This window comes from Engystomops pustulosus, chromosome 5 (assembly GCF_040894005.1).
Source record: "Engystomops pustulosus chromosome 5, aEngPut4.maternal, whole genome shotgun sequence".
Lineage (NCBI taxonomy): Eukaryota > Metazoa > Chordata > Amphibia > Anura > Leptodactylidae > Engystomops > Engystomops pustulosus.
Window position 1 is genome coordinate 75,790,642 of NC_092415.1, and position 144,179 is coordinate 75,934,820.

General features: G+C 41.4%; 2 protein-coding genes and 1 long non-coding RNA gene across 9 annotated transcripts in view; 2 read left to right on the plus strand and 1 right to left on the minus strand.

Annotated features, from left to right (window-relative positions):
- LOC140132938 (uncharacterized) overlaps positions 1-29,453 on the plus strand; it is a 38,704-nt gene extending 9,251 nt beyond the window's left edge. The window contains exons 1-5 of one of the 5 annotated variants that reach the window (XR_011855750.1): positions 2,131-2,199; positions 16,331-16,469; positions 17,966-18,024; positions 28,945-29,061; positions 29,168-29,453. This is a non-coding gene — a long non-coding RNA (uncharacterized lncRNA). Of the gene's footprint in view, positions 1-2,130; positions 2,200-16,330; positions 16,470-17,965; positions 18,025-19,069; positions 19,171-20,022; positions 20,099-28,944; positions 29,062-29,167 lie in introns of those variants that run through there. The other 4 variants (XR_011855749.1, XR_011855752.1, XR_011855753.1 and 1 more) reach the window with 4 other exon arrangements.
- Positions 29,454-34,652: 5,199 nt separating this feature from the next.
- Positions 34,653-114,689, minus strand: SLC66A2 (solute carrier family 66 member 2). 3 transcript variants are annotated; one of them, XM_072152392.1, is made up of 6 exons: positions 114,462-114,689; positions 103,472-103,811; positions 87,294-87,427; positions 82,347-82,400; positions 67,807-68,023; positions 34,653-42,075 (listed from the first exon to the last, which is right to left on the minus strand). In XM_072152392.1, the coding sequence occupies exons 2-6, from the start codon at positions 103,672-103,674 to the stop codon at positions 41,868-41,870; spliced, it is 816 nt and encodes a 271-aa protein (XP_072008493.1). In that variant the 5' UTR covers positions 103,675-103,811; positions 114,462-114,689; the 3' UTR covers positions 34,653-41,867. The 3 variants fall into 3 exon arrangements, with proteins under 3 accessions (XP_072008493.1, XP_072008494.1, XP_072008495.1); XM_072152394.1 differs by lacking the exon at positions 34,653-42,075 and adding an exon at positions 53,325-53,649; XM_072152393.1 differs by lacking the exon at positions 82,347-82,400 and having other exon boundaries at positions 114,462-114,686.
- A 16,867-nt stretch (positions 114,690-131,556) lies between these two features.
- On the plus strand, positions 131,557-138,997 carry HSBP1L1 (heat shock factor binding protein 1 like 1). Its single transcript, XM_072154713.1, has 4 exons — positions 131,557-131,717; positions 134,330-134,396; positions 137,437-137,528; positions 138,799-138,997. Exons 1-4 carry the CDS (start codon positions 131,673-131,675, stop codon positions 138,802-138,804), a joined length of 210 nt encoding a protein of 69 aa, XP_072010814.1. The 5' UTR covers positions 131,557-131,672; the 3' UTR covers positions 138,805-138,997.
- Positions 138,998-144,179: the final 5,182 nt, after the last annotated feature.

Sequence of the window (144,179 nt, forward strand, 5' to 3'; positions counted from 1 at the left end):
TATAATCCATCATTTTTGAATAACCCCTTTCAGTTAGGTTGGCCACCCACCAAGGATCAAAGACATGCCCCACTATTGGGAGTGGGACACCAACATCTGTTTCACTTGTGACTGCTGAGGAAATTATAACCCTGTCCTTGGTGCCTGTCCAAACAATATCTCATAGGGACTCCTTTCCACGAGGAGTTGTTCGTACAGAATACAAGGCCAAAAGGAGACACTCTACCCATGATTTCCCAGTTTCTCTTATTACTTTTTGAATTTTTAACTTGCTGGTCGCGTTAAGTCTTTCCACCTTCCCACTACTCTGTGGCCTGTAGGGAGTGTGGAAAGCCTGATCTATCCCCAGGGCTTTTAGGACCTCTTGTAGCACCTCTACTGTAAAGTGGGTACCTCTACCGCTCTCAATATTTTCTGGCACATCGTATCTGCAGACAACTTCTGAGAGGATTTTCTTTGCTGTATTTTTGGCAGTTGCCCTAGCAACTGGCAAAGCCTCTGGCCACACGGAAAAGAGATCTACAAAGACCAAGACATAACCATACTTACCCACCCTTCACCTTCTTAACCCCTTAGGGACGTGGCCCTTTTTCATTTTTGCATTTTCATTTTTCACTCCCCACCTTCAAAAATCTGTAACTTTTTTATTTTTCCCTGTTTGAGCTTGTTTTCTGCGTAAAAAATTTAACTTCATAGTGATGGTATTTATTATGAAGTGAAAATTATGAAAAAACGCATTTGCGCCGTTTTCTTGTGGGCTTGGATTTTGCAGCTTTTACTGAGCGCCCCAAATCACATGTCTATTTTATTCTTTGGCACGGTACAATCACGAGGCTACCAAGTTTGTACAGGTTTTATAATGTTTTCATACATTTAAAAAAATTAAAACCTTCTGTACAAAAAAAAATTCTTCATTTTGCCATGTTCTGGCACTAATAACTTTTTCATACTTCAGTGTGCGGAGCTTTGGGTGGTGTCATTTTTTTGCAACTTTTGATGACGTTTTTAATACTTTCATATTTAGGACTGTATGGGCTTTTGACCACTTTTTATAGAATTTTTTATATTTTTCAAAATGGCAGAAAAGTGGCATTTTAGACTTTGGGCGCCAATTTCCGTTACGGGGTTAAACGCTGGTAAAATCGCTAATATATTTTGATAGATCGGACATTTTGGGACGCGATGATACCTAATGTGTTTATGATTTTTACTGTTTATTTATATTTATATCAGTTCTAGGGAAAGGGGGTGATTTAAACTTTTACTTTTGTTTACTATTTTTTCATATTTTTTTAAAAAATTAAAAAAAATTTTTAACTATTATTTTAGATCCTCCAGGGTAATTTAACACTGCATGGTCCGATTGCAAATACTATATACTGCAATACTACTGTATTGCAGTATATAGCTATTTTACAATGATTTTTAATAGCCTAGAAATCATTGCACCTGGCAAGCCTACGAGTCTCAATGAGACTCTAGGCTGCCATAGCAACCGATCGCCGCCCTCCAATGACATTCCAGGGGGCATATCGGGTATCCAAGATGGCGGCGCACATGTAAAGGTAAGTTAGGTGTCACGGTCGGGTTCGACCGCAGCACTTAACAGGTTAACTGCCGCGATCGGTGCCAGCACCGACCACGGCAGTGGCAGGCGGGTGTTGGCTGTTTTATACAGCCATTACCCACTGTGTATGGAGAGAGCTCAGCTCGCGAGCTCTCTCCATACACCCCTTGCGGCACAAGGACAATATAGTTCGTCCTCAGTCGGCAAGGTGTTAAAGGAGCAAGGCATTTCCCAACTAGGCTGTCCCAGCCTATCACTGTGCACCACCAGCCATATACCCCAGCATGCCATGTTCCCCGTGCCTTAACAAAAGTTCCTAACTTGCTAGCTCTGCTGTATGGTGTTTGTTCCTGTCTGCTACCAGTGTGTGATCCCTGGCTTCTTCCTGACTCTGATTTTCTCTGCACTCCCTGGTATATGATCCCGGCTTGCTTCTTGAACCTGTGCTGCCTGCCACTGGATTCTGATTAAACCCTGCCTGCCTTGACTACAGACTGTTACTGACTACCCGCCTTGCCTGACAGCTTGGTACCTCTGTGCCTGCTGGGCCAGCTGCTATCTATACTGGGACCACCACAAGAGATAGCAGCGTTGCAAGCTCTCCACAGCAAAGTCCAAATTCCTGTATAGAGGTAAAAGGGTGAATACCAGAGAGGTACAGGGACAACGCCCTTAGTGTGTGGCCCTGAGTCAAACCAGTTAGATAGCACAGTGGGTTCACAACCCGCTGCTTGTTACACACAGAGGGATTTACTAAAGGGTGATTAGGGACACTAAACCACCAATGCATAAGTACCTGTGGATGGTTTAGTGTCTGGTTTCGGAGTTATGTTTTCTGAGCATTTGGGCTGGACATTGCAGCAAAAGGCCTTACTCTGATAAACACATCAACAAATAACTCTGATTTAAATTTTTAGTACTGGACTTGTGATGTGGGGTCAGACAGTGGGGCAGATTTACTTACCCGGTCCATTCGCGATCCAGCGGCGCGTTCTGTGCGCTGGATTCGGGTCCGGCCGGGATTTAATAAGGTAGTTCCTCCGCCGTCCACCAGGTGACGCTGCTGCGCTGAAAAGCATCTGAACGCGCTGGAGTTCACCGGCTCGGGCTGAGTGAAGGTAAGTGCGCCCCGAGCAACACATTTTCCGTTCTTAAATGCGGCGTTTTTTTCCGAATACGTCGGGTTTTCGTTCGGCCACGCGCCACAATCCGATCGCGTGCGCCAAAATCCCGGGGCAATTCAGGTACAATCGGCGCAAATCGGAAATATTCGGGTAACACGTCGGGAAAACGTGATTCGGGCCCTTAGTAAATGACCCCCAGTGTGTCAGTTAGATATGTTGTCTACATAGGAGGTGACTGGAAGCCAGCTTGGTACAGTAGTATGAGAGAGCAAAACATTATATATATCCATCATCATCTTATAGGGGCCTTATCTACTGTATGTTCATTTAGAATACTAAACTGCCTCCTTTCACGATGGCACCAGTTAGAGGCAAGAATCAGAGATCCTCAAAGCGTAACCAGCTGTTAACATTTTTTCCCCACAGCCACTTAGCGTTTTTACAGATTCCTGGAAAAAAAACACTTTTAACCCCTTATCACCGACACTAGTTTTCAGCTCAATGACCAGACTCGATTTTTCAAATCTGACATGTCTCACGATAATTGGTTATAACTTCGGAACGCTTTAACATATCCTGGTGATTTTGAGAATGTTTTCTCGTGACACATTGTACTTCATGTTAGTTATAAAATTTAAATGATAAGTTTTGCGTTTCGTTCTGAAAAAAAGTGAAAATTTGGCAAAAGTTTGTAAAAATTCTTCATTTTCCAAGTTTGAAATGTTCTGGTTTCCAGACAGGAAGTAAAACTACCCAAAAAGTTTGATAATTAACATTTACAGAATATCTGCTTTATGTTGGGATGATATTTTATGCTTCCGGTCATTTTTCTAGGATGTTATGAGGTGCAGAACTTTAGGTGCGATTTTTCTTATTTTCATGAAAATTGCCATAACTCACATTTTGAGGGACAACTCAGCTTTCAAGTGACTTTGAGAGGCCTAAATAATAGTAACACCCCATAAATTACCCCACTATAGAAACTTCACCCCTCAACGTATGTAAAACAACTTCTATTAAGTCCATTAACCCTTTAAGTGTTTCACATGGGTTAAAAAATATGGACCTGCGATTTAGAAACTATGGAAGTTTTTTGGAAATACATTCATTTAGGCCAAAACTGACATTTTCAGAATAAATTAAATGATGAAACGCACTGCAGCGCTTGATGCCCAATTCCTCCCGAGTGTACTGATACCCCATATGTGGTGGTAAATTGCTGTATGGGCGCACGGCCGAGTATAGAATGAATGGAGGTGCCATTCACAGCAGATTTGTATTGTCACATTGTACGACCTATAAATTTTTATTTTTTTTGGTAATGCGATCATATGAGGGCTTATTTTTTATGGGATGAGATACAATGTATAAATAATTTATTTTGGGAGTCTAAAGCTTATTCATCAGATTTTATTAACTATTTCAAGGGGGACACAAACAAAATCATCAATTTTTATTTTGGATTGTGAGCATTTCCCCCCCCCCCCCCCGCTCACCGTAACGTAAAAATAATATTTTATCTTTATTCTCTGGTTCACTACGATTGCAGTGATACCTCATTTATATAGTTTTTCTTATTTTGTTCAATTTTCCTGAGCAAAACCAATATTGGAGAAAATCGCATTGTTTTTACTATTGACAACTTTTCAGGGCCATAACTTCTGTATTTTTCTGTTGTCAGATCTGGTTGAGGGCTCATTTTTTGTGAAAACAGTTGTTCTTTTCAGTCGTATCATATTACGTACCGTAACTTTTTTTGATCACTTTTTAGAACATTTTTTGTGATGGTGTTTGATGAAAAATTGTATATTATGGGAAGTTTTTCGAGTTTTTTTTTTACGTAGTTCACCGAGCGGGTTCAATATTGATTTAGATTTATTGTACAGATTAATACGGACGCGGTGATACCAAATATGTACGTGTTTTGTGTTTTATATACTTTATTTGCATTTTATGTGTTACGCATGCTCAGTTACTTACAGCCGGGTCCTGCCAGGAAGGCAGGACCCGGTGAGAAGAGGAGCCGACAGCTCCGGGTCACTCGTCGGAACCCGGGGCAGCGGCAGGAGGGATCGGATCCCCCTCGGAGTTTTTCCGATCCCGGGTGTTAGTGCCGGGTCTGGGCTGTGATATCACAGCCCGACACCGGCACCAGCGAGACCCGGTGTCCCGAAAACTTCTTCTGATGCGCCGCCGTAGAAAGGCGTCGCATCAGAAGAAGTACCCTTAATGACCGCCGTAAAAACCCGATAGGGCGGTCATTAAGGGGTTAAGATAACTTAAAATTCCTAGAGTACAATGCTTATTTATAATGCTGGACGTCCCATTTCATAGTATCATACCATATAAGGCTGGCAAAAGACCATCAAGTCCAACCTAGGCATTGTGGATTCTTGATATATTTCATTGCATCATGTGACCAGGTTATGCAACCACACACACAGGCCCAAATAGAATATTAGTGAGGCAAACTGCTTAAAGGAAACCTACCACATGATATGGTAGGTGTAAGATGGAAATACCAAGCACCAGCTCAGGGTGAGCTGGTGCCGGAGCTTATTTTTGTTAGTGTCCTAAACCGCTGTATCGCGGTTTAAAACACTTTTTAAACTTTATAGCCGAAGCTGCTTTGGCGCACCATGCGCGCGACTGTGTCGAGCCTACATAGGAAGTAAAGGAGAGCCGCGCGCACAGTCACGCGCATGGTGCGCTGGGCATGTACCACCATGCGCCAAAGCAGCTTCGGCTGTAAAGTTTAAGAAGTGTTTTAAACCGCAATACAGCGGTTTAGGACACTAACAAAAATAAGCTCCGGCACCAGCTCACCCTGAGCTGGTGCTCGGTATTTCCATCTTACACCTACCATATCATGTGGTAGGTTTCCTTTAACGGAATGCTAAATTGCATATCAGAAGTGTATTTGTTCACAGGAATCAAATCAAACAAATAAATTAATTAATCTATTAATTTCCCATACCTTTTGTGCAAAACAGTTTAAAATTATAATACGAAGCATACAGATATAGTTCTCAAAATACAGCCCAAAAGTAGGCAGTGTAAGTAAAAAAAATTGTGCAAGTGGGCTATACCAGTGCTCAAATACTCTTCAAGTGAAGAGTAGGTCTCACCTATGCATCAATGGGGTTTCCAGGGCAATAGGCGTTTTATGTACCTATTAAGGTGCATTCATCAGGGCATCATATCCTCTCTAAATCGCCGCCAAGTGAAAGCTTCTATCGGGCTGACCCAGGGTAAATTGGTGTACAGATGAAGAGAGTGGCCCACATTTATTACAGCCCTTTTTAGTGAAAACTGCTTGCACGTGTATTTAAGAAGTGTCTGGCGGCTGCACTATTCCTGCCACAACAAAACAAATTCTGCACTGAAAGGGGCATTCTGGTGCACAGTCCGACCATGCGCCACATTTATCATGCGATGTCTGATAGAATTGTGTCACATGCCCCATGTTAAAGATGCACCAAAAAAAAGTTTGTGCACTCTTTTGAAGCGTTGCACGGTGTGCCAGATTAATGAAGAACGTGCGCCACAATTCATAAATCTGTCACACACTGCACCCTATAAAGGCAAATTGCACCTAGTGCAGTTTGCACCGTTTTTGATATATGTGGGCCAGTGACACCAAGTCTCACATTGCATGTTGATGCAGTGGAAAGCAGCTGATGGCGAGAAAGACCTCTTTAGGTGCACAGTGTGTTGCGGCAAGCATACTGTGCGGAAACACTTCATAAATATATGTGCAAGCAGTTTCACATGTATTTATGTGCAAACTATACCAGCATACTGGCACAAAATTATTAAACAATGAGGGCCACAGTCTTTTCGGAAATAGGCAAGGATTGTGAATGTCGACAGCAAGCATTTGGATGCTGGGAAATCATCTATATAGCATTACTGAAAGAAATAAAAAAGGTGCAGTTCAATTTGGATTCTATTTCTGGGTACAAACGTGACACGTCTGTATAGATATGTGTGTAGCAAAACTAAAAAATTGTTTGGAAATGTTTTGGTCAGCACCAAATAGATGCCACATTTTTGTGTTTCAAAAACATGTTCAAGTTCACTTATCTACCACCTGCGAAATAAAATTCTTTACTGTATAATAAACATGAGCACCCTGTAGCTAAACTGTGGAACTCCCTATCTTATTTCCACGCTGCTGCAAGTACGGTAATAGAAGTGCCGACCTGATGAGCACAGTGTGAAGATCTCAATATTGACGCAAAGTGAGACAGAATTATAATAATTACACATTGGTAAATGAGCTGAATAATTACATTTAAAAGCACAAGCTTAAAATCTGCAACTAGAAACGAAAGAGGTGATAGGACACTACCAAAGTCTTGCAAGCTATAAGATAATGGTGTAAAAATGTGTAGAATACTTTTTTTTGATACAGTAGACAGAACGAAGAAGTACATGTACTCTGACGTTATTGATACATTATATGGGTTTTCCGAGTCACCACTTAAAAAAGAACAAATTTAAAATAACTTTATGTCCACACATGTGTAGATACATTCTGGGAAATAAAATTGTTCTTCCAACACCCATCAGAACTGATCACACTGTGACCCCTTCAAAATGTCATGATATACACTATATCCTAATTATAATATTAATGACCTCTTCCCGATGTAATATTATGGCGCGGTGGGAAGGTACTTTATGACAATACTAGTACAGCGCGCATGGTGTCAGCTCATGAGCAGAGCCTATACCATAGTGTCAGCTGCAATATGCTGTAACACCCATGACTGTTGACCCAAATTCCATGAGGGGTGTAGCTGATAAACTAGGGGCACTTGTTGGTTTTTAGGTTTTCTATTTCCCCTAGGAGCCTCTAGATTTGTAATCCTGCCTCAAATACAAATGGTGCTTTATCATTGTGGAGTCCTGTAGTATTTTACATGTTAAGTCTTTCTCACATGGCTTCTTAATCAGAGAGCTGATATTTCACAGTGGGACAAACTGGGAGTTACATAATGGGCACCAAATAAGTTTTTTTCCAGAAATTATTGCAATTTCCATCTAAGGCATCTATTGCAGATCATATCTGAAAACCATCTGTATGTTCAAAATGCTTATTATACCACTTGATAATACACATATTACACCTCGCTAAATTCTCCAAGTGGTGTACAGGCGGTCCCCTACTTAAAGGGAACCTACCACCACAAATCTACCTATAAAGGTAGATTGGGTGGTAGGTGGATCAATGGGACGTGAGGATAGCCCTTTTAAGGGATAATCCTCACGTCCCTGCACTTTTTTGATAACTTTAATTTGATATTTATTCAAATTTACTTATGCGGCTACCGGGGCGTGGAGTAGCCGCATATGAGATTACACGAGGCGGCTACTCCACGCCCCGGTAGCCACTTTACCCCTCCTACTCACCCATCTTCGGCGCGCAGCTCCACGTAGCTGCGCGCCCCCGTCCGGCGATCCTGCCGTCTGCGCATGCGCAGAAGAGCAGGCCCGCGCCTGCGCGGTCACAACTCCGAAACAGGCGCGGGCCTGCTCTTCTGCGCATGCGCAGAGGGCAGGATCGCCGGACGTAGCTGCGCGTCGAAGATGGGTGAGTAGGAGGTGTAAAGTGGCTACCGGGGCGTGGAGTAGCCGCCTCGTGTAATCTCATATGCGGCTACTCCACGACCCAGTAGCCACATAAGTAAATTTGAATAAATATCAAATTAAAGTTATCAAAAAAGTGCAGGGACGTGAGGATTAGCCCTTAAAAGGGCTATCCTCACGTCCCATTGATCCACCTACCACCCAATCTACCTTTATAGGTAGATTTGTGGTGGTAGGTGCCCTTTAAGAACTCTCGACTTACAGACAACCCCTAGTTACAAACGGACCACTGGATATTGGTAATTTATTGTACTTTAGGCCTAGGCTACAATAATCAGCTGTAACAGTTATCACAGGTGTCTGTAATGAAGATGTATTGTTAATCTTGATTCTTATGACAATCCAACATTTTTAAAATCCAATTGTCACAGAGACCAAAAAAGTTCTGGCTGGAATTACAATGATAAAATATACAGTTCCGACTTACATACAAATTCAACTTAAGAACAAACCTACAGACCCTATCTTGTATGTGACCCGGGGACTGCCTGTACTTTCAAAAATTTTGGTCACTTTTCTGGTTCTCCTTTGTTTTGTTCCACTAGGGCTCTCCAAATGCATCCTGACACAAAGATGCAAGGATGTAAAGGATTTCTGTTAAATTTGGCTTTTAAAAGGCCAACATCCCTCTTATCCTCTACTGTGTGGCTATGCAACATTTATTATGCACATGTGGTGTACTAGAAATAGTTTACACATTTTTTAGGATTGCTGGGGTCTGTATATAGTGATCACTGGCGGCTGCTTACAACTACATAAAAAGGATCATTTTGGTAATAAATACCAGTACAGAAAGGCCAATGTTAGCAATATGATCACTATATAATATATAATGTACTAGGAGCAAATATAGTGATAAATACTGTATACAGTGATGAATGTTACTGTCATTTACTGAGTAACACTACCCCCATAGTGACAGCAGTCCTCAGTAGAGGCAGGGACCAGGGACTATGATAAGTTAGCCTGCTCATGGACCAAATATTGCCATGGTTTTTACAGCTTTAACTTTTTGCACCAAATGATATGACTTTCTTATTCTATGTGTCGGTACGATCACAAATTTATATAAGTTTATAATTAGAGATGAGCGAGAACTAAAATGCTCGAGTGCTCGTTATTCGAGACGAACTTTTCCCGATGCTCGAGTGCTCGTCTCGAATAACGAGCCCCATTGAAGTCAATGGGAGACTCGAACATTTTTCAAAGGGACCATGGTTCGAGAATAAAATGTGTTATTTAATTGAAAAAGAATGTCTTCTGATAAGTTAGCAGAGTATGCAAATATCTGCAATCTATTCTTCACTGTTCCGCGGGTATATTATCTCCCGACAAGTTAGCAGATGTGAAGAACAGTGAAGAATAGAATAAAAACAGTGAACACAGGATCATTTAAGTGAAAAACACAGTGAAAAACACAGTGAAGAATAGATTGCAGATGTTCTGCACATCTGCTTACTTGTCGGGAGATACGCGCCAAACGGTGCGAACAAAATAGCATGTGAAGAACACTATACATGTGTGTGAACAACAAATTGCAGATGTTTCCATACATCTGCAATGTGTTCTTCACACATATATATTGTTCTTCACATGCTATTTTGTTCGCACCGTTCCGTGCGTATCTCCCGACAAGTAAGCAGATGTGCAGAACATCTGCAATCTATTCTTCACTGTGTTTTTCACTTAAATGATCCCCGATTCCTCTGCGCTGCTGCCCGATGCCCCTGCGCTGCTGCCCGATGCCCCTGCGCTGCTGCCCGATGCCCCTGCGCTGCTGCCCGATGCCCCTGCGCTGCTGCCCGATGCCCCTGCGCTGCTGCCCGATGCCTCTGCGCTGCTGCCCGATGCCTTTGAGCTGCTGCCCGGTGCCTCTGCGCTGCTCCCCGGTGCCTCTGCGCTGCTCCCCGGTGTCTCTGTCCTGTTCCCCGATGTCTCTGTGCTGCTTACCGGGTTCTTCAATGTGTTCTTCACACATATATATTGTTCTTCACATACTATTTAGTTCGCACCGTTCCGCGCGTATCTCCCGACAAGCAGATGTGCCGAACATCTGTAATCTGTTCTTCACTGTGTTTTTCACTTAAATGATCCTGTGTTCACTGTTTTATTCTATTCTTCATTGTTCTTCACTGTGTTTTTTTTAATTAAATGCTCGATCTCGAGCAGGGGAAATACTCGTCCGAGCAACGAGCCGTTTCGAGTACCTTAATACTCTATTTATAATGTTTTCATACATTTACAAAAATTAAACCTCCTGTACAAAAAAAAAATCTTTATGGCCCTAATAACTTTCATGCTTCAGTGTTTATTATTTTAACTGTGGATTTATATTTATATCAATTATAGGGGGATGATAAGCATTTGTAAGGACCTCTTCAAGTATTTACAGCTTTAACACTGAACTGTTGCAGCCACAGCAGCTCCTGACCTCTTATGTATCTTATCTGCTGCTGTATCCTCCGTTCAGTGAAAAGGAGGATGGGGAGGGAGTAGAGGGACAGGCACTGATCTGCTGCTGCTGCTGCCTCACTAAGGTAAATTTAGTGTGAGCAGAGTAGATCAGTTTCAGGCTGCAATGGGACAGATCATTGGAGTACTCAGCATGCCACACTGTTTCCTGCCTGGCCAGAGCTCCAATGATGAACAAGTCTGGGGAGATGGTAAGCGTGCCTACAAAGAGGGTTCCGCATGACATAGATTTGCCACCACTGTGATATATAATAAATAAAGCAATCCCACTTGTATAATACAATTGTATAAAATACATAAACCACTGAAACTACACACTCAATAATTTATACATGGCAACCGCTTATTTATATACAGGAGCTCCTTTTAAAAGGAACCTGTCACAAAGGACCAAATTTTCACTAAAGACAGTTTGCCGGAGGTGCATAACAAATATGCCTTTCTGCTATCTCTAAGCATTTGCATTACAATATAATATAATTGTGTGTTATAACTTTCCTTGCACCCTGACAGAATCCTCTGTGTAGTCCCAGGGGTTGGACTTTGGTTTGGATGCATTTAAAAAAAACAACATGTGACTTGTCTGTGCTGCTGACTCCTCAGGTCTTGGCCCCCACTTTTAGTGCTCCTGTACAGCTTCTCCCTCCACCATTGTTGTCAGCTCACCATGCTGTGAGCTCTGTGAAGGAGAGGGAGGAAGGAGCTTTATATAAGCACAAAGGTGGAAGCAGTGGAGTTTGAAGCACAGAAACAGTCAAGTGTTTTTTTAGATGCATCCAAACCAAAGCCAAGCCCTGGGACTTAACAGAGGATTCTGACAGGCTGCAAGGTAAGTTAAAACACAAAATTATATTGTAATGCAAATGCATAGAGAAAGCAGAAAGGCATGATAAACCAGGGACACCTACTCATAGTTCCAGGCACTGTGATTGTGGCAATTTTCTTATATTTGTTATCTATGGCTTCCTACCATCTAAAATAATCTTTTAATACTATCCTCATGAAGCTGAAGTGCTTGCCTAGCCCCTCTGTGATTAGGCTCATCAAATTCTGCCCAAGTTCACACAACCTCAGGTTTTCTAATTGTTAATAAAAATCCACAAAGTGAACTCAAAGAAATCACACCAAGACAAAGTATGGTATACTATCTCAATCTCTGTGGAGAAGTGATGCCATGCAGGGCTAGGCAGATGAGAGATTCTTTATTTGCATCACAAAGGATTATACAGAAACTTTTAGTGGGGCAGGACCTGGGCTTGGATAGTTAAAGATAAAAAGGTAATGTCCATAGTTCATTGGTTAGTAAATTATCACATGGGCATCCCAGAAACAAAAGACATTTTTTCCCCTGGAATTGGTAGTATCGTAAATCAGCCCAGGAAGTCTTACATTCTTTCGCTGCACAGGAGTGTGTTATCACACTGTTATCAATCTTCATCGACAGTTGAGCATCCTCTTAATTTCAGCATTTAGCAAGCATATAAAAATAAAAGCATTTTCAGTAAACATATAACAATACTTCACAGGCTTTACATGCTGTTACACTGTCTCCCCCCCCCTTGCAAGAAGTTCTCACTGTTCAAGCGCTGAGGAAGCGGGCGAAAGGGTGAGACAGTAACAGCCTGTAAAGCTTGATCATAGAGGGACTAAAATAGCCCCTCAATCTCATTAGAATATTTTTAAAAGTTTTGGAAGGAGGGAGGCCATGGATGACACATAAGCAGATTACCACAGTTACAGTACATGGATCTACGAGTAAGTGGCCTTGGTTTATCCAGCTTGATTTGGACCCTTACCTCTACATCTATAAACTGCACAACACAAATGTATATTTGAGATCATATACAGCAACCTCCTCATAAATATATCTACACTACCGCTCAAAAATTTGGGGGCACCCAGACAATTTTGTGTTTTCCATAAAAACTCATACTTTTATTTTTCAAATGAGTTGCAAAATGAATAGAAAATATAGTCCACACATTGACAAGGTTTGAAATATTTTCATTTGAAACAATTATTTTCTCCTTCAAACTTTACCTCATCAAATAATGCTCCCTTTGCTGCCATTGCAGCATTACAGAGCTTTGGCTTCTAGCTGTTAATTTGTTGAGGTAATCTCACTCCATTCTTCCAGAAGCCCCTCCCACAAGTTGGATCGGCTTGATGGGAACTATTTGCGTACCATACGGTCAAGGTGCTTCCACAACAGCTCAATGAGGTTGAGATCTTGGGACTGGGCGGCCACTTCATTACTGATAGAATTCCAGCCCCCTGCTTCTTCCCTAAATAGTTCATGTATAATTTGGATGTGCTTTGTGTCATTGTTCTCTTGGATGAAATTGGCTCCTATCAAGTGCTGTCCACAGGGTATGGCATAATAATAATAATTCTTAATTCATATAGTGCCTACAGATTACACAGCACTGCACAAAGCTTGCCAAATTGATCCCTGTCCCCATGGGACTCACAATCTAAAAAAAAAACTACCAGTATGTTTTGGAGTGTGGGAGGAAACTGGAGGACCTTTAGGAAACCCACGCAAACACAGAGAGAACATACAAATTCTTTGCAGATATTGATCTGGATGAGACCCCAATGCTACCCACTCAGCCATTGTGCTTGCATGGCGTTGCAAAATGGAGTGATAGCCTTCCCTATTCAAAATCCCTTTGACCTTGTACAAATCTCCCACTTTACCAGCACCAAAGTAACCCAAGACCATCTCATGACTTCCACCACACTATTAGCCAGTCTCAGGTATGGCTATTTCTTTGCCAATCTGCCCTGAAGGCCAGCATCCTGGAGTTGCCGCTTCACTGTAGAGGTTGACACTAGCGTTTGGCAGGTATTATTTAATGAAGCAGCCAGTTGAGGACCAGAGAGGTGCTCCAACTATAGACTATTATGTACTAATCTTGTTGCTTAGTTGTGCAGCGGGCCCTCCCACTTCTCTTTCTATTCTGGTTAGAGCCTGTTTATGCTATCCTCCGAAGAGAGTAGTACGCACTGTTGTAGAAAATCTTCAGTTTGTTGCCAATTTGTTGCATAGAATGGCCTTTATTTCTAAGAACAAAAATAGACTGCCGAATTCCACATGAAAGTGATCCCAACAGCCCCCCTAAAAAAAACCCTCCTCCACTAGCCTTTTTACACAGTTAGCAAACTCAATGTACCATTAAATCAAGGTTATGGTGGCACTTATCAATCTCTGTTGTGCCGAGTCTGAGTGCATCCACAGTAGGTCTCAACACCGAATGAGACCAGGGAAAATAGAGCAATCTTTTTAAATGGGTGTGGGCACAATCAAAAACGGTTTCAGATGTACAGAAGTAAAACGTTTTTTTAATTTATAATAGTTTCTAAAATATGACAGACATTGAGTAAAATTAAAATGAATAATGTAAACACATCTGCATACAAATCAGGTAAAGATCTTAATATAGATATAGGAACTTAGTTCGACCTTAATTGTATGTGTATCTTGTTAACAGGATTCCTTTAGAGCTTTGTAAACAATTTTGTAAACAATTTTGTAAACAATTTCGCAAAAAATTTCTATTCCTTCTGATACTCAGAGACAATATAGCGGTTGATTCTCTAGATATTCTCTAGATATAGTAAACAATTTTGTAAACAATTTTGTAAACAATTTCGCAAACAATTTATATTCCTTCTGATACTCAGAGACAATATAGCGGTTGATTCTCTAGATATAGTAATAGTAGTCCCGTACACAGTGGGGAGTCCTATGTCCCAATAGAAAGATTCATAAAGATGAAAAAATTCGTAGAGCTGAAAAATTCATGGGGATGAAAAAATTCATAAAAAAGAAAATTGCATGCATTAAAAATAAAGATAAAAAATAAAAAATGAATAGTTAAAAACAAATTTGTTTAAGAGTAAATTGGTATCCAGGAGGTTTTTATGTTGCACAAAGTGTAGGGCCCTACACTTGTGTAGACTCTTACAGCTATTTGCCAAAAATATATAGGATGTTTAAAATCTAATCACTCACAGTTGGTTGATCATATGCGTCTTTCTCTCTGTTCGAACTGGAAACGTTCACTATTGTGGAGGTTTTGGTAGTCGTTTTTAATATGTGATGGCGTCCTCCACGTCTCTGAGTATCAGAAGGAATAGAAATTGTTTGCGAAATTGTTTACAAAATTGTTTACAAAATTGTTTACTATATCTAGAGAATATCTAGAGAATCAACCGCTATATTGTCTCTGAGTATCAGAAGGAATAGAAATTTTTTGCGAAATTGTTTACAAAATTGTTTACAAAATTGTTTACAAAGCTCTAAAGGAATCCTGTTAACAAGATACACATACAATTAAGGTCGAACTAAGTTCCTATATCTATATTAAGATCTTTACATGATTTGTACGCAGGTGTGTTTACATTATTCATTTTAATTTTACTCAATGTCTGTCATATTTTAGAAACTATTATAAATTAAAAAAACGTTTTACTTCTGTACATCTGAAACCGTTTTTGATTGTGCCCACACCCATTTAAAAAGATTGCTCAATGTACCATTAAACCACTGGAGTGGTGGTTGTTGGAAATGGGCCTATATATGTAGATATTGCATTAAAAACCAGTTGTTTGCAATTAGAATCATCATTTACCACAATAACAATGAGTGTATTCATTTAATGTTAGCTTCACTAAAAAAATGTGCTTTTCTTCCCTGCAGCTTTCAGTTGACAACATGTTTATTGATCATTCAACAGAAAACATAAGTTGATTCATATAGAACAACAATCTTATAATTAGTTACTACTTATTACAGCAAATCTTTCCGTTAGTTACTACTTATTCCAGTGTAGCGATGGATCGACATTATTTCTTAAACATGAAAATGTCAATAGATACATTGTGGAGGAAAAATCCTCCCTTCATCGTACTTCTCCTAATACTTAAATACTTAAATATGGCACATGTTTATCCGAGTCCCAGATACAGAGGAAAGAGAAAAAAAAAAAAAAAAAAAAAAAGAGAAAGGGAAAAAGGAAAGGGAGAAAGGGAAAAAAGAAAAAAAAAAAAAAAGGTTTCTTCTCATCGCTCCCATGTGGTGTATGACCCAATCACCACTGCCATTGCATAGTGCCTAGGATGGTGCCTAGGTCATAGAGCATCCACTCCTCTCCAGGTGCTGTCGCATAAGCAACGACAGTGGCGGCAGCAGCAGTGCCTGGGTTGCACAAAGAAGGCAGGCAGCAATAACAGTGTATCTTCAATTGATTCGCATTTTTTACTTTTTATGAAAGTTACAGGTCATTTTATGCTAGAATAAATATGCTTATAGTGAAAAAGTTATGTAAAAATGTTTTATTCATTATTTGTTTTAGATTTAGAATACACAACGTGGAAATGCTGATTTCCAAATATGAATTTTTGGAGTGGATTTGATGTAAAAATGCGGTGGATTTTTCAGACTTCACAGCAATGGGTCAATTCCACAATAAAAACAAGTCACAATACAATTCATTTTGTACTGTAGATGGGACTTCATTATTAACATAGAGCAGAAAGCACTGGAGATAGTTTAGTGTCGTGCCAAGTATGAGGCCAAGGAAAGCGTTTCAAGAGCTAAAGATAAATCTGCATCGGCCTTGAGAGTCTGTGTTCTAACTGGAAGGGTAAGTCTTGACTTATAGCTTTGCGAAAGTCCTGATAAAGTGTACAACTGCTCAAATTAATTATAGACATGATATATACAGGCGGTCCCCTACTTAAGGACACCCGACTTACAGACAACCCATAGTTACAGACGGACCCCTCTGCCCCATGTGACCTCTGGTGAAGCTCTCTGGATGCTTTACTATAGTCCCAGACTGCAATGATCAGCTGTAAGATGTCTGTAATGAAGCTTTATTGATAATTCTTGGTCCAATTACACCAAAAATTTTGAAACTCCAATTGTCACTGGGGCAAAAGAAAAAAAATTGTCTAGAACTTCCATTATAAAATATACAGTTTCGACTTACATACAAATTCAACTTAAGAACAAACCTCCAGACCCTATCTTGTATGTAACCCGGGGACTGCCTGTATATATATATTGGAGAAATAATAACAAGTGTATGTATGCATGCTCAGCAGCAGAGAGAAGATAAAGATTAATAATGATTAAAAAAAAGATTTACAAGCTACTAACCTGAATAAGGAGACATAGCTAGTAAACCAGAAGTGTAAATGGACTTTAATCTTGAAAATCACAATAAAAAAATAAAATAAAATAAATGAAATATTGAGTATAAATACATCCCAGTGGTTTATCAACAAGGTACAAAAACAAGTGTAGTGGACCAAAGCTTTTCCCGCTATAGAGCTCTTAATTTACTACCGGTCCTTCACAGAGCCAAAGAGTTATACATACTGTACATACATAAAATAAGGTCTTACTGCATTATTACCGTAGTTATTTATAATGAATTGGCTGGCCTGGGGTCTGATTGATTACTAATAGTCTGATTTTCGGTCTGCATTATTATTAACCACAACACTCTTGGGCACAGTTTAAGCCCTGGTACGACTAAAAAGTAGTTACAAAATAAAAGGCAGCAAAATCTTAAACTTTTTAGATATTCCAAATCCCAAAATGGCCAATCTATCAGAACATAAAAATGTATTCCATACAGTGAACTGTGTAACAGAATAAATTGCCCAACTGTCTGATATCTGTTTTTTTCTGCCACCCATAAAAAAAAAAAATTGTTAAAAAAGAAACACAATTTTACTGTCACTTTTAATGCATTTAAAAAAAAAAAAGTCGTGAAAGTTCTTGTGAGCAAGGCCCTCACTCCTATTGTTTCATATGACTTTTATTACTCTGTAATGTCTTATTTTATTTGTATATGTTCCCCAGAATCTGTAAAGCGCTGAGGAATTTGAAGGCGCTATATAAATAAAGATTATTATTATTATTATGCAACGAGTAAAAAAAAAAAAAAAAAAAAAAAAAAGAGAAATGAAGAGAAAAAAAAAGGTATCGCATGTACGCAATATTTCCACATTTCCTGCACTCCCTGGCACTGCCCAGGACAGGCATAAATTATATCTGTGGAGTCTAATGGTGCTCTGCAGACTAATTTGCTAAACTTATTAACCCCTTATTATTATTTTTTTTTTACAGAATTGCTGCCATGCAAAGATATAAGAAAGTAAGCTTATATATGGGGACGGGATGGGAAAGTAAGTATTAGTCATCTACCATCTGTTGTGAGACCCATTTAAACATTTAATAATTTTTTAATTGTCTGGGCCTGTATTATTTATTGTTTTTTGAAAAGAATAATCAGGGTCGTACTGGGGGACCTAGGGCCCAACAGTGAAATCCATACTGGTGGCCCACCTACTGCTACCCAATCTCCATTTTAAGGCCACACTGAAACAATACATTTGCAAATACATTATCAAATGCATTGCCAACGCATCATTAGTAATGATGGCAAAATTGCAGAATTCTGTGTTCAATGTTTTGAATTCCGTTTTTCCTGTTGCAATGCAAACACATAGGCCCACATTTACTAAGATACTTGAGCCAGTATTCTGTACATTGCACATTCTTTTCAGTGCAAACTCCTTGCACAGGTATGTAAGAAGTACCTTCGCCACATTTGTGTCGTGGCTGCACTATTTTTCACACAACACTAATTTGAAATTTGGCATGCAGGTGCTGAGTCATGCGGCACATTTATCATGCAAAGTCCAACAGAAGTGTCTTAAAGATGCACCAATAAAGATGCACCAATAGTGGTGCACTCTGTCGGAGCAGTGCAGGGGGCACCAGATTCATGAAGAAGGTGTGCCAGAAAGAGTGAATCTTGTGCCCCCTACAAGCTACACAAGCAAACTATGTGCAGATTTCACTGTTTTTACTAAATGTGGGTGCTGCTTAACATCATGTTCATTTTGAAATTTGAAACACACATCAAGTGCATTCGGAATATAAACTCCCTGATCACAGATGTGTCTAGCCCTAAATGCTTGTGTCTGGTAAGCAGAAACAAGTTGGCAAAATGTGTCGCTACTTACTGAATACAAGCGTTAAGGTAATTGATTTCAAGTCTGGACACAGATAGAGTTAAAGTCCCAAACAGATTAAGAAGGGTCGGAGTCATTGGGTGTCGTGGCCCACCAGTGGTTTCATCTGTACACCGGTGGACCGTTCGTGCAGTGATGACTTTGCTTCTCCTCATATGTGTAGACATTACCTGAAAGACATTGATGTCATAGACTGGTCCTCACATCGAAGCTCTGCAAGATTATGATCTACAATGTGTATAGTCTCTTGAATGAGAAGGTGTGGCCAACTTTTGGTCTGTACTGTATATTATGGTGAGTTTTTTTTTTTTTTTTTAGAGTTATTTGGAAACCAGCCCTCAGGTGGCTGATGATTTTGTTTTAAATAAATTAGACATTTTATATCAATTAAGATTTTCAGCTTGAATATGTTTATTAAGATCTGACCATGAAAAGTAAGTAATTTCCTTCTTAAAACATGGAATTGATGGAACCACAGCAATAAATCACTACTGGCTGTTCTCTTTTTGGTGGACTCTTTAGAATAGCACATGGTTCCAGCCAATGAGCAGGTTCAGCAATAATATAAAACTGTATTGTGGCTGCCTCTGATTCTTGAGCAGTCAATGCCTCGTATCTTATCCTAATATGTATAGGCAATGAATGACATGTCTCTCCAAAGCTTTCTGTACATTTTGCAAATAGACAAGGCAAACTAGAAAAATCCATTGTACCAGAAGACAAATAAATCTCTGTACGAGGTCTATGTGAATGGTGGGAACTGTTCTCTACAGTTCACCTTCAGAAAGCCAATAAATCAGGAATGCAGCTCTGGTGAAAAACATCATGTCAGATTATGTCATAAATCCAGGCAACATTACTTCCTAAAACACGGCTAGAACAACACAGAATTCCTTAAATACAATTTCCAAAATACATACATTTAAAATTCTGAGAACCTGCAGTTCAATATTAGTGTCAGACATAAGTGCAGTGCACATGAGTCAGACATGAAGTCTATTACTGCAGAATAATTCAGAATGATCAACAGTAACAAAAGTGTACAAGGTATATTTCACAGGCTGCGTTAAATCCATACACGGCAAGTGTCAGCTGTATAACACAGGTGACACCTGCCTCTAACTGCGGTGGTTGGTGCTGGCACCGATTGTGGCAGTTAACCTATTAAGTGCCTTGGTTGACATCATCAGAGGGTGCCTTTTGGTTGCCATGGCAGTCTCAGGTCTGAGTAGTATTGCAGTATATTGTATAAATTATCAGACCCCCAAGGGCTAAAGTAGAAATAATAATAAGAATAGTAAGAAAAAATGTCTCAGGTGGACATGAGGGCTTCCTCAGGGACGGATTATTCTCTATGGCGCCTCCCTGTAATTTCTCTCTCTTCTGGGGGCTACTGTAGAGGTTTGAGGAGGGCTGCACCGATGTTTGTGTCGGTCAGTGATGTGGACCTGTAGTTCCCCCAGGGCCAACCCGATACTGCTGTCTGGCAAGGTGGCCCTGGATGATGATGAGGTGCAGATGGGCCAGACAAAATGGAGACAAGTAGGGGAGGTGTAAAAATAACTCTTTTAGTGATAACTTCAAGACACTAGTATAGTCCAGTTACATCTAGATCATAAAGAGAACCCATCAGGCAAATGAACCCCCTAAACTACACATATTTTCATAAACTGTCATTAGAAAGCATTGCCTTTATCCCTTCATTGTCCCTCTACATGCCTGTACACTTAAGCAATGAGGTCCTAAAGCTATATGCAAATGACCTGTTCGATGTCCAATTGAGTCATTATCATATTCAAGCCGTCCCGCTTATTCATGAGTGGGAGGCCACACCACAAGTGCTTGACTGAGAGTGTGTATAATGGTGTAATGACTCCTACATGTGCTTCCTGGTGCTGGTGCCCCATGCAGCCTGTGTGTGTATAGGAGAGATTCAACAGCTCCAGGCAGCCATGTTATAGCAGAACATGTCAGGTACATGTGTAGCTGATGTCTGTGTCTCACACGTGTATTAGGAGGGAGAGCATGACACCAGGTAATACACAGACACCAGCAATGCTTTACTATGCATTATACACAGACATAAGTAGGGGAGGAGAGGGGAGGGGGAACAGGGATGACATCACTGCCTCTCAGGGGAGCACCTAGCCTTTCTGCTGCCTGAGGCGAGCTATAAAAAGACGCCCCCCCCCCCCGACTCCAGATATGTAATATATCATGGAGTGTCAGGACCAGACGCAATCATATTGGTTTAATGTGAAAATAAAGCAATGCAAAATACATAGAGCATCCCACTGTGTACTATATAATACACACGGCGAGCTACTACAAAGCACAAAACACATACAACAATCCACCATACAGTATAAAATTAATACAGCGTACTGCCACATACCACATAATACATACAGCGTGCCGCCATATACCATATAATACATACAGCGTGCCGCCATATACCATATAATACATACAGCGTGCCTCCATATACCATATAATACATACAGCGTGCCTCCATATACCATATAATACATACAGCGTGCCTCCATATACCATATAATACATACAGCGTGCCTCCATATACCATATAATACATACAGCGTGATGCCATATACCATATAATACATACAGCGTGCCGCCATATACCATATAATACATACAGCGTGCCTCCATATACCATATAATACATACAGCGTGCCTCCATATACCATATAAAACATACAGCGTGCCTCCATATACCATATAATACATACAGCGTGACGCCATATACTATATAATACATACAGCGTGACGCCATATACCATATAATACATACAGGGTTCTGCCATATAGTATATTTTACATGGTGGCATACTGAATGTACACACATACATACTGAGTATACATACAGCAAATACACATATATAAACAGTATATATAGCAAATATACACACACATTTACCACATACAGAATATTCATATATACAAACACACATCTATACATACGTTCATACAGAAATATATATACATACATACTTACTTATACAAACATACATAGAAGCTAACTTACCTATCTTCTTCTTTCATCATCGGCCATGTCCTCCAGGGGGGGTTTTGCCGGGGAGGTGGGAATCTTTGCGGGGGGGGGGGGGGGGAGAATCGGAGCCTGGGGGGAACCAGCGTGGACTTTGTGCTGGAGCAGGTACCTGTGCCGGCAGGTGGATGTGCCGGCGGGCGACTTTGGGCTGGGATAGGTGCCGGCGGGCAGGTGTATGTGATGGGCAGGCCGCGGGACGATGTGCGCGCGGGTGGACGTGTTGGGGGCGGGCCGCCGGGGGAAGTGCCGACATGTGGGGAGATGTGATGGGCGGGCCGCAGGGCAATGTGCTGGCGGATGTGTTGGGGGCGGGCCACGAAGGGGAAGTGCCGGCATGCGGGGAGATGTGATGGGCGGGCCGCAGGGGGAAGTGCCGGCATGCTGGTGGATGTGATGGGCGGGCCACGGGGCGATGTGCGGGCGGGTGAGATGGGCGGGGGAGTGTGTCGACCAGCGGGCGGGTTGATGCAATGGGCAGGTTCATGTGGCAGCCGCCCCCTCATCTAGCCTGAAGCGAGAATCTCAACTCGCCTCATGGCAGGTGCGCCCCTGCTGCCTCTGACCATGTGACCAGCCTCATTCACATAATAAAGAAAATATTATTTTATAATGATTAATTTGTGAATTGACTAGATAAAAGGCTGGGATGGAATCCCTGTGAGCTGCTCCAACAGGTAGAGGTGACAGAAATAGTGACACAGACCTGATGACAGGTGTCCTTTAATACTGGTGGTCTAAAATGAGTTACTATGTTTGGGTGTCAAGAGATAAGTTGGGGTTTCAAAAAACCATCGAACACTATGGGTGGGAGGCTGGTGGGCCCTGTGATCCAGTAATACAGGCTTTCCCAATGGTGCCCGAGTCAATGGTGGGAGCTTCATGCTTAAATATCTAGGCTGAGCCAAATTTTCTCTCACACTCTCTCAGTTATCCACCTTGGTCTCCATTTTCACCTGCCCAAAGTGGTTTCAACTGACCTACCAACTGAACAATCATTCCTTCCCATCAGGGACGGTTTGTTGGTTGTAGGCATGCCCCCCCCCCCATGAAGTTTCTAGGAAAACCTGGAAAGCACGAACACTACTATCCTACAAATTATCGATTTTATCAAATCATGCATGCTTAAGACACCAAGTAATTACCGGAGCAGCACAGCAGAGGTTCCTTGCTCTGCATACAATGGGACACATTTACTAAGGGTCCGCAGCCGCGAATCCGTCGGGTTTTTCCCGAATATTTCCGCTTTGCGCTGTATTTCATGGGATTGTGGCGCACGTGATTGTTTTTTGGCGCAATCGTGCCGACTTTCGCGCGACAGAAATCGGGGGGCGTGGCCACCGGATAACCCGAAGGATTCGGAAAAACCGCGGAATTTAAAAAGCCATTTGTGTCGCAAGATCAAGCACTCACATACACCAGAAAAAAGCAGGTGAACTTCGGCGGACCTCGGCGCAGCAGCGAAACATGGTGAATATCGGCGCACGGACCTTAGTGAATCCCGGCAGAACCCGAATCAGCGTCGGAGAACCCGCCGCTGGATCGCGACTGGACCGGGTAAGTAAATGTGCCCCAATGTCTCGCTCTATGGCACTGCTGCTGCAATGACAATGATGTCATCACGCCCTCAACGTCTTTACACAGAAACAGAGGTGGCTGAAGGTACAGCAGTATATGTGGCATGGGCTCATTGGAGGGAAATAATGCTTAGGATTTTAACCCCTTAAGGACGCAGCCTGGATTTGTTTGTTTTTGCATATTCTATGTACTTCAGAGCCGAAGGTTCAGTTGCTCACGAATTGTCACGTTGTTGCCTCATACATTCAGGTGAGCCCACTACATTTTTTTCTTTTTGGGATCATTTTAAAATTTGTAAGTACAGAGAACCCCCACATGTGGCTGTTACTTGTTTTATGGGGGCACAGCGAGGCGCAGAAGCGAAGGAGCGCCCTGCAGCTGCCAGTATTTTAGTTTTCTCATTGGCCTATTTTGTAGGATATACAATTTTTGCTTTTTCATTATTGGGGCCATGTGACGGCATTTTTTTGCGGGATGAGACGCTTTTTCCAGTGTTACCATCTCCCATTGTTGAGAATTTATGAACTTTTTTTTTTTTTAAGGTCAGGAGTAGAAACACATTAATTCTGTACTGGATTTTATCCTTTTTTTTTCCGTGTTCACCATATAGCCTAATAATCATGTTCTCTTTATTCTATGGGTCAATAAGATTACGGAGATACCATACATTTATATTTTTTCTTATGTTTTACTAAATTTGCAAAATAAAACCCTAATGTGGGGAAAAATCTATCATTTTTGCATCCCTGTCTTCCAAGTGGCGTTACATTTTTACTTTTTTGGACTCAGAGCTGGTTGATGGCTTGTTTTTTCTGTGGGACATGTTGTGCTTTGCAACAGTATCATTCTGGAGTACATATGTTTGTTGATCACTTTATTTCATTTTTTGTCGGATTAAATAAGTAAAAATCATAATTTTTGGCTGTTTTTTTAAATGTGTTTTTTTTACAGCGTTCATTGTACGGGTTCAATAATTATTTACTTTTATTCTACGGGTTGCTACGAACATGGTGATACTATATATGTGGGGTTTGTGTTGTGATTTATTGACTAGCTTTTTTTTACTTTTTTACTTTTTTATTAGTTCCACCATGGGGGGGTGAACAAGCAATCATCTGATTGCCTGTTCATGATAATACTCTGCAATGCTGATGTATTGCAGGGTATTAGCAGTGTCATAGGCTGACCCTGTGCCTTTAGGATGACGTCATAGACGCCAACTTAATGGCAGTGCCTGCAGGCAACCATTGGGTCCTGATCAGACCCCGGGGTTACCATAGCAACGATCGGGCCCGCCAAAGACAGCACGGGGCGCCAATCGTGGGGGAAAGACCCCCCAAAGGCAAGTTAAATGCTGTGGTCACGCTGACCGCGGCATTTAACGGGTTAAACACCCGCGATCGGAGCCCACTCAGTGGATGTCAGTGGTATATTTTATGAACTAATAAGGGTGGCACAGTAGTGGAAGTGTTGTATATAAACTGAAAAATTATAAAGGGGCGAGATAACTAGCTGATTGATGAGGGTCTGATGGCAGAGACTCCTCCTTTTTATGAGAACAAGGATCTCATTCTCACTGACGGGTGGAGTGGCAGCATGAGCATGCGTCCTGCTGCTCAATTCAGTTGTATAGGAAGGATGGAAATAGCCAAGCACAGCGCTCTGCTATCTTCGAACTCTCACAGAAATTGAATTGGGCACATACTTTTCCTGTTACTCTAGCCATCAGCAGATACAGGACCTGTTCTCCCGTGTGTGAATATTTACTTATCTTCAATAAATCCCCATTGAACCAATCTAATTTTTTTGAGGGGGAAATTTAAGAAAAGTAAGAAATTCAAATATAACTACAGTGGTAGCAGCCATTTCAGCTGCTATGGGGCCCACAGTGTCAGGGGGCCCCAGCAACCAAACTGACACATTAAGAAATGGAGGATGTGCACCATTATCTACATATTATACTGCGCATTGTACAGCATAATATGTATATAACAGTGCACATCTTTCACAGTACACAGCATGAAACAGCAGCTAGGATAAGAAATGTTGGGGGAGAGGACAGCAGAATGACAGGACTAGGTATCTCTCATCTCTAATTCTGACCATCTACTTCCCCCATATGGTCAGCAGCTACTGGAAAAGATATGTGAAAGTGTATACATGTGTATATTAGTGTATAAATGTGTGCATGATTGTATAAATGTGTATGCATATGTATATTTTCTGAGGGGGTTGGGGTGTCCCAATTAGAATTCCACTATGGGGCCCCGTCACTCCTTAGTTATGCTGCCTCTGTATGCACCAACACCAAACCTTATATGTCTCTGAAAGCAAACATGTGAATTGCATATGTTACTGTGAATTAATGTTTTTACATGAAGACATTGCTGTCAACAGTAAGACATTAAATTATACACTAACCAATATTAGGGTTATGGGGTCCTTCAATGGCTTATTTAGGCCCAGATAGATTTTGTCACCTCTTTTTCAGGTGAAGAGTATGCAACTATACTTTCTGATACCCTTCCTTTTTCACACTTTGTCAGCACATTAATATATAGAATTTTATTGGAAAATAACAGAACAGTTAATCCTTTTTACACCTTTTTGTAGAAAGTTAAATATAAAATGTCCAATATAAACATAAATCTATTATCATAAAGACAAAAGGCCATCAGCTTTCTTGTGACATATAAATGGTCCATTTTCCATTGGATGAGATCTAGATTTTATAGAAAGCATTTCATTTCACAAAGTTGCAGTTTGAGTCTTTGGGGAAATAAAATCTGGAGCAACAAGAATTTGTATCAAACTGCTGAATGGAAAATTCCATGAAATAAAACAATATTTAGAGCTCCAGTGATTAGCTTATCTGGGTTCTCATATTGGAAATAAGGTCTACTGAGCTTGTATTTCCAATTCATCTCCAATCCAATTTCATTTCTGGGTATGGGAATTCAAGAAATTCTATTCTTCTAACCAGGTTAGGTAATTTCCAATATTCTGCTCTCATTATTGGCAAGGTCAGTGAAACCTATTAGGTTTATTTTTGGGTATGAAATATAAATCTTTCTGAAGGCACAGTGACTTAGTAAAGGTAAAGCAGTAAATACTCTTGAGATTTTTACTGCTCAATTACTTGTGTGTTCATTGGATATTAATGCCTTTCAGTCTATAGGTAGTTAGCCTTTAATTTCCTGGATACACATAGGCAGATTGTTAAACATTTTAATTTTGCGTCTAAATAATCTTGCTCTATGTAAAAAAAAACAAAGGATAGACCAACCATGTGGCAATCTATACACGTAGACATCACTACTCGTTTTTAAGATGATGGTAAACACGGCCGGAATCCAGTGGTCAGACAGAGTAAACCAGGCACAAAGATGAACTGAGAAGTTTGTTATGACAGGGTAGTAGTGTAAGTCACAGCAGGGATAATACACATATGTAGTAACAGTCTGGGTAAGACAGTTCTGGGAGCAGGAAAAGTCACAAACAAAGTCACAATACTCAAGCAATGTTAGGATAGCGGTACAGTCCTCATGAAGACCCAAAAGGGAAACAAGATGGACAGTTTTATTAAATTTAAAAAGTACATTAAGTACCATTAAAACCAAAAGGTATTAAAAAGATAAGGAAGACATGTCCTATCTTTCTCCTGGTTACGGAACGGCACCGCACCATATCGCTCCCCTATGGCGCCGTGAGCCCACTGCTGTGTATGGGGGACATATATACGCCATATATATGTCCCCCATACATTTGTGTGAATGTAGCCTTAGTGGGTGTGGACGGCCTTAGTGATTATATAAGTAAATCTGTAGCATAATTGGAAGAGCAGCACTATAACATTTAATACACACAATTATACAATTCATAAATACTAACATAACTTATGTTATCAGTATAACAATTGATAATTGTATGTATTAAATGCCATACTGTTGCTTTTCCAATTATGGTATGGACCTTATTTACATACTATTCTATTATACAACAGAAATGATTACTTATATCATTTACTTGTGTTCTATAAATACTTGCCAAATAAATGTTATCTGTGGACCTGATGAAGCGTTCAAGGTTTGACAAAAAACTCGTTTGTGAAGGAAACTGTGACGTTTCGGACCCCTGAAAGGTATACAAGGTCACTTGGTTATCCTTTTGTAGACACTCCCAGAACGCACAGGTTACGAAAGGCGCAGGAAGTGATTTCAAATTGTCCACACAACTTCCTGATATGGCACAATAAATTACAACCCTGAACCCAAGGATCTGCCACCAGCTCTCCTTTAATATAAGCCGGTCCGTTACGGAATTATAGGGTGAAGAACCAACCTGGTAGCATTTATATAACCGAGAGACCTGGACGCGAGATACGTGAACCGAGATAAAAGAGCAGCACAGGTTAATATATATTTCATTGCCTTAAGGGCACACTAGACAATACAGAGCACACAATAGATATATACCGTAAACAGTGTACAAAATACAAAAAGGTAGCACAAGTCTCAGCAGTTCAGTGAGTTAGTTACCTAGTGTGTCGGCCTAAGGCCCGTTCCACACTTCCGAGTGTGATGCGATGAACTTGCATCACACTTGCAATGCAATAGCACGGCCCGAACGCTGCAAACCGGGACTTGCAGCGTTCGGGCCGTGCGATCCCAGCAGCATGCGTTGCGAGTGTGATTCGAGTTCATCGCATCACACTCACAAGTGTGGAATGGGCCTTATGGGGATGGATAGTCCACACTTTAAGATCCTCCCTGTGCTTGGTGGTTGTAAGATTTCCTCCAGGAGGTCATTGATCCCTCCTACCTGGTATTACATCCAGAACCCTGGAGAAATCAAAGCTTCTCAAGGGAAAGTCGTAGGGCCATGGTTCTGGTATCATTGGATCCAGGTGAATCCCCGAATCGCATTGATACCAATTTATATCTCTGGACCCAAGGATGTTAGAGCCCCAGGAATTGGACCACTGTGATTTCCTGACGATAAGAAATCCAAAATGATAGTTGCCCTTGGGCCGAGATGGACCATAACTCCATAACTGCCCCCAATGAACATATTGGTCCTATGAGTTATGGCTGATTTTTCCCTCCAATCTTCAGAGATGAAGCGGCTGGAGAAATTGAAACTCGGCACCCTACTGAGCCAGATAACACTCTGCTAGCTCCATCAGGCTAAATAAGGGGACGGCTGGGGGAAAGTGGGGAATTTGAGTAGGATAAGGCCCCCCCTCCCCCTGGTCAAATTTATCACAGTGTGATAACACCTTTGGTTTTAATGGAATGTAATGTACATTTTTTATGACTTCATAAAACTGGGTCCAAATGATAAAGCCTTTTGAGTCGGGATTACCTGCCTGCGCCAACTAACATCTGCTACTTTCTTTTCCCCTTGTGTGCTCCAACTAGAATTTACATCTTTGGATTATTTACGCTAAAAGGGATTTCATCTATTCGGCCAAGACGTGACAGTGGACGTGGCAGTGGAATATTACCCAAGTTATGCTAAAAACAGTAATTTAAAAGGTGAGCAGTTTTATTATGAATTTTATATTACTATACAATAAAAAGAATAATCTATGCACTATGGAACGCTGTTCCCCCTGTCATCTTTTTTTTTTTTACCTCCTAGTTCCAAGATGGCTCCATAACACACACAATCAGCCATTCTGGTAACAAGAATTGCAGCACAATACGTATGAGAGAAACAGCAGCCACTAGTGGTCAAGAATAAAGATACACCAGGATCCTGACAGCTGCTCACCTAAGTTGTATATCTACAATCATAAATGGCAAATATAAATGGGAAAGAATCTTTTGACATGGAGTAGAGTGTGGTTATTTTTCTCATGAGACTCCACTCCAATACAGAAGATTCTAAAACATTTGCTTGACATCTTTACATGACATCATGAACAGCAACAGATCAACAGATGTTGGATGATGTATTAGGTATTTTTGCTTAATTTTTTTTATCTTTGCTTAATTTTTCAATATGGAAAAAAAAAAAAAAAAAGAATTTCAGCCAGGAAGTGAAAGTTTTCTTAAATAGATTTTTTTTTATCCTTTCATCTTTTATGTGCTCAGGCATGTTTGTTTTCATGAAGGCCATCTGTGAAGAATCTATGCCACTGAATATCCATTTATATAACTACAAAGATCTTCAATTTTGCTCGGTATCTTACATCAGTATCATAAAAGAGAAAGTGTCCTATGTTATTCAGACATTTTTCCTTTCTTAGAGACACTGCTGTATTCAGCCCCGCTTTTCCAGACTATGAAATTGTGTAGAGAAAGGTGGGTGACATCTGAGTTTGGACACTCACTGATTATGGAAGGGCCTGTAATGACTTTATTGAAAGCTCTTCATAGAGAAACTCAATTTTTTTTCTTTATTAATTGCTTTGATCTTTTAAAAGCATGAAGCTTTATGACCTGCAGAAAATAACTGAGGCATCGTGCTTTTACACAGCCCCGAAACACCTCCCAGCCTTCTAATAGTCGTGTAATTAACAGTTTGGATACATCATTTTAGCTTGTAAATTATGAGCTCTTTGTAAACTGAGAGCTACATTACACTTCTTAGGAACCAGCAGTACAATATTTTCAGGGCTGTGATCAGAAATGTGTTGTTGAGACAATTTCTTTACATAAAGCATAACCCTTCACTACAGATGACAACATATAGAATATAAAAAAAGATTGCTGGCATGAGTGAAAAAATAGAAATATTTGTCTGCAAGAAATGATTGCACATCTATAGAAAGTCTAGTGCTCTTCATTTATTATTAGCCAAGGTCACCGCTGTACTTTTTCACTATGGTTTCAGCATTTAGAACCTTCTGACTTGAAGTTTTCATGGTTGTCTGCAGGGGCGTTGCTAGGGTGGTAAAAGATCCGGGGCAAAGGCCCCAATGCATGTGTATTGCACTTTCAGTAATACCCCTCCCGTACACAACCTTCTCACATTTGGTTGTGCCAATAACAACAATACTGAGGGTGTATACAGATAGAGACATCACAGGAGAAATCCCTACGTGTTACATCCAGTGACATGTCCTTCCTGTGGAGTTCACCACACAGACATCTTATGTCCTTCATTGTCACAATATCTTGGTTCTATGAAGGCGCATTCACATGTTGCAGTTAAAATTGCATTGCAAATCAGTTTTGAGGTGGTTTTAGGTGCAGTTTTGTTATTTTAAGTGAACACCATTTGTGGAACAGGTTTCTCTTCAAACTCAAATTCACCCGTTCAGATCAGATCTTTCACCTGTTAAATTAACAAAACTGCACATCAATCCACCTCAAAGCTGATTGTAACTGCAACGTGTGAACATATCCTCACAGTGTTATACTGCTGCTGCCCTAACACTCTCCCAAAATACTGTAAGGCTGCGCTCACACGTTTGCATCTTAACAAATACAAGAGACCAGGCGCTCGTTATCCATCACATAACCATCACTGGAAACTCATGTGTGAGCAAACCGAGGCCCCATCCTACTGCCAGTGTGAACATCCCCCAAGAAAAGACCCCACAGCCCCCCTGTAATGTCCCCCACACAGCCCCCCGGTAATGTTCCCAGTAATGTCCCCACAGACAGCACCCCTGTAAAGTCCCCCACACAGAGTCCCCAGTAATGTCCCCACAAACAGCCCCCCTGTAATGTCCCCAAGTAATGTCCCCACACATAGCACCCCTGTAATGTCCACCTGTAATGTCCCTACACACAGTCCCCCTGTAATGTCCCCGTGCACAGCCCTCCTGTAATGTCCCCTACACACAGTCCCCATTAATGTCCCCATACACAGACCCCCTGTAATGTCCTCCTGTAATGTCCCCCACACAGTCCCCACACACAGCACCCCTGTAATGTCCCCCAGTAATGTCCCCACACATAGCACCCCTGTAATGTCCCCCAGTAAGGTCCCCACACATAGCACCCCTGTAATGTCCACCTGTAATGTCCCTACACACAGTCCCCCTGTAATGTCCCCGTGCACAGCCCTCCTGTAATGTCCCCCACACACAGTCCCCATTAATGTCCCCATACACAGACCCCCTGTAATGTCCTCCTGTAATGTCCCCACACACAGCACCCCTGTAATGTCCCCCAGTAATGTCCCCACACATAGCACCCCTGTAATGTCCACCTGTAATGTCCCTACACACAGTCCCCCTGTAATGTCCCCATACACAGCCCCCCTGTAATGTCCTCCTGTAATGTCCTCCTGTAATGTCCCCCACACAGTCCCCCTGTAATGTTCCTAGTAATGTCCCCACACACAGCCCCCCTGTAATGTCCCCACACACAGCACCCCTGTAATGTCCACCTTTAATGTCCCCAAACACAGCACCCTTTAGTGTCATCCTGTAATGTCCCCACACACAGCCCTCCTGTAATGTGCCCATACAGATCTCCCTATGTTCTCCCGCTCACCTCACTCGTGCAGCTCTGTGCACTACTTCCCCCTATGATTATGTCATGATCACATGACCTGCAGAACATGATGAGAGAGGGGAGGATGCCCGGCAACAGTACAAATGATCCAGGGAGATCCGGGAAACCAGCAAAAAGATCTTTTGACCTAGCGACGCCCCTGGTTGTCGGACAGATTGTTTCTAAAAAAAGGGTTGGCCACTACCTCATGTTTTTGTAACATGTGTAAGTGCAGGGAAAGGCGATTCAGTAATTTACCAATATACATAGAAGTGCTAAACCTGGAAGAAATAATACAGTGATTAGAACTGCACATTTCTTTAACTTTAATAGCAAGTAACAAAAATAGTTTTGATTTATTTTAAAGTGTAGCACTTGGAAGCAACATTTTCCATTACTTTTATATTTATGAAACATGCATTTTGTTCAATGTTACAGTGTTCCAAAGAATTAATTTATATAGAAAAAAAAGAGCTCTGTTTATAAGCAATAAGGACTTCAGTCTTTATAACTTTATTTCTTTAATAACATCGGTTTATTTTATTTTGAAAGGTGTTCTGGCAGGCAATAGTAATTTATAAACAGATGGACAGTTGCCCAGTAACATATTAGAGACTTAAAAGCAATGAACATACTAAAAAGATTTGCTAAACTACAACAGTATTTTCCATCTTTAGAACCCAGAGCAATAATCCAGTATCCACAGACACAGTGGATGCAGTTGAAGTCATGGACAATTAAGCTCTAATAATTCTGTAAGTGTGGCAAGTTCCTAATTAGCACCTAATTAGCAAAATGTTGGTATTGAAACTTCAAAGAAAGTCCTTGCAGGTTAGGACAATACCGATCGGTATTAAGCAAATCTGAAAAATAATTGGCCCAAGACTTAATCAGCTACCTCCTTATTAATAAAGCCTTTATCAACCCTGAATGCTAAATACAAGGGATCAGCAAAATAAAATCTGTAGCAATGTCATTTTCACCTTGTAATTTAGCATATGCAGGCATGTTGCCACAATACATTTTTTTGGAAGGCACATTTTATAAAGAGTTTTTATTATATTTTTTGTTAATAGAAATGTAATTATATACATAACTAGTTAAAGTGGTTAGCAATGGCAAAACTTTCAGAAGCAAAAATAAGGAAACATTTATTTCAACTGTATATGGCGACTAACGGTTGGTAGTTTGAGAACTCACCACATCACAAGACAATGACCTGATGTGAATTGTATTATACTCCAGGAAATGCAGGGAACACATGGAACATGATTTCTGGCCACAATACAGCTTCAGCCTTTACGTTAACAAAAAACTGAGGTTCCACACTAGCTGTGTGAAGCAGAATAATGTGACATGGTTTAAAGGAAATCTACCACTCTCAAAAATGTAAAAAAAAACTACACATACTTACCTGTCCTCCTCTTCATTTTGATCCTGGCGCTTGTCTTCTCTAATCTTAACATGTCGGGATCACCTAGAGAAAAAGACATTTTAAAAAGCAGGCCAGAGCACGAGGACGTAATGTCCGGCGCTCTGGGCTGCTAATTATTCACGCCCCCGTGTGATGTCACCTCCCTCTCCAACATAGTAGAGGGAGGTGCGAGATGAGTGAATAATTAGCAGCACGGAGCACCAGACAACCTCCCCGCACTCTGGCCTGCTTTTTAGAGGTCTTTTTATAAGGAGGACAGGGTTTGTATAGATTTCTTTTAAGAGGTTGGACCAATATGGACATTTATTGCCCATCCACATGGTAGGTAATATTTCTGACCACTGGCACCAATGCTGGGCCCCTGCCCAAAAGGTTGGTACCCTGGTGCATCATCAGACCCCCGATGCACCAGTTTGCTGCTTACTTCACCACCTACCACTTCCTAGAAGCATCCCTTCACGCAATTATCAACATCCCTTATAGAAAGAAGACTAAGAAGAAAACGGGGCTAGTAGCAGGCACCTCCACATCTGATGCACCAAAAAGCCATTTCCAGTCACTTAGGGTCCCATAGTCATAATATTATATTATATATACACACATACACACACATACACACATACTGTGTGTATTAAATCTAACACATTTAATCATCAGCAATTAGTGCGATTCATCATAGATGTATGTTACAATGTACGTGTATGTGTAATGCAACTTTTTAACTGCGGAGGAATGAGTGGCAGGTAACAGATTCATATAAGATCCATGAATTCCTCTACTCTCATAGCATGTCTGCCACTAAAAGCTGTTCAGCAGCAACTGAGTGGACATTCCTGTGCTGGAGAAAACAGCCTGCCACTGCCCACAAACAAGCTAGAGAGGATGTGCATTTATATTTTCCAGGTACATACTTCATTTGTGTTTTTTTTGTTAATGCAAATTATTTTTACATTTTTGTGTAAAAAGAGCAGCTAGACCATAAATCCAATTATTATTGTAAGAAACTACCCTCCTAGTAACCTCAAGCAGCTTTCAAAGGAAAGGTACAATAATTATTCAGAAAATGGTCAGTATATGGTCATATTGCGATTTGAGAAAAAAAAAAAAAAAAACTTTGCCACAAATGTTTTCTTTCTGCTTCAGACAAGGGGGTTTAGGGCAAGATGTTGTAAAGATAGTCTCTATTATATTAAACATTTATAATAAAAAAAATTAAATAAAATGACAACACTAAGTAAAATAATTTTTTAAAATAAATTTTAAGGTCACTTTGGCTAAAAGATGGACAACAAAACATCGGAGCTTGATATTATACAAAGCACAACAGATGAATAGAACAAGGCATATTTGGTAGTATATATACACTGTATTTTTGCAGAATATTCAGCAGATATACACAAAAGCGTAGAAAGCATAAACAAAATAAAGACAAATTAACATTCATTAAATGAACATTTAATCGATGGTCATATTTTGTACAACATTCCCCCTAAAAACAATAGGCTGCTTAAACATTTGCTTTAGTCAAAAGCCAAGTTAAAAAAGAAAATATTGTGGAAGCTATACCAGAATTCTGTGGCCTAGAACTTACTTACGTTATACCCTAGCTCAGTGGTGGCGAACCTATGGCACGGGTGCCAGAGGGGGCACTCAGAGCCCTTTTGGCGGGCCATCACCCCCAGCACACCAGACAGGACTCAAATGATCTTCCTGCAGTTCAAAGCAACTTAAAAGATGCTGCTTTCAGGCATATATTAAAGTGATACTTACTTCGCTACTTGGGAATGTAGGAAGTGGGACAAGGGACGAATTATCTTTGGAGGACCTCCTGCTGGCCCCGCGATTCTCTTTTTTTATAGGACCTCCTGCTGGCCCCACGATTCTCTGTGTACAGAGGGACACTGGAAAGCTAAAATGATGAAAATTTTCCAACTTGTCCTCAGGAGGCCAATATGATTGAATGTTGTTGAGGAACAGGAAGCAATAAGTTACTGCTTTCATTTTTGGTTGGCACCCCGCAATAAATAATGGGGCTTTTGGCTTGCAGTTTGGGCACTCGGCCGGTAAAAGGTTTGCCATCCCTGCCCTAGCTAAATTACTATTCATTTTGTCCTACATCACGACTACAGCCTAGAAAATAAAAATATATGTCCCTCCATAGAAAGACCTCCTTCATTTCCTACCTTCCAATTTTTGAGCTGGTGGGAAAACAAAGATCTAAAATTCTTGCCCAGATGTGACTGCTTTACATTTAATGAATTATGGCCATTTCCACAGCTAACATCACAGGGACCAGAATAAATTTTAAAAAATGCAGAAATAAATGCATAATAAATTGGTGTATCCAAATTATGTAATTGTAACATTTGTTTGACAATGTGTCGCATTAAAAAAAAACGAATGTATTGTAGATATATACTGTTATTACACTAGCTAGTAGGTATTCTTCTAGAGAAGTGTATCATCCAATCTAATAATGGTAGACTTAAAGGCCACAAACCTTCATCCACCTATTATCCAGAATGTTGGCAGGAATACAAAGATGTCTTTCTGTAGAATACTTAATCTTAGTCTACGAGAAAATAGAAAAAGAACTTTAAATGCTGCATTTAAATGACTGTGAATGTGCAGTGCAAATGGCCAGTGGAACGGTTCTCCACCCCTACGACTCCTTTAAAGTTCTTTTTTGCATAATGCTAAATCTACCATAAGAAATAAAAAATATTGAGGACCGGTGACTTGAAAAATTCTCAACCCAAGTGGTACCATCTCACCACCAGTGGTACCGTTTGAAAGAAACACAACACTGGATGTTCTCTATTAGGCCCTAACAGTGTATAGGAGTCAATCATCCAAACTCCTACAAATGTATAAACGGATTCGGTACTGAAAATCTAAACTTGCTATAGACATAAAACAATCTACCTTGTTCTAAAACCATAGGACATGTCTAATATGTGTAGTGTACTGTGGTATGTAGGTCACACTTAGTTTCCCTATGAATGGACATTACTGAAGCTAGGACATGTACCATTTACAGACAACTCAGTCCTTTTCCTTATACTATTAATCACATTTCATTATCCGTTCTCTTTAGTTACCGTTTCTCACTTACTTATCCATTTCATCTTCTTTCTCAGCAATTTCTGCTGCTGCCTTTCATTTACTTTTACTTTATATCACCATCTGAACAACTTTCATTATCTTTATACTCTCTATCTCCCAACCTCTGACATGTCTCCAATTTTTCTGCCATCAGATCCCGGGGCTGTGTAAAAACCTAAAAAGGCAAAAAAAAAAAAAAAATCTACAAAGGCTGCAGCTAGATTGGATTCTGCTCAGCAGATCACCATCGTTCTGATATGAAAGTGTTATCTTCTGCTGTAGACAGTTGGCACGTTGTGACTTTTCTTACACAGTATTCGACACATTCATTAAGAAAGAAAATCCACACAATCTAAAAAATGTAAACCAAGTGGCAGATTTCACAAGAGAATATTCGAAACAAATATGACAGCCTTGTGTTGCTGAAATAGTAAATTATTACTTCCTAGAAATTGTGTGTTTAAAATATTTATACAATACTTGTTGGGTCATCCCTAGTCAACCCTTCATAATATATCTAAGGTCTATACCCTTTGACCCCACTGATCATATCCTGACATTTTAGAAAACTGTCCCTTTCAGATTATATGCAACTTCATCCTTGACCTCAACATCAATAATGCTGCAGGCAACAATGTGTCATCGATTTAGAAGTTCACTGAAAGAACACTGAAAATATAGCTCAAAATAAAACTACAAAGATATTCAGGTCACATGCATGGGTTCATGTGTTCTTAAATGTGTGGATTTAGTTGTGTGGTGTACTTATATAAATGAAATAAAGTTTTATATATATTTGCCATAACACACTCTTTTGTTTTCTTTGAAACCATCTATAAACCAAGATATGTCATACAGAATTGTAAGCAAGGGTTATAAATTCTTTATCAAAATGTTTTCAAAATCCCTAGTAATTCCAAAGGGGTATGAGAACGCCGTCAACTGCATACCAGTAATGGTCAGGAAGAACAAAACAAAAAACCCAAACAATGTGAAGTACTCATATATATTCGAGTATAAGCCTAGTTTTTCAGCACAAAAAATGTGCTGAAAACCCAAACTCGGCTTATACTCGAGTAAAAAAAATATAGGTTTTACCATGTTTTTGTGGTAAAATTAGGGGCCTCGGCTTATACTTGGGTCGGCTTATACTCGAGTATATACAGTACCTATGAAACATCAAAAGATTATTTTGGCTGGATTGCACCTTTAAACCAAGGAGAAGTTACTATAACTGTACCATTATTCATTTTATCAATACTTCTAAGCACTATGGGAAATGCTGAGACTGGATACTATAGCTAATAGACTCTAGTTGTAAGAGATTTTAACACAAAAAGAACACAAATGTTTCACTGCATGATGTTTATAATTGTTTGTTATATACTGTATATACATGCCATCCCCAACTTAAGGACACCTGATGTGCACACGGCCCCTAGTTACAGACAGATCTGTCTTCCCACTGTGACCTCTGGTGAAGCTCTCTGGATGTTACTATAGTCCCAGGCTGCAATGATCAGCTGAAGGTTTACTGATAATCCTTGTTCCCATGACAGCACAAAATTTTGAAAATCCAAAAAAAATGTCTGTAGTTACAATTATAAATTATACCAGTTTTGAGTTAGATACAAATTCAACCAAAGTCCAAATTGGGTTTCTATTGTTATGCCTCATAACAAGTCAGCAAATTTCCATTAGCATGCTACTTTACATGCACTACTAACATGCAATTTTGAACAACCTTCCAAAACTTACTGGACATAACCAAAAAAAGGCTATATTGATATCAGTCTTGTAGGCTTCTTGAAGACATTAAACAGGGTTTATATGCCACAAGTCCTGAACTAATTGCAATCCCTTGCATTCCGCCAAGAAATGTGCCCAGTTTCCCCTTTATGCCACCTCCATGACAAGGGGGGCATAGAGAGGTGTGAAGGGGACATCCTGTCAGCATAGCCTGTGCAAGCCTCATACTAATTATATACCAGTGGCCGGAGCATCGTGATGCATCCCACGTGGTAGAGGGACGGGGCTTACATCATTTGCCGAAACATGATGATAAACGTCTCTCAACGGGTAGATCATTTTTGTCTGCTAAAAAAACACCGAAAATAGAGCTTTTTTTTATTAAAACAAAGGACACAACGAAGGAACCTTATGGTCCCCACCACAGCTAAAGGGAGTGGCACAACCAGTGTCCAGTAAATAGGACAATCAGACATTAAACTAAGCTTTTCATTTATGATAGAAAACATGATACAGTGAACTGTGCAAAACTAGTGAATTTTTAAGCTTAATCATAAAATTCCAAAATGTACAATCATCTGACATGGTCACGGCTGGCTGCAAGTTGTTTACATAGAATATCACTGCGTAGGCTTTATAGATTTGGCGCTGTAAAACCTTCTTTACTGCTGTCAGGGAGAATATAAAGAGAAAAAGATTTAACACATAATTATATAAGCAATGTTCAGAACTGGAAAATGAAAATAATATAACATGTCCAGTCTAAAGCTTGCTAGAGCAAAATGGTTTTTATCAAGTATAGTTGTAAAGATGTTACAATGTAACATTCAGGTATTCCACCGGTGGCAATTGGCGAATCTGTAACACTGTGAATGGCACAAAACTAACTGATATACTAAAACACCTACGATGATTATAGAATCTGGATTAATACATATGGCAAATGTCCTGGTTCCTGTCTATGCACCAGCAGTGTATAACTTCTCATAATTATGCTAGAGAAGTATGATAAAGTCAAAATAATTAAGAATAACACAGATTCTCTCCAACACAGAAGCCAAGATGGTATTGGGGAGTGGTTCTCTAATGGTCAAACTATTTGTCCTCAAAATACACCTCTTCAGCAATGTATTGGCACACAAGAAAAAAAAGGTACATTTTCAGCTATTTTGGACCTGTGTGTCATAATAGATTGTATGAATGGGCAAATAAAGTTGTATCTTCTCCCTGTACTGGAAACCTACAACTACAAATACTCAGAACAATGGTTAATGTATTTCCATGACCACAAGGTAAAATAACTATTTGTACAGAGACTGGTGACAAAGCCTTCCTAATGTGAAGTCATAATTTGGAGACGGGCTGTAGAAAATGTACCGTGTAGAAAGTGCTGTAAAACCCACACACTGCTGTAGGCGAGACAGAACAACTATAATGGCTTCATCCCAAAATAAAATTATAGAGCCACTTACAAAAAAATGTTCATAACTAATGGTGGAATTAAACTCCAGGAAACAAAAGTATAAGCCTTAATAGAGCAAAATGCTCAAAGGAGGCGTATGGATCTTAAAATTCTGGTATTCTACAAACATTAAGGACGCAGCAGATAAAACAAATGGGAACCCATCACCAGATTTTACCCCAAATGTGAAATATCATCTCTTTACCTATAAAATTCTCCTCCAGACAGACATGTGACAATTAGCAGAGAAGAGTCATATTTGCCTGAGATGAAGGTCCTTGTTATTCAGAACCACACAATCTTCTAAAATTTTATAAATAAAAACTGGGATGTGTACCGACAGGTTACTGTAACTCCATTTTTAGGTACACTTCCAGTAAAAATAACACAAAACAGCAGAAAATATGTTATTCTGTGAAGAAACCAATTATTTAAGTGGAGAAAGGTCCTCTATAAATAGAAATATCAAAGTGAACCAAACTTCTTCTGCAAAGCAGAGGCTGGAAACCAACCAAATTACTGTATATACAGAACGTATTGCAAACATAAAAGTTTTTTGCCATTTAAGCACAGTAATTCCAAAATGTTTCCATAAAACATTAATATTCTGTTAGCATCTGGATGCCACAAATCTTACACCATGTGTTCTTTCAAGCTTCCTCTGCTGCCTACAGCCAGAACAGCTTAGCCATTGTAAGTCAATAGCTTATAGTAGGATGTGTGAACCAACAGCAATGACAAGAGCACCTTGCAGCCAAACCAGCTTCATTCATTATTACATTATACAAGTTAATACCCCATTAAAATGTTTCAATTGTTGAGGAAGAAACCATCAAAATTCATAAAGGAAATAAAACAAAAACAATAAAAAGATCCTGTACCCTGTAAGAAAAAGGCAGAATATTGAACAATCTTTTTGGTCTGGCAAGGCAATGTAACTGATTATAGTGAAAAATCCAGGATATAATAAGTAGCATTTTACAAGTAGATACGGTAACATATATGTGAAGGTCTTGACCATAGGCAAGGGTAGACATACCACCCAAAACTGCAATGTGTGCAGCTATCAATAAGACACATAAAACTGTACTGTGAATCCAGAAATCTCTATTTATAAATGTATAAACGAACTTGGATCTTTGATCCGCTGCTGGACCAAGAACAATGCTTCTAGTTCCATTCACTGTTTGATCTTTGGGGGTGCTGGGTGTTGAACCCCATCAAACTAATACTAAGGACCTATGCTTAAGATAGGTTGTCGATATATTTAACCATAATGGTGCAAAATTAGCACAAATACATCCATGTACTTATAATTTGAAGCCACATGAAACATTCTAGCATGCAATGGGAAAAGCACAGCCGTATATAGTTGTGGGGAAACTGTGATCCGAGTTTAAGAAGGAGCTACAGCCTGTAAAATACATTGCATAGCACAGCGCTCCAGGTTACCAGGACAAGAGGACCAAGTGTTTGTCCTTGGGTTATACAGACAGCGCAATTTGCTTGGTCATCCTATAAGCAAGACTATAGTAAGTATCTCAGATATTATGCAATTGGATGCGTTGGCTTCTATCACATGGCCCCCTTTTCAAATGATGTGTATCCAATGCTTGCTCACTAAACAGGTCATTCATCGTTTGAAGATCAAGGGGTGCTGTCAATTTTCCATTGCCAGTTGCCCATGTGTTTCCTAAATGGTGGCAGCTTGGTAAGTTTAATGGTTCTGGTGGTCTTTCAAATCAAAAATGTACAGACTTTTGAATGACAGTAACACTGTATGTAATCTGTATGTAGCCCTAGTCTGACACCAGTAATACAAAACTGGGTCAGAATGAAATATATACTGGCTTAATGTCAATGCAGCCACACTCAACAAATATGCATTCAAATGTATACACATGCATACAACGGGGGATCTTTTTAGATGTCATATCAGAGGGGACACTTTTACCAAGCCCGGTGCAGACAGTGGAAGAGCGTAACAGCACTGTGGAAAATCTTTGGATACAAAGGAACATTGAAAGTCTAGAAGGGTTGAGAGCTTCTGAGATACAAAAACAGACGTGCATTATTGGTGCAGAAGCAGAGCTGGAATTGGGAAGCACGTGATCAGACAAAATGTTTTTTTTTTCTTCATCACAGAGCTTTGGCACTGGTGACATGTGTAGTGTGTGGTACTGGCTTCTTAGGGTATACGCTGTATACGTATACTTGCAGCAAAATGGTAATGTCTACAAGAACTTGCAGGAGGCCACAGATTGTAAACTGAAAAGGAGCCTGGTTAAGAATAAAGTAGGCAGTCTTAAAGGTGTCTCCACTTGTCCACATCAGTACCATTTTGATGCTGAAAAAAAGAAAAACATACAATCAGTAAATAAAGTTGCAAATATTATCAAATGATTTATGTTAATCTATAGAAGATGGAGATATACCGTATATACTCGAGTATAAGCCGACCCGAGTATAAGCCGAGGCCCCTAATTTTACCACAAAATACTGAGAAAACCTATTGACTCGAGTATAAGCCGAGGGTGGGAAATGCATTGGTCACAGCCTCCCCAGTGTATATAGCCTGCCAGCCCCTGCCCCAGTGTATATAGCCTGCCAGCCCCTGCCCCAGTGTATATAGCCTGCCAGCCCCTGCCCCAGTGTATATAGCCTGCCAGCCCCTGCCCCAGTGTATATAGCCTGCCAGCCCCTGCCCCAGTGTATATAGCCTGCCAGCCCCTGCCCCAGTGTATATAGCCTGCCAGCCCCTGCCCCAGTGTATATAGCCTGCCAGCCCCTGCCAGACAGATCGCACAGAAGATATACAGGGGTCGCCGGAAAGGTGAGTTTAGATATTTTGACTCGAGTATAAGCCGAGTTTGGGTTTTTCAGCACATTTTTTGTGCTGAAAAACTAGGCTTATACTCGAGTATATAAGGTATTCCCTTTCTTCTTATTGTCTGTAGGTCCCCGCTTCTGTCCGCTCACATAGGTTTGCACGACAGATATCTCCCTACATGCAGAGTATGCTGCTCATGAAAAAGAAAGAAAACAGAAAGGATGGAAATATAAGCGCACTCACTGGAGGAAAGGATCAGGATTATGAAGAAGAAAATGGGAGAAAATAGATAGGACAGAAAGTAGATATAGCATGATCAATAGAAACCAATAATCTGAACAAGGATAAGAGTAAACAATCATTTTCATTGCCATTACATGCAAACTGGACTTTATGGTAGCAAAGCCAGGCACCCAGCACCTAGTCAGACCAGTGGAACTGGGATTCTACCTAAAAATAATCTAAACGTTTTAAATAAACTCTATTTCTGATTACACATACTGACAAAAAGAGAAAAGTACACTACTAAACTGGAAAAAAAAAACTGAAAATTAACGAAAATTTTAGACATTTCACAAACACATGAAGAGTGGAAGAATTGTCTTGGGCTATATGGTTTCTCCCAGACATTGTCCGCTCAACATTTTAAATCTTTCTTTCCAATAAAAAAAAAAATATACAAAACACCACAAGCCAAAATCGTTATTATCTTCCGTTACTAAAATGAAAATAAAAGAAGTGTAATGGATCTGGTGTCCATTTCAATGGACTTTTAAATGCCTCTGTTAATGTCCGTTGTGCTACCTAAAAATAAAAATTATACAAACTTGGATTTTTTTCCCTCCACTGGGCATCATTTCCCCTCCTTGGAATCCTTACATAAAAACATGAAATGAGAGCCAGGCCCTTCAGTCATTCCTCCACAAGAAAAGCATTTCATACAGTGCTCAGGTTCCTACTTTGTAACCTACTGTACATGAGCTTTCTGTATGCTTACAAGAATTATGTTGTTGCCATGTCCCACTAGTACAGTTTAATACAGCCTAGTGTTATCTTTTATGGCATCAATCATTTGGGATATTAGAAAGAGCTTTATGGGATCCATAAAAGAGATATACTATAGTAATACACCGGTAGTCTGTGAACTGTGCAAAGCCTCTAAGCCTATTGCTATATATGTGTAATACAGCAGGCGCACTGAGGGGTTATCGATGGAACAGAATTGTTAAGGAGATATTCTCGTCTTGGCATTCACATTAAATTTCATTAATCTGCCATATTTTATAATATAATATATTATATATATATTACACATTTCTTCAATTAGATGTTGCTTTGATACGGCCACCTCTGCTGGAGGGATTGCACAAACAAATAAAAGGTTTTTATATATGAAATGTCCGGGAGTTACTACATGTTGCACAGCTGTCCTGTGGTAATGATCACTGAATCCAGGTGGTCAGGCAGGACTCAATAGTCCTGTCTGGCCACTCCTGCCAAAATGTCAGGTGGTCATATCAAAGGAAGCTATCTCATTTCTATGGGACAATATGGCTACATTTATGAGAAATTATCTTCACACAGAAACATTTTTTTAATAACATCCATTGAAGAAATGTTTACATATGGCAAATGAATTAAATTAAATGTGAATGTCCAGATGGGAATACCCCTTTAAGGTGTAAGTGAGAAATAGAAGTCTGAAAATTGTGCCTATTCACATTTGATCCATTCCTAGACAGAATTTTCCCCTAAAAAGTCCATGAACTGTGAATAATATTTGGATAGTAATATGCAGCTTTTGCTTTGTTTAGTTCTAACCGATCACATTTTTACAAGGTGATGAAATGTAATTACAGTGCCCTTGAAGATATCCATTGGCTTGTAAAGATCTTCAATGACATAAATATGCAGTGACACACATACACTCTCACTTCTTACATGAGTATTCCCATCCCACACAGATCCACAGGATATGCCTCAAATGTTCTGTAGATGGATGTACACACATGGTTCTATCCAGAGATCAATACTGAGTTAAAAAGGTGCCTTGCAATTAAGAAAATCTAAATGAAAGCCTGCAATATAAAAGCACTTTCAGAAAATATTTTCCTAAAAAAAAAAACTTGGACAGGAAGTTTCTCGAAATGGAGAAAATGCTCCCCCTCCCTTCTGCCTGAGACAGTCACCATCTCAAAGTCTAAAGTCTCTATCTTCAGACAACTTTTATAATATGCACATAAACGTTCTCTGCAAGCCGTATCAACTTAAAAGCTCTTCACATTTATTTTCAAAGCTCGATAAAACAAGGAATTTATTCATCACCACATTTCTGTTACTTCAAATGTCCATGGTAACGTATTTAGAGTATAGCGTCCTGCAGTCCATGAGGTTACACAGAGAGAACAGGTGTGGACCGCATAGCTTCGGAGGTGGCTCCTGCCTGAGGAAGGAAAATGTCGCGGTTCACATCTGTTCTCTCTGTGTAACCTCATGGACTGCAGGACGCTATACTCTAAATATGTTACCATGGACATTTGAAGTAACAGAAATGTGGGGATGTATGAATTCCTTGTTTTATCAAGCTTTGAAAATAAGAGTTTTTAAAGTGTAATCATCATTCTAAAAAACTAAAAAAAACAATTCTGCTCCAGCGGTCCCTGGGAATTATTCCTAAAAGTATTTTGCCTCTCAGTCTCATTTAGTAGCTTTTTGTCCCATAGCAACTATGGTTTCCAGCTCTCAAAAAAACTACAATCAGCAAGAAAGAGGGGTGGGACGTGCTGCACGTGATATCATATCTCATATCTATGTATCTAGCTCATATCTTTCTATGTATATCCGATCTAATTTCTATCTACCTATTTGGCTCATATCCATCTATTATCTCATATCATATGATGATATATCTCACATCTGTCTATCTACATATATGCTATCTATCTAGCTCATATCCATCTCTCTATCCCATATCTATCTATCTGTCTATGTATCTACCTATCGGTCTATACCTTCAGCACAGCACATGATGGGGCAGCTTGAAGACTTGGAGAGTCTCTCTGCCATTTCATACTGTGGAGTGTGAGGGAATGAGGGAGGGGGGATTTTGATCAATCTGCAGCTTGTTTTTTGTTTGTACACAAGTGTAGGGAAAGCGGAGGGAGAGATAAAAAAGTGTAGTTAGTTGGTTACTACATTAGTTAGCACTTCTATCAGCACATGACTGAGTGCTGGAGCAATGATCCATGGGGTAAACAGCTGAGAGAAGGGAGAGAGAGGGAGTGCGTCTCATTTTCCCTCCGTAGTCAGCTCCTCAGTGAAGACAGAATGTGCCCGGCAACAGCTATCTAAGAAGTCACTGACAACAGGGGGGTGGCTGAAGAATACAAGAGCAAGGAGCAAGATTCAGTTAACTAATCCAATTGCAAAAGGGCTTAACATTACCTGCCCTACAACATATCAAAAGTTCTTTGAAGTGACGGTTACTCTTTAAGTTGATATGGCTTGCAGAGAAAAAATTTTGTGCAGTTGTGGTGAAGATTGCGGGAGTCGTCTTGTTTGCATTGCAGAAATAAGTATAGTGTCCATAGAGGCTTCCCCATTGCTAGTTTTGTAAGCAATCTTCTTACAAAACATAAAAATATTGATATAAAGAGATACATCGACAGTATATTTATTAGACCTAAGAAATGTAAAGAAAGGAAAAAGGGTAAAAATGTTGACCTGGCATATGTTTGCATATAAACAAATGTTAATTAGATGACAGGTTCACTTTAAAGGACTGCGAAAGCTTCATCTAGTGTGGGGAGGATTTATACATATAAACAGTGTCTAAACTTTAGTGATTATTGCTACAAAGTTATGAATTTTGTACAATCTCTAAAATTACTTTACAAGAAAACGATCAAATCTTCTAAGGAGAAGGGATAAACAAGCCCAAATTATACAAACCAGGCTTCTTACTATAGGAATGTATAAAAACTGCAGTTGTCTTGTGTTATCTAATGGCATAATGATGGTACACACATTCCCGACATGGACAACCAAAATGGACATTTAGAGGAAAAAGAACAACAAGCTGAGGGGAGAACAATGAAAGATCAAGAATTACAAAGCCTACTTGGTCTTGAATAGAAATTGATGAGTCAAGAGTGAGAGCAGCTTAACCTATAGATGAACAAATCTGAGAATGCACTGAATGTACAGAACAGGACTTTAAGATCAATCATATTTGTCTGCCAGTGTACATGGTCATTATACAGGAGTGCTAATCAGATAACCATTGTGGCAAAATAACAATTTTCATATTTTTGATAAACATTGTCTTCTTCAGAAAGAAGAGGGAATTTTCTCTTAAAACTAAATATACAGTTAATGATTAAATAAAACTACCATCAAAACCAAGCATGATAAACCAGGGACACCAACACATAGATCCAGGCACTGTGACTGTGGTAATCTTCTTATATTGGTTATCCATGGCACACTCCCTGTGTGCTTTCAGCTGCAGTAAGATTACAGCCGAAAAAGGGAAGTGCCGAGAGGGCAGAGGAAGATGGTGAGACAGTCTATGAAGCCTGAGAAAGGAAGGACTGTGGTAACACCCCTGAGAGTTTGCAGGCTTATTAGCATAATTGTAGCAATTTAAATATAAATGGTTAACAAATATAAGAAGATTACCACAGTGCCTGGATCTATGAGTAAGTGCCCCTGGTTTATCGTGCTTAATTTTCCTTTAACATTCCACTTCTCTCACAATTCAATATATATTCTGCCTTGTACATGGCCCAATTTTCATGCCATTAATACAATCATTCAATACAGGTATAGCAGAAAAATAAACATGCTGGAATAATACAGGTCACACACAGACTTGTTATCTGACTTTAAGGCATGCAAAGTTGTTAAAGGGGGTGAAATCCTTTACAGTGTGCTTTCCAAGCTATGTGGTTAGTGGACAGCTTCTACAAAAGGAGAATGGCTTAGGACTTTAGTTTTTAGTTGGAATATTAAGCAAAAGAATAAGAAGAAAGTAACGTCCCCAGAAGTAAGTTAACATTTCCTGCTAAGCCATAAGTATATTTTCTGCAATGGTGTTTTTTAATTGTGTTCTTTTCCATGACAGATGATCTTTGGCACTTATGACCATATGCTGAAGTAAAGACATTGGTATAAATAAAAAACTTACGTTAAGCAGCAGATAATATTTTTCATTTCTACTCTTATGTAATATGAAAGGGTCACAAAGAAATGGAAGTCTTTGCAGGAAATATGTGCTAATAAGTATCCAAGGATTGTTATAATAGCCATGTTTCTCCCCTGAGCATAGATATCTTACTTTAAAATATATATTCCCAATATTGTGTAAGTAAATTAAGTAACAAATTTTAATTTTCATTGATCTAAGCCAAATGGGATTATTATTTTTTTTTTTACAAGCATCTTCACATTACTGCAAAAGTATCAGTGACACCTGAAAAGTTCCTTTCCATTGCCAAATCTAAAGGACCTTTGCCAAAGGGGGTTATTCAGCCTCTTCCCCATTTTAATGTTTCTCTTTTTTCTAAAAGCTTACTTTTTATTTTTCTATCCAAAGAGTGTTTTGCTTTTGATGGATGAATTGTACTTCTTACTGGCACCAATAATTTGGCAATACTTTTTATGGATTTATATTTTTGTACAATATATTTATTTTTGATATTCTGGTATTTTTGGTACATTATTCCCTGTACTGATATTACCAATTTATAGATAGTTAATCTTTAGCTGTAAAATGTATTGTTAAGTGCAATAGTCAAACCTTGATCATTTATATAGGTTTTCCCTAGTGCTTCAATTTAAGTTGTTCAGTGTTGAAAAAAACCCCAAAAAAACATATCTAATATTTTTACCTGCAAGATATTTGTTAGTATGGATGTGGGTAGAATTAAGGTATCCCGACAGACTAGAAGCTTATTCACACAGAATGTTAGGCTGTTATGTATGCATTTCTCAAAAAGAATTAATGAGTATAGTAAAAAAAACAGCAATAGTGATGATAAATTACACAAGGTGCTGACTTACAAAGCATTTGATAAAGTGAATAACTAGGTATAAGCTGTGAATGACAGACCTATACCTTGAATAATAAAAGTTATCCAAGCACTTACAGGTTCATAGCTATGTCACTTTGTGATGGAGTGGCGACCTGAACGGCTGACAGAAATGATAATGGATTTTATGGCAACATTGCAAATGCAATGTGATATTTAGGTCATCTGTAGGACTACCCTCCAACCATGACAACACTTAAATATGGAATATCAGTAGGACATTGCTAAATTAAGCCCTAAATTTATGACTGGGACCATAAAGATAGCAATGAATATTCCAAAATGAAAAGATAAATTGTCTGTAAGAATGATGTTAGCTGTAGGATGAACTTTATTTAATTTTGGACAAGCAAATTTTAAAATGTGCAGCTACACTCTGTATAAAACAGGACACAGGTTGACAAAGCATTATTAGTTATTAATTGAAGACTGTCAGTTAGGCTGGATGCACACAAACATACACTGTTCGAGTCCTAGCATCACAGTTTCTATAGTGTTGGCGAAGCGGTCACTATGACTGAAGGACTCCAGTCCACAACCCTGTGCTCAGTCCATAGGAACTGACCAGCACTTAGTCCCGTTTCCATAAGTTGAGATTGTTCGTGTGCAGGTAGCCCAAGTGGTACAACTTGCTATTTTACCACTTCATAACTAGCATGATGTGCCACCACTTCATAAACCCCCACCGCAAAGCGTTTAATGGTACCATTTTGGGGATACCTGTATGTGACTGAACAATGTTTATTTTATTTTACCATTGCCTTTTTCCCCTTCAATTTTTGACACACTCATCTAGCGGTTTAAATGTGAAGCATTTATTTCGATGTAAATTTTGTTAATATTAATAAACCTTTTTCTTACATTACCATGTTCCCCCCAATTAAGGGCTTATAAAAGTTGATCAATAAATTCCATATACCCCAAAATGGTGGGGAAAAAAAAAAAAAAAAATCAACAATAACTGCAAAACAACAACAAAAACAACATACAGCTCTTTAGGACAGGTACACGCAAAGATTTAACAATAAAAACTGCACAAGCACATTTAATATATTTTACATTTTAAAAAATGGATGATAAAATCATAAAATAAGAGATGATAAATCTGAATCTTGAATAATTTTCATAACAAGATGTACAGGTTCAATTCATTTAAATGAATCCCAATTTGCTGCTGGCATTAAATGTCATTATGACACAGAATGGAAAAATACTGCTGAATTAAATATATTACAACATGAAATTCAATTGCTCAGATACAGAAAACTCCTCTCAGGGTTCCTTGGGTAGAAGAGATCAACAATACCAAATATTAGATACAATCACTAGAAAACAAGCCCACACACATCTCTGTACATGGAAATATAAAGATTTTATACATTTTTTGAAGGTGGGGGGCAAAAAATGGAATCAGAAAAATGAAAAATAGACAAGTCCTTAAGGGGTTTAAACAAAACTGATCAATCATCCAATGTGTAAAGGGGGCCTCCAAACTCTCCCCCAAAGGCAGAATTGATCAGCTGAATTACAACTGCCCAATCTTTTATTTCTTAGGGAGACCATTTGCACTCAAGAACAAAAATTCAGTACTGAACACTATTAAATACATATTATAGTTTAGGTATAAAAGATTAGTTAATTTACAGTACCATTTGTATGAGCCCTTATATGTAAACAACCCAAACTTGTATAATTACATGAAGTTGTTACTGAAAATTTCACAGAAATTGAACTAAAACATGTAACCAGTGCCAGATAATATCATCTTGACCGCTTACAATTCCCATATTTAAAAATGAATGTAAAATGATCGCTGCGGTCATTAACAACAAAAGGGTTACAGGAAATACATTAGGCGGAAGCTTTCCTGAATACTTCAGCGCCATTCCCATAATTATCTTTTCTGAGAAGCAATTCACAACCACACCTTCAGGTCTAGCCCTCATCAGTTTTCCATGATGCTTAGCTATATTTCCAAGCTTCGCTATATTTTTTTTACATTTTTTATTGTGGCATGGTACACTGTATTCAGCGCACCATCCCACATTTAAGACTACAGGGGACTATAGGTGTTAGGGTAGGCATACTTTTCATAGCATCATAGTATAGGAGGCTGGAAATAGACCAAGTCCTAAGTCAAGTTCAACTTTTTAATAATAAAATCTCTATTGCAAGCTGGCCATGTAGAATATTTAATATAAAATAGTATAATTATTATATGCAGTAGGTACATGGGTCATTTGCGGCCAAAAACCTGCATAATAAGTCATTGGCTGATATACCAATACAAACATCCAAAATATAAATGCTGGAACAGGGATAGTCCTCAAAAACCACACATATCACCTACAATAAGGCTAGCCACTCACTTTAAAATACTTGATTACATATTTTTTTAAAAAACAGCTACAAGCAGAGAGGCATGTAGCACAAAAAGAAAAAACAGGAAAAAAATACACAAAAGGGAACTACTATATATAGCTGCAACTAAATATGAGCAGTAGAGCAAAGTGCATGCTACCATGTGAAAGTTCTGGGTCAGCCTGCTGCCTATAGAAGAAAAGCGATTGTTGGACAATGTAGGATAAATGAAAACAAGCAAACAAAGCGCAGTAATATCTTCAGGAAGCCCCTCATATTTAGTTGGTGCTATTTAGATCTCTTTGTGCTTGTTCTCCTGAATATGCGGTTATGACAACTTTTTAAACATATTAGTTCTTGCTAATATTGATTCTTTTTAGGTCAGAAGTTGCAAGTTCTATTTTTTTTTTTAGAACGGCGAGTTCTTAAAGGGAACCTCTCAAATTTTGTTTTGTAGCTACACTCCCCCTGTAACATTCCAAGACAGATACCCAGTTTCTGTACTTCTTGAAGATGTGAATGGAATATACAGAAATATTTATTACGGTATGCAGTTTCTCAAAAATCAGGTTTTTTTTACGTTACTATGGGATTTGTCTAATTTAAGATTGAGCTCTGGCACTTTTAGAAGCAGTGTTCTAGGCTTTGTCATTTTAATTTTTTTTAAAAAAAGAGACTGTGGCTTACTCGCCGAGTAACCTAGAAAAAAGACCAGCTAATGTGCGAAGAATGACTGCAGATTTTAACTTAATTTGAACAAAACAGTTTTTAGCAAAGTCAAGGCACTTGCGTCTGTATCATAGCACATACAAACGGAACTTACACAGTCAAATACATATACAGGCCCTACTTAAGGACACCCTACTTACAGACGACCCCTAGTTAAAGACGGACCCCTCTGCCCACAGTGAGCTCTGGTGAAGCTCTCTGGAAGCTTTACTTTAGTCATTCACTGAAGGGGAAACAAGATTATACTAAGTGGTTAAAACATAACCTTTATTAGAAATGCCTAAATTAAAAAAAAAAAAAAGATAACAAAAGCTAGAGACACTAAACTGTGTATTAAAAGTCAAGATCCGACCCCAAATTCAACATAATGAATGTCGATACATGCTGGGATCAATAATGCATATTGGGAGGCTCAGTGCTGATGTGTAGGACAGAGGCTATTGCCTCACAGAGAGAGACCACTTTCGAGGTGCCCTCTATATTCTAAACTGTGATAGACTCTCTACAGCTAGCTCTTCTATAGATGTAATACGATTCGACACGTTTCCTCAATACATTCATCAGGGATCTGATGATAAACTATACAGGCGGTCCCCTACTTAAGAACACCCAACTTACACACGACCCCTAGTTACAAACGTACCTCTGGATGTCGTAACTCACTGTACTTTAGCCCCAGGCTACAATAAACAGCTATAACAGTTATTGAATGTGTCTGTAATGAAGCTTTATTGTTAATCCTGGTTCTTATGACAATCCAACATTTTTAAAAATCCAATTGTCACAGAGACCAAAAAAAATTTGGCTGGGATTACAATGATAAAATATACAGGTATACAGTTTCGACTTGCATACAAATTCAGCTTCAGAACAAACCTACAGAACCCATCTTGTACGTAACCCGGGACTGCCTGTACTATATGGTCAACATACTACTCCTGATAATGTGATGACAATTGTGTAGTTAACACATAGTGATAGTATGATACTTAAAGATAGTGTATCCCCGCAAAAATATCAACAGGGGTAACTTTACTTTAGTCCCAGGCTGAAATGATCAGCTGTAAGGTGTCTGTAATGAAGCTTTATTGATAATCCTTGGTCCAATTCTAGCGAAAAAGTTTGAAACTCCAATTGTCACTGGGACAAAATTTTTTTTTGTTTGAATCTACAATTCTAAAATATACAGTTTCGACTTGCATACAAATTCCACTTAAAAACAAACCTATGGAACCTATCTTGTACGTAACCCGGGGACTGCCTGCACAATTACAAACTCCGGTAATGCACATTTTATATACTATATGTAAATGGATCAAAGTATTTTCCTTTATGTCTTTTTAAACAAAGTATTACATGATGTGCCCCTCGGGAGCCATTATTTGTAATTAAATTCCTAAAAATTATATATTTCCAGGAAAACTGTTTGCAATCTAACCAAAATAAAAATAGTTTATCTCAAGGATCCACATCTTTACCCAATAATCTGATAGAGATGGTGTCATGTACTTTCAAACAGTAAGGCAGCGGGAGACACAGATCATTTTTTTAGCTATTTATATTTCTGCAATTAACTTCGGTTCTGTAATTCAATTTTATACAGACAAATGATATTGTGCTACCCCCGCTTCATAAATCATTTCCATGATTAACTTTGTCATTTGTCTTTGTAACATTTGCGATTTGTAAATATCGCTGTGTAGAGAACAAAAGTGCAATCCATATCTCTGCGGCTATATTAAGACAGCGGAAAGTGAAATGACAGGCTCAAAAAAATATTCTCTTGTTCTTTCACAGAATCAGCATCAGTCCTGGCAAAAATGACTTTACTTCCATGGCCATTTTCCAAGAGTTACTAACTAAGACATTGTTATAAATCATACACGGCGGAACACTGACAATCTGAGATCTGTGTGGAAGAACAAAGTTTTATAGTGAAAATCACACAAATGTAAAGAAAAAATTAATCCACTATTAAAAACTTGACTATTAAAAAGGTATCATACAGTAGAAAAGAACGTTTCAATAGGTAAGAGTGTGTATACAACTTGTCTGATGCAAGTAATGGTATTGAAGGAAATTACCTAATAAACCACAACCTGTATATGGTCGAGCAGTTACACACCTTCCAAGTCATGCATCTTTCAAAGCCCAGCGAGCTGGCATCATCCATAAAATGTAATTTGAAGTGAGATGTAGATTGGTAATGTAAAGTCATGGAGGCAGAAAGTTTAGAACTGAAGTCAAGCTCTCCTCAACTTGAACACAACCTCTGCTTGGATTGACAACGTGCACTACTGTTACTGGATATAGAACCATCATTCTCAGCAAAAGGGGCACTCAGAGAAGGAGAGGGCTTTGCAGCGGAGTCTCAAGGTGCTCTGCAGAGCATCCCGGGCTAATTAGCAAATTTTTAAAACTCTAATTTTGCCTAAAATAGGCCGTTCTAAGGTATAACAAAGGTAGATGGCTGGAAAAGGGTAGGGGACGGGGAGGTGAGTAGTACTCCTCTACCATCAGGTAATCGGAGGGTAGATATTCTTTAAATACCGTGCTGAGCTCATTGCCTCCATGACCTGATCAAAATACATTTTAAAGAGGATGTCAGCTCAATGGGCCATAAAAAGAAACATGATCTAGATGCTGGTATAAGGTTAATTTCTGATGACATGGTCCCTTTAAATAAAAAAATAAATAAACCATATCTTTCTGTTAAAAGCAGATTGTTCCCTGAAGACCTATATTTACTATACTACTGATAACATGTGACTTCTACAACCAATAACAATAGTGGGGTACAGATATGATCAATGATGGGCTGTAGGGGTCATAGGTTGCTCCTATGTGTTCAACCTTGATGTAAGACTGGCAGGAAACCTTGAATAACCAGATTAGATGTTCCCTTCAATGCTTTATAAAATTGGTATTCTCCAAGCGCTGCGCTGTGTTGCCTTTTCCAACAGATCCCTTAATATTCATGTTTCTTTCTTGGTCCAGTGACACAAATTGGTTGTATAAGGTCAAGTAGGTGGAGAGTTTTGCAAGTCAAGTTCCTCTTGTCTAAGAAAGGCCTTTCACTATAATTGATCCAACATTTTATTTTATGATGCAATTACAGTAGAGCAGGCATTCTGAGCAGAGGAGAGCTTCACTTCAGTGCTAAATTTATCCATTTACAACCAACATCTCACTTCAAAGTTGACTTTCTGAAAAGGTCACCTTGTTGGTCCAGGAATGAAACATGATCTGGTTCTCTTTAATCAGTAAGGGAGATCTCATTCTCATGATCAGTAGGGATCCCAGCAGTCAGACCTCCACAGTTCAGAATGTTGTCCTATTGGAAACCATTTAATATGGTAGAACCCCTTTAATACAAATGAGGCCACTTATATTAACCCCTTAACGCTGAAGCCACTTTTCACCTTCCTGACACGGACCATTTTTTAAAATCTGACATGTGTCTATTTAAGTGGTTATAACTTTGGAACGCTTTAACATATCCAGTTGATTTTGAGATTGTTTTTTCGTGACACATTGTACTTCATGCTGGTTGAGAAATTTAATAAATATATTTAGTATTTATTTATGAAATAAATGGACATTTGGCAAAAATTTTGAAAAAACAATGTTTTCCAAATTCAAAATTTTCTACTTTTTGGAAAGTTGGTCATATTACTAAAATAACTTGATAACTAACATTTTCCATATGTCTGCTTTAACTTGGCATCATTTTTCAAACATCTTTTCCTTTATTTTGGATGTTAGGAGGCTTATAACTTTAGGTGCAATTTTTCAGATTTTCACGAAAATCATCAAAACCTACTTTTGGAGGGTCAATTTAGTTAGAAGTGACTTTATAAGGCCCACATGACAGGAAACCCCCACAAATGACACCATTTTACAAACTACACCCCTCAAAATATTCAAAACAACCTTTGGGAATTTTGTTAACCCTTTGAGCGTTTCATGAGCGTGAAAGATAAATGAAAGTGAAATTACAGAAATGGGTTCACAATGGGTTAAAAAGGAAAATGCATTTTACAATGTTGAGGGCAATTCCTCTTGAGTATGCCAATACTCAAGAGGTACTGTCACTGTACCCTGCTGTACGGGCACAGGGGGGCACTTGGAATGGAAAGAGCGTTGTTTCGTTTTTGCAGGGCAAATATGGCTGAAAAAGTTTACATGTGTCAGGATGCATTTGGAGAGCACTAATGGTACCAAAACAGATGAAAGCCCCAACATGAGACACCATTTTGGAAAGTACACCCCTTGGAGAGTTTAGCAACGTGTAATTTGTGTATTTTCCCCAACAGGTGTTTGATTCAATTAGGCCCCAAAAGGGAAAAAAGGTGAAAATTTTCTCAAAAAAGTCACTTTTACCCCAAATTTTTGTAAGCCACAAGGGACAAAAGATGAAACAACCCCATAAATGTGTAAAACAATTTCTCCTAAGCACAGAACTGCACCACTTTTGCATATAAAGTGTTGTATGGGTGCACAGTAGGGCTCAGAAGGAAAAGAGGGGCTTTGGCCTTTTAGAAGCCAGATTTGACAATCATCCTTTACATGTGTCAGGATGCATTTGGAGAGCCCTAGTGGTACCAAAACAGAGGGGAACCCCAACAAGTGTCACCATTTTGGAAAGTGCACCCTTTGGAGAATTCAGCAAGGTGTAATATGTGTATTTACCCCTACAGGTGTTTGCTTCAATTAGGTCCCGAAAAGGAAAAAGGTGAACATTTTCCCAAAAGTCCCTTTTACAGCTAATTTTTGTATCCCATAAGGCATTAAAGATTAAACAACCCCAAAAAATGTGTACTAGCATTTCTCCCGAGTATAAAATTGCCCCACACATGCAAATAAAATGTTGTATGGGTACGCAGTGAAGCTCAGAAGGGAAAGAGGGGCGTTGGCCTTTTAGAAGCCAAATTTGACAGACATCCTTTACATGTGTCAGGATGCATTTAGAGAGCCGTAGTGGTACCAAAACAGAGCGGAACCCCAACAAGTATCACCATTTTGGAAAGCACACCCCTTAGAGAATTTAGCAACGTGTAATATGTGTATTTGTCCGTAAAGGTGTTTGATTTAATTAGGACTTAAATAGATAAAAGGTGAACATTTTCTTATAAAGGTCATTTTACTCCTAAATTTATATAGCCACAAGGGATAAAAAAAATGTAATAACCCCTCAAAATGTGTAAACCTATTTCTCTCGAGTGTAGAAGTACCCCACATGTGTATATAAAATGTTGTATGGGCGCACAGTAAAAGGAAAGGGGAATGTTTGCCTTTTAGAAGCCAAATTTGACAGAAATGTTTGACATGCATTTGGAGAACCCTAGTGGTATAAAACAGAGAAGAATCCGAAAAGTGACCCTAATCTTTGAATGCACACCCCTTAGAGAATTTTGCAATGTGTAATATATGTATTTGACCCTACAGGTGAATGATCCAATTAGGCCCGAATCATTAAAAAGGTGAAAATTTTCCTATAAATGTCACTTTACCCCTAATTTATGTAAGCCACAAGGGATAATATATTAAATAACCCCAAAAAAGGCGTAAAACTATTTCTCCCGAGTGTAGAAGTACCCCACATGTGCATATAAAATGCTTTATGGGCGCACAGTAGAGGAAAAGAGGGATGTTTGTCTTTTAGAGGCCAAATTTGTAAGAAATCCTTCACATGTGTCAGGATACATTTGGAGAGCCGTAGTGGTACCAAAACAGAGGAAAACCTGAAAAGTGACCCTAATTGTTGAATGTACACCCCTTGGGGAATATAGCAAGGTGTAATATGTGGTGTAGTGTAATACACGTGGTGAAATGAGCATTTTGAACATATAGGTGGTTTCCAAAAATGATGTGCAATGGAGTCCAAGATGGAAATTTCAATTATTTCTGGAAAGTTCAGTGCCCATTATGTGGCGCCCCTTATGAAATAATGGAGGGGTATAGGGAGCAACGGGACATAACAGTTGTTACAATTATTCATTTTACCGAAATTAATTCACAACAGCTTGGGCGTGAATTGTGAATGTGTTGTGTATAAGGAGGTAGAATATACCAGGGGACCAACTAAACGTTTGTCACTCTGGAGGTGTCGCAGGTCTCTTAGTAGTATGTAGTGTCCATCCTAACTTCTCTTTTGGAACAGACCCTTTATTGAGTCCTACCATTAGAAGCAGCAGAATTCACCGGGAAAATGCTGTCCTGGCAAAACACAGGAACATCTAAACCAGAGGTACTGGGGCCCCGTCCTTCTTGTCCCAATATTAGTTTCCTAATATCTTCCTCTGAAAACAGAGAAATGATACGGCAGGACCTGCACATTGGAACAGCTCGTAAGAGCTGTACAGCATAATCTGTACAATGTACATGGCCAGCGCTTTTGTACCATATCTTCGTTTTAGTAGGGAAATTATCACCAAGTGTTGCTCTTATTCACCCTAGCGATGCCCATTGTGACGAATATTGCTGCTTTTGGCTGGACCAAATCGACCAGCAAATAGCAGCAAACATGGACAGAGGGGGGCAACAAAACCCCTCTGGACCGCAAGGCAAAATTGGTGGCTGTCAGGAACAGCCGCCACCCTGCCCCGATCACCGTGTCTACACGGTGACGTCATAAGTAAATTCGCTGCTATCAGCTCGTCTGAATTGATGAGCCAGTAGCAGCGATAATAAACTGGGGGTGTGTGGGGGGACGTAACCCTTCTGGTCCATGGGGCAGGATGGATGGCTGTCAGGAACAGCCGCCGTCTTACCCCGATCAGTGAACAGCCGCCGTCTTACCCTGACCGGTGTTGGAAAGTCACTACCCGCCGCACCGTTCTATAACAACGCTCGTTGGGAATAGGCTATACAATCTTTATTTATTTTTTAAGCAATTTAGACAAATAAGGGCTTATTTTTTGCGGGACGAGATGCACTGTAAAAAAAACTTAATTTTAGTGGGTTTTTAGCTTATTGAAGAAATTTTATTAACTTTTTACGTGTGGAGGAAAATAAAATCATCAATTCTTGTTTTGGATTTTTAGCATTTTTTTGGGGGGTTGTTCACTGCAGCATAACAATAATATATTATCTTTATTCTAAGGATCACTACGATTACGGTGATACCTCATTTATATAGTTTTATTTTCATTTGTCCAATTTTATTGAAGGAAAACTAGAATAGAAAAAATTGCATTTGTTTTAGTATTGCCATTTTTATAGTGGCATAATTATCGTATTTTTTGGTTTACAGAGCTGGTTGTAAGCTTATTTTTTGCGTGACAAGTTGCTCTTTTTATTGGTATCATTTTGGTGCTTGTAACTTTTTCGGATCACTTTTTAGAACATTTTTTGTAAAGCAATTTGATAAAAAGTTTTAATTTTTGGCACGTTTTTGGTTTTTTTTTTTTACCACGTGCACCGAGCGGGTCCAATTATGATTAGGATTTATTGTACAGATTGTTACGGACGCGGCGATACCAAATAAGTGGGTTTTTTTCGTGATTTAGTGTTTTTTATACTTTATTACTTGTGTAAAGGGAAATGTGGTGTTTGGGGGGGACTTTCACTTTCTTTTATTATTTATTTTTACTGTAAAAAACCTTTATTTATTTATTTTCCCTTTTTTTACAGTTACTGACATCTAAGCTTGAACAAGTGATCTTCTGATCAGTTGTTCAAGCTTTTTTACAGGTTACACAGTGCAATACAGATGTATTGCACTGTGTATTGTAAGACACTGAGCATGCTGCGCATGCCCAGTGTCTTACAGCCGGGTCCTGCCAGGAGGCACGGACCCGGCACCGAGAGGAGGATCGCGCAGCCCCAGGCACCGGCAGTCCCGGGGCTGCGATCGGAGGAGCGGACCCCCCCGGTAAGCGCCGCGGGGGGGTCCGATTCACCTTTAAACAACTTTAAATGCCTCTAACACACCGCGGTCAGCGCGACCGCGGCGTGTTAGGGGTTAACACCCGCGATCGGAGAAACCTCCGATCGCGGGTGTTAGAGGCGTGTGTCAGCTATAACATATAGCCAGCTCTGTACAGGAGCCAGCGCCAGAAGCTTGACGTAATAGTATTGCATTTTGCGGGAACGCACCTCCCGCGATGCAGTACTATTACGTCAAATGTCGGGAAGGGGTTAAAGGGGGCTTATTGATATATTATTCAATAAATTATACATATTGCACATGGCAATAACCATGTGCCATATATCCTTCACCGGCAAAACAGCACCAATACAGCATCCGTGTGACCCATTATGTGGTTGCTAACAATAGTAGATATGGCACTGAAAAGCACAGCAATAAGCTACAGTTTATTACAAATTGGGCTAATGATTATGCTAATGCTTATTCATAAATAGTAGCATCCATAAAGGAAGTTTGTCTTGCACATGTAACCTACACTTAGTACAAGAACTTCTGAGAAGTACTCACTACTCTTACATACAACTCTGTATGCAGAATAGCTGTGTACCAGCAGACCAGTACCACCGTATATAGCAATTGCATGCTGGACATGGAGGAAACACTTGAAACACTCAAATATGATTCCAAACAAAAAATCAGATTTTTCTAAATATTTTATTTTTATACAGGGTGTAACAAACCCGTGTTTGCAGCATTGCAAAAACTCCACGGCAGACATAATTTCTGAGCAGAGTTCAGAATGCCACCCATTAGATTAACCACAGTCATTACATGGGGCTGTGCATGAAATGGAATCCATAAGAAAGACATAACCACACTTCAGAGATGAACACATTCCCAGGTTAATAATAATTTTAACAGTGATTTGTAAATGAAAGCTCTCCCGCAGCTTTGCTTCCTGTAATTGATGTACAATAATCATTTTCAATACATGAGGGAAATCATGAAGAGAGAAGTGAGATCTAACAACACAAGCTTTTTAAGATAATATGTGTACAAGCCGGTAAAATTTCTGATAAGAAACATAATAAATAATTCTTGTGGAGTATCCGGTAACTGTACACGGTCATATACATAAACCTTGAGTAAACCTTGTATACAGTCATTCAATGATTATCATATGTATCCGATCAGGTTGCATTAACCCCTCGCCATGCGTCATAGAGCCATGATCAGGCGCCATTACGCCCCGAAAGAATCGCCATGCCTAAAAGTATGCTTGGTAATTATCCCCTGTAGGGTGAGCTCAGCAGCACATGTCATGCAGCGATATATTTTTTTTAAAAAGCTCTCTAACACAGCATCCATCTGGGTGGAGAGTGTCTGGGGGGGGGGCTGTTTGCCAGCATCAGCCACAGTCTGGGGGAGGGATGCCAGCATGGGCCACAGTCTGGGGGAGGAATGGCAGCATGAGCCACAGTTTCTCTTGGGGATTATAAATCTGCACCATCTGAAATGTCACTTTCAATAGGAACCCTATGACATCGGAACGTTACAACAGCAAAACCTTATGACATCGCAATGGAACAGGGCCATGACAAGACATTTTGGTGCCGCCAGATATATTGCACTAATAAGCAGACAGGACAAATAAGCAGACAGCTTGCAGGAATCTATGAGCTGCAAACTGCATTTGTTCTAGGGAATAGGTCAGCCTCAGCTAATGGGTGCCAACGGCCAGGGGCGGACTGGCCATTGTACCCACCGGGAATTTTCCCGGTGGGCCGGTCTGGGGCCGACCCGCACTCCCTCCCTACAAATTTTCATTTACTGTATAGCACCTGCATCGTACAATCGTACGATGTAGGTACTAATAATTTGCACACAGACGCAGCGCAGCACCGCTGCTTCTGCGTCTGTGTGTACACGCAGCTGCACAGGTCGCGCAAATGACGTCATTGCGCGACCTGTGTAGCGTGGAGGAGGGGCGGGGGGAGGTTTGGGGGGGGTTTAATATCTGGGGCTGGCAGGGGGGATTAACTATATGTCTGGGGCGGGGGGAGGTTTGGGGGGGTTTAATATCTGGGGCTGGCAGGGGGGATTGACTATATGTCTAGGGCTGGGGCGGGGCGGCGGGCATTCATTCTATGTCTATGTCTGGGGCGGGGCGGCGGGCATTCATTCTATGTCTGGGGCGGGGCGGCGGGCATTCATTCTATGTCTGGGGCGGGGCGGCGGGCATTCATTCTATGTCTGGGGCGGGGCGGCGGGCATTCATTCTATGTCTGGGGCGGGGCGGCGGGCATTCATTCTATGTCTGGGGCGGGGCGGCGGGCATTCATTCTATGTCTGGGGCGGGGCGGGGGGCATTCATTCTATGTCTGGGGCGGGCAGGGGGCATTCATTCTATGTCTGGGGCGGGCAGGGGGCATTCATTCTATGTCTGGGGCGGGCAGGGGGCATTCATTCTATGTCTGGGGCGGGCAGGGGGCATTCATTCTATGTCTGGGGCGGGCAGGGGGCATTCATTCTATGTCTGGGGCGGGCAGGGGGCATTCATTTTATGTCTGGGGCGGGCAGGGGGCATTCATTCTATGTCTGGGGGGCAGGGGGCATTATTCTATGTCTGGGGGGCATTAATTCTATGTCTGGGGCGGGCGGCGGGCATTAATTCTATGTCTGGGGGGCAGGGGGCATTATACTATGTCTGGGGGGCATTATTCTATGTCTGGGGCGGGGGGCCATTGTTCTATATATGGGGCAGGCAGAGGGCATTAATTATATGTCTGGGCTGGGGGGGCATTAATTATATGTCTGGGTGTAGAACATAAGACATCTCTGTGGTAAACTCTGCAGGAATGCTGTGTACCTGGAAGAAGAGACAAGGAGATGGTGGAACTAATGGAGAAGATGAGGAACGAGAACAATCCGAGGAAACGTCACCTGATGTCACTGGATGCAATAGGTGAGGATCTCATGTGTTTTCTGTAGCTGTATATGATAAAAACTGATTTTTTTCATGTTCGCTTCTGTGTATATATGTAGTATTATAGTAGTTATATTCCTGTACATAAGGGGCGGTATTATAGTAGTTATATTCTTGTACATGGGGGGCAGTATTATAGTAGTTATATTCTTGTATATAGGGGGCAGTATTATAGTAGTTATATTCTTGTACGTAGGAGCAGTATTATAGTAGTTATATTCTTGTACGTAGGAGCAGTATTATAGTAGTTATATTCTTGTACATAGGGGGCAGTATTATAGTAGTTATATTCTTGTACATGGGGGGGCAGTATTATAGTAGTTATATTCTTGTACATGGGGGGGCAGTATTATAGTAGTTATATTCTTGTACATGGGGGGCAGTATTATAGTAGTTATATTCTTGTACATGGGGGGCAGTATTATAGTAGTTATATTCTTGTACATGGGGGGCAGTATTATAGTAGTTATATTCTTGTATATAGGGGGCAGTATTATAGTAGTTATATTCTTGTATATAGGGGGCAGTATTATAGTAGTTATATTCTTGTACATAGGGGGCAGTATTATAGTAGTTATATTCTTGTACATAGGGGGCAGTATTATAGTAGTTATATTCTTGTACATAGGGGGCAGTATTATAGTAGTTATATTCTTGTACATAGGAGGCAGTATTATAGTAGTTATATTCTTGTACACAGCGGGCAGTATCATAGTAGTTGGGTTGTATATGGGAGAAGGTATTGTAGTAGTTTTATTTTGAATGTGTTATTCTAAATGTGTTATTGTAGCATTATTCCTGTACATAGGAGGCAGCATATATTCTCTCTGAATTGTACATGTATGGCACAGGGGAAGGGTATTTAAGGCTTACCGGGTCGTGTGTTTGTAACATTCTTTGCAAATTAGATTCACTTAATGCAAAACAAGAACATCTTTTGCTAGTAAGGCCATCTACCAACAATTTGTCTGTTATAACTCCACCCACATAATCTGACCACACCCACTTGTTTTTACTCCGCCCATAAAATGGGGCCACTTTTGTAGTTTTTTCCAGGGCCATTTTAAATTCCCAGTCCGCCCCTGCCAACGGCTGCCTCCTGTAATTCTGTCGGCGCACTGCAAAGTGACCGCTATGGCGCTCCGTAGCCACAGTGGTCACGTGGTGCATCATGAGCATGCACGCTCTTACCTCAGAAATTTTTCCCAGAAGGCTTGATGGCCTAAGCTTGTTCCTAGAACTTATATTTTATTTCTCTCCAAGAGCAGATGCATAGGGTCGACACAGTCCACAGACGGCAATGTCTTACAGGACATGGAGGCACAATGAACTTGGCACAAAACTACAGTCCACACAGCCTGCGGTGCGGAGCAGAAAATCCAGGTATAAATATCACGTAGTAGAAAGAAAAAGTGGCACTCACCGGCTTCTTCGTGGAAACATTTCTTTATTTCATTTAGGACAACAGGGAGAGTGCATGCCGTGGCAACGGGGCCGTTTCACGCCAAACAGCGCTTTCACAAGTCAAAAGGTACCGCCCATCCGGGAAACGGCAGGTATAAAAGTGAACACGTACATTTTTTTTACGGCGCTCATCGTACGGGTTAAATAATGATTTAATTTTACTCTATGCATTGTTATGGACACTGATACTATATATGTGGGGTTTGTGTTATGATTTAGCCTTTTTAGCGTTATATTTGTCTTTAGATATTATGAGACATTTTTATTGTTTTATTACTTTATGTTTTATTGAAAAATTTTTTTTTTACTTTTTTACTATTTCCACCATAGGACATGAAAAAGCAATCATGTGACAGTTTTACCAATATAGAATCTTCTGCACAGGCAATATACAACATACCCCACATGGTCAAATTGACATGTAATGAAGGATTTTACTGCCTGACCGAAACCCAAAAAAGACTGTCTTAAAGGGAACCCGTCACCACTATTTTCACAAATACAGGTAGTGACAGGTTCCTATAGAGCTCTAGAAACTGACACCCTGCTTGAAGCTAAAAGTAGTTTCCCTCGGATCCCCATAAAAATCAGAGTTATAATCCTGTCTGGTGTCTATTCAGCTTTGGTCCAGGGGGAGTGGCCTAATGTCATGTGACCAGGGTGACATCAAAGGTCCTTAAGCTACTTAATATGAAAACTATACCCCATGTACATATATGACCACATACAACAATCACAGCAGCCTCCATGGACTTCTACTCCTCTCCATGCAGGCTGCTGTGATTTCATGGCATATATGCTTAGTGCACAGTTCCTAATGCGGATCCCCCAAGACGCGGCAACGGATTCCCATTGTGTTGTCGCTGTGACGCCATGGGTATCCCAATGACGTGGCAGCGGATCCCCAAGACCGTGGCAGCGGATCCCCAAGACCGTGGCAGCGGATCCCCAAGACCGTGGCAGCGGATCCCCAAGACCGTGGCAGCGGATCCCCAAGACCGTGGCAGCGGATCCCCAAGACCGTGGCAGCGGATCCCCAAGACCGTGGCAGCGGATCCCCAAGACCGTGGCAGCGGATCCCCAAGACCGTGGCAGCGGATCCCCAAGACCGTGGCAGCGGATCCCCAAGACCGTGGCAGCGGATCCCCAAGACCGTGGCAGCGGATCCCCAAGACCGTGGCAGCGGATCCCCAAGACCGTGGCAGCGGATCCCCAAGACGTCATTGGGATCCACTGTGTCGTCACAGAGGATCCGCTGCCACGTCATAGGGGCAAATCCCTGTGACGTGGCCGCGGGTCCATGCACTGCTCTCACAGACTGTGAACGGGAGTGCCAGAGATAGCAGAGCCCTGCATATGGCATTTTCCAACATTCCCCTAGTATTGATGAGGTTTTTCCAGCTAGTGAGAGTCTCAGAAGTTAGACCCCCACCAATCAGATTTACAAGAGAAGTGTCTTTTTGGCACCAATGTTTTCCTCCCATGTGGATTTACGATGTTAAAGGCTATGACAATGTATTAAGCTATAGCATATATCCATACGTTAGTAATGTTTCTGTACTTAGGCCAGCAACAGCAAACAATTTTATTGTCTGTGTGGTGAAGAAACCTGCAATTTGATGCATTATGAAGCAAACATACCTTGAGAATGCTATAGCTTCACTGATACGGAAACATATCTTATTTATTGTTGAGTGGTTTTGCTGAAAAAAAAAAAAAAACTATAAAATTATGATAATTAAGCTCTGTCGCTTCTGTGCCTGGGCTTGGCGCTTTTCCTTTCACATTAGTTATGCACTGCAGCAGAGGATGATGCAATCACTGTTCTCGCTGCCAGGTAGAACAATCAATTGCTGCACCATCCAGCTCAGGTTGATTAGTCCTGTCTTAGCTGTATAGAGAGCTTGTGTGTAATGTGGATCCAGCTTTCCCAAGGTCTGGAATTTTATAATTGTTTTTTTAGCAAAACCACTCAGCACAGGGATTAAACAAGATATGATTCTGCATCAGTGTAGCAAGAGCATTCTCAAGGTATGTTTGGTTCATAATGCTTAAAATTAAATGGTACATTTTTTTAACCCCTTCCCGACACGTGCCGTAATAGTACAGCTCGCGTCGGGTGCATGGAGAGGGCACATGGGCTGAGCCCTCTTCATAGCCGGTAAGTCTTTGCTGCATGTGGCGGCGCACGGACAACGATCTTGGTGACAATCGTCACTCCCAGTGATGTCATCAGGGAGCGGTCACCATAACAGCCTCCGAAGACCTGAGGATGTCTCGTTTAAACCCATTCATTACAATGTGAGATTTGCACATTTTAATGAATGAGGTGGAAAACCCCAATGTAGTATGGCAGTACATGGTAGGATTGATCAGACAACCTAGGGTTAAAGTACCCTAGGGAGTCTGAAAAATAGTAAAAATAAAAAATTTAAAGAAAAGAAAATAAAAATACTGTCCTAAATGTGGTAGCATTGAATACGCCATCAAAAGTCGCACAAAATGACACCACCCACAGCTCCTACACCAAAGAATAAAAAAAGTTATTAGCGCCAGAAGATAGCAAAATAAGAAAAATATATATTTTGTACAGGAGATTTTAATGTTTGTAAATATATGAAAACATAAAACCTATACAAATTTGTTATCCCTGTGATCGCACAGACCCAAAGAATAAAAGTAGACATGTCATTTGTGGCGCACAGTGAAAGCCATAATATTCAAGCCCACAAGAATACGGCGCAAATGCGGAATTTTTTTTTCATGCTTCCCAGTACACGGCATGGAATATAAAATACTATCACTATGAAGTGCAAAACAAGCTGTCACACAGCTCTTTACGTGTAAAAATAATAAAGTTATAGATTTTTGAAGGTGGGGAGTGAAAAATGAAAATGAAAAAACAAAGGGTCAGGTTGTTAAGGGGTTAAGGGTATGCTTACAACAGATAATTACACAGTAGATTTTCTTCTACAGACTTGTAGTATTTGCAGAGTTAACAGAAAGAGATGTAGCGTACAAGCTGCACACAGAGCAGCAAATTCTGTTGTTTTGATACATTATTTATTGTGTGTTTGCTATTTGAATCATAGGGAGGAATTCAAAATGAAAACTTGCAATATACAGTTTGTCCAAATATTTATGGATCTGAGATAATATTTTCCTAATTTTGGTTCTGTAAACCAAATTAATCTTGAACAAAACATTTCAGATGCAGTTGAAGTTCAGACTTTCAGCTTTAGTTCAGCGGGTAGAAAATAGAATGATTGCACAAAAATGTGAAAAACGAAATCATTTTTTAACTCCTTAACAACCTGAACTTTTTCTGTTTGGGCGTTTCTATTTTTTGCTCCTTGCCTTCAAAAATCTTTTGTATTTTTCCATGTGCTGAACTGTATGCGGGCTTGCTTTTTTGCATAACAAATTTTATTTCCTACTGTCATTGTTTTATATACCTTTTTTTCCCCACTGTATACGTCGACGCCCGGAGGAAAATGCGACCAAATGTCACAGCTCTAGACAACTTGGGAATGTTGTTTGGACATGCGTTACCGCAAGAAAACTTAGCATTTTAGGTGGTAATATGGGGAATTTACATTGTGCTTACAAATGGAAATGCTCTACCTGATTGCATTGACTACTCCCTTAGGAGTTGGACAAGCTGCAAAGAGGTGAATGCTTCAAGAAACCTCTTCACTTCTCTAATGAATATATGTTGCATAGCTTAACAACATGAAACTCACCTCATTCCTTCTGTGGAGTAATTCTGGTGATTTCTATAAAGCTGAGGAACTCCAAGCATAGCCTCAGTAAACACTGCAAGAAAGCCCAGGGTTTCTACATACAGCACAGAGTCCAGGGATAGATAGGTGATGTATCCAGTCACAGCAGTGAATGCCAGCACACACTGCACATAATCCGTGAATCTGCTCCAGTGCCAGAAGAAGTTCATATCGAAATCTACAAAAACACACAAAACATATTAGATGCAAAGAAAACCCATGCTGGTATTGGAACATTCTGTCATTCTGCTAATAAGTCGGTAAAAATTTTGCAAAAAACCTAATGTCATACTGTTAAAGGACAAAGCTGCCTTCCACTGTACCAGTCCCTCTTCATGGCAGGTCAAGGTCTGATCAAGGAACTCAGGTTTGCTCACCTTTTAAATCATGTCTTTAAGGACATCTACCACCATGATTAAGAATTGTAAACCAAGCACATTGACATACTGTTGTGTGCCCACTCTGTCAGGTTCTGCTTTTCTTCTAGCTTCTTATGCCCTTGTTTAAGTAATAAAAATTTTTAAAAATTATGCAAATGGACCTGAAGAGCTCCAGGTTCCACTGATATCTAAGGAGGTCCTAAGAAGATAAAAGAAAACCAGAACCTGGCATAGGGACACACACCAGCATGTAAGTGTGCTAGGTTTACAATTCTTCATCCCGGTGGTAGATTTTCTTTAAAAAAAAAAAACAAAAAAACTTTCAACCACAATTCACTATGAACATGAAGTACAATGTGGGGGGAAAATACAGTTGTACTCAAAAGTTTACATAACCCTGCATAATTTTAGCTTTCTTGGCCATTTTTCAGGTAATTTGAATGAGAACACAAAAATGTTTACTTTGGTTACTGGATTGGTAAAGCCATTAATTGTCAAACTACTGTGTTTTCTTTATCAGTGGAAAAAAGTTTATCATTCATATTCACTGAAAAAGGCCAAAAAAGCCAAAATTCAGCAGGGCATGTAAACTTTTGAGCACAACTGTATTAACATGCCGGTCTTTAGAACATTGAAGAGTAGAACTCGACCAGTCTTCTGTGTCTGTTGCTGGATGATTAATCTGGTGCACTACAAGACTGGCAAGTCCTACTTTGTACCTCCTATTAGTTGGTCTATTTTGCAGCGCCACAATAACGAATTTTGTGGTGCACAGACTATTTTCTGTAAGTCCACAGTGTTTTTTTAATGGGCACAATGCTTTTTGGAAGAGTCTGAAAACTGTCAAAAATGGTTTAAAAATGGTTTTAAAATAAATATGTAGCACAGCCATTGCAGGTGCATATTATGCCAGCATTCTGGCATAGACAGATTAATACATCTCCACCCATGTGTCCTGGGAATAGTTTTTTTTTTTTTTTTTTTTTTAAATCAAAAAACTAACGATCACCTAAAGTAACAAGTAACATTTGTAATGCAACTCTCTTAGGAAGATGGAAAATTGCTGTGGCATGAAGGGGTTTAAAGGTTGACATGCTACATTCACATTAGTGCATACATTACACAAGAAGATAGATCTGTGCCACCTGCACAGTCTGGTCAGGGGGGGGGTCGCCATTACTAATTCACACACAATTCAATCATTTGCTGCATCTAAGTATTTACTGCTGCAGTGGCAGAAGAAAAACTTTGTATTAATAACCAGCTTGTCTCATTTAATGAAAAAGAAATAAGGCGATGATTAGACATGAGCTACATGGAGGCTCTTTGTAGTACTACTAATGTACAGCTGACGTGCAGATAAATGCTGAGATCTATTTATCTCACACACCTTGCCTGTCACTTCATAGGTAAAAATCTATCAGTAGTGCTACAAATAGTCCCAGTACATCCCAGGCCTTAGGAAAACCGCTTCCTCTTCATATCCAGATAGCAGTGACAGGCGTGACACCTGTCACTGATGATGTGCACATCCAAACAGGACTTCTCTTCATTAAGGGAGAACTTGCCACGTGAGTGGTATAGGTGGGGTGGTGGTTCATGCCAATAATGATGTGCAGTGAGCATGTGGAGAGGTAGCAGCAGGGATGGGCTCCATAGCGCATGACTTATTACATAGTTTTATTCTTAATGCCCTACCTGTCAGACTATTAATTCAAACTGTAACAATTCTAACATTATAAAATATTGGTAAATCTGTATAAATTTAGAGACCCAAACTAGTCAATTGCCTTCGCCATACCACATAATCCAGAGAGATCATAAAACATATGGAATTCGTAGCAAAGTGCGTTTTATGTCTGAAAAGTGTAGAAGCAAAACTCCAGAACAAATATCATTTAACGTCAGTATTTGCCATTTATCTTCACAGAGAGTCGAATATGAGGTTATTTGATAACTGGAGATTGTGTTTCGGAATGCAATATCCTGAGAAATGACAAAGGACGAGGTCATCTCTCATAATTGACCAATATACACAAGATGTGAGGAGTGGTATTTGTTTCGTTCAAGGAAACCCCCGAAAATCCATTTGTTGAATGACACCATTTTTAATTAACCTAAAATGAGAATGCAATGGCAATTTAGCAAATAACTTGTGGCATTTCAGCAAATAATGTCATGTCAATTATTTGCCTCCTGTTAAGTCACATGGATTATAGAACTTTTGCACAGCACTTCCAATGATTATGTTCTTATCATTTGTACAGAAAACATTGATTTTCACAGCCTAGACTACTGGCCTATGCAGCAGAAACAAAATTTCTAGAATATTCTTGTTCATCTGAGTTGTAGAACTCTCAATAAGAAATTGGTCATCTCTCACAAAATTCCTAGAGAAAATTGGCTAAGCAGAATAAAAAAAGCACTATTATGCACCTCACCAATTTCCCAATACCATCCTAAAACTAACCTAGTCACCTTAAATATTTGGACGTCATAAAAAATGTACCGGTGTGAAGACAATGTCCCATAGATGTAGCCCGTTGTCCCTTAAATTCAGATTAGACCACCTCTGCACATGGGCAGCAGTGACTACCGTACATATGTGTTATTGAGCCCTATCCGACCACCTGGATTTAGGGTTCACTACCACAGGACAGCTGTGGGACACGTGGTAACATTTTTTCCTTGATCATTCAGAGTGTAATTTATAAGGATCTGTGAAATAAGGATGGCGGATTGAAGCAAAGCAGAAGTAAAAACAGACATTAATGTGCATCAAGATCTTTCTCAGAAGTGCTCACAAAGTGGGTCAGTGATATGCAGCCATTATCGCACAATTTCATTAGATTTTTTTAAAGATACTTAGAAAGGACCATCTCACAATAGTCAGAGCCAACAGAGACACAAAAATACAGAATCCTTTTATTGAGCTTTGTAAGAAGTTTTTATGTCCCTGTGAATACAAAAGCTTTTGACCCTTGTGTAAATGTATGAATTATCTTCATTTTCATGAAGAGAAAAAAAATGCCATTTTACATAATGGAAATGTTATAATGACTGTAATTGAATGAGAAATTACAACCACTGAGTGATCACCTTAACTCCCACAGACAGAACATTACATCGCTCCTTCCGGATTCTAAACAATATATGGTAGTTTACAAGAGTTTAGTACTTTATAATACATTGTATTTTAACAAAAGTGAATTACACCATTTGTTTCACAAAGTTTTTTTTTTTTTTTTACATAAAACAGTTTTTTTCCCATTTAACTCCACGAATGCCTTCTAATCCTTACCACGTGTAAAGTGGCATCCTGACCTATGCTTTACACTGCAGCGCTGCTATAAATCAGTGGGAATAAAAGTTTATTAACGTAACACACTGTTTGGATACAAAATGAGACATAACACATACACATATTGTAAGAGATTTTTATCTAGGACTCAAAACAGTCCTTCATGTTGTAAGGTGACTGAGTTAACCCTTTCATGGCTCCCTGTACCGGGATGAGAGCAGAAACCAAGACAAAGCAGTCTCCTAGAAAATGCAGAATCTTCCCTTTATTAATGCGCAGCCACATATATAAAACACATAAAATCATATGTGTGAAAAGGTGATAGATTACTGCAATGCTAATGGCCATAATGAATATACCAAGACATCCTCTTTAAGACATTCTACTAAAGGGTGGTTGAACTATGCACCACTTTCTCAGAGGCCATGTTCTCAGATAAACAGTATGTTTATATTATCTCAGCTATAAAATGTACAGATAATGGCTCCATAAGCTTCTTGCTAACCAAAACACGATAAGGGGAAGAAAACAGGCTGAAGGACAATTGAGGACAATGAAGAAATTGGCAAACAAGATAGCCGGTTACAAAAAATGGCTGAATCATGACATGGCGGTACAGTGGTCGGCATAAGACTAAAATGGCTTCCACTTCATCCAAAATGGCCTCTGTAGAGGAATATATCTCTTACACATATAAAAATACAAGAAAGGGAATATGTATACAGTATAGCCCATGGAGTAATCTAATACGATTTGAGCTTTATTAACCATTATTAATGTTGGGTAGCTCTCAGCATTGTGAATACAGAGACATATGTTTATAAGTAGCGATGCTCGGCTACTCAAATTAAGGGTCATCTTAATGTAAATGAGGCCCACAGCTTCGGGGCATCACCAGAGCCATTCCAGGCACTGGGGTCTCTGGCTATTACACATCCCCCAAAGCACTTGTAACCCGTCTCCCTTCTCCTTCTGTGTTCCCCCTACCCTACCATAATCTGCTGAAATTTCACAGTAGTAAAATTTCACAGTAGTGAAATGGGACTTATCGGCTGTAAGAATTTTCCTTTAAAACAGGGGACTACACTCTCAATGGGGGAGATTTATCATAAAAGTTTCTGAGGTAAAACTGTTTTAGTTGCCCATGGAAACCAATCAGAGCTCAGATTTAATTTTATAAACAGCTGTGGGAAAATGAAAGCTGAGCTCTGATTGGTTTCATGGGCAACTAGAACAGTTCTGTTCTAAGAGACTTCAAATAAATCTCCCCCAATATGTCTACACCACACGTCCTACCATGCTCTTCATTGCTCAGAATTGTAGACGTACAGAGAGATGAAAGGGAATATGGGTGCAATTCTCTCCCAGTTGTTGCCATCAGCCATCAATAACTATACTCTGTTTCACTATTGACACTTTTTATACATTTTGTTGTTTAGCTTCTTACATTTTGTTGGGGTGCTCGTCTGATGTGAGGGTGTTCAGTTTTGCAAGACAGGGACATGTCAACTGAAAACACCATAACACAGCTTGCCTAAGGGTTTAAAGGAAACCTAGCACTTCCGATGGTGGTTATAAGCTGCAAATGCCGTGCCGGCGCTTATTTTCATTATGTTTTTAAACAGATGTAAAGCATTTAAACGCTTTAGTAATCTTTATATACAAGTAGCTTCACGGCACCGTGGTACGTGCTCGGCGCACCACGCGTGACCACTTCCTATTCAGGCGCTCTAAGTGGTTGCGTGCTCGGCGTACCGTGCGCAGAGCACGGTGCGGTGAAGCTTCTTGTATATAAACATTACTAAAGCATTTAAACGCTTTACATCTGTTTGCAAACATAACGAAAATAAGCGCCGGCACCAGCTCACCCTGAGCTGGTACACGGCATTTGCAGCTTATAACCATCGGAAGTGGTAAGTTTTCTTTAAAGTAAAACTGTATTTCATGCATTCTGAAAATATACTGGTAAAGTGTAATATCAAATGCTTATAACCCATCAGATCAACTTTATTTAGCAATATGCATACTGGGAATCTATGACAGAGGCAACAATAATCTGTGGGAAAGCTTAACTGTATTCCACATGATAATAGGAGCTGAAATAACATTACACTATAAAATATGACCACACATTGGCAAATGCCAAGGAGGCCATGTAGCCCTAGCCATAGTGTTGGTGGTTTTCATGCATTGCTATATGTAATAATGCATACGGACAGGTACAGGTTCAATGGCAACAACTACTGATCGTCTGATGGTTCTTCGAGAAAGGCCCAAAGCAATGAGCTGAATATAGCGCTGCTTCATGCTGTAAAGGGGCATTTGATACATAAAACAAATATAGAAGAACTTTAAATTTGCTCTTATGTGTCAATAAAATCCTACTATGCCCTACTTTATTAAAATCAATTTAGTCAGAGAGCTCTCCAGGTACTCATACTGAAGCATATCGATTATTGTGTAGCATAGTGATAATGGAGGAGAAAAAAAATGTAATAAATTACAAGTCCTTAGGGACCTGCAATACATCACTAAATACATCACTTTTCAATGTTATATGAAAGCAGAAATGGCTCCATGTTGTATTTAGCACATTTGTGTAAAAAAAAAAAAATAAAATCTATTTTTAGTTCCAAATATAGGTAGCGCCCTCTGTCCTTTGTGGGCAATTTTTTGCATCAGCTATCATAAGCTAAAACCAGGAGCAGAGACTACACAGAGATACTGTACGATGTAAAGATTATCACCTGTTTTGTGATTAAATCGGACAGCCAGCGGGGCAACAAAGCCAGACTAAGTAGTTGGAAGATGCCTGCATGATAAAATGTCCCACATTGTATGATAAATTAGGTACATCCTTAGGCCGGTTGTACACAAGCAAGTTTGTTCGCACAGAATCTCTGTGTGCAGTAGGGTTGTACCGGTAGCAGAATTTTGAGTGTGATAAGATACTCAAGTATTGCAATACTCGATACCAATAAGATACTTTCAAGAAAAATAGTATTATCTGAATGTTTAGGATGCGGTCACATGGGGCGTTTACATCGTGTTTAGAAATGTAATGCAAAATTCTGGGGTCGGGGCTCAGTCTGATTGCATTTGCATTTCCTTTGAAACACATGTGATCAGTAACGGTCACTAGTTATTTGCCAGGAGGGTTTGGTACTTTATGACAGTGCTGTACGTGTGTTGTAAAGGTTGTTCTGGTAATGTTAATAAAAAATACTATAGTAAATAATATAATTTAGGGCTCATGTAGACGGGCATTTTTGATGTGTGTGTGTCTGTGTGTTTTTTGTGGATGGCAAACGGACTCATGGTTTCCTAGGGGTCTGATGACATGTGCAGACAGAGAGAAAAAATAGCAACAAATATCTCACACGCGGCCCACGCACATCCATAAAAGTTAATGGATCCAAAAAAAAAAAAAAACCACACGGATAGGACATGCTTGATTTCCATATGCAGAGCATTTTTTTTTCTTCAAATGTTGATAGGCAACCAACTGGGCAGGGCAGGAAGAAGACTGGAAACCCATCAGCTTTTTTTGAATATGTGAAAAAAAAGATACAATACGGTCTGAACACAGACATCACGCCCACATTTTTTTTTTCAGATGAGCAGCGGACACGCCAGTCTGAATGACCCCTTATTTTTTGTCTGTTGTCATTTAATTTAAGTGTATTATATGCTTAAAATATTATAATCTCCATAATAATAAATCATCTCAATAATAATAATCTCCTTAAAGGAAACCTACCACTTTCAAATTGGACTTCTAAGCATCAAATACCGTGCACCAGCTCAGGGTGAGCTGGTGCCGGAGCATATCTTTGTTATTTTCATAAAGCGCTATAATGCTTTTAATCACTTTTCTATTCTTTATATTCGAAGCAGCTTCAGTGCATGGTGGTACACGCGCGGAGCACCATGCATGCGCCTGAATAGGAAGTGCCGGAGAGCCGGTAACGTCACGTGCGTCACGTGCGCCCATAGCCTAGTGGATAGAGGCTCTGTCTCTCTATGGCAGGTGGAGTGTGGAGGTTAGGGTTCAAATCCCAGGCTGGACAAAAAAAAAAAAAAAATATTTAATTGAATTAAATTAAATAGAACCCATGGGGGAGATTTATCAGTAGGCAAGATTTTGAGCAGTTGTCTATGTGTTAGACTGGCAGGTTTCCAACAGTCGGATTTAAAGTCCGTTGTTTGTGCAGTGTTAAATGCCTTCTGAAGGCAGAAGTGTGTGTGCTGTGTGGTAAAAAACTGCACCAGTCGCACGTATATTTAACATCATGGTCAAATTCTGCCTTTTTCAATGTTGTTGTTCAAAAACTTCAGAGTCGCTCAAAAGCTTCAGAGTCGCAACAATTTGCAACAAATTACACGCCAAGAAGTTACATAAGCCAAGAAAAATATGTCAGGCCAAGAAAAATATCAGAAAGGCAGAGTAGAATGGGGAGAACAGTGAAGAACAATCCTCAGACCACCTCCAAGGACCTGCAGCATCATCTTGCTGCAGATGGTGTCACTGTGCATCAGTCAACAATACAGCGCACTTTGCACAAGGAGAAGCTGTATGGGAGAGTGATGCGAAAGAACCCGTTTCTGCAAGCACGCCACAAACAGAGTCACCTGAGGTATGCAAAAGCACATTTGGACAAGCGAGCTTCATTTTGGAAGAAGGTCCTATGGACTGATGAAACAAAGATTGAGTTGTTTGGTCATACAAAAAGGCGTTATGCATGGCGGCCAAAAAAGACAACATTCCAAGAAAAATACTTGCTATCCACTGTAAAATTTGGTGGAGGTTCCATCATGCTTTGGGGCTGTGTGGCCAATGCAGGCACTGGGAATCTTGTTAAAGTTCAGGGTCGCATGGATTCCTCTCAGTATCAGCAGATTCTTGGGAATAACGTTCAAGAATCAGTGACGAAGTTGAAGTTACACTGGGAATCGATATTTCAGCAAGACAATGATCCAAAACACCGATCCAAATCTACCCAGGCATTCATGCAGAGGAACAATTACAAAGTTCTGGAATGGCCATCCCAGTCCTCAGACCTGAATATCATTAAACATCTGTGGGATGATTTAAAGCAGCCTGTCCATGCTCGGCCACCATCAAACTTAACTGAACTGGAATTGTTTTGTAAATAGGAATGGTTAAAAATACTTTCATCCAGGATCCAGGAACTCATTAAAAGCTACAGGAAGCGACTAGAGGCTGTTATTTTTGCAAAAGGAGGATCTACTAAACTAAAATTAATGTCACTTTTCTGTTGAGGTGCCCAAACTTTTGCACATGCCAAATTTTGTTTTAATGCATATTGCACATTTTTTGTTAGTCGATAAATTTAAATTTCAATCCTGAAATATTACGGTGTCCATCAGTTTTAAGATCTATCAAACTGAAATAGCTGTTGCAAAAACCCACATTTTGATAACTAAAAATGATTAACATTAATACTGTATGTGGACCATAACATGTTACTACACAGCATTTGAACCAAATAACTACAGGATTCAGGTGCACTTTGCTTAGTATTTCATGCCAACTAAGTTAGTTTGGGCCTGTAAATCTGACCGACATTGGAACCAAATTTCACTCCTTAAACTTGTCTATGTGAGAAGAACAGAGTGGCAACAATAGAGCTTTGAAAACAGCAAAGTTTCTTTTTTTTTTTTAACAGCTTTGGAAAAAAATTTTTCCCTTTCAGCTAAGTCCTCTATAGGTGTGGTCCACTATAACTTGTACAGGTATTTAGAGCTCCATCTAGTGGCTAAAGTAGGCAAGTACAACATATGCTTTGTCATGTTCACACAATTCCACGAACTACATAATGCATGTAAAATTGTAAATGACCCTTGGTATTATTGTGCAGGCGCAGAGAGGAAATGCTAGAACTAAACTAGGAATAGAACTATTATATTTCACAATATTCCCCAGATGGATTTAACACATTTCATAAGTCACCAAGATGTAGCCGAATTATTATTTCATGGGCAACAAATCCACAGCTGAGATGGAACAAAGCTACAAACTTTGCCAATTCATGCAGCAAAAGTACAACAAATGAAGTCTGTGGCAACACAGCAACAAATCAGTGATTAAAAAAATGGATACGCAAGTATGTACATCAACAAATATTTTTCCTAATTAAAAAACTTAAAAAAATTAAAAAGAGATAAACGATGCAACCCCATGGGAAATTACTGCTGTAAGGGCAATGTACCACTCACAAGTACACTTGACTCATAACTACAAGCCTTCTATATTCTCACCATATTTTGTACTGTTCTGGCTTAAGAACCATTATATAGTATGAAACACAGTAAAGTATTTAAAAGTTACCTAAAGTTTTAATTACAGTAAAAGTAGAGACTGTGTATAGATAACAGCAAACATGGACTGTAGTTCACATTCATGCTTCAAAAAACAGCACAAGCTTTATTGTGAAATGTAGCAGTACAAAACTATTCTATGAGCCATCATACAACAGAAAGTCTGGGATATCCTTCATAATGCATGTGTAGTCTTATGCGATCTCTTGGGTAAGACTTGTTTATGGACTCGAGGGATTCGCTCAGGTCTCAGATGGGTACCACAGTGGCAGCTTATATTCTTATGGCCTAATGCAAGTTAACTTGAAACTCCTTAAACCTTATGTTGTTAAAAAGGCCATAACTGCAAATGTGCGCTGCTCCATATTCTCAATCCAGCTATGACACACATAATGTCCCGAGTATGGCTACAGAGAGAGATTTGTTGTGTGAATAACTAAAGTTTGGATTCTTTTTTGTTCAATTATTTAACTAAAACTCCTTCCCGAGAAGCATGGATTCTCCAGACTTTGAAATCTGCACAGATCTCTAGCTGTGCACTTGCTGACTTCACAGTGAATACAGATGTCAGATCACAAGTCCTGCTATGTGATGTAGAAAAAGCAGACTGGGCAATTTTCTTCTGAGAGCAGCAAGTGTAAAGAGATGTAGAGCTCTGCTGTGCTCGTACACAATCCCTGGAAGAGACAAGTCCTGGGATATAATCTACAAGAGCTGAGCGCACAGACTCGCTCCCAATGTACATAATTGCCTGGAGCCTTTTATTACATCTCAAAGAAGATCTGCTAATACACCATTTTTTACAGAAATGTCGCACTGAAGCCATCTCCAAATTCCAGATTAAAGGAAGGAACCAGGACAATTTGTGATGCCATTTATATGTAATAAAGAGCATCTTGTGTAAAAAAAAATTCTGGATGTTTACAGTTTTAAGTACAGAACTAAAGTTATTCTTGTTTATCAAGATCAAAGCACATTCTATGGAGTTACAATGCGATGGTTTCCATTAAACAACTAAAGGTTGATGCTGCCCTCTAGTGGAGACACCTAAATTGTAGCATGAGAAAAAAGCTTAAAAGGTATAAAGCTTTTGCGAATTCACACTGAACATCATGCAATTTATGTTCTATGCTGTTGCATAAAAACTTTTACATTACACAAATAAAACATCGAAAAACTATGCAACAACCATTTTTATAGGTGCATTCTAGTTATTCCAAGTTGGGCCCTATCCACAGGAGAAAAGGGGACTGATGTACAATCAAATGAATGTGAAAGCTGGCCAGGTATGCACAGCCACCATTCATTTTTCATGGGAGAGTGTTACACCTATTTCCTTCAATCCTTTAGTGAATTGAGTGTAGAAGAGTCTCTAGTTGACTTGAAATTGTTGATAGTTGGGAAAAAAAAAAAAATAAAAAACAGGAGTTTGATCCCCACTGCTCATAGACTGCAGATAGGAGTTAACTTGAAATAATTGTAATATTTTGCCATTTATAGATAACAATCAATGACAAAGGTAAACAACCAAGAACAATTGTCACAAAGCAGAGGTAAAAAAAAAAAAAGAGGCAAATTTGACCTGAATTTAGAGCACTAGACGTGCAATAGATGTATGCTATTCACGTTACTTCTAGTTCTCTGTTTAATGATGGCTTGTTAAAGGGGTATTCCCACAAAGACAAGATTCTTAAATATACTCAGGATAACACATTCTCTAATTCACTGTTCACAGATATAATTCCAACCTGTCTCCATCAGACCTGGTGTATACAATTTCGGTTGCCGTGGGATCCGACCCTAAATCAGTCTAGTGTGGCAAGTCCTGCTAGCAAGCAGCGTGAGGAGAACAAATCTACAAGCTACAGACAGATAAGGTCTTTATCCTTAGGAAGGGGAGAGAGGCACAGCAGTGCTGACAGTGTATGTTATGGCTATGATAGCAGAGCGGAGAATGTCATGGGTATATGCATCATCATCTCTGATCCGACTCTTCTCTCTTTCTATGTGTCAGATACTATTAAATGTTCAGAAGCTAAATGAAAGTGTATATAAACCTATTCACTGATAGTGTAAACAGATTGTCAGCACAGAGAACCAGAGGGATTATAATGTGTCTGGTTAGTATCACTGAGTGATAAGCGCTAAAACAGCAATAAAACTTCGTAAAATTGTAAAGTAAGGGGTTAAAAGATGTTTTTGGGGGGGGGGTGTAAACATCACTAGGGGATTGAAATTTGAGAATTTTCTTTCATGGGCAAACCCATTTAAGGGAATGACAAAGTCCTTATGTCTTGGGAGGCAAAATCTAGAACTGTAAAGACAGTCCTAATTTAAAGAGTAACTAGACCTTATAAGCAAATGCTTGGTTTTTATCTCAGAAGTGAATATAGCAGGCGATAAATAGTAATTTTTGCAATATACTTCATTTAAGGACTTTACTGATGATAGACGTGTCCTACTAACCAGTTACTGAGAAACAGTTCTCCTCAGTGCTTCTTTTATTATTAAAACTCAATACGTTACGATTTTGGCAATAGAGAGTTATAAAAATGATGCTAATCAGTCTGGGGGGGCTACATCAATGTCACTGGAGCGTTTCGTCTTATAATGTATTCACTCTGCCGTTACTTCAATCAAATATATGTGATTTTCAAATGCAGCTCCTATTCCCAACTAAAACTTCAACAGTGGATAGCATAGTAAATGATAAAAAGGTTAGAAAAAGACGTTAGTACATCAAGTCCAATATGAATGGCCAATGACTAGAGATGAGCGGACACATATTTGATGTTCAGATCTGCGGTTCGGGTGCGACTCACGTGACCTGGTCATACTGCCGGATAGGATGCCGAACAGCCAATCCGGCAAAATTGTCCCCCCTGGCCAACTAGCCATGGCTATGATTGGCCAGGGGGGGGGCACCAGGTTATACGGGACGCACCCAATCCACTTAGAGTTTGGATCCGCTCATCTATACCAATGAACCTTATACTGTATAACACTTTCATGGCTAAGGAACAAAGGGAGGGGAAAAAATATGCACACAGGAACACATTTCTTAATCTTCAATCAAATTGTTGTCTGCAAAAATAATGTGTGAAGGATTTCTGTATTATCTTTTTACACAATAAACCAAAATATTACAGCCCTGAAACATGCACAAGTATCAGTATACAGCAAAACAAGCAAAGACGCAGAACTATCTGGTACCCAGGTAATAAGATTTACCTATTCATCACCGCAAACACTGGATTATGCATAGTAATGTAAAAAGTTTTTGCATTTCCTAACACCTTTATGTGGATTAGAAAAATCAGAACTGCAGGAAGTTGACGCTGAGCATGTGCCCTTGGCACACATCCTGGCAGGAGTGCTCAATATAATATATAGCCCTCTAACTCCAACCATCTGCTTACTGCAGTATGTGGAGTCATTATCACAACACTCAGCATTGTAAAGTCCTACGAAGCATGGTAAGCCAAAGTCACATTATTTTATATGACCCATGACATGGATATGAAATTAAAATGCCATATCCAGGAACATCACGCTCCTTCTCTCACTAAATAAAAAGTCGCTTCAAGTGCATTTTTATGGCAATGATTAAGCAGCTCAATATAGAACTTGGATAACAAGGCATATTTAAAGGGAACCTGTCAACAGGGACCTCATTTTCATTAAAGACCAGTTGCAAAAGCCCATGACAGCTGCATTGCAAATATGTCCATCTGCTTTCTCTAAGCGTTTGCATTACAATACAATTGTACCTTGCACCCTGACAGAATCATGTGTTTGGTCCCAGGGGTTGGGATGCATTTCAAACTTGTCTGTGCTGCGGACTGCTCAGTTCTTAGCCGTCACCTTTGTGCTCCCGTACAGCTCCTCCCTCCCTAACTGATGTCATCACCAGTCTGTGAGCTCTGTGAAGGAGCAGGAGGGAAGAGCTGTACAGGAGCACAAAGGTGGGGGCGGAGAGCTGAGCAGTCTGCAGCACAGACAAGTCACATGTTTTTTTAAATGAATCCAATGCAGCCCAACCCCTGGGAATACACAGAGGATTCTGTCAGGGTGCAAGGCAAGTTATAACACAAAATTATATTGAAATGCATATGCTTGCAGAAAGGAGTCTATGCAATGCAGTTGCAATGTAACCTGTCTTTAGTGAAAACGAGGTCCCTGGTGACAGGTTCATTTTAAGGTTTTATTCACACTTTCTTAGAAAATAGTATAGTGATTAAAGTCAATGCGGTCTATTAAGTAGGGATTATTTGTATTGTTCTGCTCTCAGAAAAAGACAATAGAAATTCCAGAAAAGATATGAATGAAACCTTCATAATACAGGGATATGCAAGAGTATGACATAAGAGTGAGCACAGAATAATAGAAAAAAGCAAAATTGCTGCATTCTCAGTGTAGTTAAGGGCAATACAGAAAGTTGTAAATCCTCATGCAAGGTGGGTGCTGCAAGTACATACCCAGAAAGCATCGCTTGGGATAAGCTTTGAGTTCTTCATCCTTACTACCTGAAGCTAAAAACATGAAAAGGAAAAGAAAAGAAAGAAGAAGAAAAACAGAGCATTGATACAATGTTCAAAAACAACTATTGGCCTCTTCATTGATCTTATAAAATGTTCATGATTCTGCATATCTTTACAGAAAAAGCAAATAGTGAATATTAAAATATAACTAGTGTTCATTATTATAACACCCATCTATAATTGCAATACTTGATCAAATGTTAAAATTGTCAATGACACAAAGACAGATGAAGCCAAAAGAGAGATTCCAAAATGTAGAGGATATGATAAATAAAGATAGAAAAGATTACAAAAACAGTAAAAGTGTTCATTTACTCATAATATTAGATAGATGGAGGCCCTAAAAGAGTTATTTTGGCCTTGGCCATATTACAGCCTGTTTTAGAAACCATGAAAACATACAGAAGAAAATATGGCATCCAATGCCCTTCCAAGGAGATGACAAAGTGGTTTCCAGAAGCCTCCAGGAGTTTATCTATGCTGCAGTCAGTTTATGTCAGAAGAAAAGAGGGGTTGAAGGGTTACAGTTCATTCCCACGGGACGTGTGCTCGCCGGGACTAGACCCCTAGCAAGCACAGGGTCAGGAGGAAGAGGTGGGAGGGGTCAGCTTCTTCACCTCTCCTCCCTCCATAAGCAGACGAGTCACCGTGTGCTCACTGTGTCGTGACCAGGAGCCATAGAGGTCTATGGGGGCTGTGATCTGGTCGTAAACCAAGCTACCAAGCCACTACATACATGATTGCAAAGAAGCTGTTATTTATAAACAAAATAAAAATCTGTAAATGCAAGAAAAATTACTTAACTATTTAGCATTCTGTGCCATAATATTACAGTGCAGTGCCCTGAAAGGGTTGAGCCCACTGTATACAAAGGTATACCACCAACTAACAGCTTCTGCTCCAGATACTGGCTCTAAACTGGAACTTAACCATATAGGTAAAAGAACTAGACTCCGCCATAACTACCAGGGAAAAGACTACATGAACAAAAATGTGAATTTTGTTCAGTGCTATTGTTTCAACAAAAATGTATTTTAATGGGCTCACACAAATGGATCTCGTTTCTCAGCCCGGGCTGCAAATTATGAAGGAGGTCCTATTCCTGGCTAAGTTTTGTAACTTGGGCAGTCCTCTTATAAATCATTGGCACACAAGCAGAGTTCATCCAACAAGGACACACACACGCCGTAAATCCATTTGCAGCATTTGAGTTCCAAGGAAAAGAAGATCATCTTATACATAAGAGCTGCAGTTGTAAGCTGGTTTGGACAGGAAGGTGTTAAACTGAGGCCTGGAAGATGCAACATCCGAGGCAACAAGGTCCTAGGGGCAGAGTCTTATGACGCACTTTCATGGCACCAAGTGCTTAACATGGTGCCAAGAGGCCTCCGTGTTTCCTTGATAACTGCCAAATCACAAAGGAGTACAGGAGTACTCTCCCGAAGGTTTGCAGGATATCACATGAATAAGACAACACCAAAAAGATCATTGTATATAGGCGTAGATTTATCAATATATGTATGCAGAATTCTGAAGTAGGGTGCACCAAAAATGTCAAATGAACCATACTTACAGATTTTAGACACATTAATGACACTAATCCAACAATTCTGCAAATGCTCCATAATTTAGCATTTTCTGGCATAAGCCATACCAACGCTCAGCCGCTACAAAGTTACCTTAACAGCCTTGAAGGGGTATTCTGGGAAAAATCTATAATACTAATTTTTCCTTTGTATCTATAATGCTATAAATAAATGAATAAAACAAAACTCAATGTCATTAGTCACAAAATGGAGCTCAAATAGATGGCCACAAACTATAAGTCCCATGATCCTTTAGTTCTCAGTAACTCCTCCTCCCTCTTATGCTCTGCTCCCAGTGATGATGTAACAGACTGTCCTGTTCTGTTACCATAGTAGTGATGTGTAACTGCCATAACTGCACATACCCTCACTGAGATGACGTCTCACCACAACACTGACCACATCTTAGCTTATATTTTAATGATACATTTGTATAAGACCATGCAGATTCCTGGAATACCCATTTAAAGAGTAAATGTAAAGGTTTTTTTTTCCAGTAATCAATAACCCTTGAGATGTAAAACAACTTTGTCTATTATCTTTATTCAGTAGTTATGTTCAGGTCATGTTACTGAGCTCTGTGCAGAGCTGGATGTGTGCAAGACAGTGATGTCTCCTGCACAAAATAGTGAGGCACAAAATTTCACTGTTCCCTATCAGCCCCTCCATCACAGTCTGATTCTACAGAAATTTCGCTGTATCTGCACCTTACGCTGCTCCCCCACCTTGTCATTAGCACTATCAGCTCTGCGCAAATAAGCTATTAACCGTTAGTGCTCACACAGCACAGGCATAGACTTCATGTACTTATGATTTCTACCACTTATTACACGTTTCCCGCTCTTCCATGTGATGGAAGCTGCCAGGCTGTCACCTTATACATGCTGTATGTGCAATGTGTAGTGTTCAGTGCATTTACCTGTGAGAAGCTAAATGGATTTAATGCTAAATTACTTTGAGAGAGAACACAAGGCATCATGGGATCTGTGGGCAAGCTAACTGGCCTCAGCCTGAGGGCATAGACAGACAGATATTAGTCTCCACCCACTTCACCTCTAGTGAGAAAAAAAATTTATGAAACGCTTTCAGAAGAGAAAATGCCATAACTTTGGGAAAAGAAAATGGTGAGCAGCACAAAGTAGGCATTGTTCTGTTTGTTTTCAAAGGGAGAATCACATAATAATTTGGTAAAATCACTATAGCTTTACAGTTATGCTTTAAAGGCAATCTAAAGACAGGGACACTTGGGGCTTATTCAGACGGGCATGTCCGCTGCATATCTGCAAAAAAATGTGATGTGTATGTTCAGTTGATTGTATCCACTTCCTTTTTTTGCACTTCCATATGTCATCCATTTTCATCTGCCAAAAAAAACGGATGGGTTTCTAATCTGCTTTTTGGCCTACTCAGATGGTTGTCTAGCAACAGTTTTTCACTGTCTGCACAGCTTTGAAAAAAATGGATGTGTAAACAGACCCATAGTAATTAATGGGTCCGTATGATATCCGCTAAAAAAAAAAAAGTCAGCCTTTAAAATTATGCCAACATGCTGCAGATTCACAAGCTGCTGTACTCGCACTCACATCCTTCAGCACTTCACCCTCCTTTCAGCAAACACTGGGAGGATGGGGGGTGGGGAGTACTCCTTGCACATTATCACAGCCTGTACAGCTGCGGCATAGAGGGTATCATGCTTGATTTTGATGATAAATCTGATGGCAATAGAGAAAATCTATCATCCAGCACCAGACCCAGTGATAAATCTGGTGCAGCATAAGACTATCTAGTCTAACTCTGCACCCACACAAAAAAAAAAAAAAAGTACTCAAGAATCACATACTTTGGGCAATTGTTATGCTGGGCGGAGGTCCTTGGTTCAAATTCACATGTGCATGGAATCTGCATGTTTATACAGGTTTCCTCGATGTACACAGGTCTCCTATAACACCTCTAATAACATACAAAAAGATTAATTTGGAATTTAGATTGTGAGCTTTGATGGAAAAACGGACGGGTGAAAATGAAGGCAAACTGTACCGTGCACAAGCTAAACTACCAGGATATTCTGTACATGGTGAAAAGTCCAGTTTCCACAGCTACACCTAGTGGTAGAGAAAGTTATGGCTATACATTGCATGCAAAATAAGAAACATTTGAAATAAGTTTGATTACAACACAAAAGGGAGAAAGTAAAGACACCAAAAAATATTATTCAAGTAAAAAAACATTGATCCCCAACATACTCAACTAAAAATAAAGTTTGTATTCACAAACATGGTGAAATTATAAAAAAGTACAAGTTAGACTAATACCCATCTTCCAAAGTTTAAAACATGCTCTTAAACCCATCTCTTTATGCAGGCCTATAACACTCTATAATTTTCTAACCCATCCTGTATCCTCCTCCCATCTGTTATCCAGCAACATCCAGACACCAAGCTTCAGGCTTCTCTGCAGTCCCATTCACCTTGGGCATTGTATATAAGATGACGGCTGATGACTAGTTCAAGCCGCAGCACCTTTATTTATTATATTTCATTTTGTTCTATTCCCTTATGAAGAATGGCTGGACCATTATATCATCTTTTTATCTCTTGTGTCGCCCCATTCTTCTTCACAGACTTTTAGCTCATGAGAGCATGGTCCTCATTCCTTTTGTTCAATATGAATGTTTGTGCTGTATAATCTTTTTTATTTTATATGTATATGTCCCCTATGATTTGTAAATCGTTACAAAATATGATGGCACTACATAAAGATTATTATAATTTATTATGAGTTTAAAGGGAACCTGTCATAAGAAATTAGGAGGTGACAGGTCTCAATGATGTCCACCTTCTTTTTTGCAGATTCGGCAGTAAAACCTCTGGTTCCTGCACCTGTAGAGGGTCACCTGCCAAGTTGCTCTCAGGAAAAAGTAGGTCTGGCAGTTCTACTCCTGGAAATCTCACTGGCTGGGTTCATCATCACAAATCACCACCTTACTATCAAGCATTTGTGCAGATCAAGCCAAGGTCATGCATCATGGCATATGCGATGCATTACCTTGTCTGCGAGAGCTCAACCAAGAGTATTGGTTATGAACACCTTAAGTTTTTGGGACAAGGCCTACACCCATTTGACTCAACAGAAACATTGGAATACAGTATTCTAGGTGGTTTTCCTTCAAGATGTCAAACCCGCCACATTTAAGCAATATAATACTCAAAATTTATATTAGGAGAAAAAGCAGGAAATAGTTTCAGAGAACCCAACTAAATTTCTAGGATATCCAAAGTATGTAATCACAATAACTAACCTGTAAACAGGCGACGCTTCGTGTTCAGATCATTTGCCACTCGAACCTCTGTACACAGTTTTAGCATCAGCAGCATGGTAAGAATCATGATAATACTCTGCCAAAGGAGTGGGGACTCAAAATGGCGCCCAAACCTAATGGGGGAAAAAACCACAGTGTTATAGGCCATGCTGTACTAGAGTTAAAACTATTTGGAAATGGATACAGATACTTGGTGTACTATCCTGAATCTCAACATCAAAAGAAAGTAACTGTCACAACAATGGAAGGTATTCTAACACAATGATGCAAATCAGATTTTAGCCAGCATGTTTCCATATGCGGAGCTAGCAGTCAGACCCCCAACTATATGACTCTTATCTGGCTGGTGGTGGTGGGCAGTGTGGGGATCTACCACAGGCAGTGAATCAGAAAGAAATGGCCCCATATATGTCCATAATGCATTTTACACAAATGTCTGCACATTTGTTAGCAAGACAGGGACTTGGATTGTAAAGTTTTGAAACAACTGTCCCTTTAAGGAACATTTGGACAAAATCAGCCACTTGTTGTGGATGCAATGCAGATATTTTCCATACATACAAATACACTCAAGCTTAGCACCTTCAATGACAGTAAATAACCCTTTATGGCACTTTGGAAATTTTGAAAGAATGAAGCTAATTACCGTACCCTGACCAGATTATGGGCAGAATTTATAGTGTGATGGCACATGATAAGAGCCATGCCCTCCCACCCAGTCGTGCCAGATTCATCAAGAGACTTAAGCCATTTGTCTGTTTTTGCCTGTCGCCGGGCAAAACTACACCAGGTCCGTGTCCTGGCGTAGTTTAGTATAATAACATAATATGCAGATTTTTAAGAAGAAGCCTCGTGGCAGAAACGCTGGCTCATGTGTTTCTATGCCAGAAACTGGCGTAGTGGTACAGATAAATCTCCCACATGTCTATGCAAGAGAAAGAAAACATCTCTATTTCTTCCTATTGTCTCGTTAACCAGGTCAGATCCCTAGATAGAATGGGAGACATTTATCCAAAAATTACACACAGGAAAAATACAGCCACAGCAAATAGCAGCCAATCAAATTCCAGAATGCAGTGAAACAGAAAGTGTTCTTATAGCCAAGCTTTACAGGGGAACACAAATCTTACTGAACTTTAACAATACCCATTCTGCTTTAACACATACAGAGGTGTTTCAGAAGGTCACTATGACCCTTTTCTATGGAATGTCACAATAACCCCTGAATTGCCAAACTACATAGTACATTAATGATAAGCCAGAACTTACCTCCACGAGGTCAGTGCTTAATGGGAAAGTCTGATGATGACTAGATTTAGGGAAATATTGTGCATTTAATTTCTAATAATATCAATTCCTTTATTTATACAGGGCACACAGATTCCACAGCGCTGCACAGAGCTAAGCTTTTATGGGGAAGCTGCGTATTTTCTCCTTTGCCTGTACATATATTGTACTTGCAGATTACCGTACATACTCGAGTATAAGCTGACCCAAGTATAAGCAGAGGCCCCTAATTTTACCACAAAAACCTGGTAAAACCTATATATTTTTACTCGCGCATAAGCCGAGTTTGGGGTTTCAGCACATTTTTTTGTCCTGAAAAAAGTGAATTAGTCTCACCGGTAATTCTGTTTCCATGAGTCCACCATGACGGCACCTGGAGGTTGCACCTTGACCTTTGGTAGGGACAGGAAGTTGCGAAGGTTATAAGGCCCCTCCTCTGCCGCTGTTCCCCAGTGTCTTCCAAATAACCACCGGAGGTTCAGGTAGAGAGCTAGAAAATATTAGCCAGACATCATTAATAACACAGGGCAGGGTATATATAGCCGTCATGGTGGACTCATGGAAACAGAATTACCGGTGAGACTAATTCACTTTTTCCATAGCGGCACCTGGAGACTTACCAGATAAATAGACTAGGGAGGGACCACAGCCTGGAGAACTTTCCGTCCAAAGCTCAAGTCATGGCTAGAGGGTAGATCCAGGCGGTAGTGTTTTGGAAACGTTGATGTACTTGACCACGTAGCTGCCTTGCAGATCTGGGAGATGGATGCTCCCCGTTTTTCTGCCCAGGAAGTAGACATAGCTCTAGTGGAATGGGCTGTTATGCTTTCTGAAAGACTCGCATCTTGCAGCTGGTAGGATTTAGAGATAGTCTGTTTTATCCACCTAGCAATGGTGGAACTTGATGATTTCTCTCCTTTATTTTTTCCCCCAAACTGAATAAATAGGTTTCTGCAATTTCTGAAAGATTTGGTTCTGTCTAGATAAATTATGACAGCTCTTCTGACATCCAGAGTATGCCAGAGTGCTTCCTTCTCATTCTTTGGGTTGTTACAAAAAGATGGTAAAACGATTTCCTGACTTCTATGGAAGTCTGAGACTACCTTTGGGAGAAAAGACGTATCTAATTTCAGTACTATCTTGTCTTCCGAGATGATCAGGAAGGGTTCTTTGGAGGATAGGGCCTGAAGTTCTCCAATTCTCCTGGCGGATGTTATGGCCACAAGGAAGGAAGTTTTGAGAGATAGGTCTATCAGGCTGCATTCCGAGAGTGGTTCGAACGGAGGCTTCATAAGGGAGTCTAGGACTAGTGATAAGTTCCATTTAGGTATATCGGATCTGATTGTAGGTCGCAGTCTTAAGACTGCTTTCATGAACATCTTCACCCACTTGTGCTCTGCTAAGGGGAAGTCAAAACAGGCGCTTAGGGCCGATATTTGGACCTTAAGGGTGTTAGGTCTTAACCCTTTAGAAAAACCATCCTGTAAAAAAATCAAGAATTTTAATGATATTTGGTTTGCCTGGAATCGGGGAAAGGTCCCCGCACCAGGATATATACTTTTTCCAGATTTTGTAGTATATTTTGTTGGCGATTGGTTTTCTGCTTGCTATTAGGGTCTGTATGACCTGGTGAGAAACTCCCTTAGCTAGGAGCAATTCCCTTTCAGGAGCCAGGCCGCCAGGTTCAGAAACTTCGGGTCTGGGTAAAGAAGAGGGCCCTGGTGTAGCAGATCCCTTCTGCAGGGAAGGAAGATGGGTCCTGAGATTGCTAGTTTTAAGAGAAGTGGAAACCATGGTTTCTTCGGCCAGAATGGTGCTACTAGGATCACTGTCGTCTGACTCGATTGAATTTTTTGTAAGATTCTGGAGATTAGGGGAAATGGAGGAAAAGCATATGCTAGATTTGTCCCCCATGACTGGCTTAAGGCATCCAGTCCCAGGGGGTTGTCCTTGGGTGAGATGGAAAAATATACCTCTATTTGAGTATTCTTTTTTGAAGCGAACAGATCTATTGACGGAGAGCCCCATTTCTGGGTTAGAGAAAGAAAAACTTCCCTGTTCAGGGACCACTCGTGTGGGTCCATCTTTTCTCTGCTCAAGAAGTCCGCCGACTGATTCTCTGACCCTTTTAGGAACACCGCTGTTAAGGAATCTAGGTGATTCTCTGCCCAGGAAAAGATCTTCTTGGCGACCTCCATCAGGTCCGAGGATCTTGTGCCCCCTTGACGACGTAGATAGGCCACTGTAGTCACATTGTCTGACAGGATCCTGATATTTTTTACCTGGGTTTTGGGTAGCCTTTTTAGTGTTTCCCATACTGCCGATAATTCCCTTAGGTTTGAAGATTGTCTTCTCATCCAAGGGGACCATGACCCCTGAAGGTAACGCTCTGGTAGAACAGCTCCCCATCCTGAGGAACTGGCGTCTGTTTGGATGATCAGGACTGGAGTCGGATTCCAGGGTATTCCCTTTTCTAGATGCTGTTGGTATTTCCACCAGTTTAGAGAATTTTTGACTTCCAGAGGAATGACCTTCTTGAAGTCTAAATGTTCCAAGTTCTTGTCCCAAATTTTTAATGTCCACGCCTGTAGTGTTCTTACATGGAACTGGCTCCATGATACACAATTTATGCAAGCTGTTAGGAGACCTAGCAGTCTCATGGCTGAACGGACGCTGCATGATTTTTTCCCCTGGAATTTGTCTATGAGAGAGGTAAGGTATTCTCTCTTGTCTTGTGGGAGAAAAGAAGTTTGGCGCCTGGAATCTAACATTACCCCTAAGAATCTTGTCTCCCTCTGGGGGTCTAGATGAGACTTTTGGAAATTTATAATCCAGCCCAGATTTTCCAGGGTTCGTATTGTCCGATCTCTGTGATTGAGAAGAGTCAGGGTCGAGTCTGCCACTATGAGGAGGTCGTCCAGATATGGAATAATTGAGATTCCTTCTTTCCTCAAGAATGCCGTCACTTCTGCCATGACCTTTGTGAAGGTCCTTGGGGCTGATGAAATTCTGAAGGGCAAGGTTCTGAATTGAAAGTGGCAGACCTTCCCTTGAGGTGATTCCACCGCGATTCTTAGGAATTTCTGATGATTTTTGTGTATGGGGACATGATAGTAGGCGTCCTTTAGGTCGATGGTGCACATTTGTGCGCCTGGAGGAATTAGTGGGGTGGCTGTCTTCACCGATTCCATCTTGAAATATTTGTATTTTATGTTCTTGTTTAGCCGCCTGAGGTTTATAATAAGTCGAAGGGGCCCATTTGGCTTTTTCACAAGAAATAAGGGGGAGTAGAAGCCCTTCTTTTCTTCTTCTTTGGGAACTGTAACAATTACCTTCATTGTTAACAATTCTTGAAGATTTTTCCATAGCTGTATTGTCATTCTCCGAGATGTTAGGTTGGAGACAAGAAATTTTTGTTGTGGAGGGGAGCTGAATTCTATCTGGTAACCTGATTTGATGTTACTCAGGATCCACTTGTTTGATGTGATCGTCTCCCATCTGTGGAGGAAGAAAAGAAGACGCCCCCCTACCTGGTAGTCACTGTTTTTTTGATTGATGTGGAAGGTTGGAGAATAGATATCCTCGGCCTCTTCCACCTTTGTTGAAGGACCAGCGGCCCTGTTTTCCTCTGCCTCTGGAGTCTTTAGGATCCTTGGAATTCCGAAAGGAAAAGTTTTTCTGAGGCTTCTTAATTTCCGGAAACCCTTTCTTTTTATCAGAGGCTTTTTCCAGAAGAGTATCCAGTTCAGCGCCGAACATGAAGTCTCCTGTGAATGGAATGTTGCAGAGCTTCGTCTTGGACTTTATATCCCCTCCCCACTGTCTAAGCCAAATAGCCCTGCGGACTGAATTAGATAGTGCCCCTTCTTTTGCTGACAGTCTGATGTTTTCTGCTGAAGCATCAGCAAGAAAACCTGTCGCTGAACGCAGCAGCGGTATCGTCTGTAGAAGGAGATTCCTGTCCGCATCTGTTTTAAGGTGGTCTTCTAATTCTCCCAACCAAAAAAACAGAGTTCTCGCTACCGAAGTAGCGGCTATGTTAGACTTGAGGCTAAGCATGGAAGATTCCCAGACTCTACGGAGTAGGGCATCAGCCTTTCTGTCCATGGGGTCTCTTAATTGGGAAGAGTCCTCAAATGGCAGGTCCGTTTTTTTCACCACCTTAGACACTTGGATGTCTACCTTGGGGGGGCTGTCCCAGGTTTCTGTCTCTTTGGGGTCAAAGAGTAACCTGTTCCTGAACTCTTTAGTGATGTTTGCCCGCCCCTCAGGATTCTTCCATTCCTCTTGGATGATATCTTTTAGGGTTTGATTTATAGGAAAAACCCTTTTCCTTTTTGATTTTAACCCTCCAAACAGTTCATCTTGAATGGATTTTGGCTCTACCACCTCTTCCACATTAAGCGTATTGCGTACAGCTTTAAGGAGGTTATCCAATTCCTCATTAGAAAAGAGGTATTTTGAGGTTCCTCTATCCTCGGATACCAAGGAGACATCATCAAGCGAGTCCTTCCAAGAATAGGTAGGAGCCGCAGAGTGTTTATCATAGTCAGAATCAGTATCAAGGGATCTAAGTTTTTTAGGAGCTGGCTCTGGATATAAATCCGGATCCTGGTCTGGTTCAGGTTCAGGATTTGGCTCAGGACCTAGTCCCGGTACCGGTCGGTTTAAATTAGTAAACATCATAAGAGAGGATTGGAATTCCTCCCGCATGGCCGCTTTAAGCTCATTTAACATTGACTCCTTTTCTTGTTGTAAGGCCCTGGCTAGGCATTCAGAGCATAGTGATTTTGGATACAAATCTGATAATCTTATGTTACAGGAAAGGCATCTTTTTGATTTAGTAACACATTTCCCTTTTTTGGGGTCTTTGTCTTTCTTCTCCTTGTCCTTAGGTCTTGAAGGGTCGTCCTAGGACAAGGAGACAGACTATATTAAAATCCAAAAAGTAGTGCACAACAAGTTTTTATCCCTTTAAGCAAAGTTTTTTGGTTGTACTCACGGTACCCGGGACAATGGGGGAAGAACCAAGGTCGTCCGCCATAGTAAAGGATATTTCCACAGCTTCAGTAGTGAACTCGTTGGTGGTATAGAGGCTGACACTAAGCAGGAAGTACTTTTAAACTTCCCGCCACCTTCTAAGCCAATCAGATGGCTTCTTTAACGGTCACGTGACCCAAACCCGGAAGTCGGGCGTACTGCGCATGCGCGAACCGGCCGGCGATACACGGCCGTCGCGCAGTACGCACCGGCGTTCCCAGGAGGAAATAGCTGTGGGAGGTAGCCCCCGGAAGCCGGGAGGCACCTCATCCAGGGTCCGGAGACCCATGCCCCCCTCGGCTTTAGCTCTGGGCCGCAGGAGGAGGGGAGCCAGGACGCGTCCTGCAGGACACCAGGCCAGGAAGGGAGGTACGACCCCCGCTCGCGACCAGTCCTGGGGGGTTCTAATTTCATCCCCCCCCCCCCCCAAGGGGAGAGACGAGGTCTCGCAACCCTGACCCTTGGTAGGGACAGGAATACACTGGGGAACAGCGGCAGAGGAGGGGCCTTATAACCTTCGCAACTTCCTGTCCCTACCAAAGGTCAAGGTGCAACCTCCAGGTGCCGTCATGGGGGACGCTATGGAAAACTAGGCTTATACTAGAGTATATATGGTACTATTGAATTAGACATTGGGACATTTTTTCTGTTATATTGTTCATTGTAAAGTGTTGTTATTTTATAGATGAAACATTTTGGAAGTGGGGATAACCAATATGATTTATAGATGTCATTAGAAATGTTTTTCCAGGTATTTAGTTCCTTTCACAAATTCTGGAGGGAAATTTAAATCATATGACCAATTGAGAGAAAGTTTAGATTTTCCCCAGGCGCAGTTTTATACATTTCTCTAACCGTGGCACACCTATGTGAAATCTGGGCTTCATGGCCCCATTACAATTGTGAATAATGGTATTCTGAAGTTGACTTTATCAGGTGGACCCAACAGGAGTATAATTTCCATCATTTATAACCGCTTACTGGGGGGATACGTAAAAGACCGTCCTATTTCTATTAGAGAAAAGTGGGAAACGGCCTAGGCAACATATCTGCCTCTCAATGGCATATTTTGGAGGGGATTCCCTTGTTGTCACCCTCTGAAGCTTAACGCTTGTCACAAATACACTTCCATTACAGGGTTTACTAGATAAAATAAAAATCTGTCCTAGAGACGCTCTGCCTCAGATGCCAAGCTACTCCATATGATGGGGGAATGTAAATAGTTGGGAGGTTACTGGAATGAAGTTCTACACCTGATTCAGAGGTTTCTCCCTGTAAATCTGAATGACATTGACAGCGTCACCACGCTGGCCAAAAAAATGATATATATGGCCTAAAAAACTAAAGCAGTCTAGTGATACAGACATTTTTGGAAGAAACAAGGCTAACAATATAATCAAAGTGTATTTGAAGGGGAAATGGTGTCGCAGTTTGGATACGCTGGAAATGCCTAATAGGCCGGGGGTATACTTACGTGGGAGCATCAGTTAGCATATGTCAGCACTGAGGAACTAATAAACTATGAAAAATCTGTATAAGGCTGCATTCACACGATGTATCAATTCGTTGTGTCGTAAATTTGGTGGCACTTATCGATTTCTGTTAAGCCGAGTGCAACCACAATAGGTCTCAACACCAAAAGGCCAGAAAGGAAAATTCAAACGCTCAAAAAACGGTTTCGGAAATGAATTATATACGATTTTAATTTCTGACGAATAACAGACAATTAGTTATTTTAAAAATACAGCAAACAGTTAATTTTAAAATTGTAACAGACAGTGTAGTATTATCCACAAATGTATATTACGTAGTACGGCGGGCATACATCAGCACTGCGGAGAGGAGCAGGGGATGAGCGCTGCTCACCCCCGCCCCTCTCCATAGGAAGATACAGCGTACGTGTATTTTTCACAAATACAGGTAGCGACAATTTCACATAGAGCCCTAGTAACTGACACCTTTCCTTTAGCTAAAAAAAATGTTCCCCTGAAATTCCCATTTTTTCAACTTTATAGTTTTACCTGGTATCTAAGCATGGCTACAGCCAGTCAAGGTGGGTGTGGCCTCCTCGGGCTGAATCCAGCAGCTCCTCTCCATCCTTCTCTGTATGCAGCTCTAATGTCATGTGACCAGGGTGACATCGCATATCCTATGGCTTTTGTAGCATTAGAAAACTGTACACCAAGCATAAATCTCATGAAATCACAGCAGCCTGCATGGAGAGGAGTAGAAGTCCATGGGGGCTGCTGTGATTGTTTTATGTGGTCAAAGATGTACTTGGGGTACAGTTTGCTAATGTTAAGTAGCATAAGGAACTGTGATGATGTCACCCTGGTCACATGACATTAGGCCACTCCCCTCAACTCACTCCAAAAGTGCATAAATACCAGGCAAGATTATAACTCTGATTTTATGCGGATCTGAGGGAAACTATTTGCAGCTAAAAGCAGGGTGTCAGATAATTACTAGGGCTCTATAGGAACCTGTCACTACCTGTATTTGTGAAAAACGTGTTAACAGGTTCCCTTTGACCCCTTACCTTACCGTACATGGAGAGGCCTCACATTCTCCATAGCCAGCATATTGCAGCAAAGACTTACTGGTAACATCCGCGATCGGTGCTAGGTGTTATCCCCGCGATCGCTGTCGGCAAAGCAATTTTGGTGACGATCGTTGCTCCCCACGACATTATCAGAGAGCGGCAATCCGTCGCCATGACAGCCTTGTGTCTTTGGAAAACCCGAGCCTGTCGCACTTTAACCCATTCAATACTATAGTATGGCAGTATATGGGAGGATTGATCAGACAACCCAGGGTTAAAGTACCCTAGAGAGTCTACAAATTAAAAAAAATTTTTTTTAAAAGATTGAATTAGTTACTCACCGGTAATTCCATTTCCATTAGTCCACCATGACGGCCCACCTGGAGGATGCCCCTTGACCTCTGTAGGGACAGGAAGAAGAGAGGTTAAATTCCCCTCCCCGCATCCTCCCACCAGTGACTTCAAAATAACCACACTGAGGAAGATGCAACAATGATTTATTTATATGTTTTTATCACATACAGTTTCATCATTGTGAATACCACATAACTTATAACAAGCAAGGGAGGGAAACTATAGGCCGTCATGGTGGACTAATGGAAATGGAATTACCGGTGAGTAACTAATTCAATCTTTCCACTTCGTCCCCCATGACGGCCCACCTGGAGACTTACAATATGAGTAGTCTTTTTAGGGAGGGATCACTGCTTGAAGCACCTTTCTCCCGAAGGACAGATCCTTCGAGGAGGGCAAGTCAAGTCTATAGTGTTTAGAGAAGGTAGAAGAGGAAGTCCAAGTTGCTGCTTTGCAGATCTGTTCTAAGGAGGCCCCTCTTTTCTCTGCCCAGGAGGTGGATACGGCTCTTGTGGAATGTGCCCTTATTCCTGATGGTACTGGGATCTCTTGTGTGTCGTAACAAGAAGATATCGCCATCCTTAGCCATCTAGCGATGGTTGCCTTGGACGCCTTCCTCCCCTTATTTTTCCCCTGAAATTGGAGAAATAGTTTAGAATCAACACGCCAGGATTCAGTTATTTCCAAATATTTAACGACAGAACGTCTTACATCTAGAGTGTGCCATTCGCGTTCTCTCTCTGAGGACGGATTCTTGCAGAAAGAAGGTAATATGATCTCTTGACCTCTATGAAACTCCGAGACCACCTTTGGGATGAAATTTGGGTCCAGCGTGAGAATAATTCTATCATCAAGAACCCTCATATAGGGTTCCTTAATAGAAATTGCCTGGAGTTCACCTAGTCTCCTTGCTGAGGTGATTGCTACCAGGAATACCGTCTTTAGTGTCAGGTTTTTTACACTAGCAGAAGAAATTGGTTCAAAAGGCTCCTTAATTAAAGCATTTAAGACCAGAGAAAGATCCCATGAAGAAGTCCTTTTAAGGACCCGAGGTTTTAATCTAGAGGCTGCTTGAATGAATCTTTTCACCCACCTGTGCTCGATGAGGGGTTGATCGAAGAAAGCACTTAGGGCTTATACTTGGACCTTTAGAGTACTTGTGGAAAGTCCCAACTCCAAACCCTTTTGAAGGAAGTCAAGAACCTGCAAGATATTGGGGTTAGATTGACATGGTGGATTATCTGCACAGAAAGAACAAAATTTTTTCCAAATCTTGTGATAAATGGCAAAAGTGACAGGTTTTCTACTTGCCTTCAGGGTGTTTATAACAGCAAGGGAGAGTCCTTGGGACTTCATATAGTCCGATTCAGGATCCATGCTGATAACTGGAGTCTTCCTGGATCTGGATGGGATATTGGACCCTGTACCAGGAGATCTTCTGATACTGGTAGCATGACTGGATCCTGAGTGGTCATCCGCTTCAGAATCGGGTACCAGCTCTTTTTGGGCCAATTTGGGCACACAAATATGGTCTGCGTCTTCTCTAGATAAATTTTCTCTAACACTCTGGCGATCAGGGGGATAGGGGGGAAGGCGTAGGCGAGAGTGGTGTCCCAAGAGTGGGAGAATGCATCCAGACGATTTCTTGTCTCCCCTTTTTCCAAGGAAAAAAAGTGTCGACACTTGGAGTTTCTTTTTGTCGCAAACAAATCTATTTGAGGTTTCCCCCAAAGAGAGGACAGATACTGGAATATCTCCTCTTTTATGCACCACTCGTTGGGAAGTATTTTCCTTCGGCTGAGGAAATCCGCCGTGGTGTTCTCTGTTCCCTTTAGATGGGTAGCCGAGATTGATAGGACATGGTCCTCTGCCCACAAAAATATTTGCCGTGTTAAGGACATCAGTAATGGGGATCTGGTTCCCCCTTGCCTCTTCAGGTATGATACTGTCGTGGTGTTGTCGGACAGTATCAACAGGTGATGTCCTGCTAATTGAGCAGTGTTTGAGCTGAGTACTTCCCAAACCGCCCTCAGTTCTCGATAGTTGGACGACCATCTGGAGATCTCCTCTGTCCAGGAGCCATGCGTCAACCTTTGAGGAAGCACTGCTCCCCAACCACTCTTGCTTGCATCTGTCTGTATGGTGATATACGGACTGTTCCTCCAGAAGATTCCCCTGTCTAGATTTGTGTCCCTCAGCCACCACTTGAGATCTTCCTTGACTGACGAGGGGATTGATACTTTTTTGTCCAGTCCTTCCGAACTCCTGTTCCAGGACCTTAGGACCCATTTCTGGAGAACTCGAGTATGGGCTTGGCACCAAGCCACTGAGGAGATGCATGCTGTTAATAGTCCTAGGACCTTCATAGCGCCTCTGATGGAGATAAGAGACCTTCTCCGGAATCTTCTTAACTCCTCCTTGATATGAGCCCTCTTTTCCTGTGGAAGGAATGACATTTGCAAGCATGAGTTTAAATTCACTCCCAGGAATTTCTTTACTGTGGCTGGTGATAAATCTGATTTTGGGTAATTTATGATCCAGCCCAGTCTTTCTAAAGTTCCTATTGTAATGTCCCTTGAGGAAATTAGGTTCTGTTTGTTTTGTCCAATAACCAGTAGGTCGTCTAGATATGGAATAATCAGTATGTCCTGCTGTCTTAGGAACGCCACCACCTCTATCATCACCTTGGTGAAGGTTCTGGGGGCTGAGGATATACCGAAAGGGAGTGCACAAAATTGAAAATGTAACGTGGAACCCCCCGGAGAAAAAACAGAGAACCTTAGGAACTTTTGTGAAGACGGGTGAATGGGGACGTGATAATATGCGTCCTTTAGGTCTATAGTGCACATTACAGCATTTTGTGGATAATGTGGGTGGCAGACCTTACCGACTCCATTCTGAACTTGTTGTAGACGATGAAGTCGTTGAGTCGCTTTAAGTTGATTATCAGCCTGTTCGATCCGTTCGGCTTCTTTACAAGAAAAAGAGAAGAATAAAATCCTTGCTTTTCTTGTTCCTGAGGAACCTGGGTAATAACTCCGGAAGACAATAAGGAGGATATTTCTTGCCAGATTAGATAGTGGGACATTTCTGATGTATGGGGAGAGGGTGGTAGGTAACTTGTAGGAGGAAGCTTTTTGAAGTCTATCTTGTATCCTTGAAGAAGGATGTCTAGAACCCAAGGATTTGAGGTGATTTTTAACCATTCCTCTCTGAACTTCAATAATCTTCCTCCTACTATGGCGTCACTGTTTCTTGTTTCTGTTGGGATCGGATGATGTTGAAAAGAGAAACCCTTTACCTTTTCCTCCTTTCGGGTAGCTCCAGCGACCCCTTTTCCCCTTATCTTTGTATTCCTCTCTTTGGCCTTTAAAGTCCCGAAAGGGCTGCTTCCTGGGTATTGGCTTATTCTCCGGGAAACCCTTTCTCTTATCTGATGCCCTTTCCAAGATGGTATCAAGTTCTGGGCCAAAGACAAATTCACCTGAAAAGGGAAGACCACATAACTTTGTTTTTGAGCGGATATCCCCATTCCACTGCTTCAGCCACAGCGCCCTTCTTGAAGCATTTGTCAGAGCTCCTTCTTTTGAAGAAAAACGTACACCTTCAGCTGCCGCGTCTGCTAAGAAGGCCGTTGCTGATTTTAATAGAGGGAAATTCTCTAAAATTGTAGTTCTGGGAGTTCCTTCTTTAATATGAGATTCGAGCTCGTTCAGCCAGTACAGGAGATTCCTCGCGACTGAAGTGGCTGTTAAATTTGACTTTAGACCCCACATGGATGTTTCCCAAGCTTTTTTCAGCAGAGAATCAGATTTTCTGTCCATGGGGTCTCTAAGCTGCGCTGCGTCCTCAAACGGCAGGTCTGTCTTCCTTACTATTTTAGTAACCTGCACGTCCACTTTGGGACAGGAATCCCATAGTTTAGAGTCTTCAGGCTCAAAGACCAATCTCTTCCTAAAGTTTTTTGATATAAGGATCCTCTTCTCCGGTTCCTTCCATTCTTCAGACACTAACTCTTTGAGGGTGTCATTTAAGGGAAACACCCTCTGGCGCTTTGCTTTTAACCCACCAAACAGCTCGTCCTCTTTAGATTGGGGTACGACCACATCCTCAATTTCTAAGGTCTGTCTGATGGCCTTCAGTAAATTATCCAATTCATCTATTGGGAAAAGATGTCTGGATTCAGCAGATTTTATAAAATCCTGGGGGTTTAAGGAGTCTTCCGTCTCTATTATAGAACAAGAAGGAGTCTCCGAATCACTTCCTGCCTCAGATGGTGATGACCCCGGTTCTAATCTGGGCTTTTTACACGGGGGAGCCCTAGATGTAGCAGCAGCAATAGATGAGACCACCTTCTCTTCTATGAACCCTTTGAGCTCGTCTAGGAAGGATGATTTCTCCTCTCGCATGAAGTTATCAATACACACTTTACAGATTGGCATAGAGTGGTTACACATGTTACATTTCCTGGTCCTGGTTTTATCCGATTTCTCGGGTCTTTCAGGCCTGCTAGCCTTATCCCCCTTCTCCTCCTTGCCTTTCCCCTTAGACCCCAGGTCTTTTTCCTAAAAGGCAAATATAGGAGACTAGTAACCCACTAACATTTGCATACACAGTGGCAATATTCCCTGCATTAGCCCCACTTACGGATACTGGAGGGTGCAGGAAGATTGGGTTAACTTCGTCAGTCATAGTAGACAGCAGAAGATTTAGATGCAGATACTGGAGCCGTAGTCACATGAACAACTAGACCTCAGATCATAGTGATCTACCTGCTTTAAATACCTTAATGGGGAGCCCATCCCCCTTAGAAGCGGCTGTGGTCCGCGTCCCACGGCTCCCAGCGATGCTGCGCGGTTTTCCCCGTCACTTTCGGTCGCGGCCGGAAGTCGTCACCAGACTACGGGCTGCTGGGAAATGTAGTTTTCTTCGGCCGCGCGCGCGTGTAATCAGAATTGCAGCGCGGCGGCCAGTCAAACGGACCCCTGGACGGCTACAAGGAGGACCCCTGGATCGACCGAGAGCCGGGGCCGCCGGGATTTCGCCGTGGACGGCATCACCCGTGAGTAATTCTTCGTCCCCCCCCCCCCACCTGGAGGAGAGAGGGCACCTCTCTATGACCTGCCTCGGTAGGGACAGGAAGAACACTGGTGGGAGGATGCGGGGAGGGGAATTTAACCTCTCTTCTTCCTGTCCCTACAGAGGTCAAGGGGCATCCTCCAGGTGGGCCGTCATGGGGGACGAAGTGGAAAAAAAAAGGTAAAAAAAAAAAATAATTAAAAAAAAAAATTCCTCCTTTCCCTAGAACTGATATAAATATAAACACTAAAAATCCTAAACACATTAGGTATCGCCGCGTCCGAAAATGGCCGTTCTATCAAAAAATAATAATGATTTTTCACAGTATTTAACCCAGTAAGGGAAAATAGCAGCCAAAGTCAAAAATGACACTTTTTTGCCATTTTGAAAAACATAAAAAAATTATATAAGTGATCAAAAGGATGTACAGTCCTAGAAATGGTAGCATTGAAAACGTCATCAAAAATCGCACAAAATGACACCACCCACAGCTCCGAACACTGAAGTATGAAACCGTTATTAGCGCCAGAAGATGGTTTTGTCCGCTTGTGCATTGTTTCACCATTTTCACTGCATTTGGAATTTATTTCCTGCTTCCCAGTACACGGCATGAAATATTCAGTACCATCACTATGAAGTGCAATTTGTTACGCAGATTTTTGAAGGTGGGGGAGTGAAAAATGGAAATAAAAAAACAAAAAAAAAAAGGGCCAGGTCGTTAAGGGGTTAAATTAAGAAAAATGCATCAATTTAAAAAAGGAATGTTATTTTTTCAGGCCCCTTGTACTGTTTGAACCTCCGAGAGGCCAACAAAGAGGCTTTAAGCTGCCATGGCAACCTAGCACTACCAGGCTCAGAGAGATTGGCACAAAGGAATCCCATAGGCTTATCTCAGAGTAGTTAGGCAGATCATTCAAATTAGATCTCATGGATACAAATGGGTGCATTTTGCGTGTGTCATGCTGGGATTGTGATCATTTTCTATGGACATTACAAGCTGCAAGTAGGGGACCTTTAGCCCATCAGGTCCATAAAAAATGATTGCCTGGGCTGGGAAGACTGGTAGAAATAAGACACACTATCGTTACGGCACAGGTAGTTGACACATTCATGCTCAGAGTATATGCAGCACATTATGAATCATTATGAACATGCCCTATAGAAAGCAATAGGGTCTTGTAGTGCCAGCGCCAGCACTGGGCATACCTAGGCAAATACCGGGGCCCATAGTTAACAGGGGGCCCATATAAGGCTGTACCTAAGAAATCCATGGGGGCTGAGGGGGGCTTATATAAATACCCATGAGGGGGCTGTTTAGTATTATAAACTACGGAACATTTTAGAGAACAGGGGACTGTTTTAGTTTCTGAATTTTAAATGCTGCCATGTGAGTACACTGCAAAAGGGGCCTACTCAGACTGTCGCCCAGGGGCCTACTAAAACCTAGAGTCGACCCTGAAACTGAAATGTAAGGTTCAGTCACTCCATAAAGCACAAACATGTGCTTAGTAGACAAGAAAGAGCACATGATATATACAGATTCGTTGTTGGTGCTAAAAGTGAGACTCTCTTTGCTATAACAAAAAAACTTTAAGCATAAACATTACCTTCAACAGAGGGGTGAACCCATTGGAGTCAACCCCCTCATTTTCTAATACATTTACATCTGTGCCAGGTGTGTTCTGGCAATCACATGTTTTTATGCAGGATTCTTCATTTTAGACACTTAAGGCAACTCAATTTTTAGACAACAAATAAATACCTTGTCTACAAATGGGGAGAAATGTAAATCATAGTATAAATCGTAAGAGGCCCCAGCAGCTGGAGATGAAGTGCCTCTTCATGAATTACTTACCAAAATAAAATCCTCAAGATGTTGGCTACTAACAGCATTAGACAAACGTAAACTGAGAATCCATCTGCGTTCTGGGTTCTTCTTATGTCTCTGTACTGGGGTATATATGGCACAATGCCACCAAATATCATGGCAGCTGATGCTCCCCAAGAAACCAGTCTATGTACAGCAAATAGAAGCCATTCTGTTCCTTTCTCCTCCATTGTGCCTGAAGTCAGTTCTGCACGTCTTCAACTTTGTCTGGCTTCTCTCTGTCCAGCAGAGGCTATAAGCCGAGTTTATTAGAGATGACCTAGCAGGTCAAAAGCCGCTGACTGATCGCTACATGCCATGGCAATACCTGCAGAGAAGAAACATAATTTAATTCTTGTATTCCTCATGGAGAATAACAATTACACAGATAACATGGTGATGAATGATGAGACTATCCGAAGGTTTAATCAATAACTAGGTCAATTATACCTTCTATTCATATAATCATAGTCACGGGGAATAGATGTGGGGTAACACCATCTGCTCTTACAGATGTACAGCAAAGATTAACTGGCTGGGGCCATTGACCTACTTAAAAATGACCTCAAACAGTAATTTACCACTCCTAGTATTGCTGTAACATATTCAGCCCACAAGTCCTGATTCCAAAGGCCATACATTTAAGGAAAAAAAACCTAAGGCTTTCCATGTTGTACCCAGGAATGTCCCCTTAAAGAGTCTCTATTTTTTAAATTTCTACAGATCCATGATCCTGTCAAATCCATAAGGTTGATAACTTTCCAAAAAACGTATATGACATATAAATGGTGCAGGGGAATTGATGAAACTGTTAAATACCTTATTTGAGAAATATGCTTCATTCTCCACTTAACTGCCAATTTTCCTCCTCCCCCTTGCACTAAAAATGCAATCCTGAAGTAATAGGGGAGATTCTTCAACATGGTACAATGGTGTTTCTAGGTGCCACTGCTGAGGAGATAAAGCCATTTGAAGTGTACCCCCTCCCCCCCCACCCTGCCAGCTGAAAACAGAATGGAGAAGGAGCTGCAAGGAGACAGAGAATGGACTTCTGCAGAAGTACATGCATCCTCTGCATCTGTAGCTAAGCGTGGTAAAGGTTTATTAAACTACAGGCAGTCCCCGGGTTACATACAAGATAGGGTCTGTAGGTTTGTTCTTAAGTTGAATTTGTATGCAAGTCGGAACTGTATATTTTATCATTGTAATCCCAGCCAGAACTTTTTTGGTCTCTATGACAATTGGATTTTAAAAATGTTGGGTTGTCATAAGAACCAGGATTAGTAATAAAGCTTCATTACAGACACCTCTGATAACTGTTATAGCTGTTTATTCTAGTCTAAGGATAAAGTACAGTAAATTACCAATATCCAGTGGTCCGTTTGTAACTAGGGGTCGTATGTAAGTCAAGTGTTCTTAAGTAGGGGACCGCCTGTATACCACTTACTGAAAAAGGTTAATGGGATAAATTACAACAAATCCTTTTTTTACATTTGTTTTCTAATACTGTAAAGTAAAACCTTTATAAAGAAAACTATCAAGTTAAATTTCGGTTAGATCCATGGGTGGGGATTTTGGAGAATATCAAATATATTAAAGGAAATTTACCATTTCCTGTCAGGGACAGGAAGATTATTTCTGAAAAAATGGAAGAAATGGTACAGATACTCATGTAACTAGGCTAAGGTTTACATGGTCTCTGGATAAGGTCAACAGAATGAGAGAATGGCATGCTTCCCCCATAGGGCTGGTTCTGGGGTGGGAAGAGGGGAAGCTTATACAATTATACACAATAAAATACTTTAACATTCTAATAATGTATGTTAAAATGTTTTTTTTCTATATGTAATTGTAAAATATTTAGAATAAATAAAGTATATCCTTTAATCCAATGTCACGAAAAGAAAATTGTTACTATATGCCAGTGATGGCGAACCTTTTATAGACCGAGTGCCCAAACTACAACCAGGACGACTTACTTATCGCAAAGTGCCAACACAGAAATTTTATTTGTGATTTATACTCCCTGCTCTGTCACAGCTTTCATTGATACCAGCCCCTGAGGACACCAATAAAGCAGAAAATAGAAGAAATTTGGATGATCATTGTAGCTTCCCTCCCGGGTCCCATAAACAGGAAGAATTGTCAGGGCCGGAGCAGGAGCTACAATGATAATCCAGATCTGTCCACACCTTCCCACTCCTCCAGTAGTCCCAGGTAGCGCTGTCACTTTAAAATAGCTCTGTGCACAGCAAGTCCTGGGCTGTCTGGGACTGCAGGAAGATACCTGGAGTCATCTCTGGTGATGGCCTGAGTGCCCACAGAAAGGGCTCCGAGTGCCACCTCTGGCACCAGTGCCATAGGTTCGCCACCACTGCTATATGAAAAGCAGTTCCTACGATACCGTATAACTAACCAAAAAAAAAAAAAAAAACGACCTGGACATTCAGCTGCGTTTGGAATGGTCCCAGTGTGAAAAGCAACTAGTTTGGCTATTAAATTTAAAAAAAAATACAAATGGCTTTTCTAAAACCTCTGTTTGTAACAGATTTAAAATATCAAATCCATAAACAAACCTGTACAAAAATCTTTGCACGCAATCTTGTGGTCTCCCCCCCATTTGTGTTTTTTTGGGGGTTTTTTGCAGAAAAGCTAGCAGGTGCCAACATACCTTTCATTTGGGTTCTCTGAATCTGCAAGTAGGACGGTAGAGTGGTGTAGTAGGGTTAACTAATGTCAGAGCTGAATTCTCAGCCTTAGGAGGAGAAACGCTTTTACGTGCAGTGATCAGTTACTAAGTCTTGTGCTCACTCATGTTGTATTTGTTTAGTGTTATATTACCATACAGAGTAACAAATATGCAACAGGTAATAGAGGAAGGGTACAAGCTTTTCTTACAATGAGTGTGCAAACATTTTCCAACTATTACAAGCTGTGTGTACGTTAGAAAGAGGAGTAAAACTGGATGTTGCAATAAAACAGGTACATTTGACCCACTGACCTATTATACAGTATATGCCTTTGCTAGCCGTTGGGTACTGGACACATTGCGGAAAATTTAAGGTACATCAAAAAAGGCCCATAGCAACTTAGCACTGTAGAGTTGATTTTATTTTACTAATATTATTATAAAATTTATGGGGCTGTGATTGGTCAATGCAGGCAACAAAGACTAAGAGAGACTTTTATCCAGGCTCCAGAAGCACAGAACCCCTGTAATAATTGCAATGTCAGGCATTGTGTTTATAATCCCCTTTACGCCAGCTGCACAGCAAGGGGGTGCAGCCAGAGGCAGAGTGGGTCGGCAAGGGGTGTTACCACCTTGACCTTGCTCACTACCTAGACCACCACCTTAAATGTTTGCATGGTTTTTGTGCAAGACTACACCAGTTAGCAGCTGGTGTAGTATTGGCCACCAGCACAGCCACCCGCCAGATACATCAGGAGGCTTTCACCAAATGTATCTGGTACCGCCAGAAGGCAGGGGCTTTCATCATACACAGACACACAAGTGCCACACTATAATAAATCTCCCCCTAGATTTCTCATCAAAGCGCCTAATTGTGGTTGAAGTGTTGGTATCTTGTGCCCAAGGCGTATCCCACTAAAACTCCTTTCGATATAAACTCCTATGATATAGTGTCATATCTCCTGGAAATAATGCAAGTCACATATTAATATGGCCTGTAGGAATACAACCATGTGACAGGACAACGGTAACTACAGTATGTGCTGTATACACATCAACTGCAAGGCATATAGAAGAAAATAAGCATTGCTGTGACGCTGTCTTATCTTCACTCCTATCTAGGTATGGCCCTGTGCTCCCCTTCCCTGAAAACATTAAAAATGTCAGAAGGGAGTAAACGCAATGCAAACACATGCACAATCAGAGCTCTTTCTGCTATCTAAATAAAGAAAGATAGTAGCAGGCAGTCCCCGGGTTACATACAAGATAGGGTCCATAAGTTTGGTCTTAAGTCGAAACTGTATATTTTATAATTGTAGATCCAGGCAAAAACCTTTTTTGCCCCAGTGACAATCGAAGTTTCAAAAATGTTTGCTGTAATGGTACCAAGGCTTATCAATAAAGCTTCATTACAGACACCTTACAGCTGATTATTGCAGTCTGGGACTATAGTAAAGCATCCAGAGAGCTTCACCAGAGGTCACAGTGGACAGAGGGGTCCGTCTGTAAGTCGGGTGTTCTTAAGTAGGGGACCGCCTGTACAAACTCCCCACATCTGCTGAACTACAATACTAGTCACTACATAAAGTAACCATGTTTTTCAAAGTGCAGGTATCTGTGTAAATCGGCTTTAGGGCGATTGCACAAGAACTGGTGCAGCCCATGAAAACGTGCCGTATGGTGCCAAGATCACACGGGCTGCACACAGTGCAGTGGACAGGAGTTCCTGCATTATACAAAAATATACAACCTTTCTGTATAATTCAGGGAATCCCCTCCACTACATTGTGTGCAGCCCATGGGATCGTTCCACCATACAGTACGTATACACGAGCTATCCTGGGCACCAAAGCTTACAGCATTGTCATTCTTTAAGGCCTACTGTACACATAGGCATAAAGCTGACTGAAAGCGGGAGAATTTATTAGAATCAATAGACAGACAACAGCCCCTGATGCAAGGCATAAGACCTTCTCTATAAACTATGATTTGTAAAGCGCTACGGAATTTGATGGCACTATATAAAGAGTATTATTACTAATTATAGATGTCTGTATGTGTGTCATGAGTGACATATGATCCATTTCTTCACAAACTGAACAAGTCTGTTTGACTCTACAGCAAACATTGGACTTTTCTTTGGTGTATGTAAACCCTTATAGAGAGGCCGAGTTAACACCTGTACAAGCATCTATGACACTTGTACGGGCAGGTTTACTCTCATTGCCAGATCTGCAGCATCCTGCTGGTCAGACAGGATCATGTATGTATGTATGTATGTATGTATGTATGTATGTACACACACATGATGTATATACATGTATATACATAAAATCATTGCAAGTAATGTATGAAGTATAGGGCACATGCAAAGTAATGAGGCAGTGAGTTACCTAGGTAAAAAAAAAAAAACAGTCTCATACGGTTGTGTGCATCCTGAGGGATCGGATTTATACTAATTTAAATCCATATTCTGTGTTGAAAAACGTGAAGTGCGTTAATTATTGCTCAGCATTTCCAACCCATGTATCCCTGAACTTAAGCTCTATGCCCACTCGGAACTCCTGGTAATATACTGAATAGATTAGTCATGTTACGACAAATTCCATACTCTTCTGCAACTTAAATATGCTAAGAGGTGTATAATTATTCAGCCGAGAAAAAATTTGCAACCTCTGCCTTTATTATATGTTTACAATCTTTCATGATACTTTAAATGGAATCTGTCATCAGAAATTGACCTAATGAACTATTACCACAGCTGGCAGGTTCTATCTAGATCATGTTTTTTCATGGCCCAGGTTGGTGGTGTTATCCAGAAAATCAACTTTGAAGTGAGATGCAAGTTGGATGTATAAAGTCAAGGAGGCGGAGAGTTTAAAGCCAAAGTCAAGCCTTTGAACACCTCCTTTTATGTGACAGACATCATGTGCCTGACTTCAGAAGATCTGGTCAATCATGTCCCTGGAAAGAGGACCATCAATTACAGTGAATGGGGTAGTCTGAGGCAGGGAAAGCCGCCTTCAGTGTTAAATTCTCAGCCTCCTTGACACTAGACCAATTCACATCTCACTTTAAAGTAGGTTTTCTGTATGATGCCACCACTGGACCATGAAAGAAACATGATCTAGAAGCCGACATACTGGCAGAGGTTTATTAAGCCAATTTTTGATGACAGGTTCCCTTTAAAGTCAGAATACTGACAAAGGCATTTTAAAATCAGCATGGCATAGGCTACTGGAACCTGTCACCAGCTAAAAATGACATTCCTGGGTCGCTATAATGTAAAGTTTACTATGGTATTATCCCCTGCAAGGGTTTAGTTATGCATTAAACTAATTAAAAAGTAATAACAATTATCTCAGATAACAGTGCGCCACAGTTATGCGTCTTTGATGACAAATTTTGAACAGGTATTTTCTTCAGATGTCGAGAGAACATCTGAAGAAAATGCTCTAAATCAGCAATATGAATGCATTAATTCAGATCTAAGGGATAAACATTGTTGCAGCCTACACCCCTCCTCCAAATAAAATCAAAATACAAAGGAGCACTTGGTCTGGCGACAGGGCTTTTTTACTATGAGAACTGTCAATCTGTGGAATAGCCTGCCTCAGGCGCTGGTCACAGCAGGAACAGCAAAGAGCTTCAAGCTCAAGAAGGGTCTAGATGCCTTTTTAGACCTAAATAACATTGATGGTTATGTCATATAGAATTGTTTCCCCTAAATCCCGTCCTCATCCAATCCCTTTCCTTTCCTTGGTTGAACTTGATGGACATGTGTCTTTTTTCAACTGTATAAACTACGCAACTAAGCCCTGATGGGAGGTGAACGCTGTCACTATGTAAGGATGTACTGGCTGGACTCCACAGTATTTACAGGTGCTTCCAATAAATGAGGGTCATCCAGCACTGTGTTCAAACTTTATACTTCACATATTAAAATTCATTTTCATACAAATAAGCACATGGTAGCTGACGCGTTTCGAGCATTCATATGGCACTTAGTCATACAATCCTCATTTATTGGAAGCAACATTACATGTATCCTTATTACATCAGCAAGAACCTGAGCCCTCTGATGTATGATTGATCAGAGTCCTCTCCAACACCATATATAACAGTGACATACTATAACTGTATATAACCTACTGCAATAAACACCACAATAACACTGACTAATCACTAGCACTATATATTACAGGGAGGCATATAGACATAGATTTCCTGCTGACATGACAATTACATAGATAATATCAGAACTTCAGACTGCATACAGAGATAATATTCTACAAATAACAAAAAAATACTAAGTGGAAGTCATTCAAAAGCGTATGCATTGAAGGGGCTGTCTATGAATTTGGCCTTAACAAAATTTGCAATAACATTGCAGGCCAGAAGAATCTGCTTGTGGCTTGTGCATAGTGTTGTGCCAGGCCCAAAGAGCAGACTGCGCCCAACACAATAATAAAAAAAGAAAATCATGCACAACCCATAAGGCAGTTGTTTAAAAGTTTTGGACACTAGTCTCTAGAAGCAGAATATACTGTAGTCAAACAACCAATCCTTTTCCTGGAGTAAGTGAATGTATAATATAAACTAAATGGAAAATATTTTCGCAGATTTAACATAGAAATGTCAAACCACCTGTAATTGGCCCTAAAACCAAGCAGAAGAAATCCAACATGCCCAAACTGTCTTCCTTCTATAGAGTCTATAGGTTCCCAATCCAGCTGATGTCATTATTGAGTGAAGTCGAGATGCCCCTTTAACTGTCAACATAGTAAATAGAAGAGGCAAAGTGGTGTCCTCTACCTGGCCTGCAGCTTCCCCCCCCCCCACCACAACAACCCTGCAGCTTCCCCCCCCCCCACCACAACAACCCTGCAGCTTCCCCCCCCCACCACAACAACCCTGCAGCTTCCCCCCCCCCCACCACAACAACCCTGCAGCTTCCCCCCCCCCCCACCACAACAACCCTGCAGCTTCCCCCCCCCCACCACAACAACCCTGCAGCTTCCCCCCCACCACCACAACAACCCTGCAGCTTCCCCCCCCCACCACAACAACCCTGCAGCTTCCCCCCCCCACCACAACAACCCTGCAGCTTCCCCCCCCCACCACAACAACCCTGCAGCTTCCCCCCCCCACCACAACAACCCTGCAGCTTCCCCCCCCCCACCACAACAACCCTGCAGCTTCCCCCCCCACCACAACAACCCTGCAGCTTCCCCCCCCCCACCACAACAACCCTGCAGCTTCCCCCCCCCACCACAACAACCCTGCAGCTTCCCCCCCCCACCACAACAACCCTGCAGCTTCCCCCCCCCACCACAACAACCCTGCAGCTTCCCCCCCCACCACAACAACCCTGCAGCTTCCCCCCCCCACCACAACAACCCTGCAGCTTCCCCCCACCACAACAACCCTGCAGCTTCCCCCCCCCCACCACAACAACCCTGCAGCTTCCCCCCCACACCACAACAACCCTGCAGCTTCCCCCCCACCACAACAACCCTGCAGCTTCCCCCCCCCACCACAACAACCCTGCAGCTTCCCCCCCCCACCACAACAACCCTGCAGCTTCCCCCCCCCACCACAACAACCCTGCAGCTTCCCCCCCCCACCACAACAACCCTGCAGCTTCCCCCCCACCACCACAACAACCCTGCAGCTCCCCCCCCCACCACAACAACCCTGCAGCTCCCCCCCCCACCACAACAACCCTGCAGCTCCCCCCCCCCACCACAACAACCCTGCAGCTTCCCCCCCCCCCACCCTGATGGGAGGTGAACGCTGTCACTATGTAAGGATGTACTGGCTGGACTCCACAGTATTTACAGGTGCTTCCAATAAATGAGGGTCATCCAGCACTGTGTTCAAACTTTATACTTCACATATTAAAATTCATTTTCATACAAATAAGCACATGGTAGCTGACGCGTTTCAAGCATTCATATGGCACTTAGTCATACAATCCTCATTTATTGGAAGCAACATTACATGTATCCTTATTACATCAGCAAGAACCTGAGCCCTCTGATGTATGATTGATCAGAGTCCTCTCCAACACCATATATAACAGTGACATACTATAACTGTATATAACCTACTGCAATAAACACCACAATAACACTGACTAATCACTAGCACTATATATTACAGGGAGGCATATAGACATAGATTTCCTGCTGACATGACAATTACATAGATAATATCAGAACTTCAGACTGCATACAGAGATAATATTCTACAAATAACAAAAAAATACTAAGTGGAAGTCATTCAAAAGCGTATGCATTGAAGGGGCTGTCTATGAATTTGGCCTTAACAAAATTTGCAATAACATTGCAGGCCAGAAGAATCTGCTTGTGGCTTGTGCATAGTGTTGTGCCAGGCCCAAAGAGCAGACTGCGCCCAACACAATAATAAAAAAAGAAAATCATGCACAACCCATAAGGCAGTTGTTTAAAAGTTTTGGACACTAGTCTCTAGAAGCAGAATATACTGTAGTCAAACAACCAATCCTTTTCCTGGTGTAAGTGAATGTATAATATAAACTAAATGGAAAATATTTTCGCAGATTTAACATAGAAATGTCAAACCACCTGTAATTGGCCCTAAAACCAAGCAGAAGAAATCCAACATGCCCAAACTGTCTTCCTTCTATAGAGTCTATAGGTTCCCAATCCAGCTGATGTCATTATTGAGTGAAGTCGAGATGCCCCTTTAACTGTCAACATAGTAAATAGAAGAGGCAAAGTGGTGTCCTCTACCTGGCCTGCAGCTTCCCCCCCCCCCACCACAACAACCCTGCAGCTTCCCCCCCCCACCACAACAACCCTGCAGCTTCCCCCCCCCACCACAACAACCCTGCAGCTTCCCCCCCACCACCACAACAACCCTGCAGCTTCCCCCCCACCACCACAACAACCCTGCAGCTTCCCCCCCCCACCACAACAACCCTGCAGCTTCCCCCCCCCCACCACAACAACCCTGCAGCTTCCCCCCCCCACCACAACAACCCTGCAGCTTCCCCCCCCCACCACAACAACCCTGCAGCTTCCCCCCCCACCACAACAACCCTGCAGCTTCCCCCCCCCACCACAACAACCCTGCAGCTTCCCCCCCCCCACCACAACAACCCTGCAGCTTCCCCCCCCCCACCACAACAACCCTGCAGCTTCCCCCCCCCACCACAACAACCCTGCAGCTTCCCCCCCCCACCACAACAACCCTGCAGCTTCCCCCCCCCCACCACAACAACCCTGCAGCTTCCCCCCCCCACCACAACAACCCTGCAGCTTCCCCCCCCCACCACAACAACCCTGCAGCTTCCCCCCCCACCACAACAACCCTGCAGCTTCCCCCCCCCCACCACAACAACCCTGCAGCTTCCCCCCCCCCCACCACAACAACCCTGCAGCTTCCCCCCCCCCACCACAACAACCCTGCAGCTTCCCCCCCCCCACCACAACAACCCTGCAGCTTCCCCCCCCCCACCACAACAACCCTGCAGCTTCCCCCCCCCCACCACAACAACCCTGCAGCTTCCCCCCCCCCACCACAACAACCCTGCAGCTTCCCCCCCCCCACCACAACAACCCTGCAGCTTCCCCCCCCCCACCACAACAACCCTGCAGCTTCCCCCCCCCACCACAACAACCCTGCAGCTTCCCCCCCCCACCACAACAACCCTGCAGCTTCCCCCCCCCACCACAACAACCCTGCAGCTTCCCCCCCCCACCACAACAACCCTGCAGCTTCCCCCCCCCCCACCACAACAACCCTGCAGCTTCCCCCCCCACCACAACAACCCTGCAGCTCCCCCCCCCCCCACCACAACAACCCTGCAGCTCCCCCCCCCCACCACAACAACCCTGCAGCTTCCCCCCCCCCCACCACAACAACCCTGCAGCTTCCCCCCCCCCCCCCCCACCACAACAACCCTGCAGCTCCCCCCCCCCCCCACCCCCACCACCCTGCAGCTTCCTCCCCACAACCCTGCAGCACAGGTGATGCTTTCAGGTACAAGAAGAAGAGAAGGGGTGCATGCACTTTGTATACGTAACGTCACCCCCTCCCTCACACCCATGGGCTGTGTGACAACAGTGAATGGGGATTAATAATACGGTCATACATTTGTGACCACACTGATGTCCTCCCAAGCCCGCAGTCACAGGACCCCAGCAACACGCGTCCTGCGCATGTCACATCCAGCACAACATCCAGGGACTCCTCCTCCAGGTGGCAGCGCAGCTCGGATGCCGGCCCCTGCCCGTCACTCACCCGGTGCCAGCTGTCACACCGCGGGCAGCACCGCTCGCCAGCTCCGTGACTCTGCCTGCTACCGACACATCCTCCCAGACAGCACATTGATTGGAACCCCTGCCGGTGGGGCGTGGCTACGGCGCTGTGACGTCACAATGAGCGCCGGCTGCAGACAGAGGAAGTGGGAAGGGCAGGTGTGAAGAGGCGTGTCCTGTAGGGAGTCACACGTGGCCGCATACCAGGTGTCAGTGGCCGGATCACCAGGGGCGCAATGTTATATACTTCTATACTGCGGGTGCTTATGTATGGTAATAAGATCTATAGCTGGTGACTTCCAGCTTCAGATAAAGAATATCTACCTTCAAAATAACGAATGACAAACCAGGGACAATTACTCAATACAGGCACTGTGACTTAGAGTTGTTATCCTTGGCCTCCTTCCTTCTAAAATCAACTTTTACAATTATGCTAATGAGCCCAAAGGGCTTTGGGTGTTTGTTATCAGCAGAATTTGAAGTTGATTTTAGAAGGAAGGAGACCATGGATAATGAATTTAAGATTATCAAAGTTACTGTGCCTGGGTATGTAAGTAAATGCCAATTGTTTATTATTCTTGATTTTGATGGTAGATTTCCTTGAATCATCCTTACTTGGCATTTGTTCATAAATATGAAAATGTCCGTATACTATCTTTAACATAGCATTTGGCCCCATTTATTTCAATGAGCAATACGGACATCCATTTACAAGGCCATATTGTCCACTGTACCATGAGCGAGACGTGCAGAAAAAAAAAATAGAGCATGTCCTATTTTCTGATTGTGAATCAATTTTTCCTGCTGCCATATAAATCAAACAGACAACAGGTAGAATAATAGGGCATTAGTAAGACAATCCGTATACAAGAGTGGTTCTAACCACAGACCATTTCACTGTTCTCATTCATTTTTGGGAATTGTTTTGGTCACTTTTGCATTATGTCTATGCTTTCACCCTTTAAGGTAACAACCCACAAAAGCTACTGCAGCTCATCCAGAATGAATGCAGCTGTGGCAAGAAGGTTAACTGTCTGTTAGCGCATTGTCCAAAGCATGTAGCAGATACCAGGAGATGTGACTGCGGCTGTAGGAGGGAAACACCCAACAGCAGGACCATTACCTTCTTTGTGCAAGATGGAGCAGTGCCGCAGCCCTGCAGTCTGCTCCAATTATTAAAAACAGATTCTATTAGGGCCGACATCCATAAATCAGTATTGTCCTTACAGCACAACACCATGAAGGGTGTTTGGCGTTGCCCAAAGAACACTAAGATTAACAATTAGCACATGACAGAATCTAGAGACACCATGGATATTGATTTGCTGCCTGCAACATGCTCCAGCATGAACAGTTTTGCAGTGGGTCAGTAATGGTGTGGGGTGGGGCATTTCTTTGGAGGGCCGTGTGCCCTCTGTGTGCTAGCCAATGGGGGACATTTACTTAGAGTGTCGGTGTCTGCATTGGCTTTGTTACCGACCTGCTCTCGGAAAGAAGATACACATTTAATATTGTAGAGCTGTGCAGATACATTTCTGGCGCCGAGACCATTTTCTGTCACCGAGCCCATTTTCTGTCCCTGGGACCAAAATCTGTCCCAAGCACCAGAAATGTGTCCAACAGTCCCTGCTAGACCAGTTTTCTTTTGGTCTACTTTCCGCCAGTTTACAGCGCCCAAAAATGGCTGTGACACATATTAATTCTGTCTGAGTTTCCACTCCGCCAAAGCCACGCCCCTTTTCAGAGAAGAGTCGGAGCAGACGGAAAAAGTCATTTTTTCTGTCCCCGACAGCTAATAAATAGGTAGGAGAGCAGAACATGTGGTGAGAGCGCCACAAAACTGGCAGAAACGCCATAGTAAATGTCCCCCAATGTGTCTAGTTTGTCAGCAGTTCATACGTGATTAAGACTACATCCTACGCTACGGCAGGCATCGGGGAGAGGAGGAGGCATGCGTTTTTTGAAAATGTATGCGTTTTTGATCAGTTTTAATTAAGATAATTCGTCAAAAAAACGCAAGCAGTTTTTGAAGGACTGCTTAAAAACGGACCAAAAATGGGTCCAAAACGCCATGTGTGGCATCACCCTTAGGAGCATATGACTGTGTTTTATGGCTCATCTGCCTTCATTTTAGGAGTTCTCTGGAATGTCCCCATAATGAAGCAGACGCGGCCATCTGCTCCATAACTGACGGAGAGAGGAGCAGTCCGAAAAACTTGTCTTATACACAAGTATATACGGTAATACCTATTGTTGAAAATTTAGGAACTCGTTTTTGAGGGCAGGAGTAGAAAAGCATCAATTCTGTACTGAATTTTTAATTTTTTTTTTGTGTGTTCACCGTTTAGCCTAATAATCATGTTATCTTTATTCTATGGGTCGATACGATTACGGGGATACCATACTTGAATATATTTTCTTACGTTTTACTAAATTTGTCAAATAAAACCCTAATGTGGGGAAAAATCTATCATTTTTGCATTGCCCTCTTTCAAGTGGCATAACATTTTAACTTTTTTGGCTACGGAGCTGGTTGATGGCTTGTTTTTTTGCGGGACATGTTGTACTTTGCACCAGTATCATTCTGGAGTACATCGTTTTTTAATTTACTTTTTATTGCATTTTTTGTAAGATTGAATAGGTAAAAATGATAATTTTTTTTGTGGGTGTTTAACAGTTTTATTTAACGGTGTTCATTGTACGGGTTCAAAAAGGATTTACTTTTATTCTACGGGTTGTTACGGACGTGGTGATACTATATATATGGGGTTTTTGTTATGATATAGAATTTTTTTGGGTTATATGTCTCTTTCTTTATATGTTATGGGGCTTATGGGCATTTTTATCGATTTATTACTTTATTTTTTATTGAATAACATTTTTTTATACTTTTTCACTTTTTCCAACATGGGACATGAACAAGCAAACATCTGATTGCTTGTTTATGATAATACTCTGCAATACTCATGTATTGCAGAGTATTAGCAGTGTCAGCCTATGCACTTGCAGGGCTGACACTGTGCCAGTAAGATGACGTCCCGATCGGACCCCAGAGATGCCATAGCAGCGATTGGCGCCCGCCGAAAACGGACGGACGGGGGGGGGGCGATCGTGGAGGAAAGACACACACCCCCCCCCCCCGGAGGCAAGTTAGATGCCGCAGTTGCGCTGATCGCAACATTTAACGGGTAACACACCCGCGATCGGAGCCCACTCCGACCGCGGGTGTTACACTGGGGTGCCGGCTATATGTTACAGCCGGCACCCCGTGTTTGCCAATGTCGGTTCGGCTGAGCTGAGCTGAGCTGGCATCATCTCAGCGGCGGATATGTCACTGCGCTCAGTAGCCGCTGAGCAGGAAGGGGTTATAAAAAAGGAAAGGTCCGAGTCCAGCACAACCCCAAAACAGAGGGCCTGTGGCCTCCAATTTGTGCTGCCTTAGGGTGATGGCACACGTGGCGTTTTGAAGGCGTTTTTGGCCTGTTTTTAAGTAGTCCGTCAAACAAAGCATGCGTTAAAAAACACATGTGTTTGACCAGTTTGAGGATAATTGGTCAAACCTGTCAAAAATGGATGCGTTTCAAAAAAACGCATGTGTTTTTCAAAAACGAATGCATTTTTTTATGGACTGCTTAAAAACGGGCCCAAACCACGTGTGCCATCACACTTCTATGCACCTACACGTACTCCTGGGCTGCAAACAACGAGCCATGAGCCTGTGCCATGGTTTGTGCTTCAAATATCACTAAGATGGACAAAGTCTCATTCTCTGCACTCTGGTTATTCAGTGAAACAGCACATTACATGGCCTGTGAGTTATGGACTAACCAAGTTTGACTGTTTAAGGGTGATGCCACACATGGCGTTTTTGGTCCGTTTTCAGTCCGTTTTTACCATGCGTTTGGCTGCTTACAACCTGTTTATCTATTAAGATAATTGGTAAAAACTGACCAAAAACGCCATGTGTGGCATCACCCTAAGGCCGCGGTCACACGTACCGCTATGTGTCCGTCATAACGTGACGCTAGCTCACAGGGGGAGGTCCTTGGCCCGAACGCACATGCATTTCCAGGGAAACGGCTTAACAATCGCTTGCGTTTCTCTGGAAACGCATGTGCGTTTGGGCCGAGGACCTCCCCCTGTGCGCTAGCGTCGCATTATGAGCGGACGTCTAGCAGTACGTGTGACTGCGGCCTTAGGCCGGCGCCACACAGGGCGCTTTGTCTGCGCTTGCAAACGCAAACGCAGACAAAGTCGCGCCCACCGGGACGGGCCTCGGCCCGATCGCATCGGCGTTTCTATGGAAACGGCGATCGGGCCGAGGCCCGCCCCGGTGGGCGCGACTTTGTCTGCGTTTGCAAGCGCAGACAAAGCGCCCTGTGTGGCGCCGGCCTAAGCCTTGACTTGAGTTTCCTGAGCCTCAATGTATAACCTGTAATAGGGCCATGCACCTATAAAAGGCTTTTGAGTACACCCTCCCCCCAATAATAACCCATGTTATTAGTGAAGGGAGGCCACTGCTAGGACATGTTATTAGTGAAGGGAGGCCACTGCTAGGACATGTTATTAGTGAGGAGAGGCTGCTGCTGGACATGTTATTAGTGAAGGGAGGCCACTACTGGGACATGTTATCAATGAGGGGAGGCCACTGCTCAACATTTTATTTGTAAAGGCAGGCCACTCCTGGGGGGAGGGGGGAGCAGCCAATAGTTTTAGAAGAAGGAAAGTACTATAATCGCAGTAAAGAGAACCTCTTTATATAGAGCTGCACTGCACTTTATTACAGAGCTTGTAGCCAGGGCAGAAGGGACAAAATATATTACTAATAGTATTTATAGGCACGTGTAATTAGTTTGCATAGTGATCTGTGGAATTCCTGGATTCTTATGGGTCAGGTTTATCCTGCTTAACCAAGGTGTGTCAGTCATATTCAAAGCTTTACCCTGCCCAGAGTGGATCTTCCTCAGGAGGGCAAACAAATCTCCATGGTTACCACAGAAATTGCATTAAATGGAGCCAACAGCAGCAAAAATGATGTTGATAAGTTAAACACCCCCCCCCCAAAAAAAAACTGTTTTTTTTCCAATAGAACGCTGAGTGTTCCTCCATAGTCTCAAGCTCTTGGTTAAACGCTATATTGGGGCTCGTTTATTAAGGGTCGCTCATGCTCAGCTTGCAGAGGTATTTAATAAGTGCGTGCGGTGGGATTGTGGCGCAGCTGCGCTGGCTTCCATGCAACACAAATTAAGGGGCATGCTGTTGGACGGTCCGACTGATTGGGACTGAGCACGGGATTTAACTCTCAAATTGACCACTAAAAAGACAGTGAACTCTGTCGGACCTGAGCAGGGAAGCAACACATTCATAATATCGGGCGCACAATCTTAGTGAATCGCGGCACAGTGTATTATAGATGGATAATGTACTTTCTGTGAACTCCAGTGACCAGGTAAGTAAATGTGCCCCATTATGTTTGGAAAGTATTTTCATTGTTCTGCAGGATAGAGGAGGTATTTGAGGTTTACAGTTGTGTGCATAAGGCATTACAGGCAGTCCCCGGGCTACATACAAGATAGGGTCTGTAAGTTTGTTCTTAAGTTAAATTTGTATGTAAGTCGGAACTGTATATTTTATCATTGTAATCCCAGCCAAAACTTTTTTGGTCTCTGTGACAATTGGATTTTAAAAATGTTGGGTTGTCATAAGAACCAGTATCAACAATAAATCTTCATTACAGACACCTTTGATAACTGTTAAAGCTGTTTATTGTAGCCTAGGGCTAAAGTACAATAAATTACCAATATCTAGAGGTCCGTTTGTAACTAGGGGTTGTATGTAAGTCGAGTGTTCTTAAGTAGGGGACCGCCTGTATAGAGAAAATTAATAAATAATATATTGGCCTTACAAGGGCACTAAGGAAAGGCACATGTGAGAGATGTCCTTTGTATATGTATTTGGCTAAAATAACTTGATTGAATCATTTGTGAGCTCCAGAAGTTTTACTTTTTAGTTTTGGATTTTCATACATGGAGTGGAGATAAGGTGCGCATCCTCCTTTTGTAAAGTACAGCTAGTAATAATCTATTTCACTAGCAAAATAAATATATAAAATTGAAAGTTTTTTGGTGAAGAAGCAACAAAAAGTGGGACAAAATTGTGAAGGGGAACGAAATTTATTGGATATTTTAAACTTTTGTAAAAAAAAAATTATAAACTGAAAAGTGAGGCGTGCAATATTATTCAGCCTCCTTAAGTTAATACTTTGTAGTGCTACCTTTTGCTGTGATTACAGCTGCAAGTCACTTGGGATGTGTTTCTATCAATATTTCACATCAAGAGACTGAAATTCAAGCCCGTTCTTCCCTGAATAAATCTCCATCCCAGTCTCAGGTCTTTTGCAGACTGGTTTTCTTCCAGAATGGTCCTGTATTTATCTCCATCAATCTTCCCTGTCCCTGCTGCAGAAAAGCAGGCCCAAAACCATGATGATGCTGCCACCACCATGTTGGACAGTAGGGATGGTGTGTTCAAGGTGATGAGCTGTGTTTTGTCAAGATCTGAGGTAATGGATCCTCTTTACCACTGCGGACAATGACCCGGGACCGGAGTGGTACCCAGTTTTCATCAGAGCCCGCCGCAATGCAGGTTGGACTTGTTGCGGCGTGGTACCACCAGCAAAATTGTCTGCTCTGGCAAACTTAAAGAAAACTCGTGGTCGGGGACAGGCAGGAGGTGGAAGCAGAGAGCACAGGATAAGAGTCAGGGACGTAGCGGTAGGTCGGGACAGGCAGCACGGAATCGGAGTCGGGAACGGAATCGAGGTCACAATGGGATAATCGCAGAGGACTTGGAATACAGCTTTCTCTCAGGCATGGAAGCACAAAGATCCAGCAGGGAACTTAGGAAGGGCAGGCAGCTGGCCAGTGCCAATTAGCGGTGCGCTGGCCCCTTAAATTTTACAGAACCGGCGCACGCGTGCCCTAGGACACCGGAGCACGTACATTATGGGGTTCACCACTGGAGACGGGACAGGTGAGTTCAGAAGCTGGGGCACACGGAGGTATACGGATGCGCCTGCGACCCGGGATATGGGTCGCAGGGGCAGCCGTGACATGTTTCTTTTATGACAAACATATTGTATATGTTTGGAGGGCAAAATAAAATCCCTAAGAACAGAACCCACAACAAAACATTACAAATGTGTTTTTTTTTGTAAAATTCACTGCCCTTGGAATTTTTTTTTTTTGCCAGCTTTCCAGTACATTGAATGGAATAGTAGAAAGTACAATTTGTCCCGCAGATAACAATCCCTAACACATCTCTGTAAACCTAAAAATAAAAAAGGTATTGCTTTTGGAATGAGGGGAGTAAAAATCATAGATTCCCTTACTATAGTACATGAGACCAGTGTAGGACTAGCAGTACACAGGATTCCATCACTATAGCACATGAGACCAGTGTATTACTAGCAGTACACAGGATTCCCTCACTATAGCACATGAGACCAGTGTATTACTAGCAGTACACAGGATTCCATCACTATAGCACATGAGACCAGTGTATTACTAGCAGTACACAGGATTCCATCACTATAGCACATGAGACCAGTGTATTACTAGCAGTACACAGGATTCCCTCACTATAGCACATGAGACCAGTGTATTAATAGTAGTACACAGGATTCCATCACTATAGCACATGAGACCAGTGTATTACTAGCAGTACACAGGATTCCCTCACTATAGCACATGAGACCAGTGTAATACTAGCAGTACACAGGATTCCCTCACTATAGTACATGAGACCAGTGTATTACTAGCAGTACACAAGATTCCCTCACTATAGTACATGAGACCAGTGTAGGACTAGCAGTACACAGGATTCCATCACTATAGCACATGAGACCAGTGTATTACTAGCAGTACACAGGATTCCCTCACTATAGCACATGAGACCAGTGTATTACTAGCAGTACACAGGATTCCATCACTATAGCACATGAGACCAGTGTATTACTAGCAGTACACAGGATTCCCTCACTATAGCACATGGGACCAGTGTAATACTAGCAGTACACAGGATTCCCTCACTATAGTACATGAGACCAGTGTATTACTAGCAGTACACAGGATTCCCTCACAATAGTACATGAGACAAGTGTAGTACTAGCAGTACACAGGATTCAATCACTATAGCACATGAGACCAGTGTATTACTAGCAGTACACAGGATTCCCTCACTATAGCACATGAGACCAGTGTAATACTAGCAGTACACAGGATTCCCTCACTATAGTACATGAGACCAGAGTATTACTAGCAGTACACAGGATTCCCTCACTATAGTACATGAGACCAGTGTAGTATTAGCAGTACACAGGATTCCCTCACTATAGCGCATGAGACCAGTGTAATACTAGCAGTACACAGGATTCCCTCACTATAGTACATGAGACTAGTATATTACTAGCAGTACACAGGATTCACTCACTATAGCAAATGAGACCAGTGTAGTATTAGCAGTACACAGGATTCCCTCACTATACCACATGAGACCAGTGTATTACTAGCAGTACACAAGACTCCCTCACTATAGTACATGAGACCAGTGTATTACTAACAGTACACAGGATTCCCTCACTATAGTACATGAGACCAGAGTATTACTAGCAGTACACAGGATTCCCTCACTATAGTACATGAGACCAGTGTATTACTAGCAGTACACAGGATTCACTCACTATAGTACATGAGACCAGTGTATTACTAGCAGTACACAGGATTCCCTCACTATAGTACATGAGACCAGTGTAGTATTAGCAGTACACAGGATTCCCTCACTATAGCACATGAGACCAGTGTATTACTAGCAGTACACAGGATTCCCTCACTATAGTACATGAGACCAGTGTAGGACTAGCAGTACACAGGATTCCATCACTATAGCACATGAGACCAGTGTATTACTAGCAGTACACAGGATTCCCTCACTATAGCACATGAGACCAGTGTATTACTAGCAGTACACAGGATTCCATCACTATAGCACATGAGACCAGTGTATTACTAGCAGTACACAGGATTCCCTCACTATAGCACATGGGACCAGTGTAATACTAGCAGTACACAGGATTCCCTCACTATAGTACATGAGACCAGTGTATTACTAGCAGTACACAGGATTCCCTCACAATAGTACATGAGACAAGTGTAGTACTAGCAGTACACAGGATTCAATCACTATAGTACATGAGACCAGTGTATTACTAGCAGTACACAGGATTCCCTCACTATAGCACATGAGACCAGTGTAATACTAGCAGTACACAGGAGTCCCTCGCTATAGCACATGAGACCAGTGTATTACTAGCAGTACACAGGATTCCCTCACTATAGTACATGAGACCAGTGTATTACTAGCAGTACACAGGATTCCCTCACTATAGTACATGAGACCAGTGTAGTATTAGCAGTACACAGGATTCCCTCACTATAGCACATGAGACCAGTGTAATACTAGCAGTACACAGGATTCCCTCACTATAGTACATGAGACTAGTATATTACTAGCAGTACACAGGATTCACTCACTATAGCAAATGAGACCAGTGTAGTATTAGCAGTACACAGGATTCCCTCACTATACCACATGAGACCAGTGTATTACTAGCAGTACACAAGACTCCCTCACTATAGTACATGAGACCAGTGTATTACTAACAGTACACAGGATTCCCTCACTATAGTACATGAGACCAGAGTATTACTAGCAGTACACAGGATTCCCTCACTATAGTACATGAGACCAGTGTATTACTAGCAGTACACAGGATTCACGCACTATAGTACATGAGACCAGTGTATTACTAGCAGTACACAGGATTCCCTCACTATAGTACATGAGACCAGTGTAGTATTAGCAGTACACAGGATTCCCTCACTATAGCACATGAGACCAATGTAAAACTAGCAGTATTCCCACACTATAGTACATGAGACTAGTATATTACTAGCAGTACACAGGAATCACTCACTATAGCACATGAGACCAGTGTAGTATTAGCAGTACACAGGATTCCCTCACTATAGTACATGAGACCAGTGTAGTATTAGCAGTACACAGGATTCCCTCACTATAGTACATGAGACCAGTATATTACTAGCAGTACACAGGATTCCATCACTATAGCACATGAGACCAGTGTATTACTAGCAGTACACAGGATTCCCTCACTATAGCACATGAGACCAGTGTATTACTAGCAGTACACAGGATTCCATCACTATAGCACATGAGACCAGTGTATTACTAGCAGTACACAGGATTCCCTCACTATAGCACATGGGACCAGTGTAATACTAGCAGTACACAGGATTCCCTCACTATAGTACACAAGACCAGTGTATTACTAGCAGTACACAGGATTCCCTCACAATAGTACATGAGACAAGTGTAGTACTAGCAGTACACAGGATTCAATCACTATAGCACATGAGACCAGTGTATTACTAGCAGTACACAGGATTCCCTCACTATAGCACATGAGACCAGTGTAATACTAGCAGTACACAGGAGTCCCTCGCTATAGCACATGAGACCAGTGTATTACTAGCAGTACACAGGATTCCCTCACTATAGTACATGAGACCAGAGTATTACTAGCAGTACACAGGATTCCCTCACTATAGTACATGAGACCAGTGTATTACTAGCAGTACACAGGATTCCCTCACTATAGTACATGAGACCAGTGTAGTATTAGCAGTACACAGGATTCCCTCACTATAGCACATGAGACCAGTGTAATACTAGCAGTACACAGGATTCCCTCACTATAGTACATGAGACTAGTATATTACTAGCAGTACACAGGATTCACTCACTATAGCAAATGAGACCAGTGTAGTATTAGCAGTACACAGGATTCCCTCACTATACCACATGAGACCAGTGTATTACTAGCAGTACACAAGACTCCCTCACTATAGTACATGAGACCAGTGTATTACTAACAGTACACAGGATTCCCTCACTATAGTACATGAGACCAGAGTATTACTAGCAGTACACAGGATTCCCTCACTATAGTACATGAGACCAGTGTATTACTAGCAGTACACAGGATTCACTCACTATAGTACATGAGACCAGTGTATTACTAGCAGTACACAGGATTCCCTCACTATAGTACATGAGACCAGTGTAGTATTAGCAGTACACAGGATTCCCTCACTATAGCACATGAGACCAATGTAAAACTAGCAGTACACACGATTCCCACACTATAGTACATGAGACTAGTATATTACTAGCAGTACACAGGAATCACTCACTATAGCACATGAGACCAGTGTAGTATTAGCAGTACACAGGATTCCCTCACTATAGTACATGAGACCAGTGTAGTATTAGCAGTACACAGGATTCCCTCACTATAGTACATGAGACCAGTATATTACTAGCAGTACACAGGATTCCCTCACTATAGCACATGAGACCAGTGTATTACTAGCAGTACACAAGACTCCCTCACTATAGTACATGAGACCAGTGTAGTATTAGCAGTACACAGGATTCCCCACTATAGCACATGAGACCAGTGTAGGACTAGCAGTACACAGGATTCCATCACTATAGCACATGAGACCAGTGTATTACTAGCAGTACACAGGATTCCCTCACTATAGCACATGAGACCAGTGTATTACTAGCAGTACACAGGATTCCATCACTATAGCACATGAGACCAGTGTATTACTAGCAGTACACAGGATTCCCTCACTATAGCACATGGGACCAGTGTAATACTAGCAGTACACAGGATTCCCTCACTATAGTACATGAGACCAGTGTATTACTAGTAGTACACAGGATTCCCTCACAATAGTACATGAGACAAGTGTAGTACTAGCAGTACACAGGATTCCATACTATAGCACATGAGACCAGTGTATTACTAGCAGTACACAGGATTCCCTCACTATAGCACATGAGACCAGTGTAATACTAGCAGTACACAGGAGTCCCTCGCTATAGCACATGAGACCAGTGTATTACTAGCAGTACACAGAATTCCCTCACAATAGTACATGAGACCAGTGTATTACTAGCAGTACACAGGATTCCCTCACTATAGTATATGAGACCAGTGTATTACTAGCAGTACACAGGATTCCCTCACTATAGTACATGAGACCAGTGTAGTATTAGCAGTACACAGGATTCCCTCACTATAGCACATGAGACCAGTGTAATACTAGCAGTACACAGGATTCCCTCACTATAGTACATGAGACTAGTATATTACTAGCAGTACACAGGATTCACTCACTATAGCAAATGAGACCAGTGTAGTATTAGCAGTACACAGGATTCCCTCACTAAAGCACATGAGACCAGTGTATTACTAGTAGTACACAAGACTCCCTCACTATAGTACATGAGACCAGTGTATTACTAACAGTACACAGGATTCCCTCACTATAGTACATGAGACCAGAGTATTACTAGCAGTACACAGGATTCCCTCACTATAGTACATGAGACCAGTGTATTACTAGCAGTACACAGGATTCACTCACTATAGTACATGAGACCAGTGTATTACTAGCAGTACACAGGATTCCCTCACTATAGTACATGAGACCAGTGTAGTATTAGCAGTACACAGGATTCCCTCACTATAGCACATGAGACCAATGTAAAACTAGCAGTACACACGATTCCCTCACTATAGTACATGAGACTAGTATATTACTAGCAGTACACAGGAATCACTCACTATAGCACATGAGACCAGTGTAGTTTTAGCAGTACACAGGATTCCCTCACTATAGTACATGAGACCAGTGTAGTATTAGCAGTACACAGGATTCCCTCACTATAGTACATGAGACCAGTATATTACTAGCAGTACACAGGATTCCCTCACTATAGCACATGAGACCAGTGTATTACTAGCAGTACACAAGACTCCCTCACTATAGTACATGAGACCAGTGTAGTATTAGCAGTACACAGGATTCCCCACTATAGCACATGAGACCAGTGTAGGACTAGCAGTACACAGGATTCCATCACTATAGCACATGAGACCAGTGTATTACTAGCAGTACACAGGATTCCCTCACTATAGCACATGAGACCAGTGTATTACTAGCAGTACACAGGATTCCATCACTATAGCACATGAGACCAGTGTATTACTAGCAGTACACAGGATTCCCTCACTATAGTACATGAGACGAGTGTATTGCTAGCAGTACACAGGATTCCCTCACTATAGCACATGAGACAAGTGTAGTACTAGCAGTACACAGGATTCAATCACTATAGCACATGAGACCAGTGTATTACTAGCAGTACACAGGATTCCCTCACTATAGCACATGAGACCAGTGTAATACTAGCAGTACACAGGAGTCCATCGCTATAGCACATGAGACCAGTGTATTACTAGCAGTACACAGGATTCCCTCACTATAGTACATGAGACCAGTGTAGTATTAGCAGTACACAGGATTCCCTCACTATAGCACATGAGACCAGTGTAATACTAGCAGTACACAGGATTCCCTCACTATAGTACATAAGACTAGTATATTACTAGCAGTACACAGGATTCACTCAATATAGCACATGAGACCAGTGTAGTATTAGCAGTACACAGGATTCCCTCACTATAGCACGAGACCAGTGTATTACTAGCAGTACACAGGATTCCCTCACTATAGCACATGAGACCAGTGTATTACTAGCAGTACACAAGACTCCCTCACTATAGTACATGAGACCAGTGTATTACTAACAGTACACAGGATTCCCTCACTATAGTACATGAGACCAGAGTATTACTAGCAGTACACAGGATTCCCTCACTGTAGTAGATGAGACCAGTGTAGTACTAGCAGTACACAGGATTCCCTCACTATAGTACATGAGACCAGTGTATTACTAGCAGTACACAGGATTCCCTCACTATAGTACATGAGACCAGTGTAGTATTAGCAGTACACAGGATTCCCTCACTGTAGCACATGAGACCAATGTAATACTAGCAGTACACACGATTCCCTCACTATAGTACATGAGACCAGTGTAGTACTAGCAGTACACAGGATTCACTCACTATAGCACATGAGACCAGTGTAGTATTAGCAGTACACAGGATTCCCTCACTATAGTACATGAGACCAGTGTAGTATTAGCAGTACACAGGATTCCCTCACTATAGTACATGAGACCAGTGTATTACTAGCAGTACACAGGACTCCCTCACTATAGCACATGAGACCAGTGTATTACTAGCAGTACACAAGACTCCCTCACTATAGTACATGAGACCAGTGTATTACTAGCAGTACACAGGATTCCCTCACTATAGTACATGAGACCAGTGTATTACTAGCAGTACACAGGATTCCCTCACTATAGTACATGAGACCAGTGTATTACTAGCAGTACACAGGATTCCCTCACTATAGCACGAGACCAGTGTAATACTACCAGTACACAGGACTCCCTCACTATAGTACATGAGACCAGTGTAGTATTTGCAGTACACAGGATTCCCTCACTATAGCACATGAGACCAGTGTATTACTAGCAGTACACAGGATTCCCTCACTATAGCACATGAGACCAGTGTATTACCAGCAGTACACAGGATTCCCTCACTATAGCACATGAGACCAGTGTAGTACTAGCAGTACACAGGATTCCCTCACAATAAAACATGAGACCAGTGTATTACTATCAGTACACAGGATTCCCTCACTATAGTACATGAGACCAGTGTAATACTAGCAGTACACAGGATTCCATCACTAAAGTACATGAGACCAGTGTAGTACTAGCAGTACACAGGATTCCCTCACAATAGTACATGAGACCAGTGTAGTACTAGCAGTACACAGGGTTCCCTCACAATAGTACATGAGACCAGTGTATTACTAGAAGTAAACCGGATTCCCTCACTATAGCACATGAGACCAGTGTATTACTAGCAATACACATGATTCCCTCACTATAGTACATGAGACCAGTGTATTACTAGCAGTACACAGGATTCCCTCACTATAGCACATGAGACCAGTGTAGTATTAGCAGTACACAGGATTCCCTCACTATAGTACATGAGACCAGTGTAATACTAGAAGTACACAGGATTCCCTCACTATAGCACATGAGACCAGTGTATTACTAACAGTACACAGGATTCCCTCACTATAGCACATGAGACCAGTGTAGTATTAGCAGTACACAGGATACCCTCACTATAGCACATGAGACCAGTGTATTACTAGCAGTACACAGGATTCCCTCACTATAGTACATGAGACCAGTCTATTACTAACAGTACACAGGATTCCCTCACTATAGCACATGAGACAAGTGTATTACTAGCAGTACACAGGGTTCCATCACTATAGCACATGAGACCAGTGTAATACTAGTAGTACACAGTAGTCCCTCACTATAGCACATGAGACAAGTGTATTACTAGCAGTACACAGGATTCCCTCACTATAGTAAATGAGACCAGTGTATTACTAGCAGTACACAGGATTCCCCACTATAGCACATGAGACCAGTGTATTACTAGCAGTACACAGGACTCCCTCACTATAGAATGAGACCAGTGTATTACTAGCAGTACACAGGATTCCCTCACTATAGTACATGAGACCAGTGTATTACTAGCAGTACACAGGACTCCCTCACTATAGCACATGAGACCAGTGTATTACTAGCAGTACACAGGACTCCCTCACTATAGCACATGAGAACAGTGTATTACTAGCAGTACACAGGACTCCCTCACTATAGCACATGAGACCAGTGTATTACTAGCAGTACACAGGACTCCCTCACTATAGCACATGAGACCAGTGTAGTATTAGCAGTACACAGGATTCCCTCACTATAGCACATGAGACCAGTGTAATACTAGAAGTACACAGGATTCCCTCACTATAGCACATGAGACCAGTGTATTACTAACAGTACACGGGATTCCCTCACTATAGCACATGAGACCAGTGTAGTATTAGCAGTACACAGGATTTCCTCACTATAGCACATGAGACCAGTGTAATACTAGAAGTACACAGGATTCCCTCACTATAGCACATGAGACCAGTGTATTACTAACAGTACACAGGATTCCCTCACTATAGCACATGAGACCAGTGTAATACTAGAAGTACACAGGATTCCCTCACTATAGCACATGAGACCAGTGTATTACTAACAGTACACAGGATTCCCTCACTATAGCACATGAGACCAGTGTAGTATTAGCAGTACACAGGATTCCCTCACTATAGCACATGAGACCAGTGTAATACTAGAAGTACACAGGATTCCCTCACTATAGCACATGAGACCAGTGTATTACTAGCAGTACACAGGATTCCCTCACTATAGTACATGAGACCAGTGTATTACTAGCAGTACACATGATTCCCCACTATAGCACGAGACCAGTGTATTACTAGCAGTACACAGGATTCCCTCACTTTCGCACATGAGACCAGTGTATTACTAGCAGTACACAGGATTCCCTCACTATAGCACGAGACCAGTGTATTACTAGCAGCACACAGGACTCCCTCACTATAGTATATGAGACCAGTGTAATACTAGCAATACACAGGATTCCCTCACTATAGCACATGAGACCAGTGTATTACTAGCAGTACACAGGACTCCCTCACTATAGCACGAGACCAGTGTATTCCTAGCAGTACACAGGATTCCCTCACTATAGCACATGAGACCAGTGTATTACTAGCAGCACACAGGACTCCCTCACTATAGTATATGAGACCAGTGTAATACTAGCAATACACAGGATTCCCTCACTATAGCACATGAGACCAGTGTATTACTAGCAGTACACAGGACTCCCTCACTATAGCACGAGACCAGTGTATTCCTAGCAGTACACAGGATTCCTAGGTGAATGCTCAGACAGTTGGCTGCACATTCCTCCCAGAACAATGTGACACAGAGGAAGGTGCGGCGGTGCTGACAGGTGGGGGCGTGTCCGGGCGCTCTCCTGATTGGTGTTGGGTTTCCATGGCAGTCCTTGGGTATTGTTCCTGCTGTTAGTAGACGCGTCCTCCTGCGGTTATAGAAGACTGTGTTGTAGTGCTGGAGTCACTGTCACTGCGGGGCGTCTACCAACACCATGGCCGACAACGATCCCAAAACTCCACAAGACCTCTCCGAATTTGTAAGTGGTTATGTTGTCTCCTGTATCCTGCATGTAGTACAGTCCTAGGAGTTACTTGTCACATGCACGGCTGTGCCCAGTAACATCCACAGCTGGGGGTGGTTTATTACTAGTGTTATTCCGGGGCTGTCCAGTTAAGTTTACCCCTGGATCTGACATTAACAACAGCTAGTATCAGATGTGAGGCTGTACCCAGTGTCAGGTCTGCTGGAAGACTATGTCTGCACAACTTTACACATGTGTATCAGCTGAATGAGTGTATACACATAGGAAGCTAGTGATCTGCTAGTGAATGAGTGTATACAGCTAGTGAGCTGCTAGTGAATGAGTGTATACAGCTAGTGAGCTGCTAGTGAATGAGTGTATACAGCTAGTGAGCTGCTAGTGAATGAATGTATACAGCTAGTGAGATGCTAGTGAATGAGTGTATACAGCTCGTGAGCTGCTAGTGAATGAGTGTATACAGCTCGTGAGCTGCTAGTGAATGAGTATACAGCTAGTGAGCTTCTAGTGAATGAGTATACAGCTAGTGAGCTGCTAGTAAATGAGTATACAGCTAGTGAGCTGCTAGTGAATGAGTGTATACAACTAGTGAGCTGCTAGTGAATGAGTGTATACAGCTAGTGAGCTGCTAGTGAATGTGTATACAGCTAGTGAGCTGCTAGTGAATGAGTGTATACAGCTAGTGAGCTGCTAGTGAATGAGTGTATACAGCTAGAGAGCTGCTAGTGAATGTGTATACAGCTAGTGAGCTGCTAGTGAATGAGTGTATACAGCTAGTGAGCTGCTAGTGAATGAGTGTATACAGCTAGTGAGTTGCTGGTGAATGTGTATACAGCTAGTGAGCTGCTAGTGAATGAGTGTATACAGCTAGTGAGCTGCTAGTGAATCAGTGTATACAGATGGGAAGCTAGTGAGCTGCTAGTGAATCCGTGTATACAGATAGGAAGCTAGTGAGCTGCTAGTGAATCAGTGTATACAGATAGGAAGCTAGTGAGCTGCTAGTGAATCAGTGTATACAGATAGGAAGCTAGTGAATCAGTGTATACAGATGGGAAGCTAGTGAGCTGCTAGTGAATCAGTGTATACAGATAGGAAGCTAGTGAGCTGCTAGTGAATCAGTGTATAGATAGGAAGCTAGTGAGCTGCTAGTGAATCAGTGTATACAGATAGGAAGCTAGTGAATCAGTGTATACAGATAGGAAGCTAGTGAGCTGCTAGTGAATGAGTGTATACAGATAGGAAGCTAGTGAATCAGTGTATACAGATAGGAAGCTAGTGAATCAGTGTATACAGATAGGAAGCTAGTGAGCTGCTAGTGAATGAGTGTATACAGATGGGAAGCTAGTGAGCTGCTAGTGAATCAGTGTATACAGATAGGAAGCTAGTGAGCTGCTAGTGAATGAGTGTATACAGATAGGAAGCTAGGTAATCAGTGTATACAGATGGGAAGCTAGTGAGCTGCTAGTGAATCAGTGTATACAGATAGGAAGCTAGTGAGCTGCTAGTGAATCAGTGTATACAGATAGGAAGCTAGTGAGCTGCTAGTGAATCAGTGTATACAGATAGGAAGCTAGGTAATCAGTGTATACAGATGGGAAGCTAGTGAGCTGCTAGTGAATCAGTGTATACAGATAGGAAGCTAGTGAGCTGCTAGTGAATCAGTGTATACAGATAGGAAGCTAGTGAGCTGCTAGTGAATCAGTGTATACAGATAGGAAGCTAGTGAGTTGCTAGTGAATCAGTGTATACAGATAGGAAGCTAGTGAATCAGTGTATACAGATAGGAAGCTAGTGAGCTGCTAGTGAATCGGTGTATAGATAGGAAGCTAGTGAGCTGCTAGTGAATCAGTGTATACAGATAGGAAGCTAGTGAATGAGTGTATACAGATAGGAAGCTAGTGAGCTGCTAGTGAATGAGTGTATACAGATACGAAGCTAGTGAATCAGTGTATACAGATAGGAAGCTAGTGAATCAGTGTATACAGATAGGAAGCTAGTGAGCTGCTAGTGAATCAGTGTATACAGATGGGAAGCTAGTGAGCTGCTAGTGAATCAGTGTATACAGATAGGAAGCTAGTGAGCTGCTAGTGAATCAGTGTATACAGATAGGAAGCTAGTGAGCTGCTAGTGAATGAGTGTATACAGATAGGAAGCTAGTGAGCTGCTAGTGAATCAGTGTATACAGATAGGAAGCTAGTGAGCTGCTAGTGAATCAGTGTATACAGATAGGAAGCTAGTGAATCAGTGTATACAGATAGGAAGCTAGTGAGCTGCTAGTGAATGAGTGTATACAGATAGGAAGCTAGTGAATCAGTGTATACAGATAGGAAGCTAGTGAGCTGCTAGTGAATGAGTGTATACAGATGGGAAGCTAGTGAATCAGTGTATACAGATAGGAAGCTAGTGAGCTGCTAGTGAATGAGTGTGAATCAGTGTAGCTAGTGAATCAGTGTATACAGATTGGAAGCTAGTGAGCTGCTAGTGAATGAGTGTATACAGATAGGAAGCTAGTGAGCTGCTAGTGAATCAGTGTATACAGATAGTGAGCTGCTAGTGAATCAGTGTATACAGCCTAGTGTATATTACAATATTTCTGCTTTTATTTTCAGGCTGAGAGCCTTTTAAAAAACCTCCAGGATCGATTCCAGTCGATGTCAGATCAACTTACACAGAGAAATATCCTTTTTATGTTATATGCATTTTATTTTGTTGATGCTATTGTAAATGTTAAACAGTTATTTCTCAACATTTTTATTTTTTAATTGACAACAATCTTTATCTTAAAGATAGCCTGACAGTACCTGTTTTGTCCTTTAAGGGATTTCCAAGATCACAAAATTACAAAACAAAAGAAGTTTGTAGTTACCGTTTTTAGACTAACCTTTCACCCCGTTCAGTCCCTGTGGGAAAGACAGTAACAGCCCTTAGTCCTCTAGAACATTCTGACTGTAACAGCATTGTGGACGTGTGGCATCAATAGGGAAGTTGTTACCGCTCACCAGACCTCAAAGGATTTTTATAGTGTGCACGCAACCCAATCTGAAGATTCAGAGAAATAGCACAGGAAAAGTGGAAGGACAGTGTCTTGGATAAAAACATTTCTTGCTTTATTGATTTCTCATCGGCCTGTGCCCTGATTTCTGTTGCATGAAAGCCACAATCCCCTGTTAAATACCTGTCCCAGCGGAAAATCCCCAAAACGACGAAAGGGCGTCCGCAGACCCTTAGTAAATATGCACCAATGTCTCATTTAAACATAAGATTCTTGTTGTCATGATCCGTAGGTTCCTAAGCCAGTGTGCCGGAAATATACAGTGGGTGGTCCTTAACTTGCTAAAAAAAAGTTCAGCTACAATACAACACACAACCTATAGCCAGACGTGGCACTCTTGCCAACGGTGAAACTCCCAGCAATCATTCACCAGGTTTTTATGTTTTTTTTTTTGTTGTATTTAAATTGGACTTTTTTTTGTTTTACTTTTATTTTTTACCTTTTTTTTACAATTTTTTAACGTATATTTCTTTTTCACTGTAATTGGGACACAGCAGCAGCCTCTTGGCACCAGCATTGTGGAGATCACATGTGTTTGATTACATGATGACCAGGATAAATAGAGGCAATGGATCTTCAGCTTCCTCTAGTTTATACACATTGCTGTGTATGAGAAATCTGAGAATACAACTTCTGTCTTTACTCCAGGGTGCCCCCAGACAGCAGGACACGCAACATTTGTCTGCCCCTTAAAGGGAACCTACCACCACGATTCTACCTATAAAGGTAGATCGGGTGGTAGGTGGATGTAAGGGACGTGAGGATAGCTCTTTTTAGAGCTAATCCTCACGTCCCCGCTAACTTTTAATAAACTTTATTCCCTTAATATATAAATTTACTTATGCGGCTACTGGGGTGTGGAGTAGCCGGGCATGAGGCTACGCGGCGCGGCTACGCCACGCCCCAGTAGCCACGTTACTCCTCCTACCCTGTTGTGTGCGGCGCGCAGCTCCTCGTAGCTGCGTGCCCTCGTCCGACATGCTGGCGTTCTGCGCAGAACGCAGGTCCGCGGCTGAGCAGCGCAGAACTCCGGCTTGTCGGATGCTGCGCGCCGCACACAACAGGGTAGGAGGAGTAACGTGGCTACTGGGGCGTAGAGTAGCCGCGCCGTGTAGCCTCGTGCCCAGCTACACCATGCCCCAGTAGCCGCATAAGTACATTTACATATTGAGGGAATAAAGTTTATTAAAAGTTAGCGGGGACGTGAGGATTAACTCTAAAAAGAGCTATCCTCACGTCCCTTACATCCACCTACCACCCGATCTACCTTTATAGGTAGAATAGTGGTGGGAGGTGCCCTTTAACATTAACCGACTTTTTTGAGGACTTTAGGGACCTGGACCGCTTGCCGGAAATATACAGTGGGTGCAATACCAATAGAAGTATATAGGATCCAAAAATAAATCATACTTCGTAATACTCAATTCATTATAAACAATATACAAACTTTATTAATTGGCCATCAAGAAAACAATGTTAAAAACACACATTAAAAAACACAAAACAAAAGATGTGGCGATGGTCAGCAGTATTACAGTACATGATAAATACTATCCAAGTATCAAACACATAACAGTATATACATTTTGGCTGTAACCAGTTATATTACCCACCAGGGTGTTGCATGTAGCCAAAATTGTCTGAACCAATAAAATAAGACCACCGCCACAGCACTCCGACGCGCGTTTCGCCATACGTTCCTCCATGCTTTTGATTAGTAATAGGAGTTGTTTATTAAGTACTGGGTTTTCTCTTTTTGGTATTTATTATATACAGTGGGTGGTCCTTCACTTGCTAAAAAAAATTCAGCTACAATAAAACACACAACCTATAGCCAGACGTGGCATTCTTGCCAAGGTAAAAATTGAAAAATCATTTTTTTGTTCTAACCACTTTACATACTCTTGTAGATTCTGCTTTTTGGTGCAAGTTTGTTATTTAGGATAATCAAAGATATATCTAACAGAAACAAAATTGCAAGCGCACCATTAGTAACCATCCACATACAACTGAACCAAAAATTCTTCTTGCTTGAATATATTTTTTAATGTCACTAAAAACACTTTTGATACACTCCATACATAAAACTTTCCAAATAAACCATAACATATGATATATAATGTAACACAGAGTAGTGCTGGGCCGATGCACCTATACAATTTGAATTAGAAGGTCCATATACAAAGTCTGATACTATGAATAGTGATGCCAATACTATGAATAAAAAAACTGAGCAGCCTGAGCAACCAACAGAGTTCCGGCCGACAACCAAACAGACTAGATGGCCATATAGAGCTGAAGGTTTGGGTAGCTCTTATTATCTGCAATACACGGAGGTTGCAATTCATTTCTCTCTTCCTGGGACTTGCAGTGCGCCGGCACATTGTTGTTTACGTGCACATAGATGATACCTATACCCCATATGTGAAAAAATCAACTTGCTTATGATATTACTTTGTATTAATCAGCTGTTTTATTCATAGTATCGCCATCACTATTGAAAACGGTGGACTTTGTATATAGACTTTCTATTTCAAATTCTTTAGGTGCATGGGCCCAGCACTAATCTGTGTTATATTATATATCATATTTTATGGCTTGTATATACATCATATACTTAGATATTATTCAGTATGATATTATGTTAATTCCTTAACTTCTTACTGGATGAAATGGGTTCAAACATTGAAAAACTGCAGAAGGACGTCAGTGACCTTATGACTCAAGCAGGCATAGAAAATACAGATGAAGTTATGGTAACTATTATCTATACAACTTTTTTTTTATTTCATTCAATGGTGTATAAAATGTTATGATATGCTATAAATCTTGTAAATCAAGTGCCTATATCACTGGATAGACAGTTCTTATGTCTGTCATATCTCCCTGATCAGAAGTCAGCTTTTTTACCTCACCTCACAGCACCCTATTTTCCTAGGATGCTCTGAGTACCTTTTTAACCGTGGGACTGATGTCCTCTATTCAAGTGATCTGAAGCTTGAACTTACAGCATCATATATAACTATGAAGCTCAGAACTCTGCAGGTTAGGAAATTGGAGCAGCACATGGTTGTGCACATGGTTTGCTGATTAACGAAAGAAAACATAAAGCTGGCAGATTATGTCTTTAACTTGTCCCAACCCTATGTAAAATAAAAAGTATCTCAAACATACAATAGAATAAAGATACTATTGAGTGGAACAGTCTCCACTGGGGATCATGTTTAGAGGAAAAGGGGTTAAAGGGAATCTGTCAGGCACATCTAGCCTCCAAAACCAAAGGTCCTACCTTATTTGCTGTAGTTAGTTGCTATGTCTATAACCCTTGTGATTTGAGTCAAATGGGTGTTACCGAGGTGAGCCGAGTCGGGCTGCAACACCCCTTCCTGCTCCTCTTGTAAACACACTTCACACACACCCCTCCGGCAAAGCTGCAGCATAGAAAGGGTTATGAATGATATGTGTAAGGCGGGTGTTTACAAGAAAAGGGAGGAGGAAGGGGGTGATAATGCTGGCACCGTTTTTTGGATGGGATTGTGACTCCATGTAGCGTCCTTACGGAGCGAAGATCCGTTGACAGCCTGGAGTCTTGAAGACTCCAAGACCTGTCATTCAACAGGATCTATAACAGTTTGCCCCACTTTTATAGATGCTTACTAAATTCTCCATATACTGTAATATTGCAGTATATGGTGAGAGAGATCAGACCCCCTAGATTTAAAGTAACCTGGGGGGTTTAAAAAGTGGTAAAAACATAAAAATAGATAAATGTAAAAGATAATATAAATGTAAAAGATAAAAAATATGTTTAAAAAAACCTAAACATTCAAATTTCCCTTTTCCTTAGAACTGATATAAAAATAAACAAATAAGATCATAAAAATCACTACGTAGTACAATTAATTAGGCAGAAATCATTCCCTCTCTGGTCCTTAGGGGATTAATATATATGTTAGTTAAACAACTTACTCATTTTATATGAACACCTTTCCATTAATTTTTTTCTTCTTTTCTCTTTTCTTCCAGCATTGATTTGGACCAGAAAAAGGATATATTTTTTTATTTAATCATCTTTTTACGTGATATAATTTTTTTTAAAATGAATGCTGCTATTTTTCTATATCACACACTTTACAGAGAATATTCAAAATGTTGTGTATACACATTGCTCATTTTTATCCACTGACTGCACTGAATTTAAATATAGAGCTATTGCTGTATAATATCTTGTACCTTCTTTGTTTAATGTGTTGTTACTTACTAAAATTATATTCTACTTTACACATATGCTTATGATGGGTAAGGCCATGGGTAGGGAGCAACATTGTGGACCGAGATGCGATCTGTGACCTGCAGCAGCTTTTAGACCTGCCGCAGGTCAATTACTACTGTGGGTTACACCTGCAGGTTTGCAGATGCATGTATGGCGTACTATACAATGGCGTAGAAATAGCAAAATCTAAGGCTAACCTGAAATGATTCAAACTGGCAAAATAGTGGATGGGATCTATACAAATCCCATCCACAATCTGTGAAAAAACCCTGAAGCTTAAAATCATTGTCTACCACCCTCAGGGATGTTAGCATGAATTTTAGTAAATATTGTGGGGCCTCTCAGTCATGGTACACATTTCCTATATAATATCACCAACAGAACTACTAACTATTTTTTTTTTTTAGACAAAAGATTTTGGCAGTGTAGAAATTCAGTTCTAGCAAATTGATGTAATTAAAGGAAGGATAAATGGACCAATGTACAGAGATGGGCTACATGCACATGAGCCTGTGCTCACTGGGGTCGGAACCCAGGCATAGCACACAGCCGGGTGGAGAAGTGAGGGGAAGTGAGTGCTCCTCAACCCTCCCATCTCCAATGAAAGACAAACGGTCCCATCCCCGTTCAGTCGGAAATGCGGTCAATCAATTGGATGACCATATTTTGAATTGAAAACAATGGGCCATGTGTTAGCTGTGAACAAAACAGTACGGCTAGCACATGGCCACAAAATATGGCCGTGTGCATGCAGCCATAGCCCTGATAAAAATCTGCTTTCATCTATTAGGATGATGAAGATAGATCAAAGGAATTTACAAATTTCTGCAAGACAGTGATCCCAGACACCACCAAAGCAACACTCAATTAGTTTCAGAGATAGAATACAAAGCTGCTAGAATGTCAATCACTTTACCTGAATCAAAAATAAAATCTATGGAAGGAACAAATGCACAAGGTTCTTAGGAGCCCACATAATCCTTCAGGCTCCATTCACATGTTGCGTTTATCCTACATCTAGATTGTACATACACTGTAAATGCACAATGTTTACATAATGTATACACAAGCACTTGTTACACATGCACACAAGCGTATTTTCTGGTCGCATGCTAGTCGTACTACAACAGTTTTTTCACGTACTGCAACATTTATTAGTCCTGGGGCCATACTGTCATACTTCTCAACTTTAAGGGGCCTCATCAATAACCAGCACCCTGGATACACCAACAACCACAGTACAGTACAAAATGGCAACCCAAAAGTTTTAAATGCTACAGTACAGCATTCACTACATTCAGAGCAGAAAATAATAGTGCATACCCCAGAGCAGATAATAATAGTACTGGAGACCCCACAGAAGGCTTAACATACTGGAGACCTTCAGAACATAAAACTACTATAACTGGAGTCCCTCAGAGCAGACAAGAATACTTAAGACCCCTTAGCAGAATAACTATACTAGAGACACCCAGGGCATAAAACTAATAACAAAGATTGTAGACACCATAGAAGACAATGATACTGGAGACCCCACAGCAGAAAAAAATCATCTCCTCTTCTGCTCCCTGTACCGCACCGCAGCGCCTTCTCTCCTCCATGTGCTGCTCTGGGACGCGCGCTGGTTATATGCAGCATCAGGACCTAGAGCAGAACTGTGCCGGGAGCAATACAGTGCAGCTGACAAATACTTACCACTCCTGGGGGCACTATGAACTGGTTCTTGACCTCGACACTTACGACCAGAGTCAGGACACAGAGCGGAGCCACAGGAGAGGACATGGGAGCAATGAGAACTATTCAGCTGCACTCACCACTATCTGGCCTCCTGCACCAATGAATGCTGCAATCAGTTATGAAAGCTCTTATTGGACTCTGACCACAATTCATGACATGACAGGCTGCAAGTGGCCTGTTAGCATGGCTTGTGGACCCCTGATACCCCCTTTTGAGTAAAGATAAATGTGTGCTGCTTTTTATGGATATGCTTAGGAGTGAAGCTTCTCTGCTATAGATTGGGAAGCCCACATTTATCTCAAGCACTGCTAGAGTGACCAGGAAAACAGGACTGTTGAGATGGGGCTGTGGATTTGGTGACCAGTTTGGTGGAGCTGGAGAGTGGAAATTTGGAAAATTGCAGAGTTAGAGGTTTGGCTTACCAAGTCCTGATTCCGACTGAACTGTGATTCGGCCATGCTGCTACAATCTATAGGACTCATCCTATACCTGTGCACATTTGCGGCGCGGGTACTCACTTCAGTGGGGATGGGAGGGGTGAGGAGCGCTTACTACCCCTCCCTTCTCAACCTTGCCATGTGCTACACCCAGGTTCCTCCCCCGGTTATCACGCTGTCACATGCATAATAATAATAATCTTTATTTTTATATAGCGCCTATACAAATATAATAATGCATTACAGAGTACAAAAAGTCATATGGAACAATAGGAGTGAGTGCCCTGCTTGGATGTAGGGGGTGACACAACAGGTAAAAGAAATTGTATAATAGTCCAGCCATTATTTATAAGGGAACAGTATAAAATAATAAAAAAATTCTGCTGCTTGAACCAGCCTCAGCCCCAATCTTATATACAAGGTCCAAGGTGAAAGTGACAGCAGAGAAGCCTAGAGCTTGGTATATATCTGGTGTTTGCTGGATAAGCACCGGGAGGAGGTTAAGCATGGAGAGCATAAGAGAGTTGACATTTCATGCAGTTAGAGAGTATGATAGGCCTGCCTAAAAAGATTTTAAGGTTTTAAGAGCATGTTTGAAACTTTGGTGGGTGGTTATTAGTCTAAGAGTGTTGCAGAGAATTGGTTTGAATTAAGGTAGAGATTAGTCTAATATCACAGGCAGATCGAAGAGCACAGGTTGGGTGATAGACTGAGAAGAGAGATAGGGAGGTGTAGCATTATGCAGAGCTATGTGGATGAGGGTTATTATTTTAAACTGAATTTGGAAGGAGACAGGCAGCCAGTGCAGTGATTGGCACAAACTGGAGGCATACTGGCTGCTGCAATAAGAATAGATTGGAGAGATTTTAGTGAGTGGAATACCGATATATATACACAGAAGCGAACATGAAAAAAAATCAGTATGTATCATATACAGCTACAGAAAACACATGAGATCCTCACCTATTGCATCCAGTGACATCAGGTGACGTCTCCCCGGATTGTGCTCGTTCCTCTTCTCCATTAGTTCCACCATCACCTTGTCTCTTCCTCCAGACACAGCTTTCCTGCAGTTTACCACACAGACGTCTTATGTGCTGCACTTTCCCATTGTCCCTTCTTCTGCTGCCACCAATACTGTGCCCCAAATACTGTAATAGAGCCCCCTGAAATATTAGTACCACACAAATAGTGCCCCATAATGTAACACACTGTAATGGGAAGGGTAATTTATTTCTTCTTTCTCTCCTTTGACCCATCCACCCCCCGACCAACCCCAGTATTGACAGAGCTCCTACTATGACCCAGGCGTAGTAATAATGGCCCCAGCCTACCCCAGACATAAATTGAATGGCCCCAGCCTGCCCCAGACATAGAATGAATGGCCCCAGCCTGCCCCAGACATAGAATGAATGACCCCCAGCCTACCCCAGACATAGAATGAATGGCCCCCCAGCCTACCCCAGACATAGAATTAATGCCCCCAGCCTCACCCCAGACATAGAATTAATTGCTCCAGCCTACCTCAGACATAGAATTAATGCCCTCAGCCTACCCCAGACATAGAATTAATTGCTCCAGACATAGAACAATGCCCCCAGCCTACCCCAGACATAGAATTAATTGCCCCAGGCAACCCCATAAATAGAATTAATGCCCCCTTCCTGCCCCAGACATAGAATTAATGCCCCCTGCCAGCCCCAGATATAGAATACCCCCCCCCCCGCCCCAGACATATAATAATGACCCCTGCCAGCACCAGATATAGAATAATGCCCCCCCACCCCAGACATATAATAATGCCCCCTGCCAACACCAGATATAGAATAACCCCCCCCTCCGCCCCAGACATATAATAATGCCTCCTGCCAGCACCAGATATAGAATAATGCCCCCCCACCCCAGACATGCCCCCTGCCAGCACCAGATATAGAATAACCCCCCCTCCGCCCCAGACATATAATAATGCCCCCTGCCAGCACCAGATATAGAATAATCCCCCCTGCCCGGCCCAGACATATAATAATGCCCCCTGCCAGCCCCAGATATAGAATAATCCCCCACCCCAGACATATAATAATGCCCCCTGCCAGCACCAGATATAGAATAACCCCCCCTCTGCCCCAGACATATAATAATTCCCCCTGCCTGCCCCAGATATAGAATAATCCCCCCTGCATGGCCCAGACATATAATAATGCCCCCTGCCAGCCCAAAATTGATAGAACAATGCAACCCCCCCCCCCCACCTCCTGCCAAATAATTAATCCCCCCCCCCGCCCCAGACGTAATTAATGCTCCCCATTCTATAATTTAAAAAAAACAAACCATAATACTCACCTCTTGTTCTTCGTAGCAGGTTTTTTCCCGTCCTCGGTCTTCGGTGGCTTGGTGTAGAGGCGCGGGATAGTGACGTCACTGCTCTGCGCCTCTTACACCAAGCCGCGGAGCTACATGGACGGAGGAGACCTGACAGCTGGTAAGTGTCAGTCTCTTCCACGCTACACAGGTCGCGCAATGACGTCATTTGCGCGACCTGTGTAGCTGCGTGTGTGCACAGACGCAGAGGCAGCGGTGCTGCACTGCGTCTGTGTACTAATTAATAGTACCTGCATCGTAAGATCGTACGATGCAGGTACTATAGATTATATAGGGACGGAGTGCGGACCGGCTCCGGACCGGCCCCAGACCGGCCCAGGACCGACCGGCCTACCAGGAAACTTCCCGGTCAGTCCGCCCCTGCTGATGCAGAGAAAAGGAGTCTAGACACTTCTTCCTCTGTGACTGGCTCAAAGTAAAAGAGCAAACAAGATAAGGTACCGGAGGGAAGGGAATAAGTGGGGTGGGTGGATTGACAAATTATTTCATGACGAATGTAATCAATTTTATCTTTAAAGTAGGTGGCCAGATCTTCAGCCCCAAGGTCTGTGGCAGGTGCCTGCACCTTAGGTGTTAGTAAG

What these genes read in the sequence shown, in the direction of transcription:
- SLC66A2 (XM_072152392.1), bottom strand. Translation starts at nt 103,674, where the DNA reads ATGGAGGAGAAAGGAACAGAATGGCTTCTATTTGCTGTACATAGACTG. An exon ending in ATCTTGAGGATTTTATTTTG is followed by an intron (nt 87,428 to 103,471) that starts GTAAGTAATTCA and finishes TTCCCCCATTAG; the next exon opens with GTTTGGGCGCCATTTTGAGT. An exon ending in TACTCCACAGAAGGAATGAG is followed by an intron (nt 42,076 to 67,806) that starts GTGAGTTTCATG and finishes TCTTTTTTTCAG; the next exon opens with CATCAAAATGGTACTGATGT.
- HSBP1L1 (XM_072154713.1), top strand. Translation starts at nt 131,673, where the DNA reads ATGGCCGACAACGATCCCAAAACTCCACAAGACCTCTCCGAATTT. An exon ending in CACAAGACCTCTCCGAATTT is followed by an intron (nt 131,718 to 134,329) that starts GTAAGTGGTTAT and finishes TTTTATTTTCAG; the next exon opens with GCTGAGAGCCTTTTAAAAAA. An exon ending in AGATCAACTTACACAGAGAA is followed by an intron (nt 134,397 to 137,436) that starts ATATCCTTTTTA and finishes TTAACTTCTTAC; the next exon opens with TGGATGAAATGGGTTCAAAC.